At 34.5% G+C, this 144,179-nt stretch overlaps 1 long non-coding RNA gene across 1 annotated transcript; it reads right to left on the reverse strand.

Annotated features, from left to right (window-relative positions):
- Positions 1–11,006: 11,006 nt before the first annotated feature.
- Positions 11,007–88,415, reverse strand: LOC141276984 (uncharacterized). Its single transcript, XR_012327474.1, has 4 exons — positions 88,244–88,415; positions 20,196–20,264; positions 15,925–15,956; positions 11,007–11,347 (listed from the first exon to the last, which is right to left on the reverse strand). It is a non-coding gene; the product is annotated as an uncharacterized lncRNA (long non-coding RNA).
- Positions 88,416–144,179: the final 55,764 nt, after the last annotated feature.

Raw genomic sequence — 144,179 nt, forward strand, 5'->3', positions numbered from 1 at the left:
GTGGGGCTCCACGTTCCCAATGCAGGGGGCTCGGGGTTTGATCCCTGGTTGGGAAACTAGACCCCACATGCCGCAATTAAGAGTTCCTATGCTGCAACAAAAAGATCCCGAATGCCACAACGAAGAGCCCACATGCAGCAAAAGAAGATCCTGTGTGCCCCAACTAAGACCTGACGCAGCCAAATAAATAAATAAATAAAGCGATCGGCAAAGGATTAATCACCAAAATATACAAACAGCTCATGCATCTCAATATCACAAAAAACAAACAACCCAATCAAAAAATGGGCAGAAGACCTAGACATTTCTCCAAAGAAGACATACAGATGGCCAAGAGGCACATGAAAAGATGCTCAACATCACTAATCATTAGAGAAATGCAAATCAAAACTACAATGAGGTATCACCTTACACCAGCCAGTATGGCCATCATCAAAAAATCTACAAACAATAAAATGCTGGAGAGGGTATGAAGAAAAGGGAAACCTCCTAGAGTGTTGGTTGAAATGTAATTTGGAGCCACTATGGAGAACAATATGGAGCTTCCTTAAAAAACTAAAAATAGAGTTACCAAATGATCCAGCAATCCCACTCCTGGGCATATATCTGGAGAAAGCCATAACTAGAAAGGCTATGTGCACCCCAGTGTTCATTGCAGCACTATTTATAATAGCCAGGACATGGAAGCAAGCTAAATATCCACTGATGGAAGAATGGATAAAGAAGATGTTGTACATGTATACAATGGAATATTACTCAGCCATAAAAAATGAAATAATGCCATTTGCAGCAATATGGATGGACCTAGAGATTGTCATACTGAGTGAAGTAAGTCAGAGAGAGAAAGACAAATATCATATCCTATGATATCACTTATATGTGGAATCTAAAGAAATTGTACAAATGAACAACCTTTAAATATGGGTTTAACTGTGCAGGTCCACTTTTACACAGAATTTTTTCAATAAATTTATTGGAAAATATTTTGGAGACTTGCAACAATTTGAAAACAACTCACAGATGAACTGCGTAGCATAGAAATATCAAAAAAACTTAAGAAAAATTTATGTCATGAATGCATAAAATATGTGAGGATATACCTGTAACTTACAAAATATGTTTTAATTGACTGTTATCTGGAAGGCCTTCAGTCAAGGCTATTAGTAGTTAAGTTTTGGGGGAGTCAAAATTATATGGGGCCCCATGTTGTTTAAGTGATAACTGTACCTACCTCTTTCTAACTTTGTTGTTTCATAGGCACAAAAGGACTAGTGTGCTGGAACTTTTTGTTTCAAAACACACAACTCATGATTTTCCCTTACTATATAAACTTAAACTTAAACTCCAACCATCATATATACAATACAACTAGCAGACATTTTTTTTTAAGGAAAGGACATTTCCATTAAGTAGGGCACATTAATTTTATTTCCCATATTCTAGAATTTACACTTATAAATTACTGAGGATTATATATTAGCTTAGTCAATCGAGTGTCAGCTAGAATTCACTGATACTATTTCAAAGAAGAACACATGACAGATTAAGCAATACGGGGTATTTGCCATAATTACACATTTGAACAGAGTCTCAAATTTCTTGAATTTTTTATTTCAATGCTAATTTTAGTTTTATTGTCACTGACTATATCCAGGCCTAATATAATGGATTTTTAAATAAAACATTACATTTTACAACTTCTTAAATGGAGAAAATTGATGGTTTCAGTGGTCAAATGCTATGTGCTCCATTTTATGATAGTATTATTTAGTAAATTACAGCATTAGTTCACTTTATTAAGCAGAATCCCGCTACCCTTAAAACAGCCTGGCCTCACTTCAGATGACATAATTTGACTCAAGAGAATCACCTCTTGCCATGTTGCCTAGTTTCTCTGCCATTAGGAAAGTGTATGATGAATGAAACTATCAATTTGTCAAATGCAGTCTTAAAAAGAAGATGAATAAGTTTAGTGACCAATCATTATAACTGGTTTTCAGTTTAACTACAATGAAATATTTTAGCAAATCATGGTAGAAAATTTAAACTAAAAGTCTCTTTAGCATTTCTTCAGACACTGTTACTTACTAAAATGTGTTTTAGGGGCTTCCCTGGTGGTGCAGTGGTTGAGAGTCCGCCTGCTGATGCAGGGGACACGGGTTCGTGCCCTGGTCCGGGAAGATCCCACATGCCGCGGAGCGGCTAGGCCCGTGAGCCATGGTCGCTGAGCCTGCACGTCCAGAGCCTGTGCTCCGCAACGGGAGAGGCCACAACAGTGAGAGGCCCGTGTACCGCAAAAAAAAAAAAAAAAATGTGTTTTAGTGAAATGGCTCTGCCTAGGATATCAGTCACATGAATAGTAAAGCAGCCAATTAAATATTTGTTTTAATATTTAGAATTATTTATTGTTTATTAAAATGTTCCTTATTCTAAAAAATTCAGGCAGTTACCTTGAATGATTCACTAGGTGACTAATTGAACAAACAACTGTGAGGTGCATATATCCCAATTCTTCAGAATTTTACTCAGTTGTAGCCCTGGAAATGAATGGCCTTTTATGGTATTTAGAATCTCTGCTTTACATGTTGCTAAAAAAGGAAATTTTTAAAAATTTAGTGCAGGAAAGGCATATTGTTTCAAATACATTATAGACAAGAAAGTGGGTTGTTATTGCCACATTAGAAACTATTGATATAATCGTAATGATTTTTTATTCTTATGATTAGTATATAATGATATAACAGTTTAAAAGACATTCTTAGGAAAAAAGTGCATATCATTGCACAATGAAATTTCAAGCCTTGACAATTCAAATGCATACAAGTGAATCTGTTTCCTTACCACTTAATAATCACAATACTAGTTGAATGAGTTGATAGGCTGTCATTCCAGAGGTAGCAGGAAAGAGAAGTGGTTAAAAGTATGTTTCTTAAATACAATGTGTAGACTTGATGTGTGTGTGTGAATTCTAATAGTCCTTATGCTTCCAAATATTTGTTTTCAAGCAAGAAGAGCACAAAATTTGTGAGAATAAGATAGATAATTTTTTCTATGACTGTAATAATTAGTGATGAGGTAGTAAAATTTTTCAGCCCGATATCTTTTTTCTCTCTCTGGTATTGTAAAAGAAAGCTCAAATAAAACTTGGGCAAGTCAGTCTGAATTTATACATCCAAGAATTTAGAGCCCTATCCTTCAGTTTTTTGACAGTGCTCTACTTAGGTAGACTTACCAAGGAGTTTGAAGTAACAAGTCACTTTATCTTTAGGGTTTGGATTAATTCCATATGAAACTGGTCTGTAAAAATGTCAAAAATCAGTTGCTGTGATTAATGAAAAAAAGCGTTTGAACTGGGCATAATATTTTTAAATGAAATTTATTTCAGAATATTTATTTATTTTTTTAGCATCTTTATTGGAGTATAATTGCTTTACAATGGTGTGTTAGTTTCTGCTTTACAACAAAATGAATCAGTTATATATATACATATATTCCCATATCTCTTCCCTCTTGCGTCTCCCTCCCTCCCACCCTCCCTATCCCACCCCTCCAGGCAGTCACAAAGCACTGAGCTGATCTCCCTGTGCTATGCAGCTGCTTCCCACTAGCTATCTACCTTACGTTTGGTAGTGTATATATGTCCATGCCTCTCTCTCGCTTTGTCACAGCTTACCCTTCCTGCTCCGCATATCCTCAAGTCCATTCTCTAGTAGGTCTGTGTCTTTATTCCTGTCTTACCCCTAGGTTCTTCATGACATTATTTTTCTTAAATTCCATATATATGTGTTAGCATACGGTATTTGTCTCTCTCTTTCTGACTTACTTCACTCTGTATGACAGACTCTAGGTCAATTATTCTTTCTTCTTTTTGCAGTTTTTCGTATTATCTCTACCTATTAACATGTGTACATTCTCAGAATTATATATACATATTTATAAGAATTTAAATATATGTAGCTGTCACAGTGGCAGCAGGAAATAGATAACATATACAAAAGGGGGGTAATTAAAGATTTTTCAATAAGGAGAATATTTACAAAAGTGTAGACAAGATAAATAGAAATCAACTGAGAACAGTAAGTTACCTTGATGTAGCAAAAGGAAAAAGCCATTATCACCTCTAGGCCTGAAGATGTAAGATGTCAGTGGTTACCAGACACTGTGATTAACCTGTCTCTCATTATCTGCAATGTATTTATTATTTCCAAGAATTACTTTTGTTTTATTCCTCCTGATAGTGGAATATTTACTTTTTCTTTTCACCAAAATATTAAACAAAAACATTAAGAATTCAGATAACAATATAACATATAAAATTGTGTTGTCTGCAAACTTTCATCTGAGAGGACAATGTTATTTTATAGACTAGTTTTCTTCATTTATTGCAGAGTTAGTTCCATATTCAGCTGAATATATATGACCAAGAAATGAGCAACTATACTTGAGAATACAGAAATAAAAGTTTTAGGATCCACAGAAAAATGAGTAAACACCAGAAAATTTAGCACTATCTCTGCATCGCAGAACTTCCAACCTCAATATAATTAAAAAAATTTTGAAACAATATAAATATCAATTTTCATTTCATGGCAATTATGCTAACTTTTTTCTTAATTATCAGGATTTATGAACAGAAAATTTATTAAAATAAATATTCAATTTTAAAAAACATACCAAAAAGTGGAATCCAAAATAATGTGGAGAAACTATTCAAACTGAGTAAAGCCACACATATAAATATAGTTGAAATGGCAGTACCGTGAATTAGAAATTGTTTTAAAGATGATTGATAAAATCATGAATGGCATTTTCCTTGTCTTGGGATTTCAGAATTGCCTTAAACACTGAAGTCTGTATCTTCCATCAATTTTTTTCTCCTAATGAAAAGAGAAGTTTTGACCCTATTTTACCATTGTGTATTTGGTATACAAGTTTGAAGGAGAGGACAAGAAAAGTAATTTTAGTCTATATCTCTGTATACCAAAGGAAGCCCCAAGACCTGCTAAGGAAGATAGATTTTGAGATGGATGAAGTGACAGGATGGGACTCTTTGTCTCCCTGAGGGAGCATTAAATGTGTTCTATATTTGGGTAGGAAGATAAAACTACATTAGGTAAGGAGAAGGCAGTCTGTGACAAAGGGAACAAGGATAAAAGAAATTCATATGTTATGCAACAATTTATGAGAGTATCTTTTTTCTCAAATCCCTACCAAGAATTCAAGCTCTGAGTCACCTGACAACACAGGTATCTGATCAAGGAAGGGCAGGGTTTCTAAAATACCAAGAGCTCTGAGACTGAGACTTTCGTTGAGTAACTGATATCATGGGGACCCTAAGTAAAGAAAGCTAAATCACGGCTATTATAGGAATAAGCAACATGGTATTTTTCCAAAAGAGACAGTAAAACACCACCAGCAACAGAAAATGATAGTAGGCCCCTGTATCATAATCAGTGTAAACATAAATCAAATGCAGAGGGAGTCTTCTGCTTAGGACAAACAAACCAAAAGGAAGAGTATAGAGCAAGACATCTGACAAACTTTATTGATTCACATGAAGAATAGTTTACTAATTCCTCAGTAAAAGGGAGAAGTATTTGAGTACAATCCTTTCACTGTGTTGTAATTAGTCATATGTGGAAGCTAACTATCAAACAATGGAAGATAAATGATATGGTATTACATGATTATGTCATGAGAGACAAATGCTTGATATTATGAATTCAAAGGACAGAGACATCTTTATAAGTTCTTAAGCTTCAAAGAGAACTCAAGTTTAAAAAAAAGAATCGTGGATACATGGATACATGAAAAAAAGTATGTATTATAAGTATAAAATACTTTTAGGAAACAATGATTAGGTTTTTCTTAATAGCTATCAAGATTTAATATAATGACTCAGCAAAGATATTTCTTTTGACTTGTGTCTAGCACACAAAGAGTTTAGTATGGGACTTTTTGGTTCTCAGAATCAAAAAGACTGGATACAGACTGTTGTGAGTCTTAATAGAATTGACACTGGATACTTGGGACTAATCAAGGGATCCTATTTCCAAAAGGATAGAATAGGGCTGGGTTGGTGTTTCAGTGTCAGCAATTTAGTAGTCTGACAGACTAACCTACAGAAAGAGTGGCTGAAGAAAATGAATGCTTTAATGAAGTTCTTTACATGAAGACCTTTTATTTTAGCTTTCCGGGATAAACACTTTCTTGTTTTATAGGGCCTCTGTGGACTCCATCTAGAAGAGTAAAAACTAGTCATTCAGGCTTAAGCATTTAATGTCAAATTCTACAAGAGCAGCATATGCTGGTGGGAATGCCCACTCAGCTAGGAACTATTGAGCTAAAATTAGGTTTGGCCTAAATAAAATATATGAGTCACTATTAAGGAACTGTGGGAAATTTCAATTCAGCCTTATTAAATTCATAATATTTTCCCTATCAAGCTGCTACCCCCACTCAAAGATGGAAATAATCTACTGATTTTCTGTTTTTTCAGAGTCAGTGGATATACTGTGAGATTTAACATGAAACAAAATCTCGACTTGATTCAGACTTCCTCTGCTTCGCTACGGTATGATATTCATTTATTCATTACTCATTATAATAATGAATTCCTACTAGAAAAAATAATTAATTGTTTACTGAGTGTCAACACTGTGAAGTGGGTAAGGATGCAGTGATTTCATGATCTGTTCTAGCAGTATGTATTAAGTACCCACTCTAAACTCAGAACTGTTCAAGACCACGGTGATAATGCCATTTATTGAAAAAACAACCTTTCCTTATGTAATTTACATTCTCTGTTCATCAAGAAATTAGTGGCATATTAAGGAAAAGTGACTGATAAAAATTAATACAAAGTAAAAATCCATAAAAGAAGTATTGCATATGTCCAAAAAATAAGACATGAGACTACAAAACAGTTTTCTCTTTAACACACAAGAAAAGGCAACAAAAATGTTTTTTCTATCCTGAAAAAAAAGTAGATAAATGCATACTTTTAATACACGATTAAGCCATTTATTACATGAACACACTTCAAATAGCACTATATAAAATAATATTTTACTATAAAGTTATGGCTTTTTTCTACCATATTTTATGAAGCAATTTTCTTAAACCTTTCATGTGAATCCTAGACATCACTGTCTAGTCATCGTGGCAGCTGCTTTATGAGGCAACCAGCACAGCTTTCTAAAGCACATCATCTTCACTTCTGTCTATTTTCTGAAATATGGCACTTAAAAAACCTTGTATGATGCTGTCACTGGAAATTTTATCCCGAGTCATCACATTAGAAGGACCGTTTTCTCTCTCATGCTTTTTTTCAAATATTCTTGCATTGTATGTTTTACTTGTATAATACCTTTATTTATGACTTTTCAAAAGTGATATTTAAATGGGTTATTTTTGTTCATATCCAACACCAGTAATGGTAAGGTCCTAAATTTATGAATAACTACTGATCTATCATAAAGTGACTTTTTATTCTTTTTTTTAATGAATGCTATTATGTGACCTATTAAAGCATCCAGAGTCAGAAATGATGAAAGTTGTTTCAAAGAAATGTTTCTTCCTCAAATTTTTTTCCCAAAAATAGCAATTGAATAAATAGTAAACTGGAAAAGTATGCTGTGGTATAATAAATTCAAATATAAGATGATTCCTTTTCTCCAGGGCATATTTTAGAGAAAAGTTTTAGCATACTTTTACAGTCTGTATGGTACATGGTGATCAGTCATCTCAGAAATAACTCTCAGTCTGACATGCTTTATAGAGGAGGTGATGCTTGACTTGGGTAGTGAAAAATTAATATGGAAATCCAAGCTGAGGAAAAATGGGCTTAGAGACATGATTGTGCACAATCAGACCACAAACTACAAATCGCTTTGTAAGGAGGGCGCATCAGGTTTCAGGGCAGGGGCTGCAGGGGCTGCAGGGGAGAAGTGGAATGAAACAGGAGGAGGCAACTCAAAGAGGGCTTAATGTGTCATGCAATGTAGCTTTCTCTTCATCCTTGCACAATAGGGAATCCCTGAAGGATTTTATCCCAAGAAGTAACATGACCTGACTGATGTGTGGGAAGGAGAAAGGAGATATTTAAAACTGGAGGCAGAGAATTAACTAGGAGTAGTCCAAGCAAAAGATTATAAGGGGCTGAAATCAGTGTTTGACAGTAGATATAGGGAAGGGAGATGAGAGACTATGGCTATTTGAAGGTATTCCATGGATATTGAGTGATATGATGTGTATCTGAGTAGGGGATATTGAAGTAAAAACTCGAAGGAGTATCTTAACCTCTACTAACTTCGGGGTTTTTTGTTGTTGTTGTTGTTGTTTCCTTTGTCATCCGTAAAATGGTAATACTAAGGTTGACTTCACAATGTTTAGGGAAAATCAAATAAAACTGAGTCTGTGTATGTTGAAAATTGAACAAAAGTCCTGACACAAGGTAGTTATTCAATGAATGTTCATTTCCAAAAACATTTTACCTTTATTAAGGCCCTTTTTCTATTCTACTTTGTATCACTCTCATTTGACAAAATATTTCTCTCTATTCTGTTGTATAGATGTTTAGAGGTTCACACTGACTAATGGGTAAATATGCTAATATTGAACTGATGGATGCATTATGGATTAATGTGTAATGAGATGTGTTGGAGCAAGAGCAATTTATGTAAAGGAAATTACAACTGATGAAGTACAATAATCATTTCCCAGTTTACTCTGATCAAACTTCAGGTTGGGGATGGGGTGTTATTAAGAAAAGTGTGTAACTGGACATAGCTTATTATGTGCTACATCTGCATGGGAGATGAAAATTGTGTTAAATATTTTTCCAAAATAGAAAAAAAAGTGTAAAAATATCTATATACCATATTAAAGTACTGTCTCTGATGTAGTTTCTCATATATATACATACCCATAAATGTAGATATATGGTTTAAAATGTAGGTGCACGCAGTCATAATTCTAGGCCAGTGCACAATACTAAAAGTTTTCTTAGTTATCGAAAATATCATTTCTACTTTCTCCTTCTAAAGTCTTTATTGTAAGTCTGACTATTACACTTTGTCATACTCTATTAGTAAACATGTTTGAACTACTAAAGTATTACCACTTTAGAAACCTGAAAGATAACAGAATTTATATTCATTATCTTACTGAAAGTGTTTCTCCTTTTATTTCTAAAACTACTACATTCATTTTTTTTCAGTAAACATTTATTGAGCACCTATTTTATTCCAGTTGCTTTTTTTTGCAAAATAATGTATGCAATAAGTACTTTATAAACATTTTCTCATCTGACTCCAAAACAGCATTATGGGATTCATGGTGTCTTTGCTAACACATGAGGAAGTTAAGAGACAGTGATAAAAAAAAAAAATGAATAAAAGTCACAAAACTGCTACGAGGAGAAGCCCCACTAAGGCTACCTGTTGCACAGAGCCCTGCATGTGTCTAATCCATCTACCTGAATCCAAAGTCTGCATTCTTTTTTTTAACTTTTTAATTTTTTTAAAATTTATTTTTTAACATCTTTATTGGAGTATAATTGCTTTACAATGTTGTGTTAGTTGCTGCTGTATAACAAAGTGAATCAGCTATATATACACATATATCCCCATATCCCCTCCCTCTTGCATTTCCCTCCAACCCTCCATATCCCACCCCTCTAGGTGGTCACAAAGCACCGAGCTGATCTCCTTATGCGATGCAGCTGCTTCCTCCTAGTTATCTGTTTTACATTTGGTAGTGTATATATGTCCATGCCACTCTCTTACTTTGTCCCAGCTTACCCTTCCCCCTCCCCATGTCCTCAAGTCCATTCTCTATGTCTGTGTCTTTATTCCTGTTCTGCCCCTAGGTTCTTCAGAACATTTTCTTTTTTAGAATCCATATATATGTGTTAGCATATGATACTTGTTTTTCTCTTTCTGACTTACTTCACTCTGTATGACAGACTCTAGGTCCATCCACCTCACTACAAATAACTCAATTTCGTTTCTTTTTATGGCTGAGTAATATTCCGTTGTATATATGTGCCACATCTTCTTTATCCATTCATCTATCGATGGACACTTAGGTTGCTTCCATGTCTTGGCTATTGTAAATAGAGCTGCAGTGAACATTGTGGTACATGACTCTTTTTAAATTATGGTTTTCTCAGGGTATATGCCCAGTAGTGGGATTGCTGGCTCGTATGGTAGTTCTATTTTTAGTTTTTTAAGGCACCTCCATACTGTTCTCCATAGTGGCTGTATCAATTTACATTCCCACCAACAGTGCAAGAGGGTTCCCTTTTCTCCACACCCTCTCCAGCATTTATTGTTTGTAGATTTTTTGATGATGGCCATTCTGACTGGTGTGAGGCGATACCTCATTGTGGTTTTGATTTGCATTTCTGTAATGATTAGTGATGTTGAGCATCCTTTCATGTGTCTGTTGGCAGTCTGTATATCTTCTTTGGAGAAACGTCTGTTTAGGTCTTCTGCCCATTTTTGGATTGGGTTGTTTGTTTTATTGATATTGAGCTGCATGAGCTGCTTGTATATTTGGAGATTAATCCTTTGTCAGTTGCTTCATTTACAAATATTTTCTCCCATTCTGAGTGTTGTCTTTTTGTCTTGTTTATGGTTTCCTTTGCTGTGCAAAAACTTTTAAATTTCATTAGGTCCCATTTGTTTATTTTTGTTTTTATTTCCATTTCTCTAGTAGGTGGGTCAAAAAGGATCTTGCTGTGATTTATATCATAGAGTGTTCTGCTTATGTTTTCCTTTAAGAGTTTTATAGTGTCTGGCTTTACATTTAGGTCTTTAATCCATTTGGAGTTTATTTTTGTGTATGGTGTTAGAGAGTGTTCTAATTTCATTCTTTTACATGTAGCTGTCCAGTTTTCCCATCTGCATTCTTAAAGAGCAGTAAATAATATATTAATCCACACCCTCAAAAATGTAGTAGTAATTGTTGTCTATTTAACAATGATTAATATAGAATTAGCTTTTGTAATCTCTTTTATTGTAAGGAAAGTTGAAAATGAAGTACCATAGTTGTGTCAGAAAGGGGAAAATTTTTCTCCCACTTTCCTTTCTTTGATTCTTTTGGCTACTTGAATAATTAAAATGTCATGAAACAGATTAATAGGAGAAAATCCGGGGCTTCCCTGGTGGCACAGTGGTTGGGAGTCCGCCTGCCGATGCAGGGGACACGAGTTCGTGCCCCGGTCCGGGAAGATCCCACATGCTGCGGAGTGGCTGGGCCCGTGAGCCATGGCCACTGATCCTGTGCGTTCAGAGCCTGTGCTCCGCAACGGGAGAGGCCACAACAGTGAGAGGCCCGTGTACTTAAAAAAAAAAAAAAAAAAAAGGAGAAAATCCAATTTTAATTCATATGTATGAGAACCCCACATCCACCCACATCCACGAGAGAGCCAAGAACTCCACACACATGAGAGGTTCAGACACGGAAAGGTAAAATGAGGTATATATGCATCCCTGAGCTAAGGAATGGCATAGGGGCCTGATGCTTCCAAGGACAGGAATATCCTTCATAGGACTATAGGCAGCCGATGTATAGCAGCTGTTTGGTAGTTAGATATTTGTCCTGCCGTATAGATGGTGCTACTTAGATTAAATTTTTCTCTAGTAATAACTCTTTTTTCAGGAAAAATCTTCAATTTACATTCTTCCAGGTAGTTAAGGGTGGGGCAGTTTTTTCTCTTGAGCCCATAGGGTCTCAATTGCCTTCAGCTCAAAATAATCCATATGTCAAAGGGGCATGCACATCTTGGGGAGATGTATTCTGAATCCCTACAGTTATTTGCAAGTTAACTAATAAATTCCCCTTTCCCATTTTTTAAATTAAACCACACTATTTCATTTGAAACCATGTGGAATTATAAATCTAAATAATTCATCATGATTTAACAATCTATAAACTTTTAATGTCTTCTCATTTGCAATTTTAAAAGTTTATATGACTGCACTAAGGATTTTTTGTTTGTTTTACCAATTTATGTTTTTTAACAGATTCAGTTATTGTCTATGATCATTTGCTGACTTAAAAAAAATCCTTGTTTCAAAACTGCAGGAACACTGATTGTCACAATTAATATTTGTCCTACACTGTATTCTTGCATCTGTTCCCACTTTCTATACCACCAGAAGCAGATGTCAAAAACAAAGAAAACTGGTGGCAATCAAAGTTCTACCAATGTTCTTTGCTTGACATCAAATGCCTGACATCTCTGAACATGACCTTGTCATCTATTCAACCACTTTAATTTTACCTCACCCAGAATTATAAAAGTTGTAGTAGGAGCAATGTAGCTGAACTAAGATTACTTTACCATCTGTTAGCTGGGTCAAATTTATTGTTAAATATAGCTAAATTATATTAGAATAATATTTAACTGTCTTCACCACTCTAACTTTAAAATGAGGTTCCTTATAAGAGCCTTTATTGTAAGATAATTGAGACATCTTTTAAAATTTATTATAAGAGTTGATGATTTTAGATTATATAGTGTTCTCCAAAATGTAATGGCATTGCCAGAGAAGTGTAGTTTGTAAACTGGAGAACGGTATTAGGCATGATCTGTGCATTCAGAAACATTTCTTAATTGCCTAATGTTTATCAAACTCTAGCAAATGATAAGATATAGTGCCAACCTTATTGTTATTTTTATTTATATATTGTTATATTTATTGTCTGTATCCTCCACTCTGTTATGCACTCCTTGAAGTCAGAGTCACTTTGGTTAATTAGTGTATTATCAAAGCCAAGAACTTCCTGTGTCTGGGGCATAACAGGTATTCAGTATTGTTAAATGTTTGATTTTTTTGAAGAATAGGATTCAAAATGGCCATGCCATCATGGCTTATCCTTCTTTACCACTGTGTCAGAACTAAAGCTTTGTATAACTTAATATTTTCTATCACAATAAAATGACTACGATGGGTAATAAGAGTTGTTCACTAATAGAAAGTGGATAATTGCTAGCCTTCAGGCTTTAAAAGTACTAATTACATTTGCTATATAAGTAAGTACTGTTTCAAGTAGTTAAGTGTGAATGTTAATGTAAGGCAGAGAACTGAAAGTGTTGGGAAAAAATTAAAAGGAATTCTCAAAATACTGATCTTAATTCCAAATTAATTAGTCTCTGAGAGTACGTAACAAACAATGAAACATGTGCATTCAAAATTGGGTCAATAACTATTCTGGTGTTTAATAAAGCCTGATGTTTCCTTTGAAGCATTATAACTGTAATGTGATATAATGTATACAAATAGCAATGAGGTGTCTGAAATTTGGAAAAGAGAAATTAAAAGCAAAACAGCTTTTGAAAGCAAGAAAACAGCTATTCCATTTGTTAGGTAATAATTAAATTTGTGTATATCATTGAATAGAGAAAGTTATTGGCATTGTACTGAAATCAGCATATTTAATTTCCAACTCTAATCAAAGACATACAAAGACTGTAAGTTTATAACACCCAGTAAGTGAAACTACTCTCATAGAAGTATTGGAGGGGTATTTTTTGATCCTTTTGTTCCCAAATTGAGGATTTTCCTAAATCTAATAGCTAGTTACTTTCTAAATTTAAATTTCTTTAGAGAATTTTGAAAAAAGTAGAAATATGACCTATGAATAAGTAAATTTCTTCATGCCCCTGATTACAAGTCTCAAAATTTCTCCATGTTCTACCAAGATATCAAGCAGCAATTCCACTACATGATTACTCATATGTTAACATAAACTCCAAAAATATTAAGCTTGCTATTTTCGTACCATACTGCTACACTATTTGCACATGTTCTTCTCCCCCCACCTCCTTTTTTGGGGGAGGGAATTTCACCAACTACTTGTTTGGATTTTGAATGCCTATGTAACAGTTTCACCCCAGTGCTGTGCAGTAGGAAAAGCTTGCCTGAAATTCTAAGTTGATGGAGCCCTCATCTTTCTCATGTGTTCACACTGCTCTTTGCAAATAGCTCTACTCTATGAGCTCATGGGACAAATGTGTGCTATGAATGCCTTTAATTGCCCCATCCTCACATCCCCTTCTAAGAGATTGTCCACAAACAAGCCTTTTGAGGATTATGATTGTACTAGGTAATTGATCCTGGTGGATCAGTGGACTCAAGGAACCACTGACATATAATCTTACCTCTATCAGGAATATAGGTTACAGTTACTTTATTATAGAGAAGAATATGAACATCATGTTAATGAGGCTAGATCTAACCAATTGCAATTTAAAGTAATAAGACAACAAAAAAACCATGATAAAGGAGAGGAGACAATCTACAAAGATTTGAAAGAAAAGAGCACACCTTTGAAGAGCAAAGTTAAATGTGCTTATAGCATGATATGTCTCCAGCTAAACTGGTAAATTCATGAAGACTATATCTTCATATATTTGCATTTTTACCATTTAATATTGAGCCTGGATGAATACTAAATTCCCATTATATTTTAACATATATCTGGACTAAAAATCAGGGGTGAAACTTTGATATAACTACTATCAATAATTCCCATTTACATATTGTAATAAATTAATTTTGTAAAATTCAAAATGATGTGGATCCTATTAATTTAATCTTTATCAGATAATTTGATCATACACAAAAGATCCACTTAAAGAAATTTCAAGAAAAACAATGTAAGTTTACAATAGCTTAAATCATAGTGTCACTGCAAGGAAAAATGTTGAAGTCTGAGTGCCACTGGAAATTTCCTTTCAAGATATTCAAACTAACAGTCTTTGTTAGTATGAATTTTTGTATGCTTTGCTTTCTAATGCAAAAAAGGAAAGCTGCCAACACATTTTTTTCTTGGAAGGAAAACATTAGTGATTCTCTGAAACGTTAGGAAGCAAGCCCAAAGCTACTTGGCTTTACAGTATTTTTCATATTTTTACATTTTGGTTTCAGGAAAATTGTCAGAAAGCATATTACAAATACAGAACAAATAAACAAAAACAAAAAAACCTCTGCATTCAAACAAGACAAACATCATAGTAGCAGAATAATTAAAATCAGAAAACCATGAAGGAAGAAAAATAGCAGTTTAAAATGTCAGCAACATATTGAAGATGAAGAGACATTCACTGAATCATAACTGACATAGCATCTACCAGTTGGGTGTTAGATGCCAATTAGAATGAGCCAATTTCAATGACATAAATCCAGAAAGACTCGGCAATTTTGCACCTATTACCCTGAATTCAAAGGTATGGGACAGACTGAAAATATGTGTATTTTTTGATAGTTTATGTAAGGAGAAAAATTTTTTCCCTCAGGATTTAGAATCAGATGTTTACTTTCTTTGCCTTGAAAGAACTTTGAATAGTAATTGATATCAAGGCTGCAAAGAACAAAGAGCTGAATTTGGGGTCTTAGGATATGCAATTTGGGAGACACAGATTTGGGAAAAACTGGAAGAATGTTCTGGGGAAGAGAAGGAGTCAGGGGCTTATGAGGACAACTGCTAAAGGTTGTTAAAGTTATCTGGCAGAAATTGTGATTGACTCTGATGGAAGTCAGGAAATACTTGTTCTTAAGGAATCACAAGTTATTTTAGAATAGGATGGGATAAGTATCTGGAGTTTCTGCAGCATTGGGCAGATGTTTTGGATGCCTGTGTTAAGATAATCAGTGGTCAAAAGGTCAGATTCCATTCAGGCTGAGGCGTGCATAAGTCTCACTTCCTCAATGGCCTCTTCGGGTCCATTTTAGAGAGCTACTTAGCAATACTGACTCCATTTTGTTTTTCTTTCCCCGAACAAAAGCAAAACAAAAGAGGTTTTTGTTTGGCAAAACAAAACAATGGCACCAGGTAGAGATGATGATGCAAGTGAATGTCATTAACAAAAATAGTGAAAATAGATAAGTAGGGGAGGAAAAATAATTTTACCTCTGTCTAGGTTCTTCTAGGCTGAGACCCCTCTGTAATAAAAAAGGACAGATTAACAGGAGGAAGACAAACAGAAGTTTAAAAACACATATAACTCCTGTATATGTGAGAGATACCCAGGAAAACTGAGTAACTTCCCAAAATAGCCCAGGCCATCACCTTAAATCCCATCTCCAGCTAAAGGCAAAAGAAGATGTTGGGTGTTGCGGGGGAAGCCAGTTATGGGAAGCTATCAGGAAAATCAGAAGGATAAGGTTGTTAGGCAGATTTAGGTCATAGCTTTCACTGATAAGAATTTCTAGAGACTTGGTCATTCTTCTCTTCTTGGTACAGGGAGAAAGACGCTCACAAATGGAGATTTCCCTTAAAACATGTGAATGTCTCTTGAAAAAGGGTAATTCACGCTCAGCTTTCAGAGCTTTTTGTCTGCTGTTTCTTAAAAATAATCAGTTTAAAATAATCATATTTTGGGGTGGCAAATTCAGTCGATAAAAATCGACATATTGAATTGCAATATCCAAAGCTGCTTTCTTCTGCACAGATCATGGATAATTACCACAATTATTATGATCTTACAATAATAGAGAAAAATTATTCTCTAAAAAGCAGCTGTGCAAGAAGGGAGAAACTGTAGGCTCATGAAAGCAGGTGACCTGACATAAAAGACAATGCTGTTTACTGGTCGAGGCTGGCTTTAAGTTTGTACAATCAATGCAATTGCAAAAGGCCCTGAGCTCAAAGAGGTTCTGTACTTGGTTACTGCACCATCTTGAAATTCTTGATAATTTTATTTTTTAACTTGTGGTTTGGAAGTGAAATCCAATGGGCCAATGCACAAGTGTACACACAGAGGAGATAGGCCCTATATTCATATCTGATGTTCTTTCAACCTATTTATATATAGCATTTTTGATGCTCCAAGAACACTAAATTCCAGAGGTCCCACAATGTACAATAATTCAGCAAGTTATCTAGTGAGTACAAAATAGGCATGCTACATCTACAACTGAAAAAATGGACATGGGTAGCTCTCCAAGAGGTATATGTTCTGTTAAAACCAAAACTTGCTTCAGATGCAGAAAGAAAGCAATTGCATTCTAAGAAACACAAATCCACCAAGACTTTTCTTAGTCATGCTACTTCCCATGAAAACCAATTAAACTGAAAATGTTTCTCACAGAAAGAGGCGAAGATAGGGCAACTCATATTCTTTTTCCTTTCAGTTCCTCTTTACTAATCAGTAAGCCAAAGTTACAGTGTTGGTAGAATGCACACATATGAATAAATTAAATAAAATGATTTAGTTTTTGCACAGTGCTTTCACTGTTTGTCTAAGAAAGAAATACATATGTGTGTACAGAGTATGAAATACAAGTTGTGTAATTTCAGTGATTCTGCAGATGAGTTAAATTCTCTTATATTTACATTTAAAACTGGAATGATATAAAGATGAACAGTAAACAAATTATTAAATTTAAAATGTTAGTTTTTCTGGGCTTCCCTGGTGGCACAGTGGTTGAGAGTCTGCCTGCCGATGCAGGGGACACGGGTTCGTGCCCCGGTCCGGGAAGATCCCACATGCCGCGGAGCGGCTGGGCCTGTGAGCCATGGCCGCTGAGCCTGCGCGTTCGGAGCCTGTGCTCCGCAACGGGAGAGGCCACAGCAGCGAGAGGCCATCGTACCGCAAAAAAAAAAAAAAAAAAAAAAAAGTTAGTTTTTCTTTATTTAGAAGAAAATTAGATAGCAAATTAAAAACCCCGTGACAAGTCAAGAGACAGACTCTAGAAGAATAGAAAAGCTTTATATTATATTACTCTTATAGCATTTTAAATGCTTTACTGTCAAGGGAACCAACATTTTCATTTTTTCCTGGGAGCTGGAAATTTTGTAGCTGACACTTGCTGGAAAGTATTTTGGGGAGGAAGAAATATTTCTTCTACACTTCTAGGTTCTTCTGGCTGGCTTAAGAATTAAATTGACATGAAATAGATTAACAGGAGAAAATCAAATTTAATTCTGTACATACAGGAATCTCATATAAATGAGAAGTTCAGTGGCATAAAGGTAAAATGAGGTATATAAGCCATCCTGAGCTAAAGAATGGGATAGAGGCCTGGGGTTTTCAAGGACAGGAAGGTCATTCACTGTCTCTAAGAAGAAGAGCAGATGTTTGGCAATTAGATGTTTACCCTGTCATATAGGTAAGGACACATGGGTAAAATTTATCTTTGGTAATAACTCTTTTCTGAAAAAAAATCCCCAATTTAAATTCTTTTAAGTAGTTAAGGAAGGGGCAGTAGTTTCTCTTCAACCCACAGGGTCTCAATTGCCTTTAGCTCAAAATAATCTTCATTAAAAGTGGCACACTTTATTCTGAACCTCTGCAGTACAGTTGGATAAAGCAGTAGTAGAATTCTTAGTGTTTCCATTATATTCTTTGAGCCAATGGACCCTTCCTTTAGTAACTTTCCTATAATCACAAAAGTATGCATTAACTTGAAATACTAAGAAATAATAAATGAGTATCTTGTGAAAAAAGAGTTGTTCAGTGTATCCTTCCTAAAACATCACCTGATGTTACCAGTATTTTATATTATTTTAGTTTTGACTTCATGGATATAGATGTCTTCCTACAAATTATAAAATGTTTGCTAAAGGCAAATGTATAATTCTGTTACTCAAGCATTGTGAAGATCCAGAGAAAGAGGTGCAATTTACTAAAGAACCAGGAATGCCATTGAACTCATGAAGAGCTCATGAAGGTTGTTTAAAAACGTTATGAATATATGTTTAAAATGAATGTTCAAAATGAATCATTTTTAGAACTAATGCTCTTTTTCTATCCCCCTCTTCTTATCCCATGTAACCAGTCACATTCAGAAACACATGAGTAGTAAAAAAAAATTGGCCTTTATATACCAGAAATCACATATACTTGGACACTCTTTTATTATATATGGAAAGTTACTCAGGGTTTTGCATAACTCTTTTAAAAAAATGGGTGTTCACTCATGAGCGAGTTGTGTCTAGCATTAAATTCTTTAGGAATGAATAAAATAAATTGGAAAAAATGGCAGCAGAAAAGAATGTGAATATGTTGCAAAAAATACAATAGGAGTGTCTCCATGAAGAAAAACAAAAGAGTAAGAGGTATCTTTTTATGTATCCTTGTGATTCAGGCCAAAGGAAAGGCCAATCGATTTCATTAAAATAAAAATTCCCATTGGAAATATGTGATACCATTAGAGAAGAAATGAATGGTTTCTATTCTCACTCTCCTGAAGGATCTTAGCAACGGCTTATGCTTCACTGCTGGAACACCTTTAATTTTAAAAGGTCTTGGTTTAGAATAAAGTCATGATCTTATAGCATAACTTAGATTTCTGATGATATTTAATAAAAAGAAGAAACATAAAAATATGTAAAAAGTTCCATGAAGATTATAAAGTATATGACAAAGATCTATATACTCTTCCTTAAAAAAGTATTTTTTTTTCTTGCTTCCAAGTTTCCAGGATTTAATTCAAAGCTAAAGTAAAATATAGTCCAGCCTTGCTGGAACATGAAAAATGTTATTAGCCAAGAGATACAGAAAGAAATATTGCTATTAAGTTTATGCAGGATAAAACTAGTCAGGTGATTATGCTTATAACAGATATATTGTGTCTCACTCTTTCTGTAAAATATTTAGGAAATCCAAGGAAAGAAAAAATATATCTGTGTGTGATAGGTCTCTATTTTTTATAAAATTATGTTTAAAGTTTAAAAAAGTGATTTTTGAAATAGTTTAAAATAGAACTTGACAGTAAGCAAATTTGTTTTTGTCAAACTGATATATGAGACACCTTTCTAAGTAAAGTCAACTAAACTAATATCAAGGTGCCATATCTAGTAAAGTTAATAAGGTTTGACTATCCCGATGAGCTATATAAGATTTAGCAATTTCTAACTGAAAAGAAATAATCCTAATATATGTTTATAAATTCCCCCTGATAAAGTTTATCTTCTATAAATAGAAAAGAATCACAAACTATTGACAATATACTCAGAAAATTTAGTAACAGACATGTCTCTATTAAATGCACAAATTCAAATACTCTTTCACAAACCCTTTTATATAATTACTCTACATATATTCTAGATATTGAATAACATTTAAAATTATTTTATTTATTTTTTACTACAATTTCACATTTTAGCTCTTTTATATCTAAACCAATAATCTTTCTAACGCAATAGATATGTGGATTATAAATGGCAGAGGTTTGTACCTTTAAGGGTATAGCACTCTTGTTTTCATAATTCCGTTCTGAGAGGAGTTATGGTCTACATGGAGGCATCTGGAATAGGGAAAGAAAAGTGTTAAGTAGGGACATCCAGAAAGTTTTCCAACTCTGACATAGTTATTGCCTTATATTGTTATTTACTTTTAAAATAATTGGAATCTACTATTAGATGTTTCAATACTAAGTGCGAAAAATAATGATTTGGTACCAGTTTGAAAATCTCATAGTACTTTTTTTATCAATATTCTGGGTAACTGAGAACTTGCTTTGGCTTATAGGAGTTCAGAAATTTAAAACTTCTAGGTAAATAAAAATCAATGTTCAAAACAATTTTATATGAAGAGATTTTAGTAATAAAATTGATGTGTATCTAATACTGTAGTATATTCAGAAAATAACCTTAGTTATAAGAATTCTATAGGAAATAACTAAATAATAAAATAATACCTCATGAACATTCTTAGGTTTACCATCAGTATTTAATTAACATTAAACTTAACATAATAATTAGAGAAAATTATTTGCATCATTTACAAAAATATGCCCAATCGAAATTGCATTACTCTTTGAAAGTTGTGAGAGAAGTACAAATAACTAAATTGACTACTGTGAATTTAGAAGTTACTACAATTTTAAACATTTATTTAGTCAACGATGTGAATTCTGAAACTAATCCTAACAAAGTATGCACCTTTACTGGGAAATTACCAAATGAGCTAAGAAAATTAGAAAACATTAATGAAAATATAATTTAAGTACTGGGTTCTGGAAACCTGATTTTCATACCTTTCCTTCATAGTTTATGTAAAATAACAGAACCTAATTTGTTTTTCAAAAACATCTATTATATAAGGTGAGACAAGAAAATAACATTTTCCAGGTGTCTTGCAAAAAAAAAAAAAAGCTTAAAATCACTAACTAGAAAAAGATTTACTAGAGGATGAATAACCAGTTTTTCTGAGACAGACACACACGCACACACACACACAGAGACTATGATAAAATATAAGAACTTTGTAAATTGTGGTAAAGCCCACATGTAAGGTTGACATCATACTCCTCTATTTCATTATTTTACATGTTTTAAAGATTTGTGTGTGGGGAAGAGGGGAGGGAGTTATATATTTGTAGGAAGCCACTCAAGCAAAATAATCAGGCTAACAAAAAGCAGGAACTTCACTTGGACCTGAACAAGAAATTTCTCTGGAACTCAAAGTTTTTTGAGCTCCTTAGCTTCCAGTGACTGTTTTGATTTCTTACCAAACATACATAAGCCTTTCAAAATATTTTGTTCTGAATGGAATTTGCTATGGGATTCCAAAACCTTTGTTCAATTTAGTTCATTAAAATTAATTTTTAAAACTTCCATTAATGCCTACAAAAATCATATTACTGTTGTTGCTGGTAAACTTCAGGAACATACTTCAACACTAGGATAGACTGAAAACATGAGTTAAGGAAGGTTTCAGAAAATGCACAGAGCAGATAAAATATCCACTTAGGGTTATACTAGATACTCAGATACTAAATTCCTGCATGCAAATTCTCTGACACAGTTATTGGACTGCAGTATTACTTACTTGACCACATATAGTGGGCCAGTCAATAATAAAATTAATGCATATAATCTCATGTCAACTCTATTTTATTAATTTGAATTGAAACTAAATGTACATTGGAAATGTTCTTCATCTATAAATATATGAACTAGCTACGGTCATACAGTCACAGGAAGTGGTTTAAAAAAGCTACTGATGTCCGATTTTAGACTTGACATAATAGAAATAATGATGATGATGTAATAAATTTAATAAGATATTATGAGCACATAGTGAGTTTTAAGGGTAAGAGAGAGGGAGGAGAAGAAACAAAAACAAAAGTTCATATTTAGAAAACAACTGCTGGCTAATAAGTGTAGAAAATGTTGAACTAGAAAATCACCGTTTTGAAATCCCCTGCAATAAATTTAATTTTAGCCGAATCATCTAAATGCTAAACCTTTGGAAGAAATGTTGGAGGGAATGTTATTTACATGATTTTAAGTGTTTCACTCAAGAGATTACTTAGTAATACACAGGGGAAAAAATGAACCTTCAGAATGAAGAGAAGCCTGTTATTCAACCTCTCATGATAAATTAGGTTGATGATAAATTCAACCTAATTTATCAACAGTAAAAACCTGCCATTGGTGCCTGATGAAATGTCCTTGCCACACAAAACTCTTCAACTTGTATGTAGTCATGAGGAAACAATGTGACAAATCCTGACTATGGGATATACTTCAAGATACTTGGTCTGACTTTTGAATAAATTAGTGCTATTTAGAAATAGAAGGCTAGGGGAGTAATCTAGATCAAAAGACATTAAAGAAAAATAACAGTGAATACAATGAGCATATCTTGTTTGGCTTATGCGTTAGAAAAGTAGGATGAGTAAGAAGTGGAGGAAGAGGAGGTGGAGCAGCAGCATTTGTTGCTGTAAAAGGCATATTAAAGCTGCCTTGAGGGCTTCCCTGGTGGTGCAGTGGTTGAGAGTCCGCCTGCCGATGCAGGGGACACGGGTTCGTGCCCCAGTCCAGGAAGATCCCACATGCCGCGGAGCGGCTGGGCCCGTGAGCCATGGCCGCTGAGCCTGCGCGTCCGGAGCCTGTGCTCCACAACGGGAGAGGCCACAGCAGTGAGAGGCCCGTGTACCGCAAAAAAAAAAAAAAAAGCTGCTTTGAATATATACTCTAAGCTAAATTATTAATATATTCTAGTATCATTGTTAATTTTTTATAGAATTACAGATAATTTTCTCAAATATGATAATGCTACTGTACCTCTGCAGGAAGATAATCTTGTGGTTAGAAAATTCATACTGAGTTATTTATGGTTTAAGTGATATGAATTCTACAACTTCCTTTTAAATTGTATATATGTACATAAATACATATATAGGTAGTAGCTAAATTTTCAGAAAGTAACGGTGTGTGTGTACAAAGACTATAATAAAATATTAAAATTTGGTAAATTTTGTTAAAACATATATATAAGGATGTTGTCATACTGTTCTTTTGAATTATTTGAATGTATGAAATACATTTAAGGTTGATAAAATTTAAAAATATAATTATAATAAAAATAAAATAAATTAAAATATATTATTATATGTATTTGAAATTGAGAACAAAATGTAACCATTGTTTTTTAATCCATTCAACAGTAAGTTACATATCAGCAACTTTGCTACCAGAGTATTTAAAAGTTATATATCAGCAACTTTGCTACCAGAGTATTTAATCTCTGCTTCCTCTATATTTTGTGATATACTCACAAATATATAAAGTCCAATAATTGAGCACTTATATCCCTTTTTAAGTACATTTACTGTGTAACATTTCTGTAGACTTCTTTTAAACAAAGATTTACAAGAGTTGAAGTAGTATATGTTAATCAGAGTTTTTGTATTTTTATAGTATTCAGTTAAACATATAGTTATTTAATATTGTAGATAGCTGGTTCAACTTTCTTAATGACCGTGTTTCTTTCTCTTCATCATTGAAAAGTAAAGAAAAAAGTTGTTAAAATAATACAGAAAGTAATAAAAGATGAAAATCAAAGAATATAGAAAAGAATCTATAGACTCTTGACTATGTATGGTAATATACACATTTTATTTATTATCATAATTGAATAGTGATATAGTCAAAGCCCCAAAAGAATGTACAAAGCTAAGATATGAAAAGGCATTCAAGTGAATGGAATAAGTTATCAGTCAAGAATGACAGATACATGTAGCTATTTTATTTTTTATATGCCATCTTTATACCAAGGAAACAAACACATTTTGTCTTTGTGGGATTGAGTTTCTTATCTGACAACTCTCCTAGAAAATTTCCCCTGAAGCAAGTCTATCCTTTTTAAAATTTCTGAACCTATTTCCTCTGTGACAATCTCACAGTATGTAATTATCAAGCCCATGCCTGGAAAAGCTAGTAGGCCTTCTCAGTGTTGACTTCCTATTTTAACGCACAACATATTTTCACTTGTTAATCTTGTCTTTTCCACACACTGTTTATAGTCCATTGTTGTAAATAACAATAGAATCTATTTTCTAAGCCATCACTGGATTAATATTTCTAAAATTCCTCTTTGTCATGTCACAATCCTGATTTCAACCTGCACCAACACCTTATTACCTACTGAATAAAAAACAATAGGTTTAAATTCTTAACCTGGTATTCCAAGGGCCTGCACTATTGACTTCTGTTTACAGATATACCTCATCTTTTTCTTTTAAAATTTTAACTCCATCTGCATATTTTCATTTTGTTCTGTCCTCCCCTGTCAACATATTATTGCATGTTTTCACCTGTTTTTGGAAATAGTCATGTCCTCCTCTTGATCTCACTTCTTACTATTTAAAGACCAGCCCATTTTTCTAATTATGTGAAAATTTCTGTAAGCATTCAAAGCCTGAACTCTATGTGTGTTCACTAATACTAATCATTTGGCACATATGGTTTAATTTATTAATACGCATATTATCAGGATGCTCATAATATTATACAACCATATAATATATATATATAAGAATATATAACTATTCTTTAGTTTTATAAGAAAAAAATACCCTTCAATTTTAACCTAAATTCTACCTTGCTTATGAAGTTAGGCATAATCACTCTCCTAAGCCTCTCCTTTCACTTTATAAATATCTCATTTATTGTATCAATTAAAATGTATTATACATATTCCTTCCTGACTATACATTTCCAGGAATAGTGACCATATCTTTTATTAAACATATTCTTTGTTATTTGCATGCTATTGGCACAAAATACATGCTATAAAAAATGTTTTCTGGAAGACTGATCTTTTCTAATCTCCCATTATACAGTATTTTAAAAGCAGGAAAAAATATTCATCATATGGTAATGGTATATATAGTCTAAACTCTTCTACATCATTATAGTGCTTCAAATGAGTTGATTTTTGGTATAGCAATATGGCAGCTAAAATTTTTTTACTTTATAAAGCAGTATGGCTTTAATTATGTCAACTCTTACTTTTCTATTCAGGTTCAGAAGGGCTACCAACAAAAGAAATTTCCATCTGAACACTTTACTAATAACCCTGTCTATATTTATATTCAGACTGAACAATATCCTGCCTAGTAGGAATATATAAACAGCTACAATCATTCTGTAATGAAAAGAAAAATTTTCATTGTATGGTGATACAATCAAATAATCATCCATTTCTATAAATATAAAAGATGAATAATAACCCCATTTCAGGCATAGTCTAAGGCTCACCTCCATTTTGGTTACATTTTTATGCAACAATGCTAGTCTGAGTATATAAATGCATGGAAAGTTGTGGTTATAATCCAATCATTATTTAACTCCTATATATGTATCATAATAATACTTTTAAATTGTAAATTATAGAGTCATGATCTAGATTATGTTAAAATCTAAGATATTTTCTAGTTCTAAATAGACTATTATTTATTAGAAAGAACAAGGGATGCTTCCTTTAGTGTGACAGTATTCAGTTAATCTGTAAGAATTAATGATCTGTCTCAAAGATGTAATTTAAGTATTACAATTATTTGGCTTAATTTACATCCACACATTCAATCATAGACTCCTTGTAAACTCTTATAGGTAATTGCACTGATACTTATCAGAGCATGTCTATTGCAAATTTCATCTTTCTTCTTATTACAGACAGTACTGAGTATCAAGAAAAATTTCACTTAAATGAATGAGTCAATGACTTGACTTTACATTTTAAGCTGTACAATTTTTCTGTTGTAATACTTAGTGACATCAGTGTTATATTTAGAGTAAAAATATTGATCGTGAATATACCTACACAAATGATCCTAACTGTGAAAATTGAATATTAAAACAACTTGCAATGATTATTTTTAATATAATATTTCAAAAAGTATACTTTTTCACTGTAGCTTTTTATTATGTTAATTATATATTTTTGCCTTTTTAAATTTTATTTTTTAAGGATTTTTTTGTTAGAAAAACTTGTTTCTGGCACTGGATTTATTTTAACAAAGAGCATTTAATATAGAAAATTGATTAAATAGGTGTAGAAGGACTTAGAGGATTTATAAAGGAAAAAGGAGATACCAACGTATCATAGAAATAATAAGTGCAGGGAGTGTCTCTCACCCCTAGGCCTGGGGGAAAAAGAGATGTGGTTATCAGAATCTGAAGTTTAGCGGTAGGGCCCAAAGAAGTAGAACTCTGCAGAGGAGACATAGTCCAGCTGGAGGTGGTATCTTGGGAGCTCAGAGGAAGAGCCTGTAGAGCTGGAACTCAAACAGTGGAGGAGAAGGGCACAGCCTGGCTGCTGCTGATGCCTTAAAAGAAGCCAGTGAAGCTGGTTCTGTGAATATTGAAAGAATTTGGAAACTGGAACCAACCACTGCTGGAACCAACTGCAGCTGCATGAAAGTAGTTCTTACTATCCAGGTGATGCAGATAGGAAGACTAGGCACCGCTGGTGCTGTCTATTGGTAGAAACTTACAGAAAGCCACTGGGAAGGGAAAGATGTAGTTTGTAGGGTCCCAGTCCCAGAATCATATAGTGTTGATTAGAAGGGCTAGTTTGGAGGTTAGAGACAATAGTTTTACAACCATTATTTCTCAGTGTTAAGAAACATTGAATAGAGAGCTAATTAGTTGCTGTTTTCTATCATGGCAACTATCCAGACTATAGTCTCTTCATTATTTCTACTGTTACTGTAAAAAATAACTGATGACATGATGTTACTCCCTCCTAACCCTTAGTACGTGTTCTTTTAACATATGACAAATGTAAACTCCTTAGCAAGGGGCCTTATTAGACTGTCCCCTGCTTACCACCGTCTTTCTCTTGTACCTTTCTTACCTCAGTTACTGTGTACCAATTGTAGTATCTAAGCCTTCTTTGTTGCTTCAGATGTGAACATTTGCAAAATATTTATCAGGAAAGCTCCTATTCATATTCCTTTTAGGTGAAATGTTACTTCTAAAGAGTGGCTTTTCCTGATCCCTCAATCCATATAGAATCCCCATTGAATTCTGTATATGAATACTCTCATACCCCTGCATATTATATATCATAATTTGTAATTATATATTGATACAGATTATTATATTATGATAAATAAACTAAATTAAAAACTCCACAAGGGCATAATTTGCACCAGTTTTTTTCAATACAGAATACTGACATCTAGAAGAGTGCCTGGTTTATAGTAGATGTTTCTTGTGTATTTTTCTAATAAAATTAATGAAATATTTACTTTTGTAATTGATAAAGTAAGTTCCAAAATATTTGGTGCTTTGTTTTTCTCTCACTTTTGAGATAACACTGGTCAGGTACTTTCTTCTTCCTGTCATATTTCTTCAAAGTACATTTGAAAACTCTCTGGGGATACAGTTCATTCAATAAAAATTTCCTGACATTTCTGTTTACAATTCCATATTGTGAAGTCTCCCCCTTGTGACTAGGGTCCTCTTTTTGAAAATCTCAATGAGCTGAACATTCACAAAATGTAAAATATAAATTGTTAATGAGCATAAGAGAAAAATTAACATCATTCTTTTATAACTGTCTTATATTAAAGATTCATTACATATTCACATTGATTTTTCTCTATTTAACCTGAAATAAGAAGTCTTTTAACAAAATAATGTTATAAAATGTTAAATATTTCTTTACAGTTTTATCTTTAAGAGGCATAAAACACTAAATTAATGCCTAGAGAACCAGCATTAAAATTTTGACAGTTTTATTTATTAAATATGAATTTAAAATGTTAACAATTTGATTGTTAAATAAGTGATATATAGAGTTAGTAATACATATTGTAGAACTTTCACATGCCAAAGACCAAATACATTGATCATGAAGATTTTAAAGAGTAAAGTTTCTCACTAAAAATAAGGCAGCACACACAGTATCAAAATCAGATAGAAAGTTCTAAAAAGACTTAAAGGTATCCTTCCCACGAAGAATACTCTTTTGGAGTCACTGATGAAGAGTAACACAAATTGAAGGACTAACAAAAGGTATATCTATAATAGCAAACCTATCCAACAAAGCATGTAGCAAAATAATGCACTTGACTCCCTCTCTGTGTCCAGGAATATTCTGACATTGTAACCTATCTGTTTATGTACAAAACAGTAGTAGTTTTATCCTGCTATTACAATAGTTGGTCAATGCAGTCAGTTGCAGAAACAAGCATTCTTTCCCCAGTGCAGGGCTGACAAAAGCAAGCCCCTCATAAAATCAATGACGCAGTCTTTCAGAAGTTTTGCTGTAGCCTCAATGAAACACAGCTTATACGTACCACTGAAACAGTCTCCAAGGTAGCTTCCTGTCATAGGCAGGTTAACACTGTGGAATGAATGTACTGCCTCAGATCTTTACCTGTTTTACAATTTTGCTAAGTTGAAAGTCAAGAGTGGAGCAGTTTCTCAAAAAGTTAAACATAGAGTTACCATATTGCCCAGCAATTCCCTTCTCAGGTATTTACACAAGAGAATATAAAACCTATGTCCACAAACAAATTAACTTGTTCACTAATATTTATAGTTGCATTATTCATAATAGCCAAAAAGAGAAAACAACCTAAATGTTCATCAAATGATGAATGAACACAATGGGATATCCCCTTGAAATGGATTATTATTCAACAATCAAAAGGGTTGAAGTACTGATACACAGTACAACATGAACTGACCTCAAAAGAAGCCAGACATGAAAAGCCACATATTGTATGATTCCATTTACATGAAATATTCTAATAGGCCAATTTGTAGAGACAGAAAGAAAATTACCTTGCCAGAAACTGAAGGGAAGGAGAGCTAGAGAATGCCTGCTAATGGATATAGGTTTTCATTTTGGGGTGATGACAGCATTCCGGAATTAGAAAGTGTTGATAGTTGGCCAACTTTGTGAGTTTTCTACAACTCACTGAATTTTGCATTGTAAAAGGGTGAATTGTATGGTATGTGACATATTTCAATAATAAAAATTGTATGAGAGGAAAAAGAGTGGAGGCAAGGCTTCAAATTAGAAGGAAATTAAAATTGTTTCTGTGAAAGATGAGAAGGGCCTGAACTATTATGGGCTGGAGGGGCTGGGTTAGATAGATGTTGAAAGGATTGAGATGTATTTTAAAACAAATATTTCTAGTTGATGTATTGCTATTAATTAGGAATTCCAGTTCTTACTATTTATACTTTCAAATTGTTTTCAAGCTTACTATACCATTTTTCCTTCCAGTAGACTATACATTCCACTAAGAATTAGTCACCAGTTGTTTCCTTTGCTGTTTCTTCTGACTGTAATACCTTCAAGCCTATCTCTTAGTATTTTAAGACATAAATTAAATTCAAACTTCTTGAAATATTCCTTTAATATAGACCTCCCCTTCTTCCATCTAGAGGAGACCTCTTCTTTCTCTGTCCTCTCAGGTTTTCTCAGGTACCTATTATCTGGGAGGAAGAAATTTTCCTCTACCTTTTTAGGTTCTTCTGGCTGGTCTAAGAATTAAAATTGACATGAGACAGATGTCAATTTGTCAGGGAAAAAAACAGGAAAAAACCCCAGACAACAGTTTTAAAAACATGTAGACATAGGAGAGACCCAGAAAAACAGTAAACCAAAATGGCCAAAACCCTCACCTTAAATACTATCTTCAGCTAAAGACAAAAAAAGATATTGGGGGTAGTGATCTGGGACTTCAAAAGGGAAGAAAGCAATTCCCATGGAGATGGAAAACCAAATGTTTGGTAAATAAATGTTTGCTGGGTCATGCAGAGACAATGGGACAGTGTGGACTCTGATCTCTAGACCCTGCAGAATTTCCCCCACCAGCAGGCTAGAATAAAAACTAGCCTATATTCTTTGCCGATATCTCTGGTGATAACTCTGATCTGGGAACAGGCCTGCTATCTAAATCGTTTTGGGCAGTTAGAAGGAAGGTCAGAGTTTCTTCTTGAAACTTGCGGGCCTTGATTGTTACAGCTCGAATAATCCACATGGCAAAGAGACATTTTGGGGTGACAAGTTTTGCTTCCCTACACTATGTCATGTCACTGCCTCCCTTGAATTTCAGAATGTATGCACTTGGCTCAGCCCAACCACAGATTATAAACATGTTGGAGCAGGGACTACACATTTTTAAACACCTTCATTCTTAACTCAACAGGACATTCTGGATACATATTTTGAAATTTTATACTGATAAATAAAGCTGGAGGCACTGAAGAATATTTTCTTCTCTTTATAGTCTTTGTTCTTAATATACTGCAGCAGCGTACCACCGATCCTCATTTTTTGGTGGGTTCTGCATTTACAAATCACTTGCTTGCTAAAGTTCATTTGTAACCTCTAGCATACTCAGGGTGCTTCAGTGGTTAACTGAGGTCAAGTTTAGTTTCAAAACACTGGAGCCACCCAGTGGCCCCCTTCCCAGCAGAGGCCAAATAAGGAGGTACTCCCCCCTTCTTGTTGTAGCTGGGATGCTGTAAACAAGTGTACTTTTCACGGTCTATTTAGTATACCACGTTTTTCTCATTTTGTGGGTTTTGTTGGTGATTCGCTGCTTAAAATGCCCCCCAAGCAGTGTGAAGAGCTGGTGTTCTTAAGAAGGCTGTTACGGATCATATGGAAACATATGTTAGACAGACTTTATTCATGCATGAGTTATGGTGCTGTTGGTTGTGAGTTCAGGTTATATGAATTAACATTATGTATTATATAAGCCATTATTAAACAGAAATACACATTTTAAAATGTTATATAACAGACAGGAAAAAAAAAAGTTATATATTTATTGGTCTATGAAAATGTGACCAGAAGCTGGCAGGAGCCTAACTTTATTTCTCCTGTGAGCAATGGTTCAATATTTGCTAGTTCAGCATTGGTGGTGACTTTATAAATATAATACAGTGAATAACAATAATTGTCAATATAAATAATAGATTTGGGGAGACAGTTATCTCTGTGGGTCTCTTATGTTTTTGTACATCTTCTATGCAGAGGTACTGACTTCCTTTTATTCCAGACTTTCTCTTCAAGGATGTTTGTATAACAAACAGCCTTGGAAGACAGAAATAAGGTCTCTTATCTGACCAAAGGGTATGTGTACTTACTGTGAGATGTGGGTTGTCTAAGCTGAATTTTCCTTTCTTTAACATAACTACTATTTCTGCAGTCATCCATCTGGACCCATCTGTGTCACCCCATGAGACTTGGGGGCATTTTTGATGCAGATTCTGTTAGCTATGTCTTGTGAGTAAAGTCTATTGGGTCTGGCCCAAGAGGTGTACATCTTCTGCCAGGGTCCATAAAACTGTGACAGACCAGTGTTCTTTGCTTGAAAGTTGGGTAAAATCTCAAACTTTTCCTAGTTCTTGACAAAAGTGACAAACATTATTATACACACACACACAAACCCACACAGACACCTCATCTCCTTTTAGCTAAAAATCAGAGTATGACAGACACAGTGTCTTATGCTTGAATATAAATCATACATTATGTCTTCCTTATATATTTCTTCCATTTTTATTTAAATATCACTTAATCACCTCTCTTTGTTTGAATTCAGTTTACTTTTTTAAAAAAAAAAAATAACCAGCTCTTTTGAATTATGCTCTGCGGCAGCCTCTTCCAGTTTTGGAAAGCCAATTGGGCATATGTCTAGCCACCTCTGCACTTAGTGACATCACACTGGTAGCTTGAAATCAGCCATGGTGGTAGTAGTTACTGGAAACACTGCAAATCAGAGAGGTTTTGTTTTGTTCGTTTTGTTTTATATCTTTCCAGAGAGCTGTTTTAAGGGCATACCATTGTTACTTTTCCTTGAAATATACTACAAATTTAGAAGAAAAACAAAACTTCAAACTTTAATTAGGTAAATTTTATTTACATGTATTTAGTTTTATGAATTTTGAATAATAAATTGCGCATTTTTAAAATTTCAGTCCTCTGAAGACGGCAACTGTTATTTGGAAAAAAAACCCATTTCATTCAAAATTCACATAATCAAATAAATGTGACATTTAAATAATTGAAATTCCTTATGAATTTTTATGTTTGCAACATTTAACTTCTGAAGCTTTATAGTTTAAAACTATATTATGTGATATCCTGTGTATTTGTATTTGAAAAATATATATATATAATACTGCAGACAGCAAATCTTATTTTTTTCTTGTATGTTACAAAGTCTACTTGCATTTCTTTTTTTGCTTCTTTATATTTTCCTTTAATACTTTATAAAATACAAAAAAAAGTTTAAATGCTATTAGTCAATAAATTATCTTTACTTTAAAAACACTAGAAACTCACTACATCATTTTACTAACAAACTTTAATAAATCCTTTAAAATTTACATAAAAAGGATAAAATGCGTAACAGAATGAATTCTAAAACATTTGCCAATTATATTTTCTGAATGTTTTTCATCTTATGCAGTTACTTAGCATATTTAGTGCAAAGAATATGTTATTTTATATCCTAGAAGCAGATGTACATTTTTGAAGATGAAAATATAACTTATATTAATACCAGTAGTGAGCTAGTCATTTGAGAAAGAATGCCTTATGCTTGAAGCAGATAAAGTCACTTTCTTTCATAAAGTCAATGCCTTTGGAAGGTGGCCAAGAGTATGACAGCTCTAAAAATGAATATTTGAACCTCTGACAGACTCCATAGTGTCTCAATTCACTAAATAGAACTTCCTGCCCCGAAATGTTTGAACTAGGAGACATTGATCCCCAAAGATAGCTCGTATGTAGATGTATGCTCACTAAAGTTTAGAATAACTGACAAAACAGAAGAGATTAGTTGTTCCACTGAACACAGGTACTTTATAATTAGGCACAAGAGATTAATATAGTTCTAAATCTTAGACTCCCAAAATAAGATGGACCAACATTCAAATTGCCTTTGACTTGTTAAGGAAAAATGTCCTTCCCAAGATTAAAGATAAAAGAAAGTTCTCATCTATAATATCAGTGGACACTACTTTAAAAAACTGATTTTCAAACGCAGTCTTTATTCAGAGTATCATGTCAACTAATATAAAATTAACTTATTAGGTCCTATAGAAGAGATTATTGACTGAATCATTTAAAACTTTTTCTTTACAAATTCATTTCTTTACAAATTCATTTGGAGGTATGTTTATTCAGGAGATTCTTTCCAGAAAGGTAAATACATTCCAGCTAGTACAGATGCATCACTGAATGTATGTTCTCTCACTGCCGAGTCCCTCTAGATTATGGCTTCATTTCCTGTCTTGCTCCCCTTATCAGTAAAGCCTTGTGGACCACTGCAATAAAACGTCCTCACAAAAATGGCTAATCTCTAATTGAGACTGATTTCTTGAATTAGTCTAAAAGTTTGAGCAGAAAATAAATGATAGCTGTGAGAGGCTTTTTTAATTCTGTAATCTAGAAAATGCAAGATTAGTGAAGCACAAGGGTTAACTTATCCTAAAAAGGGTCACTGATTCATTTTTATTTCTTATATACTTGCTTTTGGAGGTAATACAGTCTTCTCAATAAATAATAAAGTTAATAATTTAGTAAGAACCCACCATTTGCACTAGGAGAAAAAAATCCAATTCATTCCAGAGTGAAGCCACATTTAGGAAAGGTCAGCTCAGAAGACAGATAAAGCACCTTCCTCATTCCTTGGTTCTTACACTGAATTAGTCTGCTGCCTCCAAGGCAGTATATAAAATGCTACTGGGCCAGTTTTCTTCAATATCTTTCCATTTGTGCTAATAATTTCAACTTTTATCAGTGTTCAAATACATGCTATCACTGGTGCATCTCTCTTTCTCCTTCTGGAGTTGCAGCCATAGGAATTCTTGGAATATAAGTAACATGTCATAAATACGTTTCCCTAGCCCACTCACATATTGCTGACATTTTAAAAATTCATTATATAAATGATTATTTAAATGTTTAATATAAGTATATGCTGTTATAATAGTTAATATTTTTTTAGTCACAAATAGCCAAAAACTACTTCAAAGAGGCTAAAGCATTTTAGAGAAATTATAAGACTTTTTTTCTAGACATAGAAGCGGGGCATGCATCAAACACTGGAATGTAGAACAGGAGACTCAACAGGAATACAGAATTCTGACTCATTTCCTGTACCTCTGTCTCTCATTTTCTCTGTCCTTATTTACTCTCTTTCATTATTTCTATCCTCCATTCCTTCTCCTTATGAAACAGTCCTCTAAACATAAGGTTCTAATGTATTGAGAATGTATGATCAAGAACAAAATTTTAACTGAGGTAGTGTAAAATAGGATACAAATTTTAAGCCAGAAACCTATAGGAATATATATTACTTCATATAAACATTAAAACAAGTTATTTTCTTAATCACAGAAAATTTCATTTAGAAATAGTTATTTCTTTTCATATTTGCAGAAGTGATATTTTTGTTGATTTTATGTAATGTATAAAACTGACATCTAAAAGTTCTACTTTGTCACTCATCAATTCTGTTTCTTAATGCCTAAAAATCAGAAATTGCCTAGTGTAGGTCAGTTGACTAGAGTAATGACGGAATGTGTGCTTTTCTTGTAATAAAAGCATGGTTTTGATATCTTCATGGACCTTTTAGCTCCTGATACAATACCAAAAAAAAGATAATGCTATATTTCTTTATCATGGGGGAAATTAAACTAAGAAAATTTGCATGGGGCCACACTATAAAGTAAAACTTAAAACATTTTTATAAATTAGTACATTTTTTATATGTAACATATTAGAAAACCTGTTTTATATTAGCCATCTAACATATTATAGGAAACAAATTATCCAGTTATGAGTAATTAGCACTTTCATTTGGATACAGCTTGAAAAATGCATAATATTCTTTTCTCATAATGAGCTAAATCTTAGACATTATCATGAGTGCCACCAATGTGGCAAGTTTTCATGAGAAAGTCAATGATCTGAAGTGTCAATTCTCTAAAAATATGGCTAAAACAAAATAACACATCAGCCAGCCATTGATTAATATGAATCATTTAAAAGAACAGAAGAAACAAGTACATCACAGTTAAATTCTAAATTAGCAAAAATGTTCCTTCCTGATTTATATATTTTTAACTATTGTTAATTTTCATATAGAATTTCTCTCTTTGCTACATTTATTGAGAAGTGACTAAGCTTAAAACTAAAGTTATAAAAGTTAAAAAAAATGGTTTATTTTCTCATTAAAACCCTAAAAATATTTTCTTTGTGTTCCAATGAAAGTATTTCACATTGGAGGTTAAGGAATTGGTAGTGCATATACAGTGGAAGATGTTCCTGGTAAGTGATTGAAAACTGGAAAAGCCAAAGTGAAATCCAACACATATTTTTAATAAAGGCACTGTTTTTATGCAAACCCTATCACTCAGGATCTTACTGTGTTCTCACTGATACACACAAATAGCCAACAGGTAAATGGTGATCAAACACAATTTTCTTATTGGGCCAGGCAATTGTGCAATAAATGGGAATTATTAAAGCTAAAGTGGGCCATACAGTATGCTGTCTTTCTAATCACAGCTGATTGAAAACAACTAAGTAGCTCTACAGAAAGGACAGCATCCTTCATGGCCCTGAAAAAGTGAGTCCTGCCAGATTTGCTTCTTGCAAAGATGAGCCCCAGACATTTAGGTAAAGAGATAACTGAGGAAGGCAAAAACGACTCTGCAATGCATAAACAATTTCATTTAACACAGTACCATACCCACTGGGAAACGTGTGAATGTTTATTGGACATCATGACTCAGGATTTTGCTCATCACATTGGCTTTTTCCTTAAGGAGCAGTCAGGCTCAGAAGGAGTTGCAAGTCCCTCCCCAGCACTTTCATAGAAAGCAGAATGCCTGTACATCCCACCTCTATAAGTGGTGTCAAAGAATCCCTTTTACACACATTTTTAAAAATTCCTATAAGCCATCCTTAACTCTTACTTTTTTTTCATAAAATATAGTGCCTTAATTACTACACATGACTCTGTATAAAGAGAAACTATTATCTTAAGTACAATCCCCCCCACCAAAAAAAAAACAAACCTGTTAGAAGAAGAGAAACTTTTGCAAACCTGCCTAGAAGGCACTGATATGTCTACTGGCACAATCATTAGAGTTGCTGCCTTTTGTTGAAGTTAATCCTAGAACTTGAGGTGTGCTGCTGTTGCCATCAATGAGTGTCCTCATCATGACATTTTCCTCTTGGTGGCAGTTATTGACTGTGAAAGTGGTGGTAGGATTAGGGATCTGGCAGCAAAAGTAGCAGCAACACTCTTGGCAACCTGGTTGTGCACCCTTGTATTTGATTCTTTGTTTTGTTTTATATTTTGAATCAACGCTGAAAGGTCAAAGTAGCACTCATTTTCAACCTTCTAGATTATTCTGAAAGTCAATTTCTAGAATAACATTCCTTTGTACTTTGTTTAATTAAAATAAATCAATAAAAATGAGCACCCAGCATAGTTACAGGAGATAACTGTTGATAAACTGTGAACCTAATGTTGATTATGTGGTCTGCTTGGATGTGAAGTTTGGATAATCTAATCAGAATTAGAAAATGGGACACTAGGATCCCATGGAATGTGGTGATGCACTTTTAGGTGTGCTGCTGGAACCTATTACTGAATAAGATGTAAGACTGCCAAAAGCCTCCTAGCTTTCAATCAACAGAAGATGAGGTTCTCTAGTTGGTCTCTGCTGCAGGGCAAGGAGCATTGCAACTTTGCCTTTGTGACCGCGGGGATTATCTTCCCACAGATCAAGATAATATATGGGGAATGTATCAGCACCAATAGTAGAAAAGCAGTGCATGCACCTAGGTTTTTGGAGCAAATCCATATACACTTCAGACAACAATGCTCACAGAAATAGATCTTGGCTTGCTAACGAGACCTAACAGAGTCTGAATACTTGAACTTGGGACATTCAATGACTATGACTACTAAAATATTTGTCATAAATTGGGTGTTATCTCATTTACATGTTCATAATTTTTCTGGGGCAGCAACACTTATCAAGTGAAAGTTGGAAAAGTGAAGATCAACTTCAACAGGCTCTGAATGAATAAATAATTGTATGAGCAGGTGACTCATTTCCCAATGTATCTCCTCTTGGGTGAACCGCCACCTTTTCCTCTACTCACATTAATGGCCTGTGGGTTATTCACCATATCCAGAGTATTGAATAGCAAAACATTTAGCCTGACTTAAAGGTAATTCTGCATGCTATATTGACACTAGGCAGTAATGGGCTATAGATTGTGGTGCAAGGCAGGGTGGCCAAGGCCCTAAGAATGAGCTTCTATGCCTGATATGCCATCCATATAATAATAGTGGATATTCAGTTACGTTGGACTGTGTCCATAATGGTGTATATGACAATTTACCTTCCCCGAAATAAACACTTATCCTGGGGATGGATTTACTCTCTGCCCACTGTACCTTTGTCAGTAGTACCATTCATGAAATTCCAGAATATCTTCTTAATTACCATCACATGCTATACAATCTTGTTTCTGAACAATAAACTCATTTTACAGAAAAGGAAACTAGACAATGGGATGATCTCATGGGATTATTTGATTTTATCATGCTTCTCATGGCAAAGTAGCAACAAGTCTTCAAATGAATGGATGGACTCCGGAAGACTCAGGGAGCCAGCTGGGAGTTAAAGCTTGCAACTTTGAGATGCTATACCATGAAATTTGGTATATGCATTGATATAATAAGCATTGCTTAGTGCTGTTTCTCCCATTTCCAGAATATACAGGTCCAGAAACTATAGAGTAAAAGTGGGAGTGTTATCTCCCATAACTACAAACTTGCAAAATCTTTACTTTCATCCTCTTCATCTTTAGCCTCTGCTAATTTATACTCAATTTCTAAAGGATAAATGTCTCTACTTGGGGACTTAACAACATTTCCAATAAACTGGACGTTTCCAGACTACCACCTGGCCATTTTTGGGCTTCTTAAAACCCAGAACACACAAGAAATTAAAAAATATATATATTATGTGAACTGGATGATGATTATAAAAGGAAAAAAGGGATGCTGCAACACAGTGTTGGCAAAAAGGTATATGTGTGCACTGACCCTTGGGACAGTTGTCACAGTGATAGGACTGGAACAACATAGGACTGGAGGTAGGACATGGAGGATAGGACTGGAGGAAGGACATGGTGGTTCAGATATTTCAGGAAAAAGGTCGGTGTCATACCTTAGTAAAGAACCTCATCCAGAGGAGTTGCTGAATATGAGCAAAGAAGACATGAAATGGATAATGAGAATGAAAAATACAGCTATAATACATGCAAAGTGATAATAACAAAACTAAAAGTATAAATAATCAAATTATGAATCATAGTAGATGACTTTAACACACCTCTATTTCAATAGCCAAAAAACAAGTATATGAAAATCAGTCTATAGTTGATATGCATTAATAAATTAACAAATTGACATACATGAAACATTATATTCAACAATTGCAGAGTACATGTTCTTTTCAAGAACACATGCAATATTTATAAAATTCCAGGTCATACATCATCTCAAACAATTTCGAAAAGATTGAAATTTTTGAGCATATTCTCTGACCATAGTAACATTAACATTGAATAAATAATAAAAAATAAAACTAGAATAATGCCAACAATTTGAAAATTAACACACTTCTAAACAACCCAGTGTTTAAGAGAAGATTATACTAGAAACAAGAAAATATTTTAACTGAGAGGTAAGGAAGATTTGATATATCAAGTCTTGTCAGATATAGTTAAAGCAATGTTTAGGAAAAAAATGTGTAGCCTTAAATGAACATATTAAAAGGAAGACTGACTAAATTTCAATGATTTAAGCTTCCATCATTACAAGCAAGAAAATGAAAAGCAAATCAAACCTAAGGATGTTAAAGAAGAAATATAATAAGGATAACAGAATAACCCAATGATATGGAGAATATGTGCAATAAAGAAAGCCATATTTAAATGTTGCTATTTTGAAAAGATTAACAACTAGACCTATCATGCTGGGAAAAAAAAGAGAAAACACAAATAACCATTATTAGACAAGAATATATCAATATAGACCATACAGGCATCAAAAGTGTTAGTGAGAGAGTACTGTAAAACTGTATTAAACCAGTAAGTTTGATATGTTGTATAAAATAAACCAATGCTTAAAATTATACGTGTCTTCATATTCATCGGTTCTTTCCTTGGTTGTGTCAAGTCTACTGCTGAGCTTACGGAAAGCATTCTTTTTTGTCACTGAGTTTTTATTTTGAAAAATTATTTTTTTTAATTCTTTCTTAAACTTTCCATCTCTCTCTTTGCATCGCTTATCTACTCTTGCGCACTGTCTACATTTTCCATCAGAGCCCTGAATTATAGTAATCATAGCTGTTTAAACTTCTCTAATAATTCTAACATCTTTGTCATGTCTGAGTGTTTCTGATAATTTGTCCTTTCAAACTGTGTGTGTTTTTGTTTTTATTTATTTTTTTGCTTTTTGTGATATTATAATTTTTGTTGTAAGGTAGAAATGTTGTATTGACTATAAGGAATTAAGGTAAATATGCCTTTGGTGTGAGGATTTTTGTTAATCTGGATGGGAGTTCAACTGTGTTTAATGTTTTTATCTCTGCTCTTGACTTTGGACTTCTCATAATTACTTTTCCTTAGAAGATGGCTGTCTTGAAACTCAGCTATAATCCATTGTTCTTATACTGGTGCCCTGTTGATGTGGGGGAAATGTTGGAGGGAATGGAGTGCTCTATAATCTTCCAATTAAATTTTATAACTGACAATATATTATACTAAATAAACCACATTATTATTATTATTTTGTTGGAAAAAGATGCACAAAATTTAACCATTAAAATAGGGCAGTTTTCAAAACTCACATGTTTCTCTAGCCTAGAAAACACTTGAATTTTTGAAAAGAAGTGCTCACGGTAGTCAGGAAGAATCAGGCAAGACTTTCCAGTGTTACAGGATTTGAAGGATGAACTAATGTAAAACAACTAAAAGGAGGGTATTCTGCATGGTCTGGAAAGGGAATGTATAAGGAATATTGGTTGAACTGTATCTAGTGGGTTCATCTTGGTATACAGGACTCATAAAGGAGAAAATGTAAATGCTCTTTAAAAATATGACATTGGCCATTTGGTGGGAGGTTCAAACACAGGTTAAAGAAATTACACTCTATTTTTCAGGAAGTGCTTATCTTTGAAAATATTTGGGTAAGTGAGTGCCAACATGAAAGGTATGTGTAAAGCAAAATGAACATGTTTGCTTCAAAAGATGTGTTTCTTTGATATTTTCAGACAAGAATACTGGCCTCAGGAAAATCTCATCATGGCAATCAATCTGAAAATGTTAACACATGAAATCTCCCTCAGGAATTTTTAGTTTGCTGTTTGACACACAGGCCTGTTCTTCCTCTCTGTAAGCTTTGCATTTTAGTTTTTTGGTTAAAAATACATGACCAGCTGTTCCACATTTTCTTTCACAGACTTCTACTTTGATATACCATCTAGTGGGGTCCCCAGACATTTTTCTTGTCCCTAATTTTATTATTCTGATTGCTTAAAGCTTTTACATTCTCCCACACAAGAACTGCCATGGTTTCATTCCTCCTCCCATTGTATTGCTCAAGTCCCATAACTAATTCCTGTTTCCTTCTCTCTACATTCATTAAGGACTCCCCACTCCAGATCTTTTCCGTAATTACCAGGCAGCATAGTGGACAAACTATTTTCTGACTCCATGATTGTATCCTTAGCTTTCTTATCCTTATCCTTTCTTATCCTTAGCTATTGTTTCCTTAGCTTTCCAGAACTGCGTTGTGCTGTGATTATATCTTAAAAGCAATTTCACAAAAATTTCAATAAGTTTTATTACATTTCTCTCCTTGACCATCTAACACTATATTGGTAGGTAAAAAATACAGTTGGCTGGAGGTTTACAATCTGAAAAATATGTGACTTCTAATTGGAGAAATATCTATGTATCTATTATTATTATTCTATCACCAACCCAAGAGCACATAGTGGAGTAAACTCTTTGGTAATATACTGTTTAGAAATTTCTTTATTTTTAGACACTAAAAGAATAGAAAAACAAAACAAAACAACAACAACAAAACACTTCCTTTTTGTGAGGACTTACATACAGCATAAAATTGGTATTTAAACAGATACATTGTTTGTGAAATAGTAGGTTTTAATTAAAGCTTCCTAGTAAGTAAAGTCACATTACGGTATAAAAATTTGTTTTCCAAGGTTAAATTAACTTGTTTTATAAACCTTGCATGATTTCTGCAATACTAATTAAAGTGTAATGAAGTAACATCATCAAAATATGACCAATGTTCTCATTTTAAAAACAACTTACAGAAGTTCCATTTCATGAATGGCATTAGCAAATTGTCTGTAGAATTTACGTAGTGTGTATGCATTAGGACTTAATGAGAAATATTTACATGAGATTTAAACATTGCTTTTTGTTAAAATCATATTTAAATTCTGAATCAATTTGGACTATGGCTGTTATCTATTTTTTCCCTAAAAATAGCTGCAATAAGAGAACAGTTTTTTTTGATCTCCTAGAGAATCAGTTTACATCCTCTTATATAAAATACTGAATTCTGTGCAAAGATCCAATCATTACTCACCTACTCTGCTTGAGGGGAAGGAAGCTGCATTAAGCTAGCTGACTCCAGATTCGAAAACACTGAGCTATAATTTTAAAATGGAAAAAAAAATGATAAATGACCCATGATTCTGGAATAAAATATAAAGCATCTAATCTTTTAAGTGTTACTAGTAGAATTTGTTTCTTTTTTCATTATGTTTTTGTCCACCGGAATATTAAGAATAACCTCATTGCTCAAAAAAACTACTCTCCCACAGTTAGTAGATGTTGCCATTATTATTTCCTTCCAAGATACTCATATTTTCTTTAAAAGCTTGATAAATTGTATCTGTTTTTTAAAAAAGAAAAATAAATAAGCTGGTGTCAGTTTTTTTAGTTGTGATGATCTTTAGTTTAGTTCACTCTTCTGACACTCATTTAAATCAGGGGTCCCCAATCCCCAGGCCGAGAAACGGTACTGGTCCTCCTCGGCCTTTTAGGAACCAGGACGCACAGCAGGAGCTGAGTGGCAGGCAAGCCAGTGAAGCTTCATCTGCCGCTGAAGCTCCCCACCACTAGCATTACTGCCTGAGCGATCCCTCCACCCCTATGGTAAAATTGTCTTCCACGAAACCAGTACCTGGCGCCAAAAAGGTTGGAAGTATTTAAGCTGGGAGTGATCACAATTCCATATAACATGTACATTTTTTTTTTTTTTTTTTTTTTTTTTGCGGTGCGCGGGCCTCTCACTGTTGTGGCCTCTCCCGTTGCGGAGCACAGGCTCCGGACCCGCAGGCTCAGCGGCCATGGCTAACGGGCCCAGCTGCTCCGCGGCATGTGGGATCTTTCCCGTACCGGGGCACAAACCTTGTCCCCTGCATCGGCAGGGGGACTCTCACCACTATGCCACCAGGGAAGCCCCATGTAAATTTAATTAAGTAAGGAAAATGTACATGTGTGGCATGCAGATTTGCTATATAATTTGAAATGGAATCTTTCTGTTCCATATATGTATTAATTAGCTAAAGAAAAGAGAATCAGAAACATCTTTTCTAAAGTGTATCTCATGAAAAAAATTCCAAAAGTTGCTTTTCAGAACAAGGTTCGTGGATCATTATCTTGAGAAATGTTGTACTTCATTATCCTCTATGAGGGTCAGAGTCATTTTAGAACACATAAGACCTTGGAAAATGTTCTTTAGCTTTTTAACTATGAATTTTTCAAATTTTTCCACCATGAAATAAGTTTCACAAAATATCTCAAACATCTTAGGCATTGCTGCTCACACGGAGATCTACTCTGTGGCCATGATGTCTAATGAATGTGTGGTAATGTCAGGGTAACAGTAGAATTCCCTTATTATACGTATGAGAAAAAATAACTACCAAAAATTAAAACGGCTTGTTTGAGCTTAGAAGCATAATCACCACAAAGATTCTGCTTCTGGTTCAAATTCCACTGCTAGTTCAGGAAAGTGAGTTTTATATTACTTGTTTAAAATGATAGTGAAAATCACTCTACCTATTTTGCATTCATTTGATCAACTAATTTGCTACTTTATAGATCTATGTTATTAATGAGTATTTAGACATGATCCTTACATATTCTGTAGATATCTAACTTATTTTTAAACAACAAAAAAGCAAATATGTAATTTAATATTGAAAGATAGAGATAACTTGATATAGACTTTTAAAAAATCTTTGTTTAGCTTCAGAATGAACATGATGGCATTCTCATGTTAAGTGTGTAACAAACATTAACTAGGTCACCAAATGGATTTTTAACTCATTCTACCTTAATACGTTATCATTTTGACTCAGTGCTGCATACCTCAACCACCCAGAAATTCTTAAAACAAGGTTCATAACTTCAAAGCATGATTTTGTTTAGATTTCTGGATCCTATTTAGAGAGAGAATGCTCTGAAATTCAGTTTTATGCATTTTAATATAGGGATAATATGTCCCTTGCAGTTTGTAATGAAGCTTAAATCAAGTAATGTATGTGAAACACTAGGTTTATGCCCCAGAAACGGTGTCTATTATCATAATAATGAAATTTCAGAACTAAAATACTTTTATTGCCACCTAATTCAGTCCTTTCATTTTACAGATGTGGAAACAATATTAAGAAGCCAGCGTGGTTAAGATTACAAAGCAAATGCATGATTCCCTTTCCTGATTTTCAGTTCTTTGTGATTTCTTCACGGTTGTGCCATTTGTTTGCTCATAGTTCTTAATCCTCCTTCCACATACCCTTTGAATCTCTATGGAAAACTCATGGAGATCAAATAGAAAAATCTCGAATGATGGAATTGTAGATACAACAAGATATATATTTGGCTATCCCATAACTCTCTAAACATCTCAAAATTAAAAATTGCGTGAGCTATTCAAAAGTTCAGCAGTGCAAATATATAATTACTTTCTATAAACTGGAATAATCTTATTAAGCATTCTCCATTATCTTTCTACAACAACACACCCATGATACAGTCTTTTAAGGTAGTGATTTGTGTGTGTGGTGGGGGGCAGGGAATCGGGAACAATGATGTTTGGGATAATGGAGGAAAGAAAGAGTATATACTTAATGCTTTATCAGGTTCAGAGGATGACGAAAGCATGCAGTTTTAATTAGTCATATGGGCTTCTGCCTACTTTCCCTCTTGGATATGGTGATAGTTGTTTTGCTTTTTTATAATTAGGTCAAGGGAATCATTATATCAATGAATGCATGATGCTAAGAAGAGAAAAAAAATTCTGATACTTTCTTTAGGTGACCCCTGCTAGTCTTTAAATAATTTTATAAATTAATTTAAATTTACCTATGGATATTTAGCTATACCCTTTGTATTATTTATTTTAGTGGTTGCTCAAGAAATTATAATATACATTCTTAACTTTTCCCAATCTATAATACTTATAGCTATTTTATACTACTTTACATAAAAGGCAGAAAACCTGCAATCATTTTAAGTCCATTGAACTGCTACCTTTATGCTACAGTTGTCATTCTGAATTTTATTATTATTAACCTACAAAACATTACTTTTTCTTTTAAATGGTCATATATATTTTAACAAAATTAAATGTAAGACAAAATAGTCTTTACCTAAATATTTACCACTTATCACCTGTTCAATTTTTCTTTAAAATCTAAATTTTCATCTGCTCTCATTCAGCTCAATAAAGCTTTATTCAACATATTTTATAGTGTAGGTCTACTGGTGACAGATTATCTTACGGTGTTTTGTTTTGTTTGCTTTTTGCTTGTTTGTTTGTTTTAGCTGAAAAGACTTTATTTACTTTGTATTTTTTAGGATGTTTTTACTGGATATAGCATTCAGGGTTAACAGTAGGTTTTTACCTTCAGGACTTTAAAAGTGTTTCAAGTTTTCTGGCTGCCAAAGTTTCTGATGAGAAATCCATGGTAATAAAAATCACTGTTCTTCTGTTGAAAATGCCAAGTTTTTTTAATCACTTTCGAGATAATCTCATTATTTTCTTTTTAGCACTTTGCCTATAGTGTTCCTAACCATGGTCTATTTTGTATTTTTTCTGTTAGAAATTAACTGAAATTCTTAAATCTGTAAAATTATGTCTTATGCTATGTTGGGGATGTTCAGCTATTATTTCTTTTAATTTTTTCTTTGCCCTTGTTTCCCCTTAACTCTCTCTGGATTTCCAATTACATATATATTAGATTTTTGCTATTGTTAAAATGTCCCTAGGTCTCAGGCCCATTTTTTTTTTCAATCTTTTTCTTTCTATTATTCACATTGAGTAATTTCTCTTGATTTATCTCAAGTTCACTGACACTTTCATCTTTCATCATCATTCTGTTATGAGGCCATCTGATAAATATGTGTTTTTTGTTCTAGATTTTTCATCTTTTTGTTTTTTTAGATTTGAACTATCATATATAATATGTGATATATTTAATATCAAATATATATAATATTTGATATTTCTTCTTTTAGATATTAGAGTTCTATTTGTTCTTCCTTATGGGTGTAGTTCCATTTACCCCACTGTGCTTGGTTATAATAACTGCTTAAAAGTCCAAATTTAATAATTCTGACATCTAGGTCACATTGTGGTTGTCTTATACTGATTGTCTTTTCATTTGAGAATGGGCCAGTTTTTTTTTTTCCCTCATATTTTGTATGTTGAGTAATTTTTGTTTGCATTCTAAACATTGTAATTGTTCTCTTGTAGAGGATATGGGTTCTGTATTACTCCTCTAAATGTTCTTGATGTTTTTATGTGGTGATTGCAAATTTCAGAAGTCTAAGAATTTATGAGGAGTTTGAGGTATGAGCAGCTTGGGGTTCTATTTTTATTCTAATTACCTTAGCTTTAAAGTTTATTTTTGAGGCTGAGTTTGATATGGAGATTAACCTGGCATTTTTATTCTGGACTATAAGATAATTTACGTGCTTTGTAATTGAAAAATATAAAATTTTCAGTTTATTCAATTTTGAGTCGATTTCTTTAGCAGGCAAGGTATTATATATCTCTAACATGCAATGTGGATTCGATAAATTTTCTCTTCATCATCAATTTTTATTCCCTAGGAGAAAAGCGTAAGGTATTTTAACAGAAAGTTATGTAGTCTTAATTAGAGTATACTCGGTGCTGCTTATGTTTCATAGCAGGGCTTGGTAGATCCTGGAAATATAAAGCACGTTAGGATACATTCACCGACAACCAGGGAATTTAGAAGAGACACATGAAAATTCATTAAAGCTATTCAGTTGAATGGGCTACAACAGACAAGTGGGAGGCTGTGACTAAACTATATTCATGACCCATACACTTTGTTTTCACTAAATGAAATAAGTATTACTTATTTGGGCAGTAAAGATATCTAATGTCTAGTAATCATATCTTTAGTCATATCCCTTACACTCTTGGTGAAAATTAAGTCATATCACAGGTAGTAAGTAGTATATCAGTGGAGAAAGGCTTGAACTTCTGTCAAAATATCAAGATTCTAATCCTTTCTTACCTGAATTTTGGCTTTATGATTTGGGGAAAGCTACTTGATATTTCTGTGCTTCTGCTATTCTCATTAATACTACTTAGGATAATAAAGTATGACTATTTTGCCATCTAACATTCCTGGAAAAAAGTTCTTCAGTATACATTAACTATTAATATGTATATTCATAGCTTGATTTTGTGAAGTACTCATTTAGTTTAGTGTACCTCTTATGAAAAACTAAAGTTCAATAATAATAGAAGTTTATTAATATTGTTCTACAGTTTCTTTGAATTTTGCAACGTATTATAAAGGTAAATTGAAAATAAGTTTACAAGATTTTCAATAACAACATCAATATTTAAGTGTATCCTCCTATATTTTGACCCTCTTTACTTCTTTCATTTGTAAATTTAGAAAGTATTGATTAATAGAAAGTATTGCTTAAAATTACAAGATCTAGATTATGTCACTTTACTCTATTGAGTGTACAATGAATATGAAATAATTGTTATGAAAATGTCCATCATAGTAACCATACAAAAATATTATTTTAATTGTTGGATTTTTTAAAAGAAATATATACATAGATGACATGTATGGTAATGTTTTAAAGACAATGATATTTTGCTTTTTGTCTAAATTTGTATTTTTTATCTGTGTCTATGGTGTATCTTTCAATAATTTATTATTGCCTAGGCAATTCAGCTACTTGTGAAAATGGATCAGATATATGAATTTTCTAAAATTTAAGTTTGGTCTGTTTTCCCTTCAAATGTGTTTCTTAAAATGCAGATTTAATCAAAGTATACAAACGCCTTCGTACCCAATTTTAAAGAAAATAGATTTGGGGCTAATGGATTATAGTAAAATTTCAACAATATTTCCTAACAAGATGAAATATAAATAAAATATAAAATCCACCCAAATTGGTTTCTCTGCCTCTCTTTACAATTCTAAATCATTTCAGTGACAACCGGTCAGCCAAACTTGTAATCTTGGTAACCACTTTTAAATTTTCCTTTTTCTTTACTTCCCACAATAAGTCCTATAATTCTACTTCAAAAAAGTAGTTCATATATTCAAATAGGATATACATAAACAAATTATTGCAATAGACCCTCTTAGGTATTATAACTTAAATACGTGTTTGTAGGTATATATAATATACGTAATGTTATATATATATTACATATATTATATATCTTATATATACCTACACACACATATAAAGATATAGTGACACACTATGGTTGACGTAAAGATACAATAATAAGCAAACGTAAAATGACCAATTAGAAACGGAAGTATGGTCAAAGATGGCAGAACAGAGGGATGATCAGTAGATGCATCCTAGATATAGAAGTTCATTCCAGTTTGAGGGGATATCAGCATGTTAAAAGGCCTGGGGTCATGAAATAGCATGTTTCCTTTAGTTACTTCTATACAGTTTGCTATGACAAGCAGAAGGGTTAACAACAGGCTAGGATTTTGAAATGATAGGAAGGAGAAAGTCCTATTGGTCCTGTAAAGGTGTATGAGATGAAGAGTTACTGAAAGGTCAGGACAATTAAGTAATATGCTTCTATCAGATTCTTAAAGTATTATGATCAGAGAGTATATGGCAGGATAGAAGGAATTTTTTTTATAATAGGAAGAAGACAGTTTAGAAGAAACTATTGCTTTAGCCTGAGTGGGAAAAGATGTATGTACACAGTAACAGTGCCGATTCAGAAAAGGTAACAACTGTGAGAACAATTAGGTTGTAGCATTGACAGAATATAATCAGTAAATTCAATGCAGTGTGGAAGTTAAATGAAAGGCCATGTTTAACATTAGAATTCTTTTCACTGTGTTATTAATAAAAAGTATAGGAGAATAGCAAGATGCTGTTGAGGAAAACATGAGTGTATATTTTTTATTAGATTGAATTGAGGAGGTATGTCAGTCAGTATAGTGTAAGTGTAAAGTGCAGAGTTTATGGTAAAATAGCTATTGGATTGATTTTAAAAAATCAAAAATCTTCTACTGTGTCATTTTGGACAAGTTACTGGATTTTTTCTCTGTGCCAAAGTTCCAACCAATGTAAAACGGGACAATAATATTACCTACTAATTAGATGGTTGTGAGGGTTAATCATATATTATAAAAAAGGTGGTATTTAGAATAGCACTAGGCCCACAGGAAGCATTGTTCAGTGTTGAATATTATTATTCTCTGTCAAAGGTAAATTCTAATAACCACCTCATTGAGTGCATAATGTTTTGAAGCTGCCATATTCCCCAACATATATTTTGTACAAATGGTATCTGTAATTCACTACTGTTAGTGGCAAAATAATTAGATGGAGATGTAGTTTTCTATGCATCTATAAGAAGATCCATGCTGGAGTACAGATTTGATATTCTGTAGGTGGTTGTTAGAGAAAAACGTGCCTGGATTAAATCACTCTGAATAAGAAAAGATGTAGATCAAAGGTAGAGTCCTGAATAAACACCAAATTTTTAAAGAAAACACAGAGCGAATGTATTTGGTGAAGATAACTAGCTATTGGAAAATTTGCATAGTACATATCCGATATGTTACTTATGCTGTGGGGCTGGGGCATGGACATTTTGCAGTGAAATACAGGGCTGGACCCTGGTATGGGGGAGGGGAGGACAACTCACAACAGCTCACACAGTTTTTTATGATTACGTTTGTCACAATCTAGCAATTTCAGAGCTTATTGATGGAGAAAAGATTGAAAACTTGATACTACACTTAGGATGGAATTGCTATAAACATGGTGGGAAAACTGATACAAGTTTTGCCCACTTACAAGTCAATTAAACATGTTTGGATGATACCCAGAAAAACAGATCAAGACCACAGTGAAAAGGGTGTATTAAGGAAAACTTTGGTGGGAGAAAGCTTGTTGAAGAAGAAAGTATTTTGACTGTGGTGGCAGAAAGCATGAGTAGAGACAAAGACTGAGTACAAGGAAGTGAAGATGGAGCTGTAACAGACTGGTGCTAGAGATTGTTCTAAATTTACAAAAATAATGGTTAATAAAAGATAGCTAAAAACCAGACCCTGCAACCACTCTTCTAAATAAAAGAGAAAAAAATACAGTGTTCTTAAAAGGATCATAAGAAAGAATATCAGAGAAAAGCACTTGGCTCTGAGAGGCTTTCTGTCTTCCTCTTTACTCTGAATCACATAATCCTGTAGTAGTAAATTTGAAAGCCAGAACTTTTATTTTTCAAAGTACTATCAGTAGGAATTGTCTGTATTCAAAATGTCAAGGTTAAAAAGTGAAAGTTTTATAACCTTTGATTTTGTAACAGCTTAAGAATTGTTCAGTGTCTGTTTATTTTCAGGAAGGACAGGGAGGTGTAACTGAGATTTTACTTCATTTAATCCTTGGTTCCAAATAGTTATTTGACTGCCAAGAAAATGAGCTCATTTTTCTTCCTCATGACTTGTGCTTTCCTCTACTTTTCTCTGGGAACATTCTAAAGGAAGGAACCCTTTTTTTTTAATTTTTGCTAATAGGCATCAGTGCATATTTTGCCTGTACCAATAAAGCAAACGTTAAGAGAGAAAACTTTGAGTTTAGCAGTAATAGAAAATAATTACTAAAAATTTCTAGAGGTTATCTGTGGACTCACAGAAAGTCCTTTCTTATGGAGACTTTGGCAGTTTATATAGGATCAGCACTTTTTATTTATTTATTTGATATGAAGTGGTTGCCATGTACAGTTATAATTGCAAAGCAAAACAGAAATCATTCCTCTGAACATCCAAATAAGACAGGTAATGAGTAAACAAAAGATGATTCACAGGATTTCACTCCATCTTATAGAAATAGTGTTTATTTTAGACAAAGATTATAGAAATTAAATTTAGTATAAATTTGAGGAAAATATTTGGAGCTTAGGTTAGAATAAAAATCATGTGCCCAAGATTGAGGTCCATATTATCTCAGGGTACACAAAGATACTAAAAATTATTTACTTACTATTCCAGTGCATGTGTCCTAATACTTTCCCTCTGATTTTGAAGATAATTTTTAAACACTATATTTAATATATTTGACTTTGTTGCTCATGTATCTTCCACTTGTGGATGTATGTGTGTGTGTATAATGTACTCTCTTTTTTTTAAAGATTAACAAAACGGTAATAATTCTTAAGAAATGGTTTATTTGGAGGTTGGTTTTTATTTTTTATTTGTTTTAAATTTTGAAGCTATGCACATTTACATCAGGGAATATCCCACTGATGATTTTTCTGAAGGAGGCTACATTGTGATACAAATTAGGTCCTAATATTTCATGTTATTGAACGAAAATCCTGGATGAATGTATACCTGGAATGATTGCCATGAAAAATGTTAGAAATTAAGTCACTACACATTGAAGGTTTTTATTTTCAAAATTATGCAGTTTTCTGAATGGATCTTTATATTCTCAGAATATGACCATCACTATAATTAGTTATATGGAACAACGAACATTATGAAAAGCCTAACTGTCACACCATTTATAAAGCAAACATGAAAGTGATGTGAGGTATGTCAACATACAAAGAACAGATGGTGACTGAGTGCCAAAATTTGAACTGATCCTTTTCAGTTGATTATGCATAATTTAATACATCAGTCAATGGAGGCCTTCAATAGAAAATAGAAAACTTGTGGGAGGTAATTGGAAACGAACCTTTTAGAGCCAATATTTATAATAAGTTGACTACAGCACATTAAGCAAAAAATACTATGGAATGGCTTTTCTGTATTTTGATTTATAGTTTGAAATTCTGAGCTTTTTTTCTTTTCCAAAGTGACCTAGAATTCAAAGAATATTAGATGATTTTTATTCCTTTTGATGAAAGTTAGTTTTTTGAGATTGAAGTATTTCTGTAGTAATCAAATACATAGATATACATTTTAAACAGTCAAAAGCATAATTGAGGTTTTCAAAAAGGATACAAAATCTTTATTGGTGAAAATATTGATAGGTATGTTTGAAGTGAAAACTTGCGGGAAGCTGTAGACACGGATGATCATTTCTTTATGAATAACTATTTTTTGTTTCAAGTAATGCAGTCCAAATGATTTTAAAGTTAAGTAAGTGAGATCTGTGGACATTATAGCAAATGTAGTGGTTTTTTAAAGATCGAATTTAGAAAAGTACTTTAGATTTTTTAAAATTAAACTTATCTGCTCCATTTATTGCTTTGTCATGCTGGTAGATATTTGCTACATAGCTTTAATCCTTTAACTAGGTTAATTCTACTATAAAGATAGTGTGATAAAATAGTGATATATAAGTTTATCACTTATAAACTGCTTTTGAAGATTTTTTTGTGCATTCTATTTTATCGTATAAGATACAGGTATACAGCGTTATAGTTCAACCCATGTATACAATGCAGATTGCTCATCTGTTTTTGAAGATTTTGAAACAGGAAAGAACAAGAGACTGCAATTTGAGCACTTCACTTAGTAAGCCAGTTAAGCAGTTATCCCATAATTACTTTAAAATATTGAATTAAAAATTTAAAACTATAGAAAAATGCTCTATTATCCTTATTAGATGAAGCAATTAGCTAAATGCAGCACAACGTTGCAGTGTGAAGAGCTTGCATATATGCAGGGAAAACCTAGAAAGAAGAAACTATTGAAAGCAGGGAACATTTGAATCCCTCCCCCATCCCAGATATCCTCTAAGTGTTTGTAGCTGGTGCCCCAGAATGTGGTAGCTCTGTCATTGCTCAAGAATACCTGGAAACCTCACTGAATATCAAAGGGTTGTAAATAACAGTACAAAACAATGATAAATTTCCTTTGCTCTGGCCCATGCATGTTATATCTTAGCTGCTCGTCATCTTTCTAATGTCTACTAGTTAATTAAAGTATAGACCTTCAATTAGTGCCTATAACATGTAAATAAAAATAATTAGCCTCCTCTGCTCCCTCAAATCCATACAGATGCTAAATATAAAAATGGACAACAATAATGAAGAGTATGAGTTCACATGGACAACCTTTAGAAGTGGGAGATATTGAAATTTGGGGATTCATTGTAGAAAATGATTGAACAATATGAAATTCAGATGCAAACACTGCACACAGTATATTAAGGTTTTACTCTTATTTCAACAAAAACATAAAATAAAATATGTCATTTCATATTTATTGTAAACCATTACATTAAAAGAATCAAAAGTGATAAAGTCAAATCAGAGATTGAAAAGCAAGAGACAAAGAGTATGGGACTTTCACTGTCTTATATATTCTTTCCACTTTTCTGTAGCTTCAGAACTGCTGCTAGAAAATAGAACAAATGCTAGCTAAGCAGAGAGAAAGGCGGAGGATAGCAAAGAGTTAGCCAGCCTTCCTCTTCTTTCCTTTTTTCATTTTTTCCTATTTTGTCACTAAGCCAGAAGAAAAGCCAGAACAGAAGGCTTAGTGTGGGTTGTGCTTTGGAAATTTTGATGGCAAACATATAAAGTACATGTTCTTATGAGTTTCCAGAAAAATTAATCCTTTATTATAGTCATCTAAGGGTGGCACAAATAATTAAAATAAACTGACAACATTGAGTCTTCTAGGGTGTATTTGAAATCATGGACAATCAACATTTAAAGAACATCTTAATCTCTTTGGAGTAGCATAGTACATATTTTCCTATTTAGGGTTAAATATATCATATGATAGAAAAGAATTTACTGGTGATATATGTTTGGTTAAATATGTATTGACTATCCTCTTAAAAATTCAAAACTGTCCTATAAAAATTGCTGAGAAAATTTTATAATTAAGAAAATTGCTTAAATGTGTTTTAGTTATTAATTCACATATATCCCAGACTATTTTTCTTTCTTCACTCAGTTAGCTATTACAATCTCAGGAAGATTCAGTTGTGAATTTCAAGTAAAAATATTTATGATTAGTTTGCTTTTGTAGATGTATAATTTGGTTATGACATATTGTTGTACTAACTGTATGTCTGTGTGGACCCCTTGCTCCAGGAGATTGAAAGGTGTTATAAGAAAGCTCTACACTCTCAATAATTTTTTTTCTGCTCTCCAATATTAAAGGGAAAATGTTTAACAATAATCAAAATTTGACTGTAATTATTTCTGTTGAATAATAAGTATCATAGGATAGTACTAGGATAATAATTGGGTGGGAATGTTTTCTCTATGAGATGATTCTCTTCAGTGAGTACACAAGCCACATATCCTTGTTATATCAAAAGGTATTTATATCATACTTGCCTTAATTATATATATTTGCCTGATTAAAGGAAGCTCGCTATTGCAAACATTAAAGTCACATAAAATCTGGCTTCTCCCTTAGGGGAAGCTATTTAGTACTTGGTATTGCAATTTCCATGGCTGCCTTGTCTGCTTTTTCTGTGGACCACACCTATAAGGGAAAAGTATGTCTTAATCATAGGTCACATTTTGTGTGTGACATAATATCCTAGGCTCCCTAAAAACGTCAAAAATTTATTCTGCAAATCACACCGCTTTTTGATAATTGCTATTAATCTGTCTTTTAAGAAGTTACTAAAATTATTGCCATTTTTCATAGGGGGAAACTGAGGTTTAGAAGTCAAATAATTTGTCAGGTTATACACAACTAGCAAGCTGTTGACTTGGAATTTGAATCAGACTTCTAAATTCAGAGCCTTTATTCATTATATTAATATATTATTTCATTATGTCATATCTTATTAAGACTATTTTGTTAGTTAGAAAATTAGAGAATTAAATGAGAAAAACCTAATAGAAAATAGGGTTTCTACTTGAGTAAGTGATAAAAAAGATGTTTGAAATGATAATACATTTTTTGAGCTGAGGAGAATTTTGAGATAATAAGATTTAATTTCTTTGATTAAGAAAGAGAAACTTATAACAAGAGAGTATGTATGACTTTCTCACAATCACACAATAACACATGTACTAGAACTGATAAATAAATTAGAACTGATATCAACTGACCTCTATCAGCCATGGAATAAAGAGGAACTATTCTCTCCTTAGATGTATAGCCACTCAGTATTTTACCTTCTCTGCTGGAGCATTGGTAACGCTTGTTGTGAAAATGCCATAAACACTGCTTTGAATCTGGCTTCTAATATGTATTATAAAGATATTTAATAAAAGTGAAAGGGTACAAGAGGATAAGAATCAAGAATGAGACAATATATGCAGATAGAGACCCAAAGACCAACATCTTCTCCTCCATAATTTTATGGCAAGCTTGGTCTTTTTATTGACGGAAGCAGTGTATGTTGTAGAATATGGTCACACTGCCTAATGGTTCATATATTTATTTATATGTACTTCTCATTGTGGCTGGTTTCTTTGTTGGAAACTGAAAGTAGAGCTGACACTCATTTCCTAATGAAGCCCTTTCTGTAGCCTTCATATGCAGAGGAGTACATTAAAATGAATTCCTCATATTTTACAAAATAAGAATTGGACATGCCAAATGATCAAATGAAAAATAAAGTCCTGCAAATGTGAGAAAATAATTTAGGATAGAGATTGGTAAGTTTTATCAGGAGAAACACATTATTTTTAAGATCTTATACAAGAAGGGATCAATCAGATCAAAAAAGAATATAGGAGAGAACATGCTTAGCTAGTGATGGATTCTAGGTTAAGTTTACACATTCTGTGTTTTCACTCAGGAGAATTAAAGAACCTTGTCAGAATGGTGTAGGGCAGTGTAAGTCCCTTATATCATTCTTCAGGCTCTCTCTTCCTCTTAAGTAACAAACTGGAGGCTGCATGGTGGCTGGTGAAGCTTTCTGGAGTCACTGATTTTCTGTATGCATCAGAATAGCTCTTAAATATTGCAGGATCCTTGGACAGATGTACATAAGCAAGAAACAGACTTCTGTGGTGTTAAGTGGATAAGAATAGTGTTCTTTGTTATTATGTCATTGTTTACCACATGCTAACACAGTGAACTTAGCCAAACCTTTTAGTTGCCTAACAAAAGTTAATGAAAATCAATAAGATGCTAACCTAGACATGGACAAATGTCTATAGTGTCTTTCAGAAGGGGTTAGCTTCATGGTTGAAAATAGGAGCACTGTATTGGTTTACTGCTGCCTTACCTGGTACTAGATTATACTTCCCATGTAGGCCAAAGCAGAAACTGAGTTTCACTGATGTTGCAACACTCTGAATATAGAGTAACAGAATTCTGAGTCCAATTCCCAATATCCAGAAGGAGCTGATCTTAAGCTGATCCCTGTATCTTCCGGTGAAAATCGAAATCACTGCCTAGATTAAGAAGGATACCCAGGGCTTTCCTGGTGGCACAGTGGTTGAGAGTCCGCCTGCCGAGGCAGGGGACGCGGGTTCGTGCCCCGGTCCGGGAGGATCCCACGTGCCACGGAGCGGCTGGGCCCGTGAGCCATGGCCGCTGAGCCTGCGTGTCCGGAGCCTGTGCTTCGCGGCGGGAGAGGCCACAGCAGTGAGAGGCCCACGTACGGCAAAAAAAAAAAAAGGAAAGAAATCCCTGAGTGATGCAGTGGTAACCATGGCTGAAGAACAACATTGTGAAAAAGGAAATATATTACATCAAAAAGAACAGGGAATTCCCTGGCGGTCCAGTGGTTTGGACTTGGTGCTTTCAGTGCCTTGGGCCGAGGTTCAATCCCTGGTCGGGGAACTAAGATCCCATAAACTGCGAGGCCTGGCCAAAAAATAAATAAGTAAAAATAAAAAATAAAATAAATTAAAAAAAGAACAGAAGCCCAGAACAGCAGAGTTATGTCGTACCAATCACCAAGTTGATGAGCCCAGCACAGACAATTGACCTAACTCTGGCAGCAGTGACATTCTAAGTAGTCAATGTTCAATCTCATCATGGCCTAAATACCAGTATTCTACCTTCAGACACAGCAAATGGCGTGAAATCTCTGGTCATTGCAAGACTTTGGGTCACTTTTAGAATTTCAGTTTTTTATTGTGTCTAATATGAATATCTCATGTTGATTTCTTTGTCTTTTATTAAAACTTCCATTTGAAATATTGAGGTCAGCTTGCTTTCAAGTAGGAAATAGGCATGAACCGTTTTGACAATGCACAGGTTATTTAAGGGCTCTCAAGACAATAGCAAGATAGATTTCCTGAAAGGCAATATGGATATTTAGCAGCATGAGGAGGCTTCACATAAAGACTAAAATGTATATATGCTGAAAAGGGAGAAAAATGGTGCAGGGAGAGCACTAATCATAAGTCCCTCTAGGTTTAGTTGCTGATTGGGTTTCCAAAAATGTTATTCTTTTTAAGAAGACAACATGCATCTAAACTTCAAATGCTACAAGGTGTTTTCTGAGTTATTTATAGACAATGAAATGCCTTTTCCAAAAGGAGAGGCCTACAGCGTAGACAAGATACTTGGGAAGTCTCAGAGGAAAATGATGATATAACCTTTCTGCCAATAATAATGATAGTAGCAGTTATCATTATTAAAGAAAATTATTAAAATATAAAAAAGTTTATTTTCTATTTTAATCACCCAAATAGATAGTGATAAAAAAGTTTGGAATAAAATGCCAAAATATAAATAATGATTATCAGAAAGAAAAATTTGAGTGATTTATTATCTGAATTTTTGCATTCTCTATTATCCCCCTTTTTTATAGGTATGCATTTATTATTTTGCCAATCATATAAAGTAGAACAAAAGTTTTTATAAAATTAAAGAAAAAAATACACTAGGACTGTAAAAATACAAAGTGCTTTGGCAAGATTAGACACCAATAATGTCAGAACAGATGGATCTAGACAATGTCATCATGTTATTTATTGTTTGGGAATAAACACATGTTATTTATCATCTGGGAATAAACGGTAAGATATACAGCTATGCCTGTGGAATCAGACCTTGACAATCTGCACTCATCTACCTTCCCCTTCATATGTCTGTTTATTTTCAGGTTACCAAATAATGTTTCAAACTTAGTCACTACTGATGACCAGGCCACCTGCTATGTCCTTGACTAGTTTATAATGCTTGCAGTTCTTTATAAACCTCTTTCCTTCAGCTGCCTATGTTACTGCCAGATTCCTAAGACATTTCCTCAAGAATCACCATGCAGTGATGTGCACTAGTAAACGCACAACCTTAGGAATGCTTTATGTTAGCAGTCTGCCTTGAAGATATTCTAGGTCATGTATTATCCACTATCAGGAAGATCCAGTCAAGATGGGGAGCTGAAAATTCTCAGCTAAAATTGATCATGAAAGTGTATTAGTTGAGCAAAATGCCAATCAAATGATGTGCTCAGAGATGAAGCAGAGAAGCTAATGAGGCAAATGAGCACATCTTTGGCACGCTAACAAACGGCATATTGTCCTGTGGCTTCCAGCTAATATTTTCTACTTAAAATCAAATTCTCAAACAGTTCTTCAGTTGTGATACACTGAGAGCCCAGTGGCAACGGAGTCACACTCATTACAATCCAGCTTTATGGGGCTAGTCTGCAAGACAGGGTGACTGACAGGAAGCCAAACCACATACCTACTGATGAGTTGAAGCAGGGTGATCACAAGCAAGTCAGGTAGAGAAAACATCACAAGACCCCATTATTTGGCAAGTTGAAGCACTGTGAAACATTGCTGATGGCTGAGAAGTGACAGCAGGGAAAGAGAAACAAACCGAAAAAAAAAAAACTATAGTAGCACATAAGCTACTGAATAGGGAAAGCTCGATTTGTGCAAAAATGTCATGTAGTCCTTGGGGCAGAAGCAAAACTCTGCACAATGACAGGTCCTGCAAGCAGTGGTCATAGCTGGAGACTAACAAACAGTTGGTAAATATTCTCCATGCATTGCTGTGCAAGTAAGAAGTTTCCTTTCATCCAAGCACTTGGGGAAACATTGACAATGAATCTTTTGAAAGATAGCCCTGCAACAATGTTATTATCTTTTGCTGAGTCACATAGCTTAGCAGTGAATTACAGAGTAATCACTTACATTGTAAATTACGGTTTATTTAGTATAATAACTAAATTGCAATTATGCACAATTAGTGAGATTTAACACCTTTAATTGTTGAAATATGTAAATAGAATTCATTCATTTTCTGTCCAGGTGTACTGCTATGAGACTTCTCAGAACATAAAATTTCATAGCTGTAAAATTGTTGAAAGTAAAATGAAAAAAAGGAGAAAAGAACCTTTCACATATCTGTGGTGACACTACTCTGTTTTTCCTTCACTGAGATCCACACACAGATTCAGAAACAACACATCTCTCTCCCTGGAAACATTTTAACTATTTTCTCCTAGTTGCTGCAATGGCCAGGAGGACACCCTTGATTCACTGACACATTTAGGAAGCAGAATGGACAGGCTTACTATATAGCAGGAGCTGGGGCAGGAAGAAAAGGAAGAGTTTAGAAAAACTTAAAGATTTGGTGCTTGGGCAGATGTTTAGATGGTGAATCCACATATAGGTGCAGGGTGACTGTAATATACCATTTCAAACTGACCGTAACAGTAGCCTCTTCCTCCCCAACCCTAGCCTGCTATTACCTTGAACATGAATACTGCATATTCAAAACAATATTTGCTAGAACTCTGTAGGACCTATAACGGCTATAGGATGCTACTATGTGTTGCATAAAAATCTCTTTCAGCAGTCTGAAATGATTGTGAAAACCCAGGTTATACAAATTTAAGTACTTTACATAGGATATCTCAAAGACTTTCTATGTTAATGTGCACTATGTATTGCCAGGGAACGAATATGGGATACAACACCTTGATGTGTCCAAAACTTATTTGATTGCAGAACTCCCCTATGGTACTTTTTACAAACTAAAATTTCAGTGAAACAGGCTTCAATCAATCACTTCCTGTCTTATAATTTAGAATTTGCACTGATCTGAATATGTGCGTCTTTTTCTAGACTACATGTTCTTTGAGGAGATGAGTGGGATATTGCCCATCTCTATATTACTGGGGTATAACACAGTTCTTCCTCATAGCAGGAACTCAGTAAATGTTTATCAAATGATGATAATTGTGTTGCAGTAATTCTAAAGCTACTGTCAAATATTACAGAATAGATGTAATGCTAATTTTTGCCAGTCTCTGTTGATTTGGGCATAATTTGATAAACCTTGGAAACAACAGCAACAGAGGCAATTAGTAGAACGTTATATACCTCCTAGAAGCCTTGATTATTGGCTTTTCTCTATACACACCACTTAAGAAAATGTGTCTAGATTTGCTATCTCTAAATATGGTTGATCATACATTGTCAAAAGACACATGCTCTCCTGCATAGAGTTGCTAAATAAATCACAGAATGTCCAGTGTGGTAGATACCCATGGAGTGACCTCAAATGAGACAAATTCTTGTGTAATCCCCTCCTCTTGAATGTAGGCCAAACCTGTGACATGTTTCTACCCAATAGAATATGGTGAAGGTGATGGGCTATCATTCTGTTACACTATAGGACTTGTGACCTAAAGAAGTTATAGGATGATATATGAATATTTTTTAAGATGCTAAATGTGTGATAATTTGCTACATAGCATGGAAAATTGATATACCCATTTAAATTTAAGTTTCAGAAAAAGTGAATTTAAAAAAAAGTGTAAGTATGCCCACATAATATTTGGGAGATACTTATACTAAAATAAATATTTGTTTCTTTGAAATTTTAATTCACTGGGTTTGCTAAATCTATTTATTTATTTATTTATTGCTAAATCTGACAACCCTACTCCTTGGAAGTTCTCGCAATCTTTACCTGTTCCCTAAACCTCTAGGTGAGTCACTAGTACTTTCCATATAAAAGTTTAGCTTGAAAAGTGTGGTTAAGTCTCACAAAAATGATTCTGAGAGGAAAATTGGGGCCACAAAATAAGCAATGTTTAAATTTGTATAGCGTAGAAAGCCCATTTTGGTTAATAACTTCTATCGTAGCCTCACCCACACGTACAAATAATTCAAAGAATGTTGTCACCTTTAAGCACACACATTCAGGCACATGCACTGACAACCAATAAAACATATTCCTGAATCCACATACTATTCAATAGCTTAGTTTTATCTGTTTAAAGAATGGTTTATTGAACTTCCCTTTTAACCAAAACCAGAACAATCAAAATATTTTAAAAGTCTATTTATGTTTAATTTCTAGATTTCTCTTCACCTCACAAGAATCTAGATAAACTAGTTGTAATCAACACCAGATTTTTGGATGTAATCCTAACTTCTCTAAATATACTGTTTCAGGTCTTTAGAAGTTGTTAGAATTTCCCTAAATTGAGGCTATTGTGTTTAAATATAGATGGCCTTTAAATAATATAGTTTTAAGTGAAAAGGGCCTAGGTTTTGATGTAAGCAGGATTCTGGTTTTAATCTCCATTTGACCATTTATTAACTCTTTGCCTCTGGGTAAGACATTCAGCATTTCTGAGATCTCAAATTTCTTATCTGACATGTACCTGGCAGGGTTAAATTATACTTAGTGACAATTATAATTTAATTATAAGCATCTTAAACATATTGATTTATTTTTTACATCAACCGCTTTTTACAAATGAGGAACATGAGTCTCCATGTTATCAATTAACTTACACAAAATCATACAATAAATATGTCCACATCTGGGTTGCAATTCAATCTCATGTCCTACAGCTTTTGCTAAATAAAGTTTACTTTCCATATATTCACTTCAAGAGTTTACATCAACTGTCTTTCAGTAGAACTCTCATTATTAGAAAGAAAAAACCAAATGGAGCAAAGCATGGTAGCCATGAAAAATGTTCATGATCTTGTATTCTGTGTCATACGCTTTCACCTGTATCATCTATTCTTACTTTCACAAAATGCTGAGTCAAGTGGGGAAGATATTATTAGCTTTATTTTCAGAAGAAATTGAAAACTGGAAAGGTTAAGTAACATGTGAGTTCAACTGGTTCTTAAACCTACAGCCCTATACAAATTCTTCTTTCTGCTTTATTTCATCTCAATTACATATGTTTAAAGCATCTCAATTGAGGGACCTTATCATTATAAATTTCCTTTCTTTGTATGCGGCAGCTTAAGAGGAAGAAAGTAAAGACAAAGATTACACACACCCAAATTCTGGTCCATAAAGTTTTACTGATTAATAAGAATTCATGGACAGAGTAAAAAGGGCTAGCTTTGCTTCTCTACATCCTTACCCCAAATAACACAGCAACTATCATTTTTCCTCTTCTACTCTGCATTCAAGCATTGAGAGGGGAAGGAGCTTCAAGAAAAAAGTAGCTTATCTCCTATACTTCACCAGGGAATGAGTTGTGATCTTGGTTTGTTTTGTTCTTTCCTTCTTTGTAGCATGACTAAGAGATCTTAGATATCCGGTGTCACAGAGGAAGTGAAAAGGGAGCCAGGGAAGGACTTTCATTTTAGGAACATCAAGTCATCATCTCAATGTGAAGGTTTGACTCCAAAGAAGCAGTACTTTTTTTGTTTTCAGGTATGTGAGAGCAAATCTTTATCCATATTCTCACTCATAGGGATTCCCATTCATATCCCACACTTACTATTTTCAAAAAGTATGATAAAATTAGCTTATTCTTACAGACAGAGTTTGCTTATTTTCCAGATTAGACTAGAGTTCACATCAGTTTAGAGGATTGGATCACCTCTTCCTTAATAAGGGTTTATTGAAAATCTCTAATCTATTTGGGTAGCTCACTCTTTGATGTGTAAATTGTTCCGAAGTTACTAAGACTGAAAAGAGGTTTGCTTTACCAAGTGTAACCTTTCCATTCATACACAGTAATGAATGCACATGGACTCTCATTTAAATGTCATTGTCACTCGGATGTTCCCATGAGATAGGCAAAAGTAGCTCACAATAAGTGAAACCACTTCAGCCAATAAATAACTGTAAAGCCATGTTACTTTGGAAAAAAGTGAGTTTTTGCTTGGCTTTTGGTTTTGTTTTTATGCTTTGGGATTTTTTTTTCGTTTGTATTATATCCTTTAATCATATACATCTGAAAGAAAGGAGGTATAGATTTCAAATGTCATAAAATTAATTTAAAATGCAAAACAATAAAACTTCTGCCCAAATCATTATTGTGATTAATTTAAACATAGGAATTGCTTCATTTAAATTTTGGTTAATTCAATACAATAGTTTATCAGACGTGTCTTGATTTTGGACCTGCCCAGAAATAATTAGAAAGGATTTTAAAATGGTTAACAAAGCTGAATATAAAAATATTAACAATTTTTTTTGTTATGAGTCATAATATTTCAACATTCAGCTTTTTAAAAATGTCATTAATAATCATTAGTTTCTGGAGAGATGACCTAAACTGGGCAACACGAAATTTACTGGCTTTTAGTTCACATGTCTTTTTTATTTTTAATATCCATCTTCATTGAGTTTTAAGTCATATTTCCTTTAGTACTTAAGACTTCCTTCAAACTTTTATATAATTCAATTACAAGGAGTAATGATATTATATTCCACAGTGTGACAAACAACCATGTTTAAAGGTTATTTATTTTTTTTCATAAGGACCAAGGGTACTATAGAATGGGAGTTTATTATTAATATAATTGCTTAAATAAATTATTCCTCAGGTCAAGTTATTCTATTTGACAAGTGGAATATAAACTTTGCATGATAATCATGTATTTTGCCAGTGCAAAAGTCAGAGTCATCTTCCAATCACAATGGCTATGAATATTTCAATTTTTTTAATTGTAAAGATTTGTCAAATATAGGTAGTTTAACTTTTTTATTTCAGATTTTATTAAAAATATGATTTAAAAGTTCTACTAAACGTTTAAATCAAGCATAATTCAGCTCACTTACTTCTCTAGGAAATAAGCAAGTGACCCTAAATCTTCCGAGAAAAGCTGTTTCCCTTTATTTTAGTTCTTTTTAAAAAGGACATGTTATTTTGTTACATGTTGCTTATTATGAGCCAGTAATTTTAGAAATATTAACATGTTTAATCCAAGTAACAATGCTGAGTAGGTACCATGAGTAACCTGTCTTGCAACTAAGGAAATTGCATCACAGAAAGATTAGATGACTTGCCCTCAAGAGGTGCACATGCAACTTTAAGACAGAGCCCGATGGGGTGTTAATTGGGAATGGAGATTAAAGAAGTTTATTCTCTAGAATATTCTACTCCAGTATTTCTGAAATTTCATTCTAGATCTGTTACTAAGAGGTTACAACATGCATGTGTGAATACATTCACACACACACACACACACACACACACACACACACACACACCCTTTGATTTAATCATTTTGAAAACACTTTTTGGGGTATGTCCCTATTATTTGACCAGGGCTCTGTTTCTTTCACATAACACCAAGTAATGTTTAAGGAGACACTGATATTCACTTCAGTGGAGTGTAGCTGAAGCAATACCACTTAGCACCATTGTCCTAGTATCCCTGTAGCATACAGTGGTCTTCCAGTTTGTAAATGGGAACCCAAGTGTCAGGCTACATCTAGACTTATGGGTAGCAAATTTATACTAGGTGGGATTAAAACTCTTCTTTCCCTGCTTCTGAAATGACCTTGCTTAGCACCCTTCTATGGGGAATTAAGCTGATACCATTCTAAATATTCTCTCAGCAATTTTCTGCAGCTGTACCACTGGATTTTCATTGTTTGTCCAAATAAACAGAATCAAAATATTACTTTTTGAAATTTAATTTGTTATTCAATCAGCAAAGATACAGAAATGTCAAAAGAGGTGATTTTTAAAAAAAATTCTGTTTATTCTGGAACACATCTGTAAAACACAACCATACTATCAGGGATGAAGGGCTTCCCCAGAACAGAGGCAATTCTGTACCTTATATGGTACAGAAGTGAGTGTCAGCCTGAATTCTATAATTGGACTACCTTTCATCATATTTTGATAATGTGCCCCAAACTCTCTTCATTTATGCTGCGTATGTTTTCTCTACTAAGTATAAAGTATTGTTCACCAGTCAAGAGTAAATGAAGTTTCAATATTTTCTTTATGTGTAATGGAGATGTTTGCTTCAGAATTTATCATGTGATATTTACATATAAGAGATGACTTTGCAAGACTAGCAGAATTTGTCATAAAACCATCATAACCGTCACAACAGCAATAATGCAGAATTGCATTTTTGTAACTCACTAGCCTGAATGTGGGTAGCACACTACATTTTATTAGTGATGACACTCCTTAACAGTTCATTTTATCTAATGAGACCATCTGCCAATTCCTTGCTAAGCATTCACTTCTGCAGTAAGTGTTAAAAATAGTACTTAAAATGCCATTTCCTTTCTGCTGTGCACAGCTTGTTCCATTAAAGCTAGGGAATTTCAGAGGTTTGACCTATTTCAGAAAATTATTCTCTATCTTAAGCTCTTTGATTGTACCCCTCTTTAGATTCACATCAGACTGATTCTGGATAGAGCTTAGTGATCTTTGACATCAACAGAATAATCTTTGGTGTGATGAAATAAAGTTCTATTGACTAAATTACAGGCAATTATATTTAGACCTTTGACCTAATTAATGACCTTGAGATCAAGCAAGGCAATCAAGTCAATAGAACTTCCTTTTGATCATATCATGCATTTCTCTATGAACTGAAAATTTTACAGTGGACTAATTGGTGGTATATTGACTTATCCCAAAATTGAGACGTAAAAGTACATTAAAATATTTTACAAATGTTTTATCATTAAAAAGAACAGAATAAAAAGTACAACATGTAAGTTATATGAGATGAATTTTATGTAAAGTCATTAAAATAACCACATATCTTTGTATTAGGAGGTGAGTTAATTTAGTTTGCTGTTTTCATCTTCGTTAGGTTTCAAATTCCTTCTAACTCCTGGCTAATTTATGTCCTTAAACAAGACAAGAAATTTAAATATGTATTATAGAAATCATACTTTCTCTAAAGTTGTCATTATTTTAGAGTAAATTTTATAAGTCATTTGCAGAAGGTTTGGAGCAAAACTTGTTTTTTTTCCTCAGTGCTAGTCTCCTTTTTTACCAACTCAAGATGAGAAGACAAAATTAGAGTTTAGGTCAAAGTAACAGATTACCAAACAAAAAATATTTTCTTATTTACCATAGGAGAAAAACCAAGCTAAGATAAAACAGACCAATGATTTGAAATGAAGCTATCATTGTGAATGTGAAGATATTGGCACCAAATTAATGTACATTTTTAAAATGTTTGTCTGTTTTTGGTATGGTGAAAAGTCTTTTCTAATACCAGAATAGAATTTCTGTCCAACTCTTTATTTGTTCCATTCATGGTAATTACTACTGAAAAGTATTTCATTCGTTCAAGAAACTAAATCTGTAAGCAGTGAGCAATAAAGGTTGCCAAGGATTTTAGGCTAAGATCCAATATATATTTAACTGGAATTTTTAGAAACTCCTGGAAACTAGGCCATTCTCATATTATGTATATTAACAATGGTTTCCCATTGAGGATCCTAGAATAAGATTGTTCCCATGAGTTACACTTAAAAATGTTTCCCACATGCAAGGTTTATATAACTTTTCAAACAATAACAAAAAAAGAAAAGAAACATAAATAACATCATTCTGAAAGGAACTTTGATAAATGTGGATGTGTTGATGATTGTTTTCATTTCTGATATAGGCAACTTAGATAAAAAACTTAGAAATATTAGCAATAAGATTTGGAATCAGATTCTCTTAGTAATTATTTTTCACAAAAGAGTTTGCAAGTAACCACAATCATGTAATATTTAGTATATTGACTCTATAGCTCTTTAGGAACAGTCTTTGCTATTTTAGCTTCACTATAGATTTATCTAAATTGTTTCTTACTACTGTCCAACATAAAATTGGTTAGTATAGTTTCTATTGTTATATTATTTTTATATCTAGCTATATATTTTGTTTATATTTACATACATAGTTATTTTATTAGTCTTATAATTTTATTTTTATAAGGTCTATGGTTTTGTGCAATTTAGATCTTTTAAAAATGTTTTCTTATTTGTGTGTGTTTATGTTTCTACTTTTTAAATTAGAGCTTTAATTTAACTCCTCCAATTTCTGTATCACATACATCTATATCAATATCTATGCTATCTGGAGACTATCATGTAATTTATTTATTTCACCTGTTAACTAAAACATTGTATTTTTATCTAAGTCTTTCTTACATATGTGATGCTTTTAAACCCAAAGAATTAATTCAAGTACACAGTCAATTACCAAAAAAAAAAAAAAAAAAAAATTTAAGACTTCAGATTTGTGAGAATGGAACTTTTTGAAAACATTAATATTTATAAATAATTATGTGCTGGGCACTATATAATTATTGCTATTTATTGTTAATTAATTTTTCAAAAATAATTATTGAGTCCCTTCATTTTCTGAATAGTAAGTATACTTAGCAGTACACAAATATACAAAACCTATGGGCTCATAGGATTCATATTCAAATGAGGAATTTTGAAAAATCACTTACACTCACTAAGCCTCCGTTTCCAAACTTTAAGATAACAATTCATATCAATTCACGGGGTTGTACTATATATACATGTGTATAATATATACACGCTGCTTTTTTTAATGTTTGTTTTCATTCAACAGATTTTATTGAACAAATACAATTTGCATGGCACTCTTGTAGGTGCTAGCAATAGAACAGTAAGAGAAACGCAGTGATAGGTGCTATAATAGAAGGAAAGATTCATTAATAGGAGGGCAAAGAGCAGGAACAACTAATTTCATCTGAGGAAGGATGGGATGCAGGTAATGCCGTGGGAGCTTTTGCACAAGAGTTGATATCTGAACTGACAGCTGAACTATGACTAATAAGAGTCAGCCAGATAAGTGAGATGAGGTAAAGAAGGAGGCAGCTTCCAGGTAGTTACCTCATTTACTGTGAAAAATAGCCCAATGACTTTTAGGTTAATTTCTCTCTTTGTTATCAGACCACATTTTGTCGTGTGAGAACTCTAAAGCTCAAAGAATATAAAATATATACTTGTTCACCTGGCTATTGAGAGAGCCTGAATTGAACCTGCTCTGACTCTAAAGTGGAAAATATTCCTTCCATTATGCCACCGTGATGGAATGTATAATAGAGACTAAATATATATTCGATATTTTACTTGAAAAACTTAGAATAATGAACCAACTCTAGAACACTGAAACTTCTTAGACATATTTAATTTAAAATGTTGTGCGTGACAATCAAATTAATATTTCTATATGTGAAGTGATAGACAGGACTATTTAAAGGTTTATGTATTTTACAGTATTCACCCAGAAACAGCATATCACTTAATCCTATCTGATCAATGAAATTATATAAATATGGAGTCCATGCAGACATACAGCAGGCTAACTAACTAAGCAACTGCATACAAATTTCTCCAAGAAGAAACCATTTTTGTTGCTATTTTTTCTACCCTAGAAGAATCCTTTAGGTTTCTTGTCTTTGAAAAGGTAAGACCCATAGAAGAATTATAATATGACCAATGATCAGGAATACCTCCAAAATTCACAGAATACGTCAATATATGTCAATACAAACAATATACCAGTGCAGCTTTCAAAGAAGAATGTTTCTGTTTTGCCTTAAGCTGTTGTTCTATGAAAATAGAGAAAGTAATCAAAAATGTTAGTAAAATATCAAGTAGTAAAACCTTATTCTGAATATAGTAATGCTGGACTTTTTTATTGGACATTCAGCTTTAGTCTTTGAAAATATTTTATTAAATGTTTTATTATTATTTTATTTAAATGTTTGCCTTTAAAATATATGCTTGTAATCCATAATATATTAAACTGCAAGATTACATGGAACAATTTTCATACAAATAAATTAATGGCTAAATTAAACTTTGCCTTAGGCCTGAAATAAATTTTTCATTACACCACATGTAAAAAACAAAGAAAGAAAAAGAGAGAGAAGGGAAAACACCACTCCTTATTTTTTTCCAAGAGCATTTCTTTTTGCTCTCTTTGTTTATTTTGCTGTTGATAAAGGGACCAAATCTGATTATTAAGATAGATCATCTGAAAGGACTTCTAAAATTTTTGCTGTAAAGGATACCAGTTTTCGAATGAGTATGATAAATTTTAACGTCCCCTCTATTTCCCTGCAATATCTAATTCACTTCTTATTTCTCTACAATTCTATGATTGTAATCCCTAGCCAGAATGTCTGTGTTAGACTACAAAATATGGTTATGCAGAATAAGAACAGAAAAGACTATAAAATTCCAATTCTAATTAATATTAAAAATCATATATTTTTTTTCATGAAATAATTTGTCTGCATGTGGGTTAGGGTACTTGAACATATTATTCTACATGGAAAGATTGATTTAAAGTAGTCATAGAATAACATGACTCTGATGAGTGAGAATAGTAAATAATTATCAGCAATTATGTTCCTAAAATGTCACCAATTTCCAGATCACCTAAATTCTATTGTGATGGGCAGAATTCTAAGGTGGACCCCAAGATTCCTGCCTTTTGGTATACTACTCACCCTGTATAATCTTTCCTCTTTAGTGTAAGTAGGACATGTAAGTATGATGGGATGCCACTTTTTTTGTTTTGAATTTCAAAATTGTATTAAATATCATCACAATTCTAACAATTAGAGATTAATTAAATAGGAAATAATTTTGAATCTTAAATAGTAGTCCACGTTTACTTAGAGGAGGATGAGGAGGTAGATTGAATTTTTTTTTCCTACCCCCCTGCGGATTTGCCCCCTTGGTGTCCATACATTTGTTCTTTACATCTGTGTCTCAACTTCTGCCCTGCAAACCAGTTCATCTGTACCATTTTTCTAGGTTCCACATACATGCGTTAATATACAGTATTTGTTTTTCTCTTTCTGACTTACTTCACTCTGTATTACACTCTCTACATCCATCCACGTCTCAACAAATGACCCAATTTTGTTCCTTTTTCTGGCTGAGTAATATTCCATTGTATATATGTACCACATGCTCTTTACCCAGTCTTCTGTTGATGGGCATTTAGGTTGCTTCCATGACCTGGCTATTGTAAATAGTGCTGCAGTGAACATTGGGGTGCATGTGTCTTTTTGAATGACGGTTTTCTCTGGGTATATGCCCAGTAGTGCGATTGCTGGGTCATATGGTAATTCTATTTTTAGGTTTTTAAGGAACCTCCATACTGTTGTCCATAGTGGCTGTATCAATTTACATTCCCACCAACAGTGCAAGAGGGTTCCCTTTTCTCCACACCCTCTCCAGCATTTGTTGTTTGTAGATTTTCTGATGATGCCCATTCTAACTGCTGTGAGGTGATACCTCATTGTAGTTTTGATTTGCATTTCTCTAATAATTAGTGATGTTGAGCAGTTTTTCATGTGCCTCTTGGCCATCTGTATATCTTCTTTGGAGAAATGTCTATTTAGGTCTTCTGCCCATTTTTGGATTGGGTTGTTTGTTTTTTGATTATTGAGCTGCATGAGCTGTTTATATATTTTGGAGATTAATCTTTTGTCCGTTGATTGGTTTGCAAATATTTTCTCCCATTCTGAGGGTTGTCTTTTCATCTTGTTTATGGTTTCCTTTGCTGTGCAAAAGCTTTGAAGTTTCATTAGGTCCCATTTGTTTATTTTTGTTTTTATTTCCATTACTCTAGGAGGTGGATCAAAAAAGATCTTGCTGTGATTTATGTCAAAGAATGTTCTTCCCATGTTTTCCTCTAAGAGTTTTATAGTGTCCAGTCTTACATTTAGGTCTTTAATCCATTTTGAGTTTATTTTTGTGTATGGTGTTAGGCAGTGTTCTAATTCCATGCTTTTACATGTAGCTGTCCAGTTTTCCCAGCACCACTTATTGAAGACACTGTCTTTTCTCCATTATATATCTTTACCTCCTTTGTCATAGATTAGTTGACCATAGGTGCGTGGGTTTATCTCTGGGCTTTCTATCCTGTTCCATTGATCTATGTTTCTGTTATTGTGCCAGTACCATATTGTCTTGATTACTGTAGCTTTGTACTATAGTCTGAAGTCTGGGAGTCTGATTCCTCCAGCTCCTTTTTTTTCCCTCAAGACTGCTTTGGCTATTCAGGGTCTTTTGTGTCTCCATACAAACTTTAACATTTTTTGTTCTAATTCCATAAAAATGCCATGGGTAATTTGATAGGGATTGCATTGAATCTGTAGATTGCTTTGGGTGGTATAGTCATTTTCACAATATTGATTCATCCAGTACAGGAACATGGTAGATCTCTCCATCTGTTGGTATCATCTTTAATTTCTTTCATCAGTATCTTATAGTTTTCTGCATACAGGTCTTTTGTCTCCCTAGGTAGGTTTATTCCTAGGTAGGTTTATTCCTAGGTATTCTATTCTTTTTGTTGCAATGGTAAATATGAGTGTTTCCTTAATTTCTCTTTCATATTTTTCATCATTAGTGCATAGGAATGCAAGAGATTTCTGTGCATTAATTTTGTATCCTGAAACTTTACCAAATTCATTGATTAGCTCTAGTAGTTTTCTGGTGGCATCTTTAGGATTCTCTACATATAGTATCATGTCATCTGCAAACAGTGACAGTATTACTTCTTCTTTTCCAATTTGTATTCCTTTTATTTCTTTTTCTCTGATTGCTGTGGCTAGGACTTCCAAAATTATGTTGAATAATAGTGGTGAGAGTGGACATCCTTGTCTTGTTCCTGATCTTAGAGGAAATGCTTTCAGTTTTTCACCGTTGAGGATGATGTTTGCTGTGGGTTTGTCATATATGGCCTTTATTATGTTGAGGTAGTTTCCCTCTATGCCCACTTTCTGGAGATTTTTATCATAAATGGGTGTTGAATTTTGTCAAAAGCTTTTTCTGCATCTATTGAGATGATCATATGGTGTTTCTTCTTCAATTTGTTAATATGGTGTATCACATTGATTGATTTGCGTATATTGAAGAATCCTTGCATCCTGGGGATAAATCCCACTTGATCATGGTGTATGATCCTTTTAATGTGGTGTTGGATTCTGTTTGCTAGTATTGTGTTGAAGATTTTTGCATCTATTTTCATCAGTGATATTGGTCTGTAATTTTTTTTTGTAGTATCTTTGTCTGGTTTTGATATCAGTGTGACGGTGGCCTCATAGAATGAGTTTGGGAGTATTCCTTCCTCTGCAATTTTTTGAAAGAGTTTGAGAAGGATGGGTGATAGCTTTCCTCTAAATGTTTGGTAGAATTCACCTGTGAAGCCATCTGGTCCTGGACTTTTGTTTGTTGGAAGATTTTTAATCACAGTTTCAATTTCATTACTTGTGATTTGTCTGTTCATATTTTCTATTTCTTCCTGGTTCAGTCTTGGAAGGTTATACCTTTCTAACAATTTGTCCATTTCTTCCACGTTGTCCATTTTATTGGCATAGAGTTGCTTGTAGTAGTCTCTTGTGATGCTTTGTATTTCTGCGGTGTCTCTTGTAACTTCTCCTTTTTCATTTCTAATTTTATTGATTTGAGTCCTCTCCCTCTTTTTCTTGATGAGTCTGGCTAATGGTTTATCAATTTTGTTTATCTTCTCAAAGAACCAGCTTTTAGTTTTATTAATCTTTGCTATTGTTTTCTTTGTTTCTATTTCATTTATTTCTGCTCTGATCTTGATGATTTCTTTCCTTCTGCTAACTTTGGGTTTTGTTTGTTTTTCTTTATTCTGTTCCGCAGCAGTGAATTCCACCATTCTGTCTTCCAGGTCACTTATCCGTTCTTCTGCCTCAGTTATTCTGTTATTGATTCCTTCTAGTGTAGTTTTCATTTCAGTTATTGTATTGTTCATATCTGTTTGTTTGTTCTTTAATTCTTCTAGGTCTTTGTTGGACATTTCTTGCATCTTCTCAATCTTTGCCCCCATTCTTTTTCCGAGGTCATGGATCATCTTCACTATCATTCTTCTGAATTCTTTTTCTGGAAGGTTGCCTATCTCCACTTCATTTAGTTGTTTTTCTGGGGTTTTATCTTGTTCCTTCATCTGGTACATAGCCCTCTGCCTTTTCATCTTGTCTGTCTTTCTGTGTATGTGGTTTTTGTTCCACAGGCTGCAGGATTGTAGTTCTTCTTGCTTCTGCTCAGGATGTCACTCTTATGTTAATGTTACAAAGCAAAGGTGAGGGCACTTTGTAGATATAACTTATGTCCCTAACCAATTAACTTTGAATTAAGAAAGGGAGGTTAGACTGAGTTAGCCCAATGAATGAGGAAAAGAATGAAAAGAAGTCAGAAGGGTTTCATGTGAAAGGGATTTTTCTGTTGGCTTTGTGAATTGCCCATAGAGGTGGCCACATGACAAGAACATGAAGGCAGCCTCTAAGATTTAAGAGAGATATCCTGCTCACAGCCAGAAAGGAAACAGGGACGTGAGTCCTACAACTACAACAACACAGAACTAAAGTCCATAATGTCTAGGTCCATCCAAGTTGCTGCAAATAGCATTATTTTCATTCTTTGTTATGGCTGAGTAATATCCCATTGTGTATATATACCACATCTTCTTTGTTCATTCATCTGTCCATGGACACTTAGGTTGCTTCCATGTCTTGGCCATTATAAATAATGCTGCTATGAACATTGGGGTGCAGGTATCTTTTCAAATTATGGTTTTCTCTGGATATATGCCCAGGAGTGGGGTTGTAGGATTATGTGGTAGCTCTATTTTTACTTTTCTAAGGAACCCCCATAGTATTCTCCGTAGTGGCTATACCAATTTACACTCTCACCAGCAGTGTAGGAGGATTCCTTTTTCTCTACACCCTCTCCAGCATTTATTAGTTGTAGACTTTTCAATGATGGCCATTCTGACCAGTGTGAGATGACACCTCATTGTAGTTTCGATTTGCATTTCTCTAGTAATTAGCAATGTTGAGTGTCTTTTCATGTGCTTTTTGGCCATCTGCACGTCTTCTTTGGAGAGACGTCTATTTAGATCTTCTGTCCATATTTTGATTAGGGTTTTTTTTTTTGGATATTGAGCTGTATGAGCTGTTTGTATATTTTGAAGATTAATCCCTTGTCATTTGCATCATTTGCAAATATTTTCTCCCATTCTGTTTGTTGTATTTTTTGTTGTTTTAAGCAGTCACCTTTGCGGTACTTTGTTATACAGCAGTAGGAAACTGATATATCCATTATGGAATATCAGCTACATTATACATATTGTGGTTCCCATCAAAAGAGTGAACGTTCAACTTAAAACAACTGCCTAAAATGTCATTATCAAAATTAACTCCTAGGGGTAAATCTGAAATTTTATAAGAAAAAATTCATTTCCAATCTCATGATAAAATAATTAAATATACATAAATTTACTTTTCTTTTCTGCCTTGGTACATTTATTTACTCTAGAAAGTCTTCTGTATCAGTCAGTTTTCAAGGTGAAAAAACCCAAGAAACCTCTCTAGGTTTTTCAAGCAGAAAGGTATTGATTTCAGGGAATTAAGTGCTTGCCCAAATCATCAGCAGGGCTATGGGAGAAAAAGTGAAGTGGCCTCACCATGTTTTAAAATTAGCCAGCAAGATTCAGTTGGTAATGAGATCTATTTATGTGCATTTTGGATCAGAAGAGGAAGCGTAGAAGAAGAAAATTAGCCAGATTAGTTTTTCTGATTCTCTCAAGCCTAGCTGTGTATTTCCATGACATTTATCTCTAGGTTTCTGTGTTTTCCCTAGCATAACACTTATGATCCTATATTGTAGTAACTTACTACTTTCTAAAATTTTATTTGTTTATATTTTTGTTTCAGCATTTCTTTGTAATTCTCGTTAATACAATTGCTAAATAGGCAGTTTATTTCAGTAATAACCAACCCAAAAGCTTCAGATTATTCTTTAACGTATATTAAGTATATTATGAAGTTTGATTATCTTTCCTAGATTTTCTTTTAAGGAATTGAGAAGTGCAAGAATATTTCTAAAGGAATGTCATATGTATTAAAATTCAAGTATTAGGTAGCAGTATGGCTTATGTTTTAATTGTGTATGTATGTGTGTGGTCTCATAGAACCTAAGTTATATCTTTATTTCTTGCATTTAGTAAGTGTATTGCAAGGATTTAAATACAGATCAATGTAACTTCAATGTTACTATCATGCATTGTTTCTTATCTCTGCAAAAACACCAGAACAAAAACCAGCCATTACTCTTCATAACTTATCAAATTAATGACTTTGAACATATAACTAGTTAAGACATTGTCACAAACTTAATCAACAGCATTTATTTTGGGGGTCTGGTCTATGTGTGTTTGATTTCTGTTATTTCTTTAGAAATATTATTTGTTGGTCACGTCTCCATCAAGCCACATTTTTAGAGGGAATTTTCTGTTTTCTAATTTGTTTTAACTAACTGGATGAAGTCTCAATGTCCTGTAGAACACTAGAGGCTTCTTCAGAGATAGCAAACACACGAATATTGGTTTTCTAATGTATCTTTGGAGCCTCTAAGTCCTCAAATTTTAACATTTGGAGCATATAGATTTAAAATCTATTTTTGAGAATTTATATACATAGCACTAATCTAAAGCATAATTCATACTCATAAACAAGGCCAATATTTAGCCAGTATGCTTCAGTGCCCTCACAACTGATGATAAACTCTTTAAATATTTTTTGTGCTGATACCTTTTTCCTTCTACCCTGGTCATACCAGCCTTTGCTAGGAAATTCCCTCTATCTCTTTGTGTTCTAGCAGCTAAAGTGTTAATAGCTGGCCTAGGAGGAAGCCCACAGGACCCTGTCAGAAATGGCCCCAGTACTACCTGGCTGTCCTGACTGTAAAGTACCTCTGATTATGCTCATTTTTTAGTGTGAAAACTGAGGTACTGAGAGGTTAGGCAACTTGCCCAAGAACAGCTGGAATTTATACCCAAGCAAGTTGACCGAGAATTAAACTCTGTAAGCAATACTATATGTTCCTAGGTATTATAATAAGTTAAAAAGGAAGGTGGTACATTTATACTCATATTTTGATAAACAAAATTCTAAGGAACTGTAACGAACTGATACAGACTTATTATATTTGTATTACGTTCTACACTTACGCATATATATCTATATAAGTATTCACATTATATATATTGTTTATATTTCATTTAAAAATAAGAGCTTTCTTTTAACCATATATGCATTTATGTATTATATAGACTTATTGAAGGCATAAAAAATACATAGCTATATTTTGTAAATAAACAAGATATCAGGAGAAAAAATTGTTTGACTTCCACATGCACAGCTAAGTCAATTTCAGCAGCAATGGTACTTTGTATTTGTTTTCCATGGGAAAACTACAGTGGGGTCGAGGCCCCAACCTGCTACCTCAGTTGGCTTGGTCATTTGTGTATTTGGGGCCTGAGATCTTTGTGTAGCTGCAGGTTAATGATCATTGAGCTAATATAAGTAGGACTGTTGCAGAGGTGACCTTTTCAGTCTCCTACAATTTATGTCATTTGCTGGCAATTGGGAAAGCGGCTACAATAACATCAGCTGCCTGAGAGGCTAGTCACTCTGCCAGACCTCCTGGCCAGACCACAGACATCTCTGGAGATCCTGTGCGAAGAAAAAGCACGCAAGTAGATATGGAAAGGGGTAAAAACAAAGCGTCCTGGAAAAGCTCTTACATTCATAATCAAAAGTAAAAGGACTCTTCAAATCTGTTGGCATAAGGCATTACATAAGGAAATATATTTACATGAGGTTCAGCCAAAAGTAGGGAACTAGGAAAAAAAGAAAACAAAACATTGGAACAGGGATTCCTTTTTCTTCTTTATTTCAAAATTTGTGTAAACAACACTAAAAAGCATTTGTTCCTGTGCCAGAAGAACAAGGGCATGAATGAATCGGTTGGTCAATATCACCTTGTACAAAATAAGGTGACTTTCTCGGAACAAAATCTCTTAACTAAATAGGCATTGCTTTTGTGATTGACCTCTCCTTCTGAGAGTAAAACTGATAAGCTTATTTTATCCATTTTAATAAAATAGTGCTTTAAAGGAAGTTCTCTTTAAATACTGAGGTCTTTGTCATTTCACTTAGTGATTTTGTATAAGAATAAAAAATAATGTTATACAACAAAGTTTCAACATGGCATCTATCATAAAATATATAAGGCAACCCTGAGTATAAGAAAATCTCCCATGTCCTTTATGAGAGAAACTTGAAGCATTTGGTCAAATCTCTATTTGCTTTTAATATATTATTCAATAATACAGCTTTAAAATTAACTGTTACAGGCAATAATATATTTTATTTTTAGAAGTAGAGCTATTTTCTATTGTTACATTTTATGAAAAAAAGTCACCCAAATTAGTGACATATATATTTTGTTTCATCATCTTCATCATGAATGAGGCTACTTCATGAATTATTTAATAGTTTTTCTGGAGCACATCAGTTCACTCTTATCTAAGTTGTCAGAAGTAAAATACCTGTTTAAATCCATGTGTATGATTTCTGTCACTGGCAACTTCACCCCATGCAACAGGTGCCCATTTTCATAACTACAACTCTCTATTGTGCTTCTGTGAACAGCACTTTCCAAGGTGCTTTATAAAGTGATATTCAAGAGTTTTGTTTACCATGGCATCCAGCACAACCATGAAGATTTACCCTCAGGAATTATTAGCCTTGTGTCAAATATCTTTGCCTTCTGTTTACTCACTTCATTCAGTGACCTCTATCATCCTCCAAAACTAGCACTGACTGAGATTATTTTCCTGTCCTACAGGGACAGTACCGTGTAGCCCAAAATAAAGCAGTGTAATGGGTGTCCAATTGTGTGTCAGCAGTAAGCCCACCTAAGAAGGGTCACTAACTGAGCATTGGCAAAACTCTAAATTTTCAAAGACTTCTATTTTATAGATCTAGCCCATGCTAATTTTAGTGAGATGTATCATTTAAGTGAAGAATAAAAATTGATGTGTACACATATATACATGCATACACACAGTTACACATTACTAATTGTATTATTTAATAATATCATTTCATTTCACACTTTCACAGAACCAGTAAATTATGATGAAGGCCACAAAAGTGTGATTAAGTTCAACAGTTTGGATTCAGTTATTGACTTCCGAACCTTGGCTCTGCTTTCTAACTCTGTTGCTTTAGACAAGTTGCTTAAATACCCTAATTCTTACTTCACTTACCTCTAAATTAGGGCTAATAATGGTGCTGACATGCTAGGACTGATATAGGGTTTTAAGAACTTGACAATATGTTTGTTAGTGATATGACTATTAGTATCAGAAAAACATTTGGCAACCAATTTTCAAAGCAAGTAGACATAATATTTTTATTTTTAATATTCTGTCTATAAAAAACAGAATTGGAACTTTACAAGTGCAAATTAACAGAATAAACCAATAAAAATTATATAAAATGTTAAATTCTGGATCTGAATATATATTTATATATACATATTTATAAATATTTCTTATTTATATACAAATATATGTTTATAAATATGCACATTTTATATGTATATATATATGATATTCCACTCATCTCTTCATTTCTTATATATATATATGAAATATAGATAAATAAGATTTATAGTTTTAAACACTTCCTATGTAAAGATTTCCTTTTTATATATATGAAAAAAAAGGGAAACACCATATGCATATGTATAGGATGGACTTACTTTTGCTATCATTGAGCTTTCAATTTGACTGTAATTTTCCACACAAAGTGAAAATGCCAAGAATAATTATTTGGTGTCCTACGTACTTCTGTACTTCCATGGCACACATAAATAGTATGGTTCATATTCTTAAAGATCTTATAGTTTATTTGTATATTTTAGAAATACTTAGGCAAATTTCAATTGCCCATACCTTATGTCTAATACTATGTTTTCCACGTAGAAAACTGCTAAGCTCCTAAAGAGATCATCTGCCTTTTCCTGTGGTGGAAAATTATTAGGAACACGTGAGTAATAACAAATTCAGTTTTTCAGCGTTAGCAAACACCAGCAGCACTTGGTGGGGAGTCTGGCTCCAGGCCAAAATCCTAGGTGTGATCCTTCAGGCCAGACCATAGGCAACTACAAAGGCTCTGTCTGGCAGGTCCCACACCAGGCTTGGTGCACAGCCAGTACACGGACCCCCTGGCTGGCTATGCTCTCATGCATATCCGCATTCTAACTTAGACACCCCTGTTTGGTGGCCTCTCTTAAGCATCTCTGTCAAGACCCCTCCTTATGGGTGGGCCTTGGAGACACTTTTCTCCACTCTGACTCAGACTCAGTACATTTGTACTCCTAACCCTCCCCCCACCCCCTTCCCTTGGCCCCTGAGTCAAAAAAATGTCAAGAACCTTTTGTTTGGGGCCATTCCCTAGGGAAAAATGGAACGTTGAGGGGGCTAGTGCTTTCTCCTATTTATACTGCTTATACTTCACAATAAGTGATTAAAGACTTGACTGTTACTTTCATTTTGACTTGTCTTAATAGACCACTTGACATCTGGCAGCTCAGCACTCTCCCACTCAGCTGAGCAGTTGACAATCAGTGAGGATAGAGGATGAGAAAGAGTTGCTATTCAAAGGTGACAGATCAAAGAATGAGAGAGATTGAATGCAATTTCTTAAAACAAATAACTCAAAAGAAATACAGTGTCTCTGATACCCAACACTATTTTCTTAATTTAACTCTATATACAAGGAACCTGGGTCTGGAATTTCAGAGATATTTCCTATATTTGGTTACCATGGAATTATGCAGACTGATGGTTTGGTTCCGGTATGCTTGTATTTCAGTTAACCAGGGATCAGTGCAAAGCAAAGAATGCTTACATCATCTGTGTCATTTTAGGGCTCATTAGATAGGAAAACATTAACAGGAAAAATAATAGAAAAAATAAAGATTCAAGCAGTAGTATGGTTAGTGCTTGTTTTTCTATAACTGACTCTGCATCGAATCCTTTAAGCACAGCAAACCCTACATGTGGCAGTACCAAAATTTGCTGCACTTAAGTAGTAAGATCTCTCCAGTGAGTGAAGGCATAATTTTAGCACGACTCTACAGAATATGTGAAGTAGATGATGGAAGCCAGAAGATAGACATTATTAGTCTTTTAATTCCTTGGTTACATTCACCAAAGCTGATGGCATTAGACACAGTAAATAGGGAGTAAGAGCTTTGACCCCTCAAGGTTCTTTTAAATCCAGAAGGCATTCCACAACTTTGATGGGCTTGGATTCACAGCAATTTGACAACATGTTCCTTCTCTGATTAAAATTGCTGTAGTTAGCTTGAGAGCAGCAGAGAAAGCTGTCAAATTAATAAGCAAGAAAATGCTGCTTAAAGCAAGATTTTAGAGGCTGCTTCTCATCTCATTTGCCAGCACTACCTCAAAGACCACTTACTTGAACAGTTCTTACATTGAAATACCGAACCTTCCTTGTGTTAATTTTAATTATGAACAGCCCTTAACACTAGACTAAATTCCCAATATTCATCATGATATCTATCACAGCTTCAAGTTGTTTCTGCTACCTCAAATACAGGGCAAACCTACTGCTTATTTGATAGACTAAGATATTTTAAAACCAAATCACCCCCACATCCCACTCCAAAAGAATAGCTTTCATTAACTATTTCATGACTTGAGATTTTTTTTGGAAATAAATATGTCTTGATTCCACTTTAAAGTATGAAACTAAATAAACCCACCCAATGCTGTAACTGAGAAAACTAAAACACCTAATGTCTACATCCAAATGGATTCATTACAATATGGATATAAGAATAATTAGTTAAATTTGAGTGAGGTTTAATAGTAATAAAAAATATCCAAAGTCCAATAACAAATACATTCTTTTAGCAAATGATTTGAAAGGTATTGAATTAGTATTTGTTGAACAGTTCTTAAATAGCCACCACCATCAATGATAGATATGTCACCTCAGAACCAACAGAGATAATTTAATGAATGCAGATGCATGAACTAAAGTCCTGAGATGCTTAACAACTTCACCCAGGTCACACATGTACCTTCTATCAGAACCCGGCTGGCTTCCTCAGCTCATCTGCTCTATTGATCACGCGTATGGCCCCTTGATGTTTGCTGAGCATGTGCAAAGTTACACTTTGTACTGGAAGACTGAAGAAAGTACTCAGGATGAGTTTCCATATTTGTGAAAATTACTAAATTCAGTTAGAATGAGATAAAACGACAAGGTATTATGTTAAAAAGGAAGGAATGGAGAGAGGGAGGGAGGGAGAGAGGAAATGGCAAGATGTAAAGTGGTTTTTTTTTAACATCTTTATTGGAGTATAATTGCTTTACTGTGGTGTGTTAGTTTCTGCTTTATAACAAAGTGAATCAGTTATACATGTATATATGTCCCCATATCTCTTCCCTTTTGCATCTCCCTCCCTCCCACCCTCCCTATCCCACCCCTCTTGATGGTCACAAAGCACAGAGCTGATCTCCCTGTGCTATTCGACTGCTTCCAACTAGCTATTTATTTTATGTTTGGTAGTGTATATATGTCCATGCCACTCACTCACTTTACCCCAGCTTACCTTCCCTCTCCCCGTATCCTCAGGTCCATTCTCTAGTAGGTCTGTGTCTTTATTCCCGTCTTGCCCCTAGATTCTTCATGACCATTTGTTTTTTTTTTAGATTCCATATATATGTGTTAGCATATGGTATTTGTTTTTCTCTTTCTGACTTAATTCAGTTTGTATGACAGATTCTAGGTCCATCCACCTCACTACAAGTAACTCATTTCGTTTCTTTTTAGGGCTGAGTAATATTCCATTCTGTATATGTGCCACATCTTCTTTATCCATTCATCTGTTGATGGACACTTAGGTTGCTTCCATGTCCTGGTTATTGTAAATAGAGCTGCAATGAACATTTAGGTACATGACTCTTTTGGAATTATGGTTTCCTCAGGGTATATGCCCAGTAGTGGGATTGCTAGATCATATGGTAGATCTATTTGTAGTTTTTTAAGGAACCTCCATACTGTTCTCCATAGTGGCTGTATCAATTTAAATTCCCACCAACAGTGCAAGAGGGTTCCCTTTTCTCCACACCCTTTCCAGCATTTATTGTTTGTAGATTTTTTAATGATGACCATTCTGATGGGTGTGAGATGATATCTCATTGTAGTTTTGATTTGCATTTCTCTAATGATTAATGATGTTGAGCATTCTTTCATGTGTTCCTTGGCAATCTGTATATCTTCTCTGGAGAAATGTCTGTTTAGGTTTTCTGCCCATTTTTGGATTGGATTTTTTTTTTTTTTTTTTTCATATTGAGCTGCATGAGCTGCTTGTAAATTTTGGAGATTAATCCTTTGGCAGTTGCTTCATTTGCAAATATTTTCTCCCATTCTGAGGGTTGTCTTTTCATCTTGTTTATGGATTCCTTTGCTGTGCAAAAGATTTTAAGTTTCATTAGGTCCCATTTGTTTTCTGTTTTTATTTCCATTACTCTAGGAGGTGGGTCAAAAAGGATCTTGCTGTGATTTATGTCATACAGTGTTTTGCCTATGTTTTCCTCTAAGAGTTTGATAGTGTCTGGCCTTACCTTTAGATCTTTAAACCATCTGGAGTTTATTTTTGTGTATGGTGTTAGGGAGTGTTCTAATTTCATTCTTTTACATGTAGCTGTCCAGTTTTCCCAGCAACACTTATTGAAGAGGCTGTCTTTTCTCCACTGTATATTCTTGCCTCCTTTATCAAAGATAAGGTGACCATATGTGCATGGGTTTATCTCTGGGCTTTCTATCCTGTCCCATTGATATATATTTCTGTTTTTGTGCAGGTACCGTACTGTCTTGATTACTGTAGCTTTCTGGTATAGTATGAAGTCAGGGAGCCTGATTCCTCCAGCTCTGTTTTTCTTTCTCAAGAATGCTTTGGCTATTCGGGGTCTTTTGTGTTTCCATACAAATTGTGAAATTTTTTGTTCTAGTTCTGTGAAAAATGCCATTGATAGTTTGATAGGGATTGCATTGAATCTGTAGATTGCTTTGGGTAGTATAGTCATTTTCACAATGTTGATTCTTCCAAACCAAGAACATGGTATATCTCTCCATCTATTTGTATCATCTTTAATTTCTTTCATCAGTGTCTTATAATTTTCTGCATACAGGTCTTTAGTCTCCTTAGGTAGGTTTATTCCTAGATATTTTATTCTTTTTCTCACAATGGTAAATGGGAGGGTTTCCTTAATTTCACTTTCAGGTATTTCATCATTAGTGTATAGGAATGCAAGAGATTTCTGTGCGTTAATTTTGTATCCTGCTACTTTACCGAATTCATTGATTAACTCTTAGTTTTCCGGTAGCATCTTTAGGATTCTCTATGTATAGCATCATGTCATCTGCAAACAGTGACTGCTTTACTTCTTCTTTTCCGATTTGGATGCCTTTTATTTCTTATTCTTCTCTGATTGCTGTGGCTAAAACTTCCAAAACTATGTTGAATAATAGTGGTGAAAGTGGGCAACCTTGTCTTGTTCCTGATCTTAGTGGAAATGCTTTCAGTTTTTCACCATTGAGGACGATGTTGGCTGTGGGTTTGTCATATATGGCCTTTATTATGTTGAGGAAAGTTCCCTCTATGCCTACTTTCTGGAGGGTTTTTGTCATAAATGGGTGTTGAATTTTGTTGAAAGCTTTCTCTGCATATATTGAGATGATCATATGGTTTTTCTCCTTCAGTTGGTTAATATGGTGTATCACATTGATTGATTTGTATATATTGAAGAATGCTTGCAATCCTTGGATAAACCCCACTTGATCATGGTGTATGATCCTTTTAATGTGCTGTGGGATTCTGTTTGCTCTTATTTTGTTGAGGATTTTTGCATCTATGTTCATCAGTGATATTGGCCTGTAGTTTTCTTTCTTTGTGACATCTTTGTCTGGTTTTGGTATCAGAGTGATGGTGGTCTTGTAGAATGAGTTTGGGACTGTTCCTCCCTCTGCTATATTTTCAAAGAGTTTGAGAAGGATAGGTGTTAGCTCTTCTCTAATGTTTGGTAGAATTCACCTGTGAAGCCATCTGGTCTTGAGCTTTTGTTTGTTGGAAGATTTTTAATCACAGTTTCAATTTCAGTGCTTGTGACTGGTCTGTTCATATTTTCTATTTCTTCCTGGTTCAGTCTCGGAAGGTTGTGCATTTCTAAGAGTTTGTCCATTTCTTCCAGGTTGTCCATTTTATTGGCATATAGTTGCTTGTAGTAATGTCTCGTGATCCTTTGTATTTCTGCAGTGTCACTTGTTACTTCTCCGTTTTCATTTCTAATTCTGTTGATTTGAGTCTTTTCCCTTTTTTTCTTGATGAGTCTGACTAATGGTTTATCAATTTTGTTTATCTTCTCAAAGAACCAGCTTTTAGTTTTATTGATCTTTCCTATCTTTTCCTTCATTTCTTTTTCATTTATTTCTGACCTGAGCTTTATGATTTCTTTCCTTCCACTACCTTTGGGTTTGTTTTGTTCTTCTTTCTCTAATTGCTTTAAGTGTAACGTTAGGTTGTTTATTTGAGATTCTTCTTGTTTCTTAAGGTAGGATTGTATTGCTATAAACTTCCCTCTTAGAACTGCTTTTGCTACATCCCATAGGTTTTGGATCGTCGTGTTTTCATTGTCATTTGTTTCTAGGTATTTTTTGATTTCCTCTTTGATTTCTTCAGTGATCTCTTGGTTATGAAGTAGTGTATTGTTTAGCCTCCATGTGTTTGTATTTTTTACAGAGTTTTTCCTGTAATTGATATCTAGTCTCATAGGGTTGTGCTCAGAAAAGATACTTGATACGATTTCAATTTTTAAAAATTTTCCAAGGCTTGATTTGTGACCCAAGATATGATCTGTCCTGGAGAGTGTTCCATGAGCACTTGAGAAGAAATTGTATTCTGTTGTTTTTGGATGGAATGTGCTATAAATATCAATTAAGTCCATCTTGTTTAATGTGTCATTTAAAGCTTGTGTTCCCTTATTTATTTTCATCTTGGATGATCTCTCCATTGGTGAAAGTAGGGTGTTAAAGTCCCCTAGTATGATTGTGTTACTGTCGATTTCCCCTTTTATGGCTGTTAGCATTTGCCTTATGTATTGAGGTGCTCTTATGTTGGGTGCATAAATATTTACAATTGTTATGTCTTCTTCTTGGATTGATCCCGTGATCACTATGTAGTGTCCTTCTTTGTCTCTTGTAATAGTTTTTGTTTTAAAGTCTATTTTGTCTGATATGAGAATTGCTACTCCAGCTTTCTTTTGGTTTCCATTTGCATGGAATATCTTTTTGCCATCCCCTCAGTTTCAGTCTGTATGTGTCCCTAGGTTTGAAGTGGGTCTCTTGTAGACAGCATATATACGGGTCTTGTGTTTGTATGCATTCACCCAGTCTATGTGTTTTGGTTGGAGCATTTAACCACTTACATTTAAGGTAATTATCGATATGTATGTTCTTATTACCATTTTCTTAATTGTTTTGGGTTTGTTATTGTAGGTGTTTTCCTTCTCTTTTGTTTCCTGCCTAGGTAAGTTCCTTTAGCATTTGTTGTAAAGCTGGTTTGGTGGTGCTGAATTCTCTTAGCTTTTGCTTGTCTGTAAAGGTTTTAATTTCTCCGTCAAATCTGAATGAGATCCTTGCTGGGTAAAGTAATCTTGTAGGTTTTTCTCCTTTATCACTTTAACTATGTCCTGCTTCTCCCTTCTGGCTTGCAGAGTTTCTGCTGAAAGATCAGCTGTTAACCTTATGTGGATTCCCTTGTGTCTTATTTGTTGTTTTCCTTTGCTACTTTTAAGATTTTTTCTTTGTATTTAATTTTTGAGAGTTTGATTTATGTGTCTTGGCATGTTTCTCCTTGGATTTATCCTGTATGGGACTCTCTGTGCTTCCTGGACTTGATTAACTATTTCCTTTCCATATTAGGGAAGTTTTCAACTATAATCTCTTCAAATATTTTCTCAATCCCTTTCTTTTTCTCTTCTTCTTCTGGAACCCCTATAATTTGAATGTTGGTGCGTTTAATGCTGTCCCAGAGGTCTCTGAGACTGTCCTTAATTCTTTTCATTCTTTTTTTTTTTATTCTGCTCTGCAGTAGTTATTTCCACTATTTTATCTTCCAGGTCACTTATCCATTCTTGTGCCTCAGTTATTCAGCTATTGATCCCTTCTAGAGAATTTTTAATTTCATTTATTTTGTTGTTCATCATTGTTTGTTTGCTCTTTATTCCTTCTAGGTCCTTGTTAAACGTTTCTTTTATTTTCTCCATTCTATTTGCAAGATTTTGGATCATCTTTACTATCATTATTCTGAATTCTTTTTCAGGTAGACTGCCTATTTCTTCTTCATTTGTTAGGTCTGGTGGGTTTTTGCCTTGCTCCTTCATCTGCTGTGTGTTTGTCCTCTCATTTTGCTTAACTTACTGTGTTTGGGGTCTCCTTTTCTCAGGTTGCAGGTTCGTATTTCCCGTTTTTGTTGTCTGTCCTCAGTGGCTAAAGTTGGTTCAGTGGGTTGCATAGGCTTCCTGGTGGAAGGGACTACTGCCTGTGTTCCGGTGGATGCAGCTGGATCTTGTCTTTCTGGTGGGCAGGTCCACGTCTGGTGGTGTGTTTTGGGGTGTCTGTACCTTATTATGATTTTAGGCAGCCTCTCTGCTAATGAATGGGGTTGTGTTCCTGTGTTGCTAGCTATTTGGCATAGGGTGTCCAGCACTGTAGCTTTCTGGTCGTTCAGTGGAGCTGGGTCTTGGTGTTGAGATGGAGATCTCTGGGTGATTTTCACAGTTTGGTATTACATGGAGCTGGGAGGTCTCTTGTGGACCAGTGTCCTGAACTTGGTTCTTCCACCTCAGAGGCACAGCGCTGATGCCTCACTAGAGCACCAAGAGCCTGTCATCCACACGGCTCAGAATAAAAGGGAGATAAAAAAGAAAGAAAGAAGAAGATAAAGTAAAATAAAGGTAAAATAAAATAAAGTTATTAAAATAAAAAATTATTTAAAAGATTTTTTAAAGTAATAAAAAAAAGGAAAGAAGAGAGCAACCGAACCAAAAAAGAAATCCACCAATGATAATAAGTGCTAAAAAACTATACTAAAAAAACCCCCAAAAAACAAACAAACAAAAAAACCGGACAGAGAGAACCCTAGAACAAGTGGTAAAAACAAAGCTATATAGACAAATTACACACAAGAAGCATACACATACACCTTCACAAAAAGAGAAAAAGGGGAAGAAATATATATATATATCGTTGTTCCCAAAGTCCACTTTCTCTGTTTTGGGATGATTCGTTGTCTGTTCATGTATTCCACAGATGCAGGGTACATCAAGTTGATTGTGGAGATTTAATCCACTGTTCCTGAGGCTGCTGGGAGAAATTTCCCTTTCTCTTCTCTGTTCGCACAGCTCTCGGGGTGCAGCTTTGGATTTGGACCCGCCTCTGCTTGTAGGTTGCCTGAGGACATCTGTTCTTCGCTCAGACAGGACGGGGTTAAAGGATCAGCTGCTTCGGGGGCTCTGGCTCACTCAGGCTCGGGAGAGGGAGGGGTACGGATGTGGGGCGAGCCTGCGGCAGCAGAGGCCAGCATGACGTTGCACCAGCGTGAGGCGCGCTGTGCGTTCTCCCGGGGAAGTTGTCCCTGGATCCCGGGACCCTGGCGGTGGCGGGCTGCACAGGCTCCCAGGAGGGGAGGTGTGGGCAGTGACCTGTGCTCGCACACAGGCTTCTTGGTGGCGGCAGCAGCAGCCTTAGTGTCTCATGCCCGTCTCTGGGGTCTGCGCTAATAGCCACGGCTCGCGCCTGTCTCTGGAGCTCCTTTAAGCAGCGCTCTTAATCCCCTCTCCTCACGCACCAGGAAACAAAGAGGCAAGAAAAAGTCTCTTGCCTCTTCGGCAGGTCCAGACTTTTTCCCGGACTCCCTCCCTGCTAGCTGTGGCGCACTAACCCCCTTCAGGCTGTGTTCACGCTGTCAACCCCAGTCCTCTCCCTGCGCTCCGACCGAAGCCCGAGCCTCAGCTCCCAGCCCTGCCCACCCCGGCGGTTGAGCAGACAAACCTCTCGGGCTGGTGAGTGCTGGTCGGGACTGATCCTCTGTGCGGAAATCTCTCCGCTTTGCCCTCCGCACCCCTGTTGCTGTGGTCTCCTCCACGGCTCTGAACCTTCCTCCCTCTGCCCCCCGCAGTCTCCGCCCACAAAGGGGCTTCCTAGTGTGTGGAAACCTTTCCTCCTTCACATCTCCCTCCCACTGGTGCAGGTCCCGTCCCTATTCTTTTGTCTGTTTTTTCTTTTTTCTTTTGCCCTACCCAGGTACGTGGGGAGTTTCTTACCTTTTGGGAGGTCTGAGGTCTTCTGCCAGCATTCAGTAGGTGTTCTGTAGGGGTTGTTGCACGTGTAGATGTATTTCTGATGTATTTGTGGGAGGAAGGTGATCTCCTTGTCTTCCTCTTCCGCCATGTTGAAGCTCCTCCAGTTTTTTTTTGTTTTGTTGTTGCTGTTGGGTGGCCTTGGTAAGTTACTTAAACTTTCTTTAAATTTACAAATCTGAAAATGGCATTTTGAATAGAACCTCCTTTGTTGGCTATTGCAAGATGAGAAAAAAAGATGTTTATAAAGCATTTAACACAGAAATTTACAGAATATAAACTTAATATATGCTAACTCTTATCACTATTAAGTAAGGAAACAAATCTTACATTCTAAAAAGCATAGTAACAACCACAGTAACAATGGTAATAACAATGACAGTAGCACTAATCACTTCAGGTTACATGAATTAACTTAATCACCTCAAGTATCTTGGCATATTATTATCCACATTTAACGGTAGAGAACATTACAGTACAGAGAGATTAAGTAACTTGTTTAACAAGTCTCCAGCACTAAGTGACAGAGAGCCAAAAGGCTGGTCCTTGTGGGTCATTTGACCTGTGCATATACTGCGCACTTACTAACCGTGTTCATGCAGCTGTAATGAGTACACCTGCGCTGCTTAGTCACTGTGCATTTTCCGTAGGTAGCGTGACACGATGTTTCTATTGTGATATTAAAAACTAACCAGAGCACAGATGTTAGGTCCAGGTGAAGTGGCTAGCTAAAAAGATAGTTTTTACTTTTACAGCAAGTAATTGTGTTGGAATTTCACAGTGATAGGGTTGGGAGTTCTCAGGGATATGCTTAGAGCTCCCTGCAGCCTAGCAGGATCTCCCCTAGACACAATTAATGCCGTTGGCACCAATACCGGCACTTCCAGCATGAGTGAGCACTGGGGCTTGCTGACTGTCCACTCCCAGCCTGGCACATTCTGCCCTGACATTGCTTCCTTTAAGCTTATTGTAAAAAAAAATTCCCGGTCTTCCCTGGTGGCGCAGTGGTTGAGAGTCCGCCTGCCGATGCAGGGGACATGGGTTTGTGCCCCGGTCCGGGAAGATCCCACATGCTGCAGAGCGGCTGGGCCCGTGAGCCATGGCCGCTGAGCCTGCACGTCAGGAGCCTGTGCTCCGCAACGGGAGAGGCCACAACAGTGAGAGGCCCGCGTACCGCAAAAAAAAAAAAAAAAAAAAATTCCCCACCTAAGAAGCAGAGCGCTCATTTTTCACCAGCATCTGTCCCAGTGCTCTACTTTATTGGACACAAAACATAAGCGTTAGTAAAAATGACCTCCTGCCTTACGTTTTAAAAGGCTAACGGGGAATAAGCCTTCTCTATACATAATGGCTGGCAATCCACTGCACCTGTTCGCTGCCGAGCATGGGGCCCTATGAGTCCCCAGTCTGCAGTCTGACGGGGAGCAGGTCTAGGGGATAGCTTGCACCAGCCAAGAAGCGCAAGATACAGGAATGGAGGGGACTTCTTGGAAGAAATATGTTACATTTTACTTCAATTCACTGGACAGGTGGGGGCAGAGATAACTTAATGGAAAGCAGAAGGAGAGAAGCTGCCTGAGGCAGCTTGCACATTCTGAAAGCACTTGGAATCATAGCAGAGGAAGACTTGATTGATTTAATTACTACTCAAGTGTAAAGAGTTTGGAGCCCACAGGCATACTCCAAGCATGCACACGTTCAGCCTGTTAGGTGAAATTTATGCTATTGAGAAAGAACAAAGCTGGATGGGTGAAAGAATCTGGAGAGGAGTGTCCCCTGAAGAGGAGATCCCTATTTTTCTAGCCCTATCTCTCTATGAAAATACTGAATGCTATGGTGGTAACAGAGCTCGTTTATTTTCTTCCTTTTCACTACCAGAGGATGGGGCAAGGCATTTCATCAAGCAGCAGATGCCTGGTGACTGTGTTTTCCCAGATAATCATAAGTAATGGTTCACACAGTATGGTACTTACTCTGTCCCAGACACTGTTCTAAAATGCATACTAACCCTTACTGCAGACCCGTAGTTAAGGTGGGTACTATTTTGATCCATATTTTTGAGAATTACATATATCTGGAGAGTAGTAGATCCAGGATTGGAGCCCAGGAAGATGCTTTAAAGGTCATGCTCCTAGCTACTTGGATGATATACTGCCCCTAAATTGTAGCATGACTAGTAATGAAGAAAAATGGAGTGTGTTAAATAATGACCGTGAGGTAGTACATCGTCAAAAAGCTCTATTTCACTCTAGATGTCTCTAGAATGACAGCAATTAAGAACAATATTTTCAAACCTAACGAATGGTGGGTCACAACTGATTTGACTCAGTGAAGTTGAATTCCACCAGATTGTATCTCTGGCAGAATTAGTCCTCAGCCTGTCTGGATGGCAGGTTGGGGCTTACAAAATATGATTGAATAAGGAAGTACCCTGTGCCCTTGCTATAAAGTGTTAAGAGTCCCAGGGTGGAAGTAACCATCATTAAATAATGATGCCTGAGAAAATATGTAATCTAGATGGATTTGCTATGAGATGGGGTGCCATCTCTTGGGAGGAGAGTTCACGTTTTCTAGTTTTGGATGTTTTTAGAAGTAAACAGTTAACTTCATGAGGATTTATTATTGGTAGAGGCTCCACCTCATTGGAAAATCCTGATAGACATATAGTATGGAAACTCCAGCCACCGTGACATAGTGAGTTAACATCATATTAAATATTGCTGCCTGGGTGAGAGAGGCAAGTTGGTTGCAAGGGGAGAAATATCAATGTAGCTCAAAAGGTAGGTCAATAATGCCTAAATTGACAGAGAATTTTAACCAATGATGGCTATAGGTATGGTTAGAAATTATGGGGAAGAAATAGCTGATGTCATATGTTGGTGAGACTTGTTTCATTAATAATGAAGAGGTGAACAAAGCTTTAGAGGCTTACTAGATACTAGAAAACAAACTGATATTAATACTAGTTATTATTAGTCAATATTAACTAATTTCTTGGTGAAAAAAATCCCAAATGGGTAAAGCAAGAAACATCTGTGACAGATTGTGTTCCCTAGGAAGAAGACTCTGAGTGGAGATTAGTGTGTAGGAATTTTATTGCGAAGGAAGCCGACCTGGGGAGGGGAAATATTGGGCTGTGGCAAGGTCATAGTAAGGATCTCACTGGGATTCACGGGGGTAGTTATGAAGTTGGCATGGCCCTTCAGAGTTGTCCCACACTGAGGAGAGGCAAATGGGGCTTTGAAGCCTTATATAGTGATATAGTAATAATGCACTATTTCTGGGTGTGAGCTTCCATAGGAAGGGAACATTCCATGAAGTGAAGTAACTCTCAGAAACTGAGGCAGTTCCCTTCAGTTCTCAGCAGACATCTGAACAACATAGCACAGCATCCACAGCAACATCGTAGTTTTGAACGAATCATGACAGGAGTGCGAGTCAAGGCTCAAATATATATAGTTGGGGCCCTTCCCTGGCATCCAGGTTTTGAGGGCTGATCAGTCTCTGCATGAGTGTTTGTGTGTGGTAAAAATAAATGTGCTTCAACGAAAGGGAAGACAGTTACCAGGTAAGCATGTTTCAACCTTTGGGAAAGACACAGTGGAGTCTCCTGGAGCTGCCAAGTTCTGACACATAGTTTCAAGCAGTATCATATACTAGATGTGTGTTAAAGAGGCTTCAACTTTACCAAAATAAATGCCCTATAATAAATCTTTATATAATAATCTCTGGATGACACATGGTGAATTATTATCATTAAAGCAGTTGCTCCCATCATCAATTTAGTGCTAGACCTGGCCAGCAATGGTAGTCAAAAGTTCCCAACCTCTTGTGAGCTGCATGGAGTAACTGAGCTAGAGAATCAGCATTCTCTCAGTAAATGTATATTGCGGGAACAATTTGCACAGACCAAGGAAAGATCACGGTATACCTCACCATGTCTCTCTAAGAGTGCCTCGAGTTGCCTTAGTATTACTGTAAAATTGTGTGTGTGTGTGTGTGTGTGTGTGTTGGATGAGAGAGGTACTGAGAGAATGCCACAGTGCCTCATCCCCTCCAGTATTGCACTGCAGTGGTGGCATTCTGCCGTGGGTCTCACTAGAGATGAGGATTTGCAACGAGCCTTAGTCTATAAAATGGGGTTCTCCAAAGCAGGCTTAGTGCTGAATATTGAAGGAACTATCTCTGCAACCTTGTGATAGAAAAATTAAAACCAAGAAGCAAGCTCTGGGTGTGGTAGAAACCCATCCTGGCAGCATTGTGATGGGGAAGTCAATACTGAGAAAATTCAGAGCCTCCTTGAAAATGGTGAAATGTATTTACTGAGTCAAAATTTGTTGAAATCATCTTATCAGCATGGAGCAAGAGAATTAAACACTTCATCAGTCCATAATAGAGCTCATACTCTTTGTATCGGGACATTCCTGTGGAACCTTTATAAAGTTATTTTAAATGCAACAAAGGAACCACAGAAAGCCAAGATCCTAGAGTGCACTAAAGAAGCCTGAGAAGTATAATACTTAAGAACTGATAGTATCATTGTCCCAGCTAGTCCCATCCAAACTGAAAAGAGCCTGTGCAGACTTTAATTAGGGGAGCCAGCACTAGCCTCTTTTGGTTCTAATCCATATTCTTATACTCACCAGTGATATAGAATATTTGAGGGAAAAAAAGCAAAACTGTTTACATGCTACTGTGTCCTGGAGGCTACTGAAATACACATGCGGGAACGTTATCTCATATAGAAGCCAGAACTACACACATAAGCATACCGCAGAGGTATTGAGAATTCAGTTCCACACTGCTGCAAACAAAACAAATATTACAATAAAGCGAGCCACACACATTTTTTGGTTTCCCAGTGCACATAGACGTTATGTTTATACTATACTGGAATTCCAAAAAGCAGGTGGAGAACTGTCCTTTGGTGAGTGAATCCATTTAATAGGTTAGGAGATTTATTCTATTTCTATCCAAAGCTCCTGGCTTCACAATACAGATTCATAAATGAATCACTTTTTATAATATTTATTTATTTTTGGCTGCGTTCGGTCTTCGTTGTGGAGCATGGGCTCAGTAGTTGCAGTGCTCAGGCTTACTTGCCCCGAGGCATGTGGGATCTTAGTTCCCCAACCAGGGATTGAACCCATGTCCCCTGCATTGGAAGGTGGATTCTTAACCACTGGACCACCAGGGAATTCCCCATAAGGGCATCACTTTTTGATGGACCATTCTTCCAAGCCCATTACGATTCCCACGAGCAAAATGATGTATAAGAAATGCATAGAATGACCCATAACCCAAATGATAACCAGCGACCAAGGAAATAATTTTATAGCCAAAGTCATGAGGGGCTAGGCAAAATTAAGCAATGAGTCTTGGACTTCTCATTTACCTAATCAGCTCTGAAACATGAACTAGATGCCCATACCTATCCTCATTATATAGCTAGCTAAAAGAGTCAACATAACCAACCAATCTAAAATAATCTAGAAGAGGAAGAATGTCTAATATTTCTTCAGTGATGGCCATAAGCGTGCAGGAATCAGCAGGGTGTTTATTGCACACACACTCCCTGGAGCACAAGCAGAATACCCTCATTCCTGTAGTCACCACAGTGTAGGTAATAGATTAGAAGTTGTCTCACGCTACAGATGTCCTCAATTCATGCTAATACTATAGTGCAATTTAAATACCAGTAATTTCCCCTACTAAAGTGATATTACTGAATATTGGTGATATGACAATAGGTTTATCAAATATTCCCTTTTATTGGAAAAGGGATGTCAGCAGTGGCACTTGTTCTGCCCCCCATCCTTCCACAGGACATATCTCTGTAGCTCATCAGAAATGACTAGAGCTACTGAACTAGTTGGGATCCACATAGTGTAGGGTACTATGTCCAAAAACTATTATGTGCTAGCTCTCTGGAAATAAGAGAATGGAAAATGAAAAGTCTGATTTTTAATATTTTCACCACTATAAAAATTATTGGTAGCATCATCACAAGAAATCAGGTAGCTCTTCAACAGGGAGTTGATAGAATTTATGAAATTGTAATACTAACTCCCTCGTTCTTCAAGTTATTTATTAAAGTTTGAAGGATTTATACACTCTGTGAAATACATCATGTTCTGTGTCCATTAATCAGTCAGGGGGTTTGCAAAAAGTACTTTAACAGTGCCAGGTTCTTTTAGTCTCAGTCCCTTAAAATAGGGCAATTGGAATTGGAGGTGGCTCAAAAATAGTTCCAACTGATGTTTAAAGATGCAAGGAGTACACTGTTTACACTACCTTGCAGTATTAAGTTGTAGTAGCATGTTTTTTAACTAGGTAGAAAGAACTACTACCTGTATCATCTTGTTCTTGGTTATTAAGTTTGGTCAGAAAACAGGAGATCACCACTGAAGTCCACAACCAGTGTTTAGAATGGGACAAGCCCTGGACAGCCCGGCCAGGCTCCATATGTCCTAGGTCTTGTAACTGCATATCCACATACAGATTATAATTTTATATTTGAATCGTACCCATGCATGCATGATACTTATTCTTCATTATAAAACATGAGAACAATGCAGTAAATTGAAGCTGATAAGAAAAAGGAAGGAATTTTACCCAAAACCTGGATTGAGATGGTAAGGCTTGCTAATGGTAGATGCACCATGACATAAATGGAAGAGTTTCTGTAATACCCTACTCAGGGTTTAGGCTGCAGAATACCAATGTCACTTGCCTGAGGATCTCTTAAGAGAATGTAGGGAGATTCAGAGCGATCCTCTCACTGAATAACCCCGGCAAGGTGTATAGTGGATTCCTTTGCTAATAATATGTCTTTTTAGCTATTGAAGCAAAATTTTACTTTTATAAGATTTATGTGTCCAAGAAACTCATTCTCTCCAAGCCTGCAGGCAGAGATTTGTGTGTCTATTTTAAGAAGTTAAAAACCTTGTCACATTTATATTCTAGACTCCAAAGCATTATATTACATATATTTCTTTCTCCAAAGCCTGAGCTTTCAACCATTATAGTTTACTGCTACAAGCACCTCAAATTAAATATATCACAGTTACATTACTTAAACGGTCACAAAACATGTTTCTTTCAATGCATTTCTTACAATTTTAAATGATGCCACTTTTTACCAAAGCCATTAGTAAACTGAATGCATTTCAGTGTTGATCATGTCCTCTGTCTCTTCACCACATTAATTAAGGACTGTATCCCATTAATTATACCTCATAATAATACTTGAATCTGTTTTTCTTTTTATATTCCACTTCTACTACTAATTTAATCACATCCTACTTTGACTGGGGGACTTATATAAATAATTTCCCCATCTATAGCATTGCCCTCTAAAATTAATCCTTGGCATTGTGGCCATAAAGTCTTTCTAGATCATTACTGTGATCAAATTACTTTCCCTTATAGTTGTTTCTCACAGCTGAAACGATAATAGACAAATACTTTAATTAGTACACAAGATCTTTTATGGATTCTTCTTTACTTTTCAAAATTATGTCCAATGACTATCCGTATCATGCTCCTTCCTAGGTAGTACCAACTATTTACAATTGCCAGCATTAGTCACACTATTTTATTCTTTTATGACCTTGCTATTATTTCCTTAACCTGGATTGTTTCCCTGCTGAGTAACATATACTTATCTTTCAAAACATTCTACACTTTCCGCCTACACTGACTTCCAGTGATCATTCTTTTTGATTAAGCACTGCAGTCTCAGGAACAAACATAATGACTGTTATTTAGTAGCAACTCAATAAATATTTATGGAGTAAATAAACAAATAGAAGGATGGATGATGAAACTTATCCATATTTAACTCAGGCACCATATATAGCCCTATGTTGGGGGCAGCTTCTAAGTTTGCTCCAATAAGACCCCCACTTTCTGGTGTTCATGAATAGAATATGGAAGGAATAGTTATATCACCTCTAATATTGTTTCAAAATGACTGGGACATCTGCCTTTGGTGCTGTCTTTTGCTCTCTTTGGGATCACCTGTTCCTAGGGAAGCCATTGCCATGTCCTGAGGCAGCCCTATGGACACACAGCTTGTACAGCAAGCCACGCCAATGACCACGCAAGCTGAGCCTTTGATGAGACCATAGGTTTGGCTGATGTTGTGATGCAACTTTATGAGAGATCTTAAATCAGAGGCATGCAGTTAAGCTGCAACTGGATTCCTAATCCACAGAAACTGGAAGATAATAAAAGTTGTTGTTTTAAGATGCTACAATTTAGGATCATTCAGTATATAGCAGTCAATAAATAGCATGTTATACTTCAGATATATGTGCTAAATATACTTTAGATGTTAAAACAAAAGGAAAAAACTCATTGAAGAATATTAGTGGGGCTTCCCTGGTGGCGCAGTGGTTGGGAGTCCGCCTGCCGATGCAGGGGACGCCGTTTCGTTGCCCCGGCCCGGGAGGATCCCACATGCCACGGAGCCGCTGGGCCCGTGAGCCATGGCTGCTGAGCCTGCGCGTCCGGAGCCTGTGCTCCGCGACGGAAGAGGCCACAGCAGTGAGAGGCCCGTGTACCGCAAAAAAAAAAAAAAAAAAAAAAAAAAAAAAAAGAATATTAGTAAACTAATATTTTGTTGTTAATTTTTTAAAACTTAAAATGTTCATGAAGTTAAACCACGTAGACTTGTGATTTTAGTTTTTACTTTAAAGAGTTTTAATATTAGAAAAGAATAGGGAAATCTCATATATGAACAACCTAAATATGTGTAGAGTTGTGAAGAAGGAGATGATCCATGTGAAATAATGTTGCTTTTTAAATTTTCTTGATGTTTTCATGGTCTAAGTAGATGATTGTGTACTTGAAGCCCACTATCTAAATTTGGATCTCAAATTTATTTTAGTAAACTGGTATCTTTAAAAAAAATAGAACTCCTGAATTTATATGCCTCTTGGTTCTTCAGACACTATCTGTTTTTCAGCAGGTGCTACCATTTATTTAACCACATGCCATTGTTTCTAGAATGAACATTCTGTCACATTATAATAATTCTGAAATGCGATGCGTCTTAAGGTTGATGGCATTGTTCTGATGCTGTTGGGCAGCATCCATTTTGACATGGCTCTACAGATTGGTTAGAATCCCAAGAGGCCTGATGGGACAAATGCAACTCCTCAATGTTTAACTCAACAAAACTGATTAAGGATACTTGAGGAAACAATAGGAGCCTGGTTGTCATGTGAAAACCTGCTTAAACTTTCTAGAAAGGTCAAAGATGTGATGGCATCAAGATTTGTAGAACTGGTGGCAGTGGCTTGAATGAAAATCTCAGAGACCAGTGTCTCAGAGACCAGTGTCACCATTTTAAGAAATGCTCCATTACCAATATTCTTAATATATAGAAGATATCATGCAAAAAATTGTAGGCATGGGCAGCTCCAAGCTGAGAAAAAATGGAAAGACCCTAAGTGGGAAGGTGTTTTAGGAATCGTTATCTACTATCATTTATTAATATTTTTTTGCATACCTCGGAGATATTGTTGGTTTGGTTATAGACCACCACAATAAAGTGAATATTACAATAATGCAAGCCACACAACTATTTTGGTTTCCTAATACATGTAAATGTTATGTTTACTCTATATTAAGTGTGTAATAGCATTATGTCTAAAAAATAATATACATTAGCTTAATTAAAAATGCTTTACTGATAGAAGATGCTAACAACTATCTGAAGCCTTCAGTGAATTGTAACCTTTTATTGGTGGAGGGTCTTGACTTGATGCTGATGGCTGCTGACTGATCAGGGCGATGGCTGCTGAAGGTTGGGTGGTTGTAGCGAATTCTTAAAATAAGACAACAGTGAAGTTTGCTGCATCAATTGACTCTTCCTTTCATGAAAGATTTCTGTGTAGCATGCCATACTGTTTGATGGCATTTTACCCGTAGTAGAACTTCTTTCAAAACTGAAGTCAATCTGCTCAAGTCCTGCTGCTGCTTTAACAACTAAGTTTATGTCATATTCTAAATCTTTTGTGGTTATTTCAACAATCTTCACAGCACCTTCACCAGCAATAGAAACCATTCAAGAAACCACTTTTATTGGTCATGCATAAGAAGCAACTCCTCATCTGTTAAAGTTTTATCATGGGATTTGCAGTAATTCAGTCACATCTTCAGGCTCCACTTCTAATTCTAGTTCTCTTGCTATTTTCACCACAACTGCAGTTACTTGCTTCACTGAAGTCTTATACCCTTCAAAGTCACCCATGAGGACTGGAATAAATTTCTTCCAATCTCCTGTGAATGTTGATATTTTGACATCTTCCCATGAACGAGGAATATTCTTAGTGGCATGTAGAGTGGCGAATCCTTTCCAGAAGGTTTTCAATTGACTTTGCCCAGATCCATCAGAGAAGTCACTATCTATAGCAGCTATAGCTTTACAAAATGTATTTCCTAAATAATGACTTGAAATTACTCTTTGATCTAGGGGCTACAGAATGGATGCTATGTTAGCAGGCATGAAAACATTAATCTTCTTGTACATTTCTGTCAGAGCTCTTGGGTGGTCAGGTGCATTGTCAATGAGTGTTATTATGAAAGGAATCTCTTTTTCCTGAGAATTAAGTCTCAATGATGGGCTTAAAATATTCAGTAATTGTTTTACAAATTCTTTGTAAACAAATATACTGTCATCAAGGTTTTGTTGTTCCATTTATAGAGCAAGGGCAGAGTAGGTTTAGCATATTTCTTAATGGATTTTCTAAATGGTAAATAAGCACTGGCTTCAACTTCAAGTCACCAGCTGCATTAACCCCTAAAAAGAGAGCCATCCTTTGAAGCTTTGAAGCCAGGCATTGTCTTCTCCTCTCTAGTTATGAAAGTCCTAGATGGCACCTTCTTCCAATAAAAGGCTGTTTTGTCTACATTGAAAATCTGTTGTTTAATGTAGGCACCTTCATTAATGATCTTACCTAGATCTTCCGGATAACTTGCTGCAGCTTCTACATCAGCATTTTCTGCTTTACTTTGTACTTTTATGTTATGGAGATTGTTTCTTTCCTTAAACCTCATAATCCATCCTCTGCTAGCTTCAAACTCTTCTTCTGTAGCTCCCTCACTTCTCTCAAACTTCACAGAATTGAAGAGAGTTAGGCCCTTGCTCTGAATTAGGCTTTGGATTAAGGGAATGTAGTGGCTGTTTTGAACTTCTATCCAGACCGCCAAAACTTTCTCCATATCAGCAATAAAGCTGTTTTGCTTTCTTAACATTTGTGTGTTCACTGAAGTAACACTTTTAACTTCCTTCAAAACTTTTATTTTGCATTCACAACTTGGTTAATTTTTTTGTGCAAGAGGCCTAGCTTTTGGCCTACCTTGGCTTTTGACATGCTTTCTTCACTAAGCTTAATTATTTCTAGCTTTTGGTTTAAAATGAGAGACATGAGCTCTTCCTTTCATTTGAACAATTAGAAGCCATTGTAGGATTATTAATTGGCCTAATTTCTATATTGTTATGTGTCTCAGGAAATAGGGAGGCCTGAGGAGGGGTAGACAAAGCCATGACCAGTTGATGGAGCAGTCTGAATATGCACAACATTTGTCTATTAAGTTCATCATTTTTTAAGGGTACAGTTTGTGTCCCCAAAACAATTGCAATAGTAACATCAAAGATCACTGATCACAGATCACCATAACAAATATAATAATAATGATAAAGTGATATAATATTGTGAGAATGAACCAAATGTGACACAGAGACATGAAGTGAGCAAACACTCTTAGAAAACTGGTGCCCATAGAACTGATCAAGGCAGGGTTGCCACAAAACTTTAATTTGTAGAAAATGCCATATCTGTGAAGCACAATAAAAAGAAGTGCAATAAAACAAGGTATGCCTATATATGAAAAATATTTTTAATAAAGATCTGTTTAAATTTGGCTTAAGAGTTTTTTTTTAATGAGTGTAATGTAAGTACAGCCAGCCTTTTGTATCCATGAGGGATTGGGTACAGGAAATTGGAACTGAAATCTGTGGATGCTCAGGTCCCTTAGAGTTGGCCCTCGGCATCCTCAAGTTTTGCAGCCATGGATATGGAGGGCCAGCTGTATATGTATTGAAAAAAAATCTGAGTACAAGTGGACTTGCACAGTTCATATCCATGTTGTTCAAGGATCAACTGTTTTCTAGAATCAGTGGTCCCCAACCCTTTTGGCACCAGGGACCGGTTTCGTGGAAGACAATTTTTCCACAGACGGGGTGTGGGGGGATGGCTCAGGCGGTAATGCGAGGGATGGGGAGCGATGGGGAGCAATGGGGAGTGTCAGATGAAGCTTTGCTGGCTCTCCCACCGCTCAGCTCCTGCTGTGCGGCCCGGTTCCGAACAGGCCATGGACTGGGCTGGGGAAGCCTGTTCTAAATGATATAAGTATTTTATTACAGTTTAATTAGCAGCATGTCTTTTCCATACAAAGAATTTGTAAAAAACAATTACTGAATATTTTAAACCCACTGTTGAGACCTACTTCCATAGTGTAACATAAAATAATGATGTGTTTTATAGCAAAAGAGACATATATGATGTATAGTTTATAAATTGATACTTCACAGATTGATATTTTCTTGCATGTCTTTTGAAGGTTTTGTGTTTGGTCTAAAATGTATATATATTAACAAAACAAAATAACAAATCATCTAAGAGCCATATATGCATTTAAAAATTACTTAGCAAAATTATGTATCTATCTTTAACAATGGTGTAAAACCAAAATAAATATTAAAAATTTCCTTGTAAGATTTATCTTCTGAATCTTCCTATAACATTTGTGGTAAATGAGCAGTCTCTCATGCAGAGGAGAGAGACTAAATTTAAACGTTCTATTCTTTCATGTTTCAGTAGCACCTAAGGAGCTAATTTAAGTCTGTTTAATGTAGGTAGCATGGATGGGGTCTCCCTGACTGGCAAAGAGAACATTTTGAATATTCCTGAGAGTTCAGCCAATGGAAAATAATACACTTCATGTTTACTCATGAACAAACCACTCTGTTAATAGCCTAAGAAGAGTGAATTTAAACTAGGATACAAATAAATGCTTGCTGAATAAAATGAAATTAAGAAAAAAATAAAATGAGATCCCAGAGCTGCAATGAGTTTGGTAGATGGAGGAAATTGAACACGAGTGTTTGGCGTTTGGGTTTGAACAAGAAGCTGTAGTTGTATTTCAGGGTTGTGGTCTTTTTTGAACTTCTGACTTATAAAATTCCCAGAAGACACATGATGTTGGTCAATAACAAGGAAACACAAATAATTTAGAACTTACTATTTTGGAACAGTATGGAGGTTCCTTAAAAAATGAAATATAGAATTACCATATGGCACAGCAATCCCACTACTGGGCATATACCCAGAGAAAACCATAATTCAAAAAGACACATGCACTCCAGTGTTCATTGCAAAACTATTTACAATAGCCAGGACATGGAAGCAACCTAAATGTCCATCGACAGACGAATGGATAAAGAAGATGTGGTACATATATACAATGGAATATTACTTAGCCATTAAAAAGGAATGAAACTGGGTCACTTGTAGAGACGTGGATGGACCTAGAGACTGTCATACAGAGTGAAGTAAGTCAGAAAGAGAAAAATATCGTATATTAATGCATATATGTGGAATCTAGAAAAATGGTACAGATCAACCAGTTTGCAAGGCAGAAATAGAGACACAGACATAGAGAACAAACGTATGGACACCAAGGGAGGAAAGTGGTGGGGGGCGGGGGTGGAATGAATTGGGAGATTAGGATTGACATGTATACACTGATATGTATAAAATATATAACTAATAAGAACCTGCTGTATAAAATAAATTAAATTAAAAAATATAAAAAGAACTTGTTGTTTTGAAGTTCATTTTCTGAGGTTTCCCACATTGGGAAAGATAAAAAAAAGTTATTTTAAATTACATTTGTGTGTGTGTGCTCCCCAGTACATCTGTTTTGCTATAAAAATCCTAAGTTCTGCTGGAAACTATTGAAAAATGTAAAATATAGTTTTCGAATTTGCTTGGGAAAAATATAGAACCCAGCACTAATAAACAGATAAAATATTACCATGACTTTCTTTAGAACAGCAGGGATTTTTGTAACCATTATAGCTTCTGCTACTGTTTTGACCCCCAAGGATTGAAGATCCAAATACTAACTGTTAGTGAGCTCTGTCAGTTCTGGAGAGAACTTTGGAGAAAGAAAAGAGGTTCACAACCATGGGAGGGAGGTAGAAGGAGGGGGTGGAGGGTGGCAGCGGGGAGGGTTGGATGTGTTGCTGCCTTTTAATGGAGGCTTGACTGCTAACTCCAGAGGTTAGCTGATATTCTAGGCTGTCATTAATGAGTGGACAGAAAAAAATAAGAAAGCAGAATTGTGTAAAGCACTGTGGCTGGTTAGGATATAAATATAACAATGAAATGCTCACCTACCATCGGTCGAAATTTAAAAATAGAATATTTACTATTAATTGATTTGTAAACCTTGTTATATTTATCATAGTAATAGATGAATTCAGTATCATATCAAAAGCATAGAACCCCTTACATTGAACCACTTATGTTGTCTCCTGTTTCTTTCTTCTCCATCCTTAATCCCTGTCCTACATGTTATTTTTTCAAAGTTTTTATTTCTATATTTTTTTGATATTTAGCTTTATTACCCTAGACATTATGCATATGGTTCTACTCTTGGATTAACAAATACAGATAACTTTTGATTACCCAATATGAAATGTGCAAATTTAGCTGGATTGTACATCTTCTCTTCCATGTTTCCTTTCCCAGTATCTGATATTTATATTGTTTTGAGGTCTGTCATTGACTGGTTCTCTAACTTGACTTAATATACTTAAACCTCAATTAAGTTTCCCATCTTTTTAGTCTCCAATATGTAAGATGACGATATTAACGTCCCTATTTTTTCAATTTTTCTCCCCATTCCATTCCTCCTTTCAGCTCTATCTTTAACAATTACTGACATTTAGCTATAATTATTAATAGTTATATTGTGCAATACAACAAAATCTTCTGTACTTTGTTTATAGTTTTAATTTAAAAGTTAAAAAAGTAAACTGTCTTTGTGTTATTATTACCATATAAATATGTTTTTTAATACTGAGCTAAGTTTTGTATCATATTATTAATTTCCTTCTCTGTAAGTCTAACACAGGATCTCTTGGTTTATACTGAGCACTAAAGTTTAATTATTTCCCCTACAGCCATTCACTCACTTTATTTTCTTTTATTTTTTTAAATACTGACATATTTTCATTCACTTCATAGTTTGATCATACCTTTCTTGTTCTTTTTTTTTTTTCCTGCATTTTCTGATGTCATTTGTTCTGTTATATCCTGCATCCTCCTTTTCCCATACTTTCATCCATACTTTCTTTCCTATCAAGTCTCTTTCCTTCCTGGAAAAATCCTTCCCTCAGTCCTTTCTGCAAAGGCTGGATTTCCATTTGTTACTCCTCTGGATTCAATAACAGTTTTGCAGTTTTCTTAGATCTCCTACCTTCTCTTCCCCACTTTCCTGATATATAAAGAAATTTCTTAAGAGAATTCTATGGGGGGTAAACATTCTGAAACATGCCCGTCTGAGCAGTCTTTATTCTGCAGGCACACAGTGACATTTACTGCAGTCTACTTTGTTCTAAGTCATTTTCCTCAGATCATCCAAGGAGGTGCTCAATTGTCTCTTGCATCTATGATTGCTGACATCAAGTCCAATGTCAGTCTAATTCTTATCCTTTTGTACTTTTTTCAATTTCTAGAAGCATTCAAGTAGTTATATCTCTAAGTAGTCATTTTTCATCAGTTTTTGTCTCTGAACAATTTTAAGATTTTATTTTTTTCCCATTCTACAAAATTACCAACATTGTTTCTTTCATTATTTTCTATGTTCCACATTTTTACCTCTCTTTTGGACTTGTATTAGATAAATCCTAGAGCTCTTCAATTATTTTTTACATGTCTTTTCCCTCATTTTTTCTCTTTTTATCATTTTGTTCCATAATCTTAGAGATTTCTTGATTTTCATTGTACAAAATTTCATTTTGTTTTGTTGTTATTATATTTAAACATACTTAATGCTTTAACATTTAAGAGTTCAGTCTTGATCCCTGATTATTCTGTTTCTGTAACATTTTTCTTTGCTTACTAGCTAAAGTTTCTTCACAAAGTTCTCTAGGTATATCAATTATAGAGATTTATTTTAATCTTGTGTTTTTTAGTTAAACATATTACAATTAGCTTGTTATCCTCCTGGTCCTTTTTCTTGTTTTTTCATTTTGGTTACATTTTCCCCATGTTGCTGGCTCCCTGTAAATTCTTGGTGGTCCTTGATTTACTTGGGACACATAATAGGTAGTGCCTGAGACATATAATGTCTGCAGCTTGGATGGGTTTCATCTGATAATATGGAGGACTGTTTTATCAGTGGGAAATTTGACTACAGGCTTTTTGGGAACAAGAGAGAGAGGTCTGGCAGTGAGGTCGTCTGTTTTAAAATCTGTGGCAGAATCATCCAGAGGAAAAGTAGTTCTCTCTGAATAGTGTATCTATGTTCCCTAGAAGAGAATAATATGAATTATGTCTTGGGGGTAAATAATAGCTGACAGCTTCTCTGGCACAGATGGACTGGAAGTGACCAACCAAGGCTTTATTTCATTTTTGTTTTTTGCTTTGTTTTGTTTTTAACAGCTGCAATAAGGTATAATTGACACGTCATATGTGGTACATATTTAAAGTTAATATGTGCTATTTGGTAGGTTTTTACACATGTATACACCAGTGTAAAAAACACCACAATCAAGATACTGAATGTGGGCTTCCCTGGTGGCACAGTGGTTGAGAGTCCGCCTGCCGATGCAGGGGACACGGGTTCATGCCCCAGTTCCGGAAGATCCCACATGCCGCGGAGCGGCTGGGCCCGTGAGCCATGGCCGCTGAACCTGCGCGTCTGGAGCCTGTGCTCCGCAACGGGAGAGGCCACAACAGTGAGAGTCCTGCGTACCGCAAAAAAACAAAACAAAACAAACAACAACAACAACAAAAAGATACTGAATGTATTCCTCACTCCTGAAAGTTTTCTGCAAAAATTATCTTATGACAGTCTGTGTAATCCCTCCTGCCTCTCCCTACCAAGCAACCACTGACTTGTTTTCTGTCACTATATTTTGAGTTTTCTACAATTTTACATATTGGAATCACACTGTGCTATTTTTTTGGTTGGGCTTCTTTCACTCAAAGTAATTACTTTGAGAGTTCTGCATAGGATATGTCTTTTATCAGACATGTGATTTGCCAAAATATTCTCCTGGTCAGTGGCTTAATGTCCTTGAAACTTAATTATCATTTTTAAAAATTTATGATTATGCTTTTGCAAACCAATGTTTATAAACAACCTCCCCACCTTTTGAACTTCAGGTTTTAGCTTTGTCCTTGGCAATACCTGCTGTCAAGGAGGCCTGGACACTTCCAATCCCAATTAATAGATCAGTTTCTATCTTTTGTTCAGCTTTCTCTAAATATATTAGAGGGCTATGGCTTGTTCATAATCAAGCAATCAAGCTACTTCCATACTTTTCAAATTTCTGATATTTGTTGAAACACTCTATTTACTGGTATAAGCTCCCTTTTTTCCCCATCCCCACCCCATATATTTGCTTTTAAGAAAGTGTATTGTTTTGTTCTCCTTTAACTTACACTTCCTTTGTATTCCTTTGCATTTGCAGCACAAAAATAGCCAAAGATAATAAGAAATGAATGGGTGTGCCTGTGTTCTAATAAAACTTTATTTACAAAAATAAGGGGAGGCAATTTTTTTGTTTTTTTGTCCAGGAACTTTCCAGAAGACCCATGAACTCTTAAATAGCAAGTATTGTAGGATATATTGAATCCTAACGTTCAATGATCCTCTTGTATCAAACATAGCCTTACTGTGTCTCTAAATCTCAAACTATTAAATCATGATATACTGTAATCCCAACCAAGCATTGAAAACCACACTTAAAACTGACATCCAAATCTCATAACTATCTTAATGTTGACCTCTCCTGCTGGAACAGTATTAATACAAGAAAATGTTTTTCCTTACTGCTGAAAACAAATTCAGTTTGGTCTTACAAACAGAAAGTTTTGAGATTATTATGAGAAGCAAGCATTTGATGTTTGCCTTCTGCTAGCTTATCCCTTACTTCTCTATGCTTTCTTTCTTTTCTTCTGGAGTACACGTCTGCCCTATCTCTTTGTGAATACCATAGGTCCTTCAAGGTATCATTCAAATCCTCTCTTCACCATGGGTCTGTCCCTTCTACTCCTTGGTGAAAAGTCATTTCTCTAAGACTTGGGATACCCATGACTATATATATATATATATATATATATATATATATATATATATATAGTCTCATATAAATTCCATGGGGAAAAAAAGATACATGGAATTTAAAGTCAGGAAGATCTGGGTTTGAATGTTGGCCCCGCCACCTATGAATGCTTCTTACCTTCCTTCAGCCAATTTTCCTCTTTTATACAATTACATCATTACAATCCACTTTATATGATTGCTTTAAGAGCTAAAAGATATAGTGAGGTTAACTAAATTTTGTTTTTTACATATAGTGTTTCAAATGTTGTGACAGAAAATTTTGAGATAATTTGTTTGCATCCCTAAAGTTTACGTTTCTACAGGTGCTAAACACATATGGGATATTTCTCAACAAAACTTATTGTATTTAATCCTTTCTAATTTACTGTTATATTTAATTTTGGATCCCCTAGTCGTCATTATGCTTCATATACTAGTGTTATCCCCAGAACCAACTTTGTGTTATGCACATCCTCTATTCTGTATAATAATCCCTTGAAACAGGAAGGTATCTTAATTATTTAACAAGTATGTGAATGTATTTTCCTAAGCTGCCTGATAGCAAAATTCACTTAAATTATTTTTCTAAGCCTAGAAGGTAACTGATGACAAAAATATAAGCATGTACAAAGCACAAAGGTTCACCATTTGAAACTGTTCTATGTCTCATACATTTGCAAACTTAAAATCTTATGTCTGCCAAAGGGACAGAAATAAGGTATTTTCTGAACCATAGTAAGAAAGGCTTTTTTTGTGTGTGTGTGTGTGATTTTTCAGGCTTTATTTATTATTCATTTTTTTTTGGCTGTGTTGGGTCTTCATTGCTGCACGCGGGCTTTCTCTAGTTGCGACGAGTGGTGGGCTGCTCTTTGTTGCAGTGCGAGGGCTTCTGATTGCAGTGGCTTCTCTTGTTGTGGAGAACAGGCTCTAGGTGCATGGGCTTCGGTAGTTATGGCTCATGGGCTCTAGGGCACAGGCTCAGCAGTTGTGGCTCGCGGGCTTAGTTGCTCCATGGCATGTGGGATCCTCCTGGACCAGGGCTCGAACCCGTGTCCCCTGCACTGGCAGGCGGATTCTTAACCACTGTGCCACCAGAGAAGTCCATAAGAAAGGCTTTACGTGGTTGTCTTTCTGAAAACCAATTAGAGATATAAAAATTGATATCCAGAAAAACAAAAAAAACTAATAGCAGGCATATTTAGATTTGCCATGTTCTTTTGCTATAGACTTTAATGCTAATAATATCAAATAGACGTTTGCAGTGGGACACAGCAACTTGCTTTCAAATCTTTCAGTTTGCAATGTATTTGTGTCATCATTGAATTTGTTCACTTTTTCTGTTTGCAGTGCTTGAATCAAATATTATCATGGCTCAAGCACATAAGCAGTGATAGTGTTTAGCTGAAGAGGGTAACCTCACAACTAGTCCATCTAAACTTACAGAAGTTAGTAGATGGATCCTCAAGAGACAAAAAGAAAAATAGAACAGATTATAAATTATAAGGGCCAAAACTTGTGTGCACATTCTTATGGGAATTTAATTTCTCTTAGAGCAGATTGGAAATTTCTTTCAAATTACCTTTTCTGTAACAAATATCATTTTTACCAGGGAAAAGAAATGTTTAGTTCTGATGACCATGAAACCAACACACATACTAATTTCAAGTTCAGATAGCAGAGTAAAAGGGTGAGATTCAAGTGTAGAAGTCAAGTCTATTTCTGTGCTTAAGTCATAATAGTACTCAGGAGATGGAGTTCTTTAGACAAACAACACTTTCCTTTATGATACAATAAAGAGACTTGTTTTGTTTTAATAAGTTAGACTTTCTATTTAGTATTTCAAAATAACTATTTTTCTGTGCAATTGTTTCCCCAGCTCTGCTTCTTCTCGAGGCTAATGATGTTGTTACAGAACACCATACCCTAGGATCATTTTACTTTTTAACATTCACCTTTCAAGTGTTTATGTCCTTCATAAGAAGTGTGATTCCTCTCCTCCCATTATTTAAAAAAACATTGAATCTGAAGTTAAATCTAAAAGATAAACTTATCATATGAAGTTACATGTGTTTATATCCTTTATACTGTAGCTCCCACCTTTCCATCAAGGAAGAAGAAGGGTATAGTATGATGTAGTTGGAGAATTATAGACTTAAGAAACTTGATATTTAAAATTATAATGGGCACTGACCAAGAGATTCTAAATGTTCCCTCCTCCTGGAGAGGTAAAAGAGGGGGAGGAGATTAGAGGGAGGGAGAAGGAAAGAGAAAGAGAGAGAGCTGTTGTATAAAATGAAATCAGTGAAAACACCTTATAAATTACATAAATTTTAAACTTGCTTACTCTCCCTATGGTGAATGTCTTGTATCTCCCAGTGCCTGTGTTTGATAAACCACCTTGATTTGGATATATATTTTTGAGTGAATGGAGAGATAGGCACAAATAATTGAATCACGGAACCTGACTAGAGAGACAAGATTGGCAAAGAGAAATGAGGAAAAGAGATTGGGCTTTCAACCTGGGAATTACTTGCCTCTATAAGATTACTAAGTAAAAAAATGTCATAAGTAAAATATCAATATTTTTTTGAGTACTTTCACAAGTGGCCCTACATCTTTTAGCTGTGTCTTAAACACCGTGGGTAAAAATCACCATCAACATCATCATCATCATCGGATATGCTTTTTACGCTAGCCTAAGAAAACACTGATTTTAGAAATTGTAGGTTAAAAATTTAAATATATTTAGAGTTAAACTAATTTTTTTTTTGAAATGTACATTTATACAGTAACTTTTTTTTTTTTTTCTGGTACACGGGCCTCTCACTGTTGTGGTCTCTCCAGTTGAGGAGCACAGGCTCTGGACGCGCAGGCTCAGCGGCCATGGCTCACGGGCCCAGCCGCTCCGTGGCCTGTGGGATCTTCCCGGACTGGGGCACGAACCCCTGTCCCCTGCATCGGCAGGCGGACTCTCAACCACTGCACCACCAGGGAAGCCCTATACAGTAACTTTTTAAGACATAAGATTTGATAGTCATTCTCCTTTCCTGGTGAGTCAGAATATTATAAAACAGGAAGCTAGGCTAATCAAACTGTCAAACAAAATGAGACACCAAGACAAGAATGGACAAGAGAGGTGGTTCCTTGCTCAATAGCAAGCTTAAACTAGCAGAAGCCTGTTCTTTAACTAAGAAAACAATTGGAAAAAATCTTCCCTAAGGGTAGGATGTAAAACAATGCAGCTCAGAAATAAGTACTAAAAGTTTTGAAAATTGGAAGGTTCTTATTAGTGACTGCAATTGTTTGGTTTGTTTATTCATCCATGAATTCCATCATTTTGGTGCAAAAAAAGAATGAAAGTTGGAGAGAGATTGGATGAAATTTTCCCTTTTCTGTATAAAATATCTCTAAAGATTAACTTTTGGGATTTCAATTTATGTTGCTTACTTTAATACAACACACATTTATAGAACTATGTATTTTATGTTAATTGAAATTTAAGGGCTTAAGCAGAGAGTGCCTCATGTCATGGAATTTTGATCTAAGGGCTTTTGATCTAAGCTTCCACCATTATTTATATACTGAAAGATGTTTTTCATTTATTATAAGATTACATAGGGAGGGAAAATACTATGTATATATTAAGCACTATATGTTCTTCCATATTAAAGGAGTGTTGGGAAACCAGCTTCTGTAGAGATTGACAGCTGGCTGTTGAATACTGAACAATTAACAACATTGTTCTTGCATTTAAAGTGGATCCCTTTCCCTTTAGCAGCAAGGAAGAAGTAGAAAGGAACCTTACATTTCAAAATTTGAACTTTTAAAATGCTGTTCTCCATAGATCTAGCTAATCAAACTTGTGAACTACCACTTAAAAATAGTTATAATAAAAATAAATTATGAGATTTTTGAAAAAAGACATAAATTTTAAAATAAAACAGCTTTAATACTAATTGACATAAGAGGGAAAGTTTAGGTGAAATGATACACTAAAATAAATTTAATCATTTTTCATAGTAAGATTTACTTAATAAAAAAACACATTATAATGTGTTACTGTGTGAAAAATGTTGCATATTTTCCCCTATAACACAGTTTTTCATATAATTAACTTAATAATATTGTACCTAAGCCTAATAAGAAACTAAAAAAAAAAAAAATGGTGTGTCTAGGAATTTCCTTTTGCTTTGTTAATCTCTTTTTAAACTACATTTTGCTCATGTGTTGAATTGACTCAATTCACAATTACCAAGACTGGGATATCAAAACTCTTTGCTTGATATCTTCAGGAACACAGGAGTTTTGAGAATATCACATAGATTAAGTAAAGCAGACACGCTTTCTACTCTGAGAATTTTAATTAGCAAATTACCTACTTGGTCAGTCTTCCCTTAATATCAGATACTAGTCTTTTATTTACCTATAAAAGTGTGCTGTAGCATATTCTTTAAACCTTTGAAGGAATAAAAAAAAATATTTCAGTAGTTCTGATGTTTTTTCCAGTACAATATGAACTCAGCTCTGATTTGCATATCTCTGCGAGCATCAGCTAACAGGTAAGTTTTAAAGACCTTTAAGAAGTTTATTTTTGATTATTTTACTCAATTCCTTCATTTCTTTAAAGGCGTATCCTAAAAAGTTTGGAAATAAAGTAACGTATTAAGACAGAGTACCAAAATAGTGAATGATACAAGCGTTTATACTTGCGTTAATTTGTGTATTCTGGACCAGTCCTTTGGAGACCTTTAATATGCATATAAATCACCTGGGATTCTTGTTAAAGTACAGTTTTTGAATCAGGAAGTCTGGGATAAGGCCTAGAGATTGTGTGTTTCTAGCAGTCTCCCGAATGATGCTATAATGCTACTGCTGCTGGCCCTTGAGCACACTTGAGGTATTAAGGGAATCTACCACAAGTGTTGTAAATGCTATAGCTACCTTTTTAAAAGAAGGGAAGAAAGTCAGAAGTAAGTCCTCAGTGTTGAGAAAAATGGTAAAAGACCTTGAAATGAGCACATACAGAAGTAGATTACTGGATATTCTGCTTAGCTCAATAGTCTGGGTTATCTGATTCCACAGGGTATGCAATGTTCACTGTCTTTGAGATATATTACAAGACTACAAGTCATAGAGAATTGACAACAATACAGATAACTCCTGATGAAGGAAATTGACTTTGTCTTGTATATTTGCAATTGATTATTGCCTTTTGAATTTATATTTGTATTAACAAATTCATTTTAGGCTCTGTAGTCATTTTATATTTGAGTGAGAGTCATAATCTTTCTTTTTAAAAATTGTCTTTGAATTTAATGACAGGCTTCATTTAAGTGTTAGAATTCAAACTGAGCCCGATTATATAGGTAAGAAATATTTAGGTCAAAAGGATGTTAGGAAGAATGTATTCTAGGAGAAGGGAAAACATGAGAGAAATGATGGGAAATGATATGATGCATTTATGAGCAGGAAGGTAAGTTTGGTTGGTAGTGGGGTTTAGTGTGTGTGAAGAGCTAGGTATTCAAACGGGCACTTCACCTGAATGCAGTATTTAAAGAGAATTCGTCAGAAATAGAGGTTAAAAGAAGAGATTAAAATGAGGTTAAGGGCTTCCCTGGTGGCTCAGTGGTTGAGAGTCCGCCTGCCGATGCGGGGGACGCGGGTTCGTGCCCTGGTCCGGGAGGATCCCACGTGCCGCGGAGCGATTGGGCCCGTGAGCCATGGCTGCTGGGCCTTCGCATCCGGAGCCTGTGCTCCGCGACGGGAGAGGCCACGGCAGTGAGAGGCCCGCGTACCGAAAAATAAAAAAAAGGTTAAAAAACATCAGAAATTCCTAGTAATTATAATAATTTTTGGCATAATGATGGACATTTTAGCTCAAAGTTGACAATATCCAATGAATGACTATAGAAAAGAATAAGAGGAAAACCAGCCAAAACGACCATAGCTATTTTTAGAAAATTTTTACGTTAAAATCATTTCAAATTTACGGAAATGCAGCAAGATTAGTACAGAGAGCTCTCATGTGACCAGACTCACCATTTTTATATTTTGCCACATTTGGGTTTTTTTCCTCTTTCTCCCCCTCTTTATGTGTGTTTGTGCCTGTGTATGTTTGTGTGTGTGTATGTGTGTGTTTATCTATTATCTCTCTGTGTCCTTTTCTCTCTCGCTCATATATTTTCTTAATCTCTTTAGAGTTGGTCTCAGTGTCATAATTCCTACAGTTTTGAAGTAGACTTTTTAAAGTTAGCTATTCTCTAAGAAAAAAATTATAAATATTTTTAAAATTAAATTGAAAAGACTAAACGATCGCAAGAGAAGCTGTTTTCATCAATGGCGGTTTTAGTTAACAAATACAACATAGTATTTAACTTAAAATTAATCCTTTACACCATGATATGTCACCTGAATTTTTGGACAAAACACTGATGAGACATCTTTTTTCTTTCCTGGATACTATAACAGCTGTATATTTTTCTAAGTGCGTTAATTTAGGATTCCCAGCATCAAAACACAGATTGCTTTGCCCACAAAGTTTCCCTCATTTTTTATTGAAGGTCAGATGTCACCAAATTGGCTCAAGGGACTTATCTGGCTTGTTGTCTCTTTTTGTAAAATCACACCAGTGGATGAAGAATGGCATCTCTATTTGTAAAATCATCGAAAAATTAGAGAATAGTATTTTGTGACGTGAAAAATATATACAGTTCAAATGTCAATGTCCATAAATAAATTTTTATTGGAAACCAGCCATAACATCCCCTTCTGTACCACCTGTGGCCGCTTGGCACTACAATGGCACAGCTGAGTAGTTGTCACAGAGGTTTTTCCCACAAAGCCTAAAATACTTAGTATCTATCCTTTTAAAGAAAAAAGATGGTCAACACTTACTCAAGACCATATGAGGTGATCTTCCTCTTTCTTTAACTGTGAAGTGGTTGACAGTGGTGATGGTGGTGCCCAAATATGTTTGTTCTAGTTCCCGGTTCTGTGAGGCTGCTTCTCTGTAGTCTCTCAGTGCAGCATCACATGTTGTATGACAAACTATGAAGTGTGGAAAAGAACTGCTCCTCACAACAATTCTCCCCCATCCTTTAGGAATTGAATGGCCTATGCCTTCTATACAATTCTGTCCCGATTATATTTTGTTCAAGTCCAAATTTTCCCAGATGAACAAAAAATACTCAGATGGAAAATGGCCAAAATATCTTAACTGTAAGACTGGGTTCTCAGAGGGTCACATGGCCCATTTCACCCTGCAGATTTTTCATTCATTGGGAACAGATGGGCACAATCCTTTGTAAAGAGGTTCTCAGCCCTCCTAGAGACCTTTGGAAATGTTTGGAGGCCTTAATTTTTTTTGTCTTAAAAACTGAAAACCAGCTACCAATTTAATGGCTAGATAACAGAGGTGTGAAACATCATGCAATACATATGTGACAGTAAAAAATTATCCTTTCGAAGACTTCAGCACACACTCACTGAGAAATACTGCTTTGAAGCATTAAAAAAAAACACACAAAAACTTTCATTGTCTGTCTTTCAAAATACAGTCGAACAGGATTTGGTGCCCATCTGGCTTGGCAACAACATACCACTAATAAAATAGCAACACTCAACCAGATGAAGACAAGGGGCCAAGGCTTCCAGGCATGTGCAGTTTTATTGCTGCCATTTAGAGAGAAGTCTTAGATGGCCTACTATTTTTTTTTCATAAGTAAGTTTAATTTCACTTAAAAGTTTATATACTCTCCTTCATGTAATATTTTAGAAAAGATTTCCAGACAAAATTGCTTCATTTTAATTTAGTACAGATTAAAATGATTTCCATGCCATATCACAGTTGAAAACCATGTCCTTTTAGGTTTCACTCAATATTCTATATACTCTTTCTGGGATGAACCATTTTTTCTTTAACCAGTGGTTGGAGGGTTCATAGCTTCAGAGATTTTAGCCCTCACAAGGAACTGATAATACTGTTAGTGGACTTAATTATATTTATAGACATAATTGTTTTTATTCAACATTAGAATTGACCAATCACTTTTTATTCTTAGCACAGGAGTCCAAAGTTAGATCTATTGATCCACTAAAGTCAGATACTTTAATAGAATATATAATGAAAAAATGTCAGTAATCTTAAGCTGAATTGTTAAATCTACCCCATAGTAGATTAGGGGTAGTCATGATTTTTGTACAGTTGATTATCTTCCTATTTTGCTCCATAAAATATTACCGTAGAAGTGGAGACACAATTTTGGTCTTGAATCTCTAATTCATACCTATTACTAATTTGTCCTGCATATTCATGTGACTTATATTTCATGATTCATTTTGAAATATCACTTTTCAGTTTCCTAAACCTGTAAAAGCAAGTTTCATTATTCCTGTGGGGTTTTTTGTGTTTTTTTTTTTTTTTTACCCAAAATAGAATTGCAGTCAGATTGTGGGAAAGCCTGACCAAGTAGAAAAGCAAAATCTTGATTCGTTTAGGCATCTTGAGTCAGAGTGGAAGGGTTGCAGATGGAGTCTCAGCGTGCCTGGTTTACCCCTGGGGCAGAGTTGACTGTTTCCCACAGGAACTTATACTTGAGCCATCCAATCCATGTCAATATATAACTTTATGATATAACGTTATTGTTTGGATGGCTTCCAAGAAATTTATTCATACTTTATGCAAAAACCAAATTCTGTTAAAAATATAAATTGTGTCCTGATGATTAAGGTGTAGCTGAAGGTCTTTTACCTGCTTGTGGAGAGGTCAAATCCTTTAGGCATGGAAGGTAAAATCTACTCCCAATCATTTGGCTTTGAGAATTCAATGGGATTTCAGAGAACCATGCACACTTTAAGGCAGACTTCCCTCACAATCACTAACGAGTTTATTTACCCATTTCCTGCCTCTTTGGTTTCCGCCATCTGCCTTGAAGGGACATCTACAGCATTTTTTGTTATGAATATTTACCTGAGATATGATGTGTATTTTCAGAGATCATTAGGATTTTCATTTTAATTTGTCAGACATTTGTTATACCAGGAAATCGGCCTGTACAAACTTTGACTTGAGACTCTAATCATTAGAACACCAGTGGCCAGACTGGTACATGACTATTTTTAGTGTTGGACCCCTGAAAAATGTCAAGTACATGCACTTTTAATGCCAGTGATTCTGCACAGTGAGATTAGGTTCCTTAATCCTCTTTTGTAAAGATTCATCTGAGGCCATGTATGGATCAATTGAAACCGACTATTGCCTTTGACAGTAAAAGTTGAAAAGCCAATCTGTAAATCGCTCCCAGCTCTAATGTATAAAGACAGTACCACCTAAGAGATGAACTTCCAGGATTTTCTTAGTGCCCCTTATCTGTTAGTGATGAATTGCTCTTTTCCCCAGACTTTCTCTAGTAAAGCAGCCAGAGTTTCATAAATAAAACTGTCGTGATCTTGGGCTTTGCCTTAATCTATCCATGCCACTTCCATTAAAGGGAATCTTGTGTGTTCATTCACCTTATGGCAATAAAAGAACTTGTTTCGAGGAAGTCTGACTAAGCATCAGAGCTGACATTTAAATGTAGTATTCCATTGTGAAACACAAGGACCAAGATTCCAGAGACCTGCCAAAGGCTATATGCAGCTATAATGGCAAAAAGAGGCACCTGTGGAATATCATTTTGATCTGGGCAATAAAGTACCAGGAAAAATTCAGGAATGAAGCCTTGTCTCTGTGACTCTTCTGACACTGAGGTTATGGGGTCCCTTGCAAATTCATATGCATTTTAGTTATCTGATGAAAACACTGCAACATAGTACCCAGGTACCTGATACACAGTCTTCAGAAAGAAACCATGCTCAATTTTTCTTTTTTTCTATATTTGCTTCTGAGGAATAATTGCATTTCCAAGGAGTATTTTGTGAGAGAACTCCTGATTTTTGTTTTCCTGTTGAATGACATATTCCTTTCCAAGTATTAAATCAGTAAGGGAGATTAGAGCTTCAGTTACACTTATTTGTTTAAATCTCCCTGTTTATCATGCCATCTAGGCCATAGGTTACATTAACTTGGGATTATGTTAGGCCTGACATTAAGATTTTGATAAAATAATTAAGAATTTAAGTATCCCTGTAGCAGAACAAAACACATAAATGGCTGTCTCGAATAAGTGAGGTTAAACTCTATTGATGGTTAAAAAATAGTGTCCTAAAAAGCATTAAAGTCAGTGATGACAAAACAATGAAGGAGTGATTTATAAAGTGCTATCAATATTAAACAAATGAACAAAAACCACACTGAATTAATAGCACGAATACCATTTCACTTCATTTTCTAAAATAATCAGGTAGTGGTCAGAACCACTTTTCTTTTTCACAGTCTATGATGTGGAGTAAAAAGAGAAAATATTAGGACATGGTATTCCCAGTTCCTCCGCTCTGCAGTCATGGTTGTGACTTGGCTTGGTCTTGTTTCAAAGAAAATAGGTTCAAATAAAGGGTTTTTTGGAGGAGGAGCTCCTGAGATTCCTTCTGTTTGTGTGGTCTTGTCAGTTCACTTATGTTCTTCTCATCCAAGGAGGATTTTCTGTTCCCAAGATTAAGAAAAAATCAGTTTGAAAGACACACGGGAAATTAAAATTAACTATGGACATTTATTTTTTTTTATTTTTTATTTTTTGCGGTGCACGGGCCTCTCACTGTTGTGGCCTCTCCCGTTGCGGAGCACAGGCTCCGGACGCGCAGACTCAGCGGCCATGGCTCACGGGCCCAGCCGCTCCGCGGCATGTGGTATCCTCCCGGACCGGGGCACGAACCCGTGTCCCCTGCATCGGCAAGCGGACTCTCAACCACTGCGCCACCAGGGAAGCCCTGTGGACATTTCTTTATTCTCTGAGTTCAAGTTGTAATATTAGTACAATTTAGCTGCCTTCTGAATTTTCCACGTGCTACAAGCATGAAGCTTATGATAGGCACCAACATGGGATTATTGTCCCTTCTGTCAGCTACCAAATAAGGGCAGAGAGAAGGGGAGGGTATATAATCTGTGAGCTCCCCATCAGTGACTGTCTCCAGCCAAAATAAATGTGAGGAGAAGGAGAAGGTGTAGCTTCCAAAACTTCACCCTCACAACTGCCGTAAGCCATCGGGAGAAGAAATTCAAATGTCCTCTGCAAGGAAATGGAGTAGAGTGAAAGAAATAGGTAGAGAAAGGAAGAATGCCTGAGCTTTTTTCCATGCTACTTTTCTAATCTAAACTCTACAGTTTTTCTGGGAATTTGAGTTATAGTAGCTTAGAAATATGCTATGGAAGAAAGTTTGGGGATTCTTCCCATCACTCACTAGAGTATTATGGGGTCATAATACAATGATTGAATTTCTAATTTGTTCTGTTTATACCATATTCTCATCACCATATTGTAGTACACATTTGTCAAAATTAGTGTTCTAGAATCATATATATATATATATATATATATATATATTCGTATAAAATTAGATTTAGAGCTCAGAGTATTATTTCCTGATCCTTTATTCTATTACACAATATTCAGATATAAACCATAGGAATTTTAGCTCTCTGCCTGAGAGAAGAGTTACTTTTTCATACATATATATAGGTCTGATGATTTGGGAGAAGCAAATGCAGACAGTTTTGTCCAGAACTAGGCTTTTACAAAGTGAGAAGATTATCTGCTCTATTATATATCTTCTATTGGAGAAGATATGATTGTTAGTGGTTATATAAAATCTTAACGTCATTATATCGTTTGAGGGAGTTCTAATTGGTGGGTGGGTCCTTTCTATGTGTAGAACCAATATTGGATAGAATAATTGCCTCTGTCCATTAGACTCAGAAGCAGATGCTGAGATGGAGTTAGGACTCTGGAAGGTTTCCTGAGGAATAATATCTGAGAAAGATGAAGAATGACATGTGACTGGGCAGGGGTTGCTGTCAGACTGTTATAGAGACCTGACAAAATCTTGCGATATGAAGGAAGAGTTCCTACTAGAGGAGCACCAAAGAAGGTAGAAATGGCTAAGTAAACCTACCACTGCCTTCTCAGTCATTGGCTGGAGTCTACCCCAAGAAGAACATGACTGGCTTAAAATCCAAGGTGGACTTTGAAAGATACAATAGCTAACTAAGTTCTTTGAAGATGGACATCAAGTTCTCTCTTGTAAAAGGATTTGAGCTGAGCATCTACATGTCTGACAGTAAACTTCTAAGAGTGGGGTTAATGAAAAGAACAGTCCCATCTTTGCATTTGGTCTCAGGGCCACAAATTATACTCATCATACCCTTATCCAATCTAAATAATCCTCACCTTAGCTCTCATCTCTGCCAGTCTCTGTAGTTACCTGGTGGTATTTTCAGACCTCCCTTATAGCTGGCGGATCTGAATCATTGATAGTCTTTCTCTAGCTTGGCACAAATACTCAATAAACATTTGTTAGAAGAATGAATTATATTCTTTAACAGAGAAAAATATATAGAATAAAATCTATACATGGACAAGCTTGTATATGTTTCTGTGTCTTTAAAATCCACAATGACAAATGAGCAATGTTTAGGTACTATTTACTACTTATATGGATAGGTGATAGTGTTTTAAAATGTGCTTCTTAGTCTAATGAATGTATCCTCAAAATCAAAAATTATATTTTAAGACATAGAGAGAAAGTGCAATGATTCTAATTCAGATTAAGTGCCAAACCATGGGTGCTTGAGTAAATGTAAAGCTTGCATGTTTATTTGTATCATGCAATAGTGAGGGTGTTAAGTAAATAAATGGTAGAAAGCATCCTGAAGTTAAAAAATTATTTATGAAGATTATATTACAACACATCATATTTTTAATGTGATAACTAGGTACTTTGTAAGGAAATTGCCGTATCAAAATAAATTTTGAAAGAGAAAAAACTATGCTAAGGCAAATAGTTGTGATTGCAGGTTATAGTTTTACTTTATGTAACACAGCAAGTGACCACAAATAAAACCTCTGCTTATTTATCATTCAGAAATTCCTTTTGTGTTTAAAAAGCTTTAGCACTAGAGATGTCTATTTACGCAAACAATAAGTTATGCAACGTATTTCAATATAGAATGATTGTGTAAATGTGGGTTATTTGAATAAGAAGTAAATACATACCGTCCCTGGACATTCTTCCCACACCCTCAGTAAATGGGGAAGGAAAATTCTTAAGGCATGACCTAAATCCATTTCTATAAGTTTATTTCCTATGTGATCTTTGAGTGGTATTCAGATAGTAGCAAGCAACGTTAAAACTACTGGAAATGGACCTCTCTGTAATGCTTAATATGGGTCGCTCCACATAAATTCAAAAGCTCATTTCACCATAAATAAGTGGATTTATTAACATAAAATACACTGATTAAATTGTATCCCCTAGAATCCAATTTCTTGGTTGAAATATTAGTTCCAACATTCATTACATGTGTGTTTTGCCAAATTATTAAATATCTGTGTGCCTCAGTTGTCTCACTTTCAAAGTGGGTGAAATGATAAATACCATATGAAAAGAATAACTTTATATTTATATATATATATATATATATATATATATATATATACATGATTACAAAACAGAGACAAAGAAAAAGACTAGGAGGGAACATTTATCATGTTCCAGGTATCACTTTACATACTTAAAACTTTTCTATCATTCATTCAGCAAATGTATTTCATGTGCCAATTATGGTCCACATTTTTTGTTATGCACAGATTATGTAAAGATGAACATCCTATCTTATAATCGTCCCTTTTTCAAAAAAGATGCAAGAAGTGTTTATAGAAAATTTAGGCAAAACAAACACTTCATATAATTTGTTGGTTTGTCAAGGATATGCTAATTTTAGAATACAATAGTCTATTCAATATCCTTGACCGATATTATTGAGATTTTAAATTCATATTGCCCTTTATACAATACATTGTCTACATCACCTTTGTTTTAACTTTGGGAGTAAGGTACAATTAGTCTTTCCTTAAAAAGGGAACAGTGGGGGAATTCCAGACTGTGACTTACTGTTTGTACAAGAACCTGTCCTGTGGAATGTGTGACCATTTAGTAGAAATGGCTTTACTAGAAATCCACAACACCTCTTTGTCCTCCCTAGCTCTCTCACTCACCATCCCCTCCCCACCTCTACAGTTTGTGAGAGGAATAAAAGGTGCCCAAGTTTTCCGATCTGTCTCACTTCCTCAAAAGAACATTTTCCACCTTCCTCACAAGGTACATTCAGGCTCTGTCTCTCCCTGTCACACACACACACACACACACACACACACACACACACACACCTTCCCTTTTTCTGGGCAAGGGAGAAGAAGCTTAAGCGTCCCAAAACAAAATGATGGAAAAAAGAGCTCCATTATGAAGTTAAAATAATAATCTTCTCTTGTTCCACATTTCTTCTTTTAAAGAATATGTTTCTCTACCATGTTCTAGTTGGTCAGTTTAAAACCATGATTTATTCTACCCATAATGGATGGTAGTCCTCATTATTAAGTCTTTACTAAGCATCTATGTATGTATATGATTTCAGGGGTAGCTGAACAAACAACTCTTCTTCCTCAATACATCTCCTAAGGATCTTCATCTGTGTCTAAAATTAATTTTTAAAAAAATCACATTTTAGATTTAAGTGTCATCTGCTTTTAAAGTCTAAATACCTCTGGGATAGGTAACAACTTTGTCACGACATCTGGACTGACAAATTGATGACAGCACTATCCTGTAGAAAACCCTGAAAAAAGGGGAATCAAGATAGTTATGTTTTAATGGGTATTCTAAGTTTATATAGGTATAGTTATTTGTATACAACATATTTTAAGTATAATTACTTGAACACTTACTATGCTCAGACACTAAGACACTTGGTTGACCCTCAGAGTAATCTTGTAAAATAGGTACCACTATTATCACTATTACATATATGAGGGTTTAGAAAAGTTAATAGGTCCAAAGTCATATAGCCAGTAAAAATTAGAACTGGGATTAAAATCCAGGACTACCATGTCTGAGTTTTTAAGTACAAGTGGAAGCACGTAAAATAATTCCAGAATCCTGGATATTACTTTGAAAGAGCAGGCCCCACTAGGATAACAGAGAAATCAAGAACCAACCTAATGTACTCACCAGTAGTAGCTTTTATGGAATCACTAAGTTGGAGGAAGGTAAAAAAGACAAATTTAATTCACTTCACAGTTTTGCTTAGGTTGAATTTATTAAACTGCTGCTACCTCAAATTCTGTAAGTTTTGCAATTTCTCATATTTGAAATCAATTTTTAAATCACATCTTATCTTGCATCATCTACCACCTCCCCACTGTTCTGTGTTTATTAAACTTTCCACGTAGGCCTTTGTTTCTTCTTAGTTTTACCATTATTTATTAGGTGGCTATTGTTTTCCAACCACTGTGATATATGGATGAAACAGTTACATAAAGAAAGAGCCAATATGAGAAGGGATAAGGCTGATGATAGAGATATGCATAGATTGCTCTGAGGTATTTGGTCCTTACGCACCATGACACTGGGATTAAGTCAGGAAATTGACACTGCTTTACTCTTACACATTGTTTTAATAGTCATGAGTGTCATAGAAAATTGAAGTTTTCTTGTGAATTTCCTACATGCTTCCCATTCTCTGTTTTTTCCTCAGTCCAGAATTTTCCCCCAATGATTTCACTGAAAATGCTATCAGTTATTTTAGAGATTACAATTCCCTTAGCCTATGTGTAATTCTCACAATTCTTGGACTCTCTAAAAATATAATATTTTTTACCTTTTTCATTCTTGAAATTTTTGACATTCTTATTTTCCAAGTGCTTTTTCTCCCAATTGATTGTACTTCCCAGTCTCGTGACTGCTCATTATTCAATCACCCACTTAAATACTGGTGTTTTGAAGAGTACTGATCTCTTTTTTGTTTGTTTGTTTTTCTCTACTCAGTAAACCTTAACATTTGCTGAAAACATTATCCTCTATAAAATTTTTCATATGACTTGCTTGACCCTTATTCTGAGAGATGTTTTATTTATTAACTCTTGAACGGGGCTTCAGGAAGTGTAGTTGCAAAAGCTCCAGAAAATGGACATGCAACCAAAGTTAAGAACCACTGTCCATACATTTTCTATGGGCTGTCTCATCCAATCCCAGTTCCTGCATATTTAACTCCATTTATAGCTTCTATGTAACCTTCTTAACAAGAAAGTTTTTTTTTTTTTCTAATAGTTGAAATATAGAAAGCGCCTAGTGAACATGTGATGAATGGAAGAAGGGATAAAGGATTCCTCTGTAATAATTTAGGATGATAATAAACTATTTTCCTGACATTATCATTGCCAACTTAATTTCAAATTATCATGAAATAAGAAAAAGGAAATATTAAAGGCTAAATAGAAAATGTTCTTCAATGTCATCATATCAACTTGCTGTTCGCTACTTATGAAAACTGAAACAGCAAGCTTCTGGCTTTGTATTTTTTTCTTGAAATTGACAGCAAGATTATTAAATAAACCAGTAAAATATGATTTCATGCTATTGTGTTTACTAAGTTGCAGATAACCAGTTTTTTGGTGAAACCCAAAGAATGTCAGAGTGCTGCTGTATGTCACAAACTCTGGTGCTCAAGATGTTTAATTTTCAAATGTACTCTTAGTAAACAAAAGGAGTTGAGAAACTTGGCATAAAGATAAACTGCCTACAGATGCAAGCAATCATTTTCTAAAAGCCTTTAGTAGTGTTGATTCTTCTTTGGCTTCAATGTGACACAGAGTCTGTCTCTGTTAGTTTACGGATCTATAGTCTTCATGTATAATAGTTTCCCCGTTTGTATGAAGTGTGCATTGAATCAGTTTAAAAGTAAAAAATATTATAAATGCATTTTACCAAATTTGTTATAATCATTGTCAGGATGACTGTTATTTTAATAAATTTTCATTTACTGAAATACAACTTTATCCTTTAAATAACTCATTTAATGAAATTAAATTATATATATTCTGCAAAAGAAAATTTTGTTTGCCATTAACACATACTATGTATCAAATATAGAAAAGTAGATGTATTGTGAAATCTGAAAGGATTTCTCCTGTTTACTAGCCATGTCATCTTGGGCAATTACTTAACTTTCAGTGTTTTCTTGAGTATTAGTTTATGTAAAATGTACCTAATGGAGTAGTTGACACATAGAAGATAATTAATGGAAACAATTATTATGAAAGGACTTAGGTTGCAGAGTGATGCTATATTATTAGCTTAGTTTGTAGGTGAAGTCCTAAATGACTGTGGTATATATAAACCATTTAGCCAGTCTTCTGTGATCCAAAGTAGATAGAGCAAATTATAAGATATAAATTTGGATATAAAATGTAGTAATTACTTCTATAACAATTATACATTTTAGTGTGTAAATGAGACATAAATATGTATAATGTAAAGTGAAAATATAGAAATACATTTAAGAGAAATAAAGTTAAGGTACATGAGCCAGTAATATATGTATACCTTTCTGTTAATCAACGGATCTCCTCAGTAGGTAAGCAGATTGGAAGACATTAGAAGTTTGGAGAAAGTGACTTTTAAAGTACAAACCCTCTATCTTCACCCCAATCTACTCCTTTATTTCTATTAATTTTCAAAACCTTATTTGAAAATTCTTGAAAAATTAGAATTGTAATTGCAGGGAGTAGCTCTACATGAATACAGGTCATGATAAAGTTAAAATTCACATATTCAACATTGCATATCCTTTGACTTTGACCCAACGTAGTTTAGAGAACATTCTATGTATTTAAGCAAAAAGATAATTTCATCTAAGCTTTATCCAGCTTCTTGACATCTCGTATTATTCATATATATGCTAGGTTATTTATTGTTAAGATATTTTCTGTGTATATATAATATGTTTGCTGAGGAAAAGGCTCTTCAATATTTTACTTGTTTTCACTGCAAAATACATTGATTAGAATATGTACAGTAGACGGTAATTTTTAGTAAAACAGTTTCAAAACTTATCAAAAACAGTATTATAGTTTTGATAAAGTATATATATTATCTTTTTTCTTAACTAGAAACAACTCACTGGGCATTTGCATTAGATATTTTCATAAGTGTTTCACACATTTCTCATACTAATTTTATAATTTTACTTTTTTATTAGTGATTTTTAGTTTTCTTTTTATATTTTTACACTTCACTAGTTCTTGGGACTACTTATATTTGAATATTCAAGAAACACACATAATAAACTACATGTCTACAGATACCTACTAAAATATTTGAGACAATCATCCCTTGTCTCAAAAATTTTATGGAAATCTCATTTAGAGAAAAATGTGTCAAGTGATTTTCGCTGCATCAATTTCTTCAAGATTTATACCCTAAAAATCTTCTCTTTACCTGGAAGTATGTCATATTCCAGTCCTAATTGATTTTTAAAGCTCTATCTCCATGTTGATAGACCAAATAAAGTGATTAGATAGTGAGACATATATAGGGTATTTGTTTAAAATAGTACTTCATTTGGAAGCATTGGCTTTTGTAAACATCTTGGAAGAAATAATAAAACACTTCTATGGCATTTCCACTGTTTAATGTTGAGGCTGTAGACAGTTTTTATTTGTTTGTTTATCAGCTAAGTATTATTTAAGGTTAACTTATTCTTTTGCTTTTTTAGAATTTATAATAATTATTTATGGAAAAGTAATATACTGTATGCATTTGTTACTAATATATATGAAAATAAAATTATTTGAAAAGTATAGCAGTGGTGAGAACTACTAATGACATATAATCTTTAATATGCTGAATTTGTCAATTATGCTTGTTTATACTTCAAATGAATTCAAAAAGGGTCAATTATATGGGTTCAGTCTACAGATCTATTTATTTTTAAAGCAAATAATTTAATTTTTCTTTAAGTTGTATATTTAATTGTTATTTTAAATATGTTTTTGTACCAAAAATTATTCTAAGGGATTAATAAAAGACTTAGGTATCTGAAAATAATAAAGGATTGTAAAGTAATCTGCAAATAGAATTTAAAACAAACCTGCATCTATTAAAATAAAATAATCGGAAATAGTGTCAATTTAACTGTTTAGATCATTATAAGTTGTTATAGTACCACTTATTGTTTGAAGACAGACTATTGATTCAAGCAAAAGTGGATTCAAATTCTAGTCTATTATCTCCAAGCTATGTAATCTTCAATGTGTATTTCAACATCTATATGCTTGTGTATTCTCAATGATAAAATAGAGAAAGTAGTATTTTATCTCATATAAGATTTTTTATGAGAATAATTTTGATTGTCTATAAACCTATCTATCATCTATCTATCTTTCTCTAAGCACAATGTGGCAAAAACTGGTAGCCTTCTCCCATATCTGTTCCTTCCTTTTCTCATGGTAATGAAAATTCCAGTCTCTAGCTGGGCATATTTATCTAGGATAGAGATAGATTTTCCATAATCCCATTCAACTAGGTATGGCCATATGACTGGGTTCTGAATAATGGAATGTAAGTAGAGTGCCATGTGGGAATTTCTGCACAAGTTTTGTCTCTTTTACTCTTTAGTCCTTACTCTATCCTGTTGCCTGCAATGTGGATGTCATAGTGGAACCTGTTTCACTACTGTGCGCCAGGCTATTTAAAACCATACCACAGGATTGGTGGGACAATCTAGAAGAGTCTACATCTCTGAGGATTTTTAGAACATAATGAAACACAATCCCTGGATTTTTTACTTCTGGATTTTTATGTGAAGTAGAGAAAAATGTCTATTTATATAAGACTCTGTTATACTGGGTCAATATGATTTCCTGATAGATATAGTGATATTCCAGAGCTTAAATAGACACATGAGGGCTTTCTGTAAAAGCACTAAACCAAGGAAAAAAGTCTTGAAATGAGAACTAAGCATTTTTTTTCATTTCATACAATGCAGAGGTGAGTGGTCAGCTGGAAGGACCAGGAAGATACGAAACAAGTTTTGGATTTAAGGTTCAGTATACTGTCTTTTATTTTCTGGCATTGCATCTGTCATTTTTAAATAATTATTTCTGCCATATTTGAAAACTGAAAAATAAAAAATCAAGAATGATGGGGTTAGAGATTATTGAGGTTGCCATACAGGGCAGAGGTACTAAATTGAACTTATCATTAAGGAACGTGGTTGCATAGAGTTGGTCAATTGATATACAAAGATAATTAAAGAAAACAGGGTGACTTGTGAAAACATTTATATTTTAAGGTTCTTGGTAAGTTCTTCTGAAGTTCTTAAAAAAATAAAAGTCAACAGCTGTGTATCTAGTTTTTGGTTTTGTATATGTAACCCATGTGTTAATAATGTATTATAACCATGGCTGCATACTCTGTAGATAAAAGTGATAGGCTAGAATGAAGCGTGTAATAAGGATTTGTTTGCCCAGTGACCTAGGGCGGATGGTATATTGATTTTCTATTGTTGCCATAAAAAATTACTACAAATTTAGTGGTTTAAAACAACACAGATGTATTGTTTTACAGCTCTGGATGTCAGGAGTCCGACAGGTCTCCTGTCAGACTAAAATCAAAGGGTCAGCATGGCTGCACTTATTTCTGGAAGTTTTAGGGGAGAATTTATTTCCTTGCTCTATCCAGCTTCTAGAGGATACCTACATTTCTTTGCTCATGACTCCCTTCTGCCACCTCCAAAGCCTGTAAGTCATTCAAGATAATTTCCCCAATTCAAGGTCCTTAGCATAATCCCATTTCTGGAGTCTTGTTGCCATGTAAGGTAACATATACACAGGTTACCAGGATTAGGAAGTAAATATCTTTAAAGAGGGTCATTATTCTGCCTACCACAGATGGTTGCTAAAGAGATTCACGAAACATTGCATTATTATCTGTAGGTTTCTTTCTGTGTATGTATATTCTCTGAATCACTTAATCCATATAATGCTGACTCAGGGACTATTAAGTTTTGGATGATTGTATATTTTCACTGCTCATCTTGAGAGCTATTCTTGATACCAGGGAAATACAGATATTCTTATAAAGTTAACTAAAAACTGACTTTAACTAACGAAGTCTTAAACACTGAGTGGCAATTCTGGAGATAAAAAGAATTCTCAGAGAAAAGGGGGGGGCTCTTGTCTAGCAAGGCCCATGATGTATAAATTATGGAGCTCTAAGAATTAGAATATGCCTATACATTATCTTTATATTCCAATTTTATTTTTATAACATTGAATATAAACATACACACACACGTACTAATATATAAGATTATATATATGAGTATATATGTGTATATTTATCACAGTTAATTTCTTTTTGGAATTAACATTTCATTACAAAATATTTGAAAATATGGCAAATTTATGTTTTTAAAATTTAGGATTTTAACTTCTGTGGTTTATGTGCTAGAGGCATATTTGGGATTGTTATTATTAGCATAAACATTTGATTATATTTTAGAACATTTTACTCATCCGTGACAAGACAATTAGAATTATATGATAGAAATGATATCAACAAAAAATAAACCTTTTATAGTTTTGCCACTTATAGTCACTACTGCAATACAATCTGATAGCAGCTGAAGTTTCTTTTTTTTAACTTCTTGTATAATTTGATCAAGAAATCAGTTGGTAGTCACTATACAATTAACAAAGATTCTAAAAGAAAGAAAAAGAAAGTCATATGGTTCCATATGTCTGTGGGTTCAAATGTTCACTTTTGTACACATTTCACAGAGATCCTATATTTATTGACCTTGGGTTCACTCTCTGGTTCCTCATACTCATCTTTTTACCAAATGTTATAAACATTTTCAAATTGTTTTTGCTATCATCTCAAACTTTGTATATGTGATTTATTTTGATGAGACAAGTAAAGGAATGGAAAATATACACAATGTTTATATTTTTTCAGTATAATTCAAAATATCTTTCTTAGGTCAACTAAAAAGAGTTCATCCATTCCTAGTAATTGTACCCACAGCTGTGCATGGCCTTTTGCCCATTTTGGTGATCACTTTGTTTATGCAAAACTCTAATCAAACAAACCCCACCAGTCTCTCCACTGGAACTAAATTTTGTTATTGTATAACCCACAAAGTATTTTGCTGAACAATGCATGAATAGTCTTAAGGGTTGTGTCTGAATATGTATAGGCTTGTGTTTTTTATTTATTTTTTTCTTTTGCACAGACACTATCACAGGGACTCTTCAATGATAATCTTCCTAATGTTCCCATTTCTGTTTCTGGATTTGATATAATTTATCTTTGCTAAAAGAATGGTTGAAATATATTAATGCTAATTTTTACCTTATTTGGCCATTCATCATAAATAATATGGTCTTGATAAATTTTTCAAAAACTGTTAGTTTTATAATACAGCATTAAATTTTACCCTTTCCACATAAGATGTAGCTATTTACATAAGGACTGTATAAATCAGTATGCTTCTCATGTAGGTTTAGATATATGAACTTTATTTTTCATGCTATAAAAATATCCATGAAATGTAAATTACTAAATATCATCTACTGACTAATTGACCTGTGTTTATCTTTTAAAATATATAACTAGAAGAGAATTATTCTTCCTTCCAATTTGTCAATTAGAGGTTTCTGCTTATTAAAATATGGGTTTTATATAGGGAGACTGGAAGGAAGATTTCTTTCAGAGAGAGGTACATTCTTGGTTGCTGGATCATTTTTAGCCACTTTACATTTTTTTAAAATCCACTTATTTTCACAGGAAGCAGTGAAAATGTTATTTCTGACACTAGTTGCCTTCTGTACTCACTGCATGGTTTCCATACCTATCTAGCATGTTTGAAGAGATAGGTAAAACCCTTATGATATAGTTCTCAGGAACAAATTACTTCAAAAGCAGGGGTCTGCATATGTTTAAGTACACACAATTAGCAGATGTGAATCGTCCACCAATCTTGAGAAAACAGGTGTAATAACATGCTCCCTGTGTTTCAGGTGTGCATTATGACCTGGTATGCTAATAAATCTTAAAATATCAAGAAAGGCAACAGTATCAAGATGGTAGGTTCAGAAATAGCACATTATTTGACTGCTGGAAGACAACTGAAAACCAATATTATTTCTGTATGTATGTATGTTTGCATATTTATTTTTGCCTTATGTACTTTTTTGATTCATCTTACGTTTCAACCACTGTCTTTGGAGAAATTTGTTATCCATTCTGTTACCTGGTGGAACAGTTTATCATGTTTTTTTGATTCTTGAGCCTTAGAAATGGGCCAATCATATCCCTTTGAGCATAGACCTCCATTTAAATGGTGGATTTAATTCAATCAGTAGGAACATGATTCAAGCAAAGCCAAACAGAGCATTTTCTGATATTTTACTAGTTGAAGATGGAAATATAACTCTCCCTTGCTTTTAAAATTGAAATTATAAGAATTTTATGTTTTATTGACAAATGGATAGGCTGTATCATAATAGAGTGAAAGCAATGTGCAGAGAGAAGAAAAGACAAGCAAAGAAGAGAAATAGACAAAGTGCAAAGAGAACCCTAGTGCCATTGTTTGGGATCTTCCCATGTGTTTCTTGTCAAATAGCCAATGTATTTCCCTTTTAAAAATTAAATATAGTTGTGTGCTGTCATCAGAAGCCCAACAGACCTTTAGTAATATAGAACTTTCTATTAGGATTGAGATTTTTAATTGCTACACTATAAATTGTGGCATTGGCTGAATTAAATTAGGGTGCATTGTAAGGGTTACACTATCCCTTGCTGAGAAGTTGAAATTATTGCAAAGCAGCTGGTTAAACTATCAATCAGTTGCGCTTGTGAATTTGGACTGCATGCCTACCAAATGTGGGGCTCCAGACATTCATTAGAAAAAATGTCAAGATGCTAAATTTTGTTGGCTATGTAAGTTCAAATAAGTATAAGAAAAAAATTAGATTCACATTGGTCCATCTGAAACAAAAAACATAAAGTATATACTTTTGTTTTGAGAGATCATTACCTTTTATAGCCAGCATGTCAACAGCTAAGGTACAGAGAACCGTGTGCATTGTTGAGTGATTAAAAACTTAGTAATCTGTTTTAAGTTGGAAAAGGTCTGTTCTCAAGAATCTAAGGTAAAATTGGGACTCAAGCCTTTTCAGGGTAATAAAAAATATTTTTTCACCTGAGAACACATATGAAACACTTTGCTTTCTCCCTGAAGGAAGAAATAAATATAAACTCTATTGTAAATTGTAACTTAGTGGGATGCATCTTTGTCTCATGAGGAAGGTTAGCTTTACTTTAGAGCCACCCAGGACAAAGATGGGAGCCTTGAAAGATTCGAAGCTCCAGAGAGGACAGAGCACAAAAGACTGTTGGTCAGAGACATAAACCACAAGGACGGGCTCCAGTTTAAATGGTTATTAATTGTAAGAAACCTCTTGTGTTGTTACTACCCAGTGAAGTGTCCAGGAGTTAAAAACGCTAGCAGTTATCTTGGATTTTAATAGGTGTTAATGATTAGTTAAATCCCCAAACCAGCAGTGAGGTCCCATGATTTTTACAATTTTAAGGAAAGTCAAATGGCCTCCATTTCTGCAGCAGTAGGTAGGTATTGGATACTTAAAGTATCACCTTGCTCTAAAGAGAAATTTCTCTCTACATCCCATTCAGATAGGTCCATAGTGGGTAGAGAGATCCTCCTAGAGGAAGTACAGTTAGAAGCAACATCTTGTGATTGTCTCAAGCTCCAGTCACATAATCATGAACTATTGTTCATGACAATCCTACACTTCTACTGCGACTAAAAGAGAGAAGCAAGAATGACATGTTTCACAGCCTCATGAGGATGACATGGAGTTTTTAAAAACAAGGATTCCACTACCAAAATAAGAGCAGTGGAAAACAATGCTAGCAAAACCAAAAAAAACCAAAAAACAATGCTAGCAAAACAATGCTAGCAAAACCAAAAAAACATATATATATATATAAACTGAAAAAAAAAGTGCACAACCTAAAAGTTGAGAATTATATTTTATTAGGCTGATTTCTGAGGACTTCAAGCCCGGGAGACAGACTCTTAGATAGCTCTGAGGGATTGCTCTGGAGAGGTAAGGTAGAAGCCAGGATATATAGGGGTTTTTGCAACAAAGACCAGGTAGTTGGAACATCAAAAGATTACCATTAATTAAAGAAAACCAGATATCTCGAGTTAATGAATTTAGCACTTTTCTATGTATGGGAAGATACTAGAGTCTGGACTCATTGAAATCATTCCTTAGATATGCACCTTAGCTCTCTAGGGCCAGCATCCTGTTCTTCTCCATTCTGGGTCTCCTCAGGGTGTACTGTTGCGGGTGGCTGCAATGGCTGAGGGCTGCAACATCCTTTGTTTACTGGTATGGCAGGCAATATTTTTCATTAATATATATAATTCATTAATGTATGTATATATATCCTTATTTCTAATTTCAATAAATACATTTTGATCAGTTCCCTTTGACACAGAAAATCAAACTAGCAATGGTTTAGAATATGAAATCTTTTAGTTTGTTTTGTTTTTACCACATAAGAAGAATTTTGATGATAAAGAAGTGCTGGCAGAGTTTCAGCAGGTCTATGATAGCAGGTCTAGCACATATAATTTTATCACTGTTGGGCATTTTTTAACACTACAAACTCAGCGGATACTGAGGCAAATTGGAATAAAAAGATTATCAGGAAAAATATATTCTAAAAAACTGTGTTTTAACTCATGTCAAATATCTCAGTTTATTTTACATTTAGTCTTTTTAACAAACTATATATACACTTGAATAGTGAGAATAAATAGGGAGATATAAACTAACAATCTCTTTGAACTGTTGACCTTACTTCAAATAATCGCACTTCTTCCATAACTAATAAGTAAAATATATCATCAAGACATACCTTCTGTAGTCTCTATTCTCCTTACTTTCAATAGACATCAGATAGCAGGAGTAGATCAATCATAAAGAACTAAGGCCATTATGTCAAAGGCCTAATAACTTACTTCTCAAATTCAAATTTACACTTTCCTAAGCTTATATATTACTGAGGCTGATCAAAATCAACATTCTATTCTTTTATAATTAGCATACCTTAGAGACTTATTTTCCTATTAATTTAGGGCTTTTTCTGCAAAACCATTTTTTTTCATTTTTAATTCACTTCTTAAAAAATTTTTGGAGAATTGTAGGAGGCAGTTGTAAGTTTTGAGGAAATATATTTTAAAAAGAAAATCTTCTCCCAAACCAGAAAACATCTCCACAAAGGTAGCCAAAAAAAGAAAGCAAGTTTAACATTGTATAAGCATTAAACCAGAATGTGATGTGCATTACAGGCAATCAGGTAAGAGATTGTAGAGACAGGAAGAAATCTCTTCCTTTTGAATAGCCAAGCAGATGCAACCCATTGCATATGTTCTCAAGATAAACAATGACTAGTCGTCAAGTAAAAGGTCTTGACATCACCATTTGTCACACAAAGTTTATCCCACATTCACTTGGTAGTTGGATTGACCTTTGTTAGCTGACTGCATTTATCCAGAGGAAAAACAAACTTTCTCATACCTTTACAACAGAAGGTAGTTCTGCAACTTGGAGCAAGAAACCGTCCAGAGTTAGGCTCTTACCTTTCCCCAGAAATTGGCAGTTTACCAACATAGAGACTTAAGCCTCTTATTTTTTATTTGTACTTGTTCTTATATAATAAATAATACAGATAGATCTGATGTACCATTTACCTAATTTCTCCCAATGGTAATATCTTATAAAAGTAGTACCTTTACACAACAAGAATAATATCATAACCAGAACACTGACATCGATAAAGTCAAGATACTAAAGCTATTATGTGTATTTGTTGATATTTGTTTTGTGTTATAGTTGTACTTTGCAAGAAGAATAGGGGAAATATAACTACTCCCTCCTCCTGAAAGTGAAAGTTCGATCCTTATCGTTAAGCCTTCTTTTTAATAGCAAACCAATAGTCAGTGACTAGGGTCTATGGTTTATTTATAGCCAGTACTTCTAAATATACTACAAAATAAAATTTAAATTATTTGTTTTACTCATTATTTTAATTAGGTATACTGCTGCTCTCCTTTGTAAATGCTAGATAGGAATGGATAATACTAGTATGTTAGTGTTTTACAGGTTTTTGCTGTATAAATCATTAAAATTTGAAGATAAATATTAGAGTTTACCAATATAGCCTTGCCATCCTCTTATCAAAAAGTATGAAATATAGATCAGTGGAACAGGATAGAAAGCCACGAGGTAAACCCATGCACATAGGGTCACCTTATCTTTGATAAAGGAGGCAAGAATATACAATGCAGAAAAGACAGCTTCTTCAATAAGTGGTGCTGGGAAAACTTGACAGCTACATGTAAAAGAATGAAATTAGAACACTCCTTAACGCCTTACACAAAAATATACTCAAAATCGATTAAAGACCTAAATGTAAGGCCAGACACTATAAATCTCTTAGAGGAAAACATAGGCAAAACACTCTATGACATAAATCACAGCAAGATCCTTCTTGACCCACCTCCTAGAGAAATGGAAATAAAAACAAAAATAAACAAATGGAACCTCATGAAACTTAAAAGCTTTTACACAGCAGAGAAAAACATAAACAAGATGAAAAGACAGCCCTAAGAATGGGAGAAAATATTTGCAAACGAAGCAACTGACAAGGGATTAATCTCCAAAATTTACAAGCAGTTCATGCAGCTCAATATCAAAAAAACAAAAAACTCAATCCAAAAATGGGCAGAAGACCTAAATAGACATTTCTCCAAAGAAGATATACAGACTGCCAACAAACACATGAAAGGATGCTCAACATCACTAATCATTAGAGAAATGCAAATCAAAACCACAATGAGGTATCACCTCACACTGGTCAGAATGGCCATCATCAAAAAATCTAGAAACAATAAATGCTGGAGAGGGTGTGGAGAAAAGGGAACACTCTTGCACTGTTGGTGGGAATGTAAACTGATACAGCCACTATGGAGAACAGTATGGAGGTTCCTTAAAAAACTAAAAATAGAAATGCCATACGACCCAGCAATCCCACTACTGGGCATGTACCCTGAGAAAACCATAATTCAAGAAGAGTCATGTACCACAATGTTCATTGCATCTCTATTTACAATAGCCTGGACATGGAAGCAACCTAAGTATCCGTCGACAGATGAATGAATAAAGAAGATGTGGCACATATATACAATGGAATATTACTCAGCCATGAAAAGAAACAAAATTGAGTTATTTGTAGTGAGGTGGATGGACCTAGAGACGGTCATAAAGAGTGAAGTAAGTCAGAAAGATAAAAACAAATACCAGACGCTAACGCACATATATGGAATCTAAAAGAAAAAAAAAAGTCATGAAGAACCTAGGGGCAGGATGGGAGTAAAGACGCAGACCTACTAGAGACTGGACTTGAGGACACGGGGAGGGGGAAGGGTAAGCTGGGACAAAGTGAGAGAGTGGCATGGACATATATACACTACCCAATGTAAAATAGATAGCTAGTGGGAAGCAGCCACATAACACAGGGAGATCAACTCGGTGCTTTGTGACCACCTAGACGGATGGAATAGGAAGGGTGGGAGGGAGGGAGACGCAAGAGGGAAGAGATATGGGGACATATGTATATGTATAACTGATTCACTTTGTTATAAAGCAGAAACTAACACACCATTGTAAAGTAATTATACTCCAATAAAGACGTTAGAAAAAAAAAGTATGAAATAACAAGATTAAGGTTAACATCTACCCTCTATCATAATAATTTCTAAATAAAGAACATTTGTTTTATCCCCAAAATATATATAGTCTATAGATATTCAGAATAAATAACTGATATTCATGATTTAGGACATTTAAAAACTTCATACAGACAAAATATTCCTAATATTTGATCATTTAAGGTTTTAAACAAAGAAAAATCACAACATAAAAGTTTATGATAGTATATTGAAAAACCAAAGCATAAAATTTTTTTGATGGCTCATTGACATAGTAGCTATCTTGACCCAAGTTGTTAAATATGGTGATCTGTTTATTACAATGCAACATAAATAGAGCACAATGTCCAACTTGTTTGTATATTCCACTTTTATGGGCATTATAAAAATTTAATTTTATATAGATATCTTGAAAAATTTGGATGTGCTCTTCTGAAATTTATTTCATCAATTCAGGATATTCTAAGAAAACTGAGGTAATGTAAAATTCAATACTCCCCAGGCTACCCATGCCACCAATTGATGACATTGAGCCAGATGTCTAGCTAGTGAGGGCTCTGGATGAGGGAATTCAGTGTGTAGTCTAACAGGTGGTAACTTACACTTTGGCTGGAAACACAGGGCTGTGACTGCTTCATAGGATCGATTAAGAATTTAGCTGAAAGTTGGATCATGGAGCTGTGAAAGTTGCCCTAAAAATGAGTATTGATTCATAATATTGAGCAGAATGCCCTGTGCTATATGGTAGGTCCTTGTTGGTTATCCATTTTAAATACAGCAGTATGTACATGTATAACTGAATCACTTTGCTGTACACCTGAAACTAACACAACATTGTTAATCAACTATACTCCAATATAAAATAAAAAGTTTAAAAGATAAATGTAAAAAATAAGTATTGATTCAAGAATGTGCAGTAGTGAATCACTGGCTAAATGGAAGGCTAGACCTAGTTCAAGTGAATTTGATCTGTTAGTTTCCTTCTATCTGGGGATGGAGGTGAAGTGAGGGAGGTAGCAAATGATCTTTGGAGATTTGGAGTCTAGGCTATCAAGGTAATTTAGGATGTTAAATTTTCCTAGCAGCAGAACATTTGACATCACCATGAATGGACAAATCGATATTCTAAGGACCGAAGTAATTACGCCTTTAGGAAAAAAGAAATACCTAGATAACAAATGGTAGTAGAACTTTTGAAAAATTATATAAATAGGAGGTTGAAATTGAAAAGGTAGTAAATAGAAAAAGGGTGACAAAACAACAGGGGAACCTTAGAAAAATTATAGATAAACTGTTTCAGGGTTATTTCTTTCTTTAAAATAATAAGTCTTTTTGAATCACAAAATTACCATATTCGTTATAGAAGTTTAGGGAAATCTGGAAAAATGTACAGGAGAAAGATATTAAATCATCCACAATTTTCTAACCTAAAGATAACTTCTGTGAAAAGGTTTTTGTTTTTGTTTTCATTTTAGGAGAGTTATATGAAATGAAACTTGGAGATTCTTAGATTTCTTTCATACGACAGGCATCTGCTAGCCCAGGACTCATACACCTAAGAGAGTTTGGGCCAGCCAGGTTGGATAGGCAAGAGGTGGTGACATATAAATCAGAAATGAGAAATAAAAGAGACTGGCATATAATAGACCCTGAAGTATGTTGGACTGTTATTCAATTAAACATAATTCTTTTTGGAGATGTGCTCACACTTTAGCAAACAGTGTTGTGAAAATGTTCATCTATGAAGCAGATGATATGTTTAAATTCCATGAATTTTAGAGATGCAATCTTAGGGGATAAAATTGTCTTGATTATTTTGGTCATCCTTGTAGTGATAATAGAGGTAACCCAAGAGGTGTGTTTAGGAATTTCCCTGGGCAATTCCCCTTTTTTCGTTGCAATATAACACAGGAAAATAATTTAGTCACTTATAAGTAATTTTAAACGTATTATTATCAGTGCCCTTGGGCCCTCAGAATATCATGAGAAATTCATTCTCCTGGTTAAATGTTTACCCTTTATCACATCTAGTGGTGCATATAATCTTCAATTGAACCAAATTAATCATTTGTGTTCTGAAAAAAATTTGTTTTCATAGATGTGGCTATTTTCAAATTCCTGGTATATCTTATATTTGACAAGGTACTTTCAATGAAATTAATAAAGCAGCATAACATGACTATTTTCTATTAGAATGTGATGGTAATATAAACATGATTGTTACATATTAAACATAAAATTTTTATTTTGTAAAGAACAGTATCACAAGTTTTCAAGAACTGGGTAATGATATTTTTATGCAGCCACCAGATAATTTATAAAGGATGGAATGTTAAGTAAGCCCCTGTTAACAGTGGAGTCTAAATAAGTATGTAGATACAAAAATATCATTGTCCTGGAGGTTTTCTCACTGTAGACCACAGTAATGAACACAGTGCTTACCACTTTAGCTCTGAATTTTTCTGAGCCTGATAATAGAGCAATAGTGAATATACAAGACTGGACAGAGCTATTTGGATTTCAGGCACTTCTTGGCTCTTGTGGGAAAAGTATAAGGAGACAATTAGCACTGACATTTTCCTAAATTACTAATTCTAATTTCCTAATTTCCTAAAATTAGTAATTTTGCTAATTACTTTGAAATATCACACTGACATAAAAGAATGATCAGAAATAATGAATAAAATGATTTATTGAAATACAGTGATATTCCCCAAATTTTGTAACTAATTTCCAGGTTAGTTCAATATGGTAGCCACCATTTTTCAACTGGGGCTAATAACCAGTCCCCAGACCAAAGAATTCATCCTTTACATACAAGTAATGCCTGTAAATAAATAAATGAGCACAGAAAAGGGTGCTACGTGTGAATTAGAAGTCTGGAAAGAGTATTATAAGAGCAGAAATTAGGCTGATAAAATTCATGGCAATAGACGTTAAGATGTCCAAGGTTATGAACTCAAATTCTCTGTCCTTAGCAGGAGATTTTCTCGTAACTTCTAACCAGTGATTATTTCTTTTCTTGAAATTTCTATCCAACTTAATGTTCATAATATATATTTTTACTTAATCATATACTTTGTTAAACTATAGGGCATTTTATCTCGCAAAATTAATTGTAAGCACTCCTGAGAACAGGAGTCGTTTTATATACTTTTTTTCCTTCTACTCTCAATCACCACAAATGTTTAACAGGAATTTCTCAATAATTTTTAAAGGGTGAATTAATCAAACAGTAAATAGATGTGACAGTATAAATAAACTCTACAAGTATTTTTATGAAATGGTATTAAGAAATATATTTTGCTAAACTTTGATTTTAATATTAACTATTTACCTAAATTATCTTGTCTTCCATCACATCTGAATCTTTGTTAAAGTAATACAAAAAATGAATTTATCAAATTAGATTTTTTTCACTTTTGTTACAATTGCTATCAACATTCTTCATTTCTTTTATTGTTACACTCATAAATGTTTCATTATATATTATATATCATGTCTGTATATATGTATACACACATGTATATATATGTATATATACATATATGCCTGTATACATGCATGTATGTATATATTTCTTAAAATTCTAGCAGCTGCTGCTAGTTTCTCTAAAATGACATACAAAAGAGAAACTTTTTTTTTTCCAATAACACTTTTCCCAAATGCTATGCAAAATCATTGGTTTTGGGATCCTGAGAGACTTCATGTGTGAGTGTATTGCTCAGTTTTGCAGTAGAACTGACAATGTGACAAATGTCATGGGCATAGAGCAGCAGACCTTTTTCTCATTCATGAAACTATATATTGTCTGGGGGGCCTGCTTCATGTCTCAGGACTGCCTTTACCCTTCTCTCATTTTGATCCAGTGACTATCTTCCTAAGACAGGCTGAAGAATTACAAAAGCCCAACACAAATTTCTTGTCTTGTTTAAGCTCTCTACTTGCACTACACAAACTAACATTCCAATGGCAAAAAGAAGTCTCATGGTTAAAGTGAATATCAATAGAACAGGGACATATATTCATGGGAACTACTAAACAGTTTCAAAATAAAGGATGTTTATGCATAAATGAATGCAAGAGGGACAGAAGAGTAAGGAACAATTATTATATCTACCATAGTAAGCTACAAACACTCTTTATTTAAAAATAAAGCTACAATCAACCCCCTCTCATCCCCTGACTTATTTTTAAATTACAAATCCCATCAGTCACACACACAAAAAAAATGCATCTCTATTGACTCTTACTTGAGGAAATTGGTTTGTATTCTATCAGATGCTGAACATCATTAATCTAGTCAGCCCTGTGTTTAATCCTTTTGCCCCACGTCAGCAACTTGCCTGATGGTTGACAATTTCTAATTTCCTAAATCTTATTGCTAACTTCCAAAGTTTGTAAATTACCCCATCACCACCTTCCCCTGTGCTATTGTTGCAGTGTAGGCACTGACCGTAATCCTTCCTGGGTTACTAAAACACTGAACTGCTCCTCTCTGGTCCTTCATAACCCTGACAGAGTGATTATTCAATAAAGCAAATGCAAACATCCCACATTTGCATACAATTCAGAACATTGTGCACAATACTCAAAGCTCTTCATTGTCTGATCCTTGCTTTTTTCTCCAACTTCATTTCTCACATCTCCCGATGCATATGATAATTTATAACTGGTTAGAACTATTGGAATTTTCTTCTATAAGTTTTCTCAAACCCTCACATATATAATTTATTTTTGACCTAGAATTCCATTATTCTTATTCTTAACTAAATCCTATTTATCCTTCATTTCTTTCAAGTCCTAGCTCAGGTGTTATTCTTTCTAGGAAGCATTTCTAACTATGGCATGCAAATCCAATTATTGCACTATAATTTTTAAAAAGTTATCTATTTCTTTCATTTGTTTGAAATCCTGCTGACCAAAATTTTGTCCTCTAACTTGATTCCTGGAATATGGCACATAATAAATATTAATAGGATAAATCAATGTTAAGTTTTAAAATACTTTGATCCCCTATTTTTATATATATCTAATTTTTCCTAAAAGTAATTAATGAGTTATCACAAAAGACACTGGTCCATACTAAGAAATTACTCTTTTCTGGAAGTTAGGCAGAAATTATTTACTCAAAATAAAAATAGTTATATGAATATGGATCTATTTTTTCTTGATTTCTAAAAATAAGTTGGCTTACTAAAGAAGGCAAATTTATTTTTTTAAGTTACAGGTACCCTACTTGATCTACAGAAAGTGCAGTGTAGGAATTAGGAGTAAACAGTTCTTCACGCACAAAGTTCAGAGCAGGCGTGAAGGAAACCTCATAGGACTACAGACCTAAAATAAAGTCAACTGATGTAAAATCACATGATTAATGAAAATCTTAGGGATTGTATAAAAACCCTTTCTGTTTTAGGATAAGATTGAACACTAGCTACATTCTCCTTCATATAATTTGCTAGATGTACAGATACAAAATAAAAAATAAATTCCTGAACTCTCTTTTGTAATTAGCATTGTGAAATTAGTAAAATAAACTGACTGTGTTTCAGGAAATTACATACAGAATATTTTTATCTTCTAAATCATTGAATATTTTCAAACTTAAGGTAATTTGTATATTTTGGCTTAAGTTTTGCCATGTAGAGCATTGTCTTTGTCAGCATTACCTAGCTTAAAGACAGATTTAATTTATTCAAAACTTTCTAAGATAAACTGTGAAGCCATTTTTAAATAGAAAAATAGACATTCCTCTGTCCAAGATTTAGGAACCAGTATTCCAATAAAAGATAAAGTCCTAATCCTGACAAAACAAACTTGAGAGAAGAGAAAATGATTAAGATTTAGTCATGGTCTTTGTTTCAGGAGCCTGGGTTGAGTGGGAGGCTATGACCCTGCTCCATGTTGAACCAGCTTCTCCAAATCCAATTTGCCCTTTTTCCAGATGCCTTGACAGGAGGAAAATCCAGCTGTATCATAATCTAGAAAGATGCATTATGCTGCATCTGCCACAAGCTACTTCCAATCTCAGGGAAAAAGGCTCTTGTAAAACTACCCTGTAGCCCCAAGTAGGCAAATGGAAGACTGCAGAGCTGACACCTGATACTGCATTTTATTGTTATTGTTCATCACATTCACAAAGGGAGTGCTCTCTCTATCTCTCTGCCTAGTTAAAAAAAAAAAGGTGAAATTTTATTCAACCTTAAAGCAGACTATAAAGAAGTAATTACTATCCTTAAATTTTGCAACAAGAACAAAAACCATTCTGCAATGTACATATATACACAAAGACAGTAATTAATTCTCTCTTTATTGTGATTATCGACACCTGTACTTTTTTACTTTTCCAGTTTAAACATTGTAAGGAAAATGTGGAAACATTTCTTAATACATCAAAATCATCTTAAAAGAACAGCAAAAAGTTATAAACTAGACATCTCACAAAATCCTATAAACTAAATATATTTAAGCCAAGTAAAAATGTATCCACAATGAAGAGAATTAAAGTAGTAGATAGTGGAAGAAAGAAAAACAGTGGGAGAAAGGATACTCAAAATGTCTTTTGCAGACAAATCAGATAATCAAAATGATAAATTAACTTTTTACATCACATTCATTTAGTGGCCTGAAAATGTAAATGAAAGATTGCTGGAAAATTCAACTGTTTTCACAAGCATAAACCGTTGTTGTATAGAAGTAGATGTGAGGTTTACTAAATAGAGTGAGTATTTAATGTTTAATAACTTACTTTTCTCAAGAAACAGTTTTTTGATTGTTTACAAAGATATTGCATTTTACTCAATAAAGTATCATTTCAGTTAAAAAATGAATGTTTATCTTTTACATTAACCTAACAAGTTTAGTTTAAAATGTTTAGTTCAGAATTTAAAGATGTATTAAATTAATCTAGGTATTTTCATAAAACGTATCATACTTTTCCTAAGGTTAGTTTTTTGTTATTGTATTTAGAAATGTTAAAATCTCAGGGATTCCCTGGAAGTCCAGTGGTTAGGACTTGACACCTTCACTGCCAGGATCTTAGTTCTGTCCCTGGTTAGGGAACAAAGATCCTGCAAGCGGCATGGTGAGGCAAATAAATAAATAAATTAAGTTAAAATTGCTAAAGTTCAGCAAAGTTTTACACACCATTATTTAATATACGTTTCAAATATACTGTTTCAAAAAAACAGTATAACAATATAATATACAGTTTCAAATAAAACTTAAAACACATGACTGCCTTTATCTGACTTTTCTACAGGGAATTCATTAGAAAAATGTCCAGAAAATATCTTAACATCAGAAATGTATATTTCTGTTATAATAATGAACTCCACAAAATAGAGTAATGATGAAAATCAGTTTTTTATGAAAGCAAGTGTGCAAAGTAAAAGTGCTCAGGAAGGCTTCAAGTCAAGGACACTAGTACTTTTTCCTCCACATGAATTTTAAAACACAATGATATAAATTGCTCATGTCAGAGTGTACAGAAATCACATTTAGAAAAACCTTAACATGTGGTCATTGATTTTCTTTGTCATAAAGGAATTGACAAATGAAAAACACTTTTGATTTCTCCTTACTATCTTGAGACTTTCCAATTTCAATAGATTTAATAAATGCTGAACACAGAGGGAGACGCTGAAGTTAAATCACTAAACCTTTTAAAACTCATCTATCACTAAGGAGCCTTAAAGATATGTCCCAAATAGTTTCTCCTGCCGTAGATTTTATTAAATGTACTGGGTAATTCAAAACCAAAATGTCAATTTTGAAGACAGTCAGAATTTTGCGTTTTGGTAAGTAATAATTTTTATTACACTATGAAGTCAAATACTTATGCTTTACTTTCTTAACATGTTAATTATGTTTTCTAAATAACTGAACCAAAAATTTTACTTATGATTAACCCCTGGACATTGACTGTTATCTGGTTATAATTCTTCAAGTATTATCTGTTGTTTAATCTATATCCTCATAGGGCGTACATAAATTGAAACTACACTGGAATTCCATTTCTCACATATCAGATCAGCAAAAATCCTAAATTTGGCAACATACACTAAAGAACCCTGACTAATGTAATTTTGAAACAAAATTGTGAATAACTCTGTATCATTTGACTATGATGTTTCAAACATTTTCAAAAACTCTGATAGTTGAAGAGTCTAGACTCTGTAACTATGCTTCAGTTATCTCCTGCTAGTAGAAGCACTGGTGATTATACTAAACTGATATTAGAGTCAAGACATAAAATTTCAAATATCTAACCTTTTTTCCAGGCTGATTTCCACCCAGCTCATTCCCTGGTTTGTGAGGGGGAGAAGGGTAGAGAAACAGATGCATCATATACAACATGTTTCATACAAATCCATGGAAAGATGACTAGTTTAAAAAATTATGTACGATTTAGTTCAAAAAACATATTGATGTCAAATGGAAGGTTTTCAAATACAGTAGAATAATAAAGTGTAAATGTGTATTTTTGGCAGAAAATGATTCAGCAAGTTTATAAAATTTGCTTAGAGGTACATTTTATTGAGGACTATGAGAATAAAATAATAAGAATAATCATTCTTGATGAATTTGGCCAAAATTATGCATCTCATCAGAGGATCTGGGTCTAGAAAGCAGACACAAGAAAAAATAAAAGGACAGCAGATTTAATGGGGAAGACACTTATAAAAAGAT

The sequence above is a fragment of the Tursiops truncatus genome, chromosome 18, assembly GCF_011762595.2.
Source record: "Tursiops truncatus isolate mTurTru1 chromosome 18, mTurTru1.mat.Y, whole genome shotgun sequence".
Classification (NCBI taxonomy): domain Eukaryota; kingdom Metazoa; phylum Chordata; class Mammalia; order Artiodactyla; family Delphinidae; genus Tursiops; species Tursiops truncatus.